The 144,179-nt window shown below is 41.5% G+C and overlaps 2 protein-coding genes and 2 long non-coding RNA genes across 37 annotated transcripts in view; 3 read left to right on the top strand and 1 right to left on the bottom strand.

Annotated features, from left to right (window-relative positions):
* The first annotated feature begins 2,549 nt into the window (after positions 1-2,549).
* On the top strand, positions 2,550-51,878 carry CUL2 (cullin 2). 8 transcript variants are annotated; one of them, XM_040547790.1, is made up of 22 exons: positions 2,554-2,686; positions 5,817-5,955; positions 9,215-9,317; positions 11,106-11,200; positions 20,009-20,114; positions 24,238-24,320; positions 26,976-27,062; positions 30,507-30,603; positions 30,695-30,805; positions 32,046-32,208; positions 33,388-33,512; positions 35,107-35,214; positions 38,032-38,091; positions 38,473-38,601; positions 38,693-38,779; positions 39,300-39,452; positions 39,829-39,906; positions 42,612-42,678; positions 43,321-43,523; positions 46,279-46,380; positions 47,107-47,223; positions 51,274-51,878. In XM_040547790.1, exons 2-22 carry the CDS (start codon positions 5,837-5,839, stop codon positions 51,403-51,405), a joined length of 2,325 nt encoding a protein of 774 aa, XP_040403724.1. In that variant the 5' UTR covers positions 2,554-2,686; positions 5,817-5,836; the 3' UTR covers positions 51,406-51,878. The 8 variants fall into 8 exon arrangements, with proteins under 8 accessions (XP_040403727.1, XP_040403724.1, XP_040403731.1 ...); XM_040547789.1 differs by lacking the exon at positions 2,554-2,686 and adding an exon at positions 2,762-2,796; XM_040547791.1 differs by lacking the exon at positions 2,554-2,686 and adding an exon at positions 2,764-2,900.
* Positions 51,879-54,137: 2,259 nt separating this feature from the next.
* On the bottom strand, positions 54,138-76,099 carry LOC121065189. The gene is made up of 3 exons (XR_005816930.1): positions 74,343-76,099; positions 55,358-55,366; positions 54,138-54,148 (listed from the first exon to the last, which is right to left on the bottom strand). It is a non-coding gene; the product is annotated as an uncharacterized LOC121065189 (long non-coding RNA).
* Positions 55,251-58,962, top strand: LOC121065188. Its single transcript, XR_005816929.1, has 3 exons — positions 55,251-55,310; positions 57,325-57,410; positions 58,380-58,962. It is a non-coding gene; the product is annotated as an uncharacterized LOC121065188 (long non-coding RNA).
* A 21,683-nt stretch (positions 76,100-97,782) lies between the features above and the next one.
* The window catches only part of PARD3 (par-3 family cell polarity regulator), a 453,149-nt gene continuing 406,752 nt past the window's right edge, over positions 97,783-144,179 (top strand). For 11 of the 27 annotated variants that reach the window (XM_040546988.1, XM_040546993.1, XM_040546989.1 and 8 more), the window contains exon 1: positions 97,785-98,174. In XM_040546988.1, coding sequence (XP_040402922.1) covers positions 98,055-98,174 — 120 coding nt within the window. In that variant the 5' untranslated portion in view covers positions 97,785-98,054. Of the gene's footprint in view, positions 98,175-144,179 lie in introns of all 27 variants that reach the window. The other 16 variants (XM_040546987.1, XM_040546992.1, XM_040546991.1 and 13 more) reach the window with 4 other exon arrangements.

Consider the following 144,179-nt stretch of genomic DNA (forward strand, 5'->3'; position numbering starts at 1 on the left):
TGCTTTGATTGCTAAGGCAGCAATGTATACCTGAATTTCCATAGATCCTGGAACAAATGCAGGAAGGAATAAACTACCTCATTTACTACAACGCGAGGTGGTAATACTATTAATAATACTTTAGATATCCCCAGTGATAAATAACTATGCAACTCAGACATGTCAGAAAGGAGAAGAAATATCAAGATCTAAGGAAGTCAGGCATCATGGCAGGGGGGTTAAGGTCCCTTCCAACCCAAGCCATTCTACGATTCTATGATTTCTCACAGTGTAATTTGGCCTGGGGCAGGCACAAAGAACTAGCTGAGTGACAAGTAAATGTGCAAATTAGGACGATCCATACCTTTACGAAAAAAGGAGGCCTTGAGTGATTTCTTTCTGCTGAGGGGTACCAGGCTTTGCCAACAGTTTATGAGGAAACCACAGTTTAAGGGTGAGGTTATTTTAAAATAAAGCAGTAGGCCATATATTGGCATATTTCATACAGTGCTTGTATTATCATAGGCTTAAGGATTCCTAATTTTGGACCAGAATAATACTGCGTTAGCTGTAGTATAAACATAAAAAAAAGAGGCAGCTCCAGCCAAAAGAATTAATTATGGAAGAGAAAACAAACTAATACAAACAGACAGAGAAACATAAGTATCAGATAAGAGAGAACAAATACATATAAACACCAGGGGAATTTCAGGAAATACGGCAGTGCTGGTTATAAAGATGTGGAGATAGTTGATGTAATCACAGAGTACTTACTATTTGTATAGGTGTTGTGGCATAGTTTTAAGGTCACATATGCATCTACTACAAATTAACCTGTGTAGCTCACTGAAAGCAAATTAATAACTTATGCAATGAATAGATGGAAAAAAGATTTCCAGAAAAAACATTCTGTTACACATTATAAACATTTTTTGTATTTTGATGTTCTTTCTTCGGCTCTGTTTACACTCACTATTGTGACACAAGAGGAGCACATCCATGGAAAACTGCTGGTGCTGAGAACTTTGTATCCACACACTGTGATTTTCAGAGGTTTTAGTTTGGACTTTTGAGCTTGTGAACATTAAGAGTTGGAGTTTATCAGCTGGATTACCTCCTGATTTAAATGCCTGATTATTACATTTTTACTTGGTGCAATTTCTTTTACAGCTGTCTGTGTGAAGACCACTGGCAAACTGAGAGTCTAAAATATTCTTATTTTTTTAAATTTAAGGTCAGTTAGATTTGATACTTTTTGCATACACATAAAATTAAGATATTTTGGAGTACCAGAATTATAATTATGTAAACCTGACACCTACATACAGTTTTACAAAGATACAGAAATGTGCACTGATGACAATCTTTTCAATGTAGACTACAGAGTTAGCACTCATATATCTTTAGAACTTGATTTTCCATTTTGTGATAAAACACCTCTTTATTTTAAGATACCACTTTATTATAAGATACATATTTAGGCTTGCTTTTGCATAACTGAAGAACTGGACTTGACTTTTAAGAAAAAAGTAACCCTTGTTTTTCCACAGCCAAGGAAAAATGTTTAAGAATTTGATGTCACTGGATTTTTACACGTACATGTAGAAATCTACCTTTGGCTACATGCCAGGCCTTAACAAGTTTGTTCTGTAAGTTACAAGAAGTGTAGAAGAGTTTTGAGTCACTATTCAGAAAACGACCTCACTGTACCAGCTGTGTATTTCTGCAATTGCTATTTACAGTTGGGCAGATGGAAAAAAAAAAAAAAAAGTATTTGAATAGCATGTGAAGGAGGATACAGGTATGAAAACCACCTTGAACAATAAGAGCAGCTGTGTGGCATTTCCATAATTAAACAAACAAACATGCGGGCTGAAATCAAACACAGATTCCCCTCTGGCAGGAAACACTATAACAGAAAGGAGAAATTGGAGTTATAAACGTATTATATTTTGAGTAAGAATTGTATTAGCAATTGCAACACTGAATTTGGAATTTTTCCTTCTTCCATAGGGGTTTGATGTGTTTTGTTGTTGTTGTTGTTGTTGTTTTATTGTCCTCCTATCCTTCACATTCCTGAACTTCATTAGGAAAATACAAAACAAAACAAAAAAATCAAACCCACAAAATTTATAGTGAGCTATTTCTAAGCATTTCTGGACAGGGATGCATTTTACAAAGGAAATAAAAATCAGGAAGTGTTTTTTGTGATGTAATGGCAACTCATGCAACTAAGGGAAAAATATTAAGGAGAATATATACAATCTTAAGGAGTTACTAGTTATTTCTTTGTAGCCTGGTAATTATTGAGGGATCTCTTACGGACACAGAAGGACCCACAGAAGGAATACCGATTCACTACAGAGAAGAGGGTTTAAGTTTAATAACGTAAGGACTGTGGGCTCAGGAGCACTGGAAGCCCAACACCACATCTCCACACTCACGCCCCCATGGCGGCCCCCGCGCATGCGCAGCGCGGGCACCGTCGCCCATGGAGGCTCCCCCCACGGCCCATGCGCGGCGCGGGGCCTTGCGGCCCGCCGTGCTTGCCGTAGGGCGGGCCGTACCAACCGCCTCCCCTCCGGCGGGGGGGGGGGGCGCGGCCGGAAAGCCTCGGTGTGCCGGGAGCCGCCACCCGCCGCCCATCCTGCCGCCGGCGGGGCGAGCCTGGGAGGGAACGGCGGCGACAGGCGGCGGGGCGGGGCGGGTGAGGCGGCGGAGGGAGGGAGGCGAGCGGAGGCAGCGGGGCCGCGCCTCACCCCGGCCCCGTCAGTGGCGGCGGCCGGCGGCGGGGCGGGGCGGGGCGCGAGCGGCTGGGTAATGGCAGCGCCGTGAGGACGGGGCGCGGGGCAGGGACCGCGGCCGCGCGGCGGGGAGCGGGGAGGGGGGGCGCGCGCGAGGCGCGTGCTCGGGGCCGCCAGGTAAAGGCCGGGCCGGGCGCGCCCCCGCCGCGCTGAGGGGACGGGGCCACGGCTCGGGGCGGGGGGCGGCGGGGCCGGGCCGCGGGAGGGAGCCGGGCCCCCCCCCCCTCCCCGACCGCTGCCCCCTGAGGGGGTCCCGGGGCAGCGCCCCCGGCTCGGGGGGCTCGGGGGGGCCCCGCTGGGCGTTCCCCGGGCCGGGCCCTGTGGGGAGGGAGCGGCGGGGCCCGGCCCCGCCTGGTTTCGGTTTTGGTCGGGTGCCCGGGGCGGGGAGAGCAGGGCCGGGGGGGTTTGGGGTCGGGGTCGGGGCTGCCGTGCTGGGGGCTCCCTGCCCGGGCTGAGAGGGGGGCGAGCGGGGCATCCGCTCCTTGTCCCCGCGTGTAAAGGCGTGCCAGCGCTGGCTGCCCACCGCAGGGCTTGTAATGGTCGCGTAGGGCTCCCACCCCCTCGGTAGGGTGAACCCCGGGGTAGGCGTTCGGCTCTGGTGTAACTTTTACCACCGAGGTCAATATATCAGGGCCGCCAAGTAAATATATCAGGACTGCGTGCAGCACTGCAGGGCACTTAGCGTTCTGAGGTGGTGAGCTTGGACTGCTAGCACCCAAAACCCTGGTTTTGTACACAAAAACTTACACCAGATTTGTCAACGTGTTCGTAAAAGTTAGGTTCATATTGGCATAGAAGTTATAAGAGGTTACCAAGCTCTAGTCAGCTCTATCTTAAGCTGTTTAACCCCGAAAACTTCTATGCTTGCAGGGATGCGCAGTGCTTTACGTGTTATATGTTTGGCTGACCCTAAGTACAATGTTACTGGTCCTGTGCGATGTATTGTAGGGAAGAATTTTTCTTCAGCCTTCCTTCCTCCCCTCGGTTTTGCTTATCTTTGAAGGAGTGCCTGTTTAGTTAGAGATACCAAGTGCATGTTTTAGAGAGAAAAGCCGGTAACATATAACGTTCAGTTAAATGTAACTTTGTTAACACAAGCGCTTCTTGGGATTCTTAAAGGTTTTATGGACCATGACAACTTCTTGGCATCATCTGAAAATATTCTTGCGTTTACTAGAAGACTAACACTAAAGCTTTTAGAAAAAGACTTTTTTTTTCTGCTAGAAGAGAGCTTTGAAGTTGTTTACTTCTGCTGAAGTTCATGTTTCTTTGAAACATGCATCAGTTTGTGTTTTTCAGTTTACCTTTGGTGGATATCTGTTTATTTTGTCAATTCTCATTGATTTTTTTGCGTAACACTTTCCAACCCGTGTATGGCAGTAGGAGAAGACTTTTTTTTATTTCCCAAAGCGATAATAGCCATGTTGCAAATACACCAACTTACATGTTGCTGTTGAACTGAGAAGTATTTATGCATCATAGAATCATTAAGGTTGGAAGAGACCTTCAAGATTGTCTGGTCCAACCATTGCTTACTGATTTTTATTTCTTCTGCTGGGAAAAAAAAAAGTCCTGCTCATAATGCCTAGGATAATACCACTTCCTTTATGTTATTTGCTGCTCTTTTTTTTTTTTTTTTTTTTTTTTTTTTTTTTTTTTTTTTTTTTTTTTTTTTTTTTAGGAAATCAAAGCAAATGTAGGTAATAAATTGATTACACTTCAAATGGAACTTGTTGTGTTGCAGGGAGAGGAAAACAGCCTTCTGAGGTTCCTGAGTTTACAGCAGTTAAGGAGCTTGGTTAACTAGTCAGGGTAACATTTTGCAGATACAAGGTGTAGAAGTTGCCTTTGACATGATTATTATTCTCTTTAATCTGAGAAGCTGCATATCCTGCAGTTTGAAAGAAGGTGTGTGCCTGAGAAAAAATACAAAGCCAGTAGGGTTAAGGTAGTAAGTTGGTTGGATAACCACCTTTTCAATGTATTTTTTTGATTCTTTACCTTGTAGACATGTCTCCATGCTAAATGTCTGTCACTAGCTTTTTTTTTTTTTTTTCCTCTGACCATGAAAATGTGGGAATCAAGTGAGAAGTCACCTGCCCATCTAAATAAAATGGGAATAGGAATCTTATTCCTGTTCTTTATCTTATGATGCCACCCTTCTGAGCAGGATCTAGGCTTGCTCCGTGCATGGAATGTCACACGTCAGCTCCTTGCTGGGTTGGGTGCATGGGACAGAGGCAAATGGGAACACAGAAAGAAGAGGCCTTCACAGTTTTTTTGTCTTTCTCAGGACCTCTTTTCTGAATTCTATTACTCTTCTCCTAGCTTTATTTCAGTAATTTATTTTTTTGTTTGTTTCAATAAATCTCCAAGTATTTTTACATGAATTTATTAACATGACTTCTATATTTTCAAGCCATGTTTTATTTGAAGGAGTTCACTGTTTGCCCTGCTGCACAGAGCAATAAGCTGCGCAAGCTGTGCATACTGCTCTGTGTTAAGTGTTTTCTTTTTGTCATCTTGATCAAAGCTTTTGGGTTTTGTGGCTTTTCAAATATAACACCAACAAATGTTTCGTGAAAGCTTGAGGTGAACGTTGGCTACGAGCTGACAACAGTAATTTCAGATAAACTGCTAATCTGTTGAGTGTGTTTCTGCTCAAAGTTCTCTCAGCTGCTGAGAAGCTGAAGCAGTCTTTGTGTAAAAGTGACCAAAAGCATGCAGAAAAGTCAATTTCTTCATATGGTGCTGTTGAATGGACATCTCTGTAAGGTGATGAACTTTGAGGCGTGGTGGTGTTAGATAAATTGGTGTTATGTTGTAGGCTACTCATGCAGCATTAGCGTTCCTTCCTTAATGTTAAAAATCAGGACTTAAGAGCTTGATTTTGGGGGGAGGAGGGGGGCATCTTTCATGTTGCTGTGCTGATGTGTTGCAGCAGTATATACACTTCAAATTGAAAAAATCAAATGAGATGTATTCTTTTTAATTATAGTGCAACGTTGCCTGATATGTTTAATTTTTCTGCAGATTAACACTAAAGCCCCACAATGTCCCTGAAACCACGAGTAGTTGACTTTGATGAAACATGGAACAAACTTCTAACAACAATTAAAGCTGTTGTTATGTTGGATTATGTTGAAAGAGCGACGTGGAACGACCGCTTCTCGTATCCTTTAAGTGACAATCCTGATATGGTTGTGTGATGTGCTTAGCATGGAGCAAGCCTGCGCTGTGTAACGGTTTCAGTGGTCTTGATCAGGAGTGCGTTTTCAGGTAGTATCTGATGTTAAGCTCGTGAGTCAGTGGAGACTGAGTTTTTGCTCGTTTTTACCATCAATATTTAGCTTGTGCTATAGTTGTTCACAAAAGCTCATGCATCAATTTCCCCTATTGTAATAATGATTCTTTCTTATATGTTTGAGTGTGTGTGTTGTGAAGGGAGCATCTAAGACAGAGAATTAATCTTTAAACTTTGCTGGCGGTAGAGGTGAGATTGTCTTTGTTTTGCTTAAACACTTCTCCATCTTCTTTGTACTTCTAAGTATGCTGTTAAACATTTCTGTAGCCAGGGTTTATAGAAAAGCCTTCTTTTCTGCCACTGTTATTAGCTCCCTGGTCCTGAACGGTTAAGAGTGATTATTTTCAACATAGATTTCTAGCTGTGATCATACAGGCTTACAGTTCAAGTTATAACTGCACAAGTGATATTGTTGTAGTGAAAGGTTTGCATTTTACACATAAAGTGGGCTTGTAATAAGATCTGTGTGTCAGTGAACTTCTTTTTTTGCAGAAATAAAGCTGTGCCGTGTCTGCGCATTCATTACCCTTGTCAGTAGGGTGAATAATGAGAGAATTTTTGGAGGCTCATAGCTGCTCCCAGGCAATCTGACTGAGTTGGATTTGATTATAAGGTGGAAGAATGGTTTAGACTTGTTTATCAGTTTTTTTAAATTTCTGCTGGGTGAAAAAGGAAGCTTCCAAGACGACTCTTAGGTATAAGTTATTACAGTGTGACCTTGTTCTTTGTGCAGGAGCTGGGCTCTAAAGCCTCTTCTCTTTCTGAACGTGTTACTGTTTCTTAGACTCGCTTTTCAGTTTGCCTGTGACTTTGAGTTTGTGTATGTAAATATATAAAATTGTAGTTGCTCACAGACCACGTAGAATATGGTTATGCAGTTGTGTGGTGCAATAATCTTTAAGTGGCTCTTTCATTTTAAAATTTTTAATTAATTTCTGGGGGCATGACTCTTCGCCTTGTCTTTGAGTCAAGTTCAAACAACACCAAAACATTGGTGACTTTTTTCATTAATTAGGTGTGCGCTCCCATGCTTACAGATAGTGCTGTAGTAATTCTTTCTAAGCAGATTTTAAGAACCACTCGTTTCAGTCTTTAACAAGTTGTTAACTTGTGTAGTGTAAAACTCTAACCATTTTAACAAGGGCACCCAAAGTGGATTTTAAATCCAGAATAGTTGAATGAGATGTTGGATTGATTCCTCTTGTCATACTTCTCCACTTAGAACTTCTTACGTTGGGACCTTGCACGCAGGTGTGCTCTTTGATCCTCTTTTGGGATTTGCTTCAGTTGCTTGAGCATCAGGAGGCGAACACTTAGGAACAGCAGACTCAGGAAGCAAGTCTGGGAAGAATCATTTGGCATGTACTTTGAAGATGACAGTAAGGCAGGCATTGTTAAATTCCTGGGAAGGTGGCACTGTTAGTGCCTAATTTGGCACAGTCAGGAGCCTTTTGGAGTATTCTCCATGGGTGACTGGCCTGAGGGGCCTGCGTGATCTGTAACTTCCAACCTTAAATGCAGGTTGGTACTTCTGCTATGTTAACCAAGCTGTATGTTTTAACATAAACTGTTAACCGAGTCTTGAACAACTCAGTGAAACTGGTAGCTCTTCTGTAAAGCTAGTTTGGAAGATTTTTCTTGGGTTTTAATTTTTTTTTTAAATCTGAGATATTATTAAGAAGTTTGAAATGCCAAGTCTTCCTACAGTGTATCTTCTTGTTCTGCGATAGCTCTTTACTCTCTGCCAAATTTAATTTAGTTGGAGTAACGTGTTTCTAAACATCTAGAGGGATTGTAAAAATCAGTGTATGTATCTGACCTCTTCATAGACCTGACTTAAAAATGGGTGAGGAAATGCTGGTGGTTTACTCTATTCTTCTTGCTGCTTAATAAGCATAATGAAGAGATGACTAATAGCTTTGCACAATGTGTTAATCCAGGCTGTTTTATTGATTATAGTACCAGATGATCAGCGTACTCCCTCTGTAGTCGCAACAATGACATAAAGAATGAGCTACAGCAGAGGAATGTGATTTCAGTCTGCAGCACTGTTCTCAGAAGTGATTGCTTTCTCTTATGCGCTGCTTGAGACAGCTGAGGTCAGGCGCAGTACACAGGCTAGCAGTCTTTTAGGGCTGAGAAGCTTTGTAATGTGCAGATTCATCTTCTAGAACTAATACTTGCGTCATTGCTTTCCCAAAACTCAAATATAGTGTTTTCTTTGTAACTTTGATAATAATTTTATTGTTAAACCTAGCTCATCTTTAAACTTAGCTAATACCTCGAAATGCTAGAATGGCAGTGGGCTGAGAGCCCTAACTGTGTAAGGGTTAAAGAATCTTCTGGAAAAGATCACCTGAAAGACCATATGTCACTGTATTTAAACTGTGAGTCATCTCCAGCCACCTTTGACCTTCAGATCTCCTCACCGGTTCTCTGTGGAAACAAGTGATTCTGGAGATGTTTCATTGTCCGCTAAATAAGTGACAGTTACGAATCTCTACTTGAGATATTATTTATAAGAATTTGGTTATTACGAATGCCCAATACAAATTTTGAGACTTTGCTTCTAACTGTTCAGTTGGCTAGGGTGTGTTCTTTAAGTTAAGACGCTGATCGAGTTGAATAGGGAGTGGTAGTTTATAACTTTGATAACTGCTGTCTAACGGTTGGACTTTTTTGGACAGGTAGAACGTCAGGATCTTCCTGTAATTGTCTTGGTGTTTTTTCAGCTGTAGAACTGATTGTTCCACCAACCACACTGGCTGCACATACAGAAGTATTTCAGATGAATGCTGATTTTCACTTTCAGATAATCATATTTATCTGTAGATGGTAAATAAGTGGTAGCCATGTCAGTGTGGGGCTGTCAGAAGTTCCAGGATCTGAGCCCTAATGTTCCCTCAGCTTCCGCTACTTAAAACAGAGATATTGATTATTGAAGCTGAAAACTTGCTCTTTGCAAATCAGGGATTACAGAAGCTTCAGAAAAAGATCGATTTAATCACACACACACAAAAAAAAAATTAAAACCTCTAAAATGTGGGTGGGTAGTTTATGTAAACTTTAAATTTTGTTGATGAGTTTTCATACTTTAAGCAGATACAAGCCTTGACTCCTAACCCAGAGACATTTATGCTTTGTGTGTGGCCTATCCTGAACCTCTTGGAGAGAGACTTTATACTGAGACTAAAATTTTTTTGGAAAATCATGTACGCCATTTGCACAAGGTAACCTATACAGTTAATGATGTGTGTGTGTGGTTATTGCTTGTCCTTTTTTGACCTCAGGGTGGGTTTTTGTTTTGTTCACGTGAAGTTGTGCATATTTTCTGAGGTAAAATCAGAGGTGTCGGTGTTCTGGAGCCAGAATATACATCTATGAGACAGATGTCTGTATGCATCACGGACTTACCTTTCAAGCCAACAACGAATGCATACAGTTTGTAATATGTTCATTCTTCTCTGTTCACTGCTTATAATCAAAGGAGTTACAGAAATGTCTTCATTTTCAGAATGTGTTAATAGTTTGTCATTAGCCTTCCGTTTAGCGTAAAACTACCCTAATGTCTTGAAAACCGACTGTGTATACTCTAAGAAAGAAAAATGCTTGAGAGGGGAGGAAGTAATGACAAATTATTTATTATGACATATAACAGTACTTCTATACCAATATAGCTGTAAATTAATTTAGGTGTCTTACCTGATGACACAGAAATTCAACAGAATCATGATTTATCACGCTGCATATGTAGGATGGATGAACAGTATCTCCTTGTGCATCAGTAAAAAGAGTTAAACTAGATGCCTGCCTCTCTTTGGTGTCTGTGTAGGGAGCGAAGAACTGCAAGTTCTGGCCAGTACTGCTCAGTGGCGTATTGCTGGTTTTTCAACTTAAGTACCTGTATGTTTGACAGCGTAGGCTAGACACCTTAATAGGTAGTTCCACTGGTTGCAGGGAGGCTACCTCTGATGCTTTGGCAGACTAAATCAGTTCACAAAACTGGCAGACAACTCAGTCACAAAGTTGTTTCTCAGTTATTTAGTGAGCTGAATGAGCTCACTTAGGACACTTAGGCACACTAGAAGCTGTGGGAAGGAGTGGAAAGCATACATCCAGTTCCTGAAGTGGCTACCCATCATTTGTCTTTGAAATAATTTTGAAAAATCTTTGTGAAATTCATACTACAGAGGAAAGCACTCTTGATTCTATCTGGTCTGCTGGCTTTCCTTTTATATTGTTGTGGAACAAGCTTTGTTGCTGCTTGAGAGTTTAAAATTGCATTCTGGAGCTAAATTCCTAGGACCTTGTCTGCCTCCACAAATCATACAATTTAGATTTAAACAAATTAGTTAAACTATATTCTTTTGAAATACTATTATATTTTGAGAACTTTAGTATACCAACAACTTCTTAGGTGATAAATGGCTGATGTTCCAAAAAGTTTGGGCCTAGCTTTACAGAATTTAAGATGTGTATAAGTTTGCATATACCTGTGCTTTGTTAAAGTTGTTTTATTCCAGGATTATTGGTGAGTATGAGGGTTTTTCAAATGAGTAATGCATACTGATTTTAAATAGTTACAGTGAGTGAGGCAACTCCCCCAGTGTGCATGTGGTTGCATGGGTTTAAAATTAGTTCATGTCAGTGGAGAAGTAGTTATGTGAGTTATCCACCAGCATATGCTGAGAATATGAACAGTGCTTGTTCAAGCCAGTGCTTCTGTAAGGACAAATAGAAAATTAACGTATTATAGAGATTGTCCTTGTAAAACACAAAATAAAACAACAACTGCTGTTGTAGTTAACTTGTCAAAACTTCTAAGTAATATTTGGTAGTTTTCAGGTCATTGCAAAAATGTTATTTTCACTGTTGTTGAAGCTTAGGTGTGGTCTTAGTTTTGCATCTGTGGTTGTTCTAAAACAGTAATCCTGTTACAACTTTCAATTTATACTATTTTCTTACTAATTTTACCTGTGTGTGTGTGTGCACCTGTGCGTACCTGTCTTCCTTCACAGAGAGTTCTGGAATCTGAAGAACAAGTACTGGTTATGTATCACAGATACTGGGAAGAGTATAGCAAAGGAGCAGACTATATGGACTGCTTATACAGGTAAGTTTTGCAAATGAGTTGTTAAACTTTTGAGATTATTACTGGGATGTACATATTAAACTGAAGAATGTTTAAAGAGAGCAAGAGGTGTATATGCCCCAGGTGAGTTTTGGAGAAAATGTAGTTATAGCAGCAGAACATAAGAAAACAGGAATAATGCTCCAACAGGTTTTTTTGTGCACTGCTCCTTACCACTAAAGTAATTATCCAAGATTATTCCTACAATTGTTATTACTAGTATAGCCTACTTTAGTTGTTTCTGATGTTCCAGTGCCAAATATGTCAGCGCTAACGAGCTCTGTAGTGAAGCAGCTTGTAATACTTGGTATTTTTCTACATGATGGCATTGTACTGAAGTGTCCTGTTGAACCAGCATGGTTTATTTCAAACCTTGGCCGTGTACCTTGGCAAAAACATACCTCTCCCTTCTAGAAGAGCCTTTCTCACAAGGCTAAGTACTGTTGGGGTCTTTTCTTTTCAGGTGGGTGTTAAGGCTACAGGTCTTAGAGGCAATGCACATCTTTCTTTACTCCTTACAGAGAGTTTCAGAAGCTGATAGACTCTATACAGGCAATAAATTGTACTTTTTTTTAAAAAAATAAATTATAGCCAAGTCTGCAAATAAAAATACAACTGATCCCTTTTATTTTTGTACTTTTAATGTTGTCTGAATTGTGAGTGTGTTTCTTTGCTACTAGTGATAGCTTAAGCATATAAAACTGGCTCCTGCATGAACTGACAGAATTGTAACTATATTGAGACGTTTTTAGATATACTAGGGTTTGAATTTCAGTTCCAGTCTGGCTGCAGTTTGAACATACTAGTGTCCATTATGCTTGTGATACCCTGCAAGTAAATATGACTTACGAGGTACTGCTAATATGTGTTTTGTAACATGAGACAATATGATTTAAGGATTTACAAACAGCTTCAAGACCTTTACCACTACTGTAGCAGAATTGTTTGTTACCTTGAAGAATATGTTAAATGACCTCTAGGAGACTGGGAATGGATGTGCTGGAGTCTGTCCTAGGCTTGCAGACTTCAGTTCTGTAACACGTTACTCACATAATTGGAGGGTTGATACGGGGCGGGGGGGTGGAAGTCCCATTTAATGTGTAGGAATCTCATTGATTCTGCTTTGTGTAACAGTTTTTTCTGAGCTCTTGAGTGCTTCTGGTCCTAAACCAACAAATTAAAATACTTTTCCAGCAGTGTGCACCTGCTTTCTTGTTTTACTTCTAAACAACCTAAGGTTTGTTTTTCTGTAACAGTTACTGTGCACACAAACACACCTGTAAGTAAATATAAGGTCAGTAACTGTGAAGTGATATTCAGTGAAGACAAATTTTTAAACTCTGAAGTTAATTTCATGTCAGCTCTGTCCATTCTAACTCTTCTGTCTGTTCTAACTCTTCAGACTTTGCATATAGTATTTTGGTCCAGAAAAATTACTTAACATTAGATAATTTGTTGGAAATAATTTTACCTTAAAGTTTAGTGGAGTGCTTTGTATCTTCTTTCCTTCTTTTGAGATTGAGTTTTGTCATGTAGTATCTTTGAAAAGTCTATAAAGGGTATGACTTTGTGGAAGTATGACTTTATGTTCTGTGATAAAACACACCTTGTAATGGGAACTGAAAGACACTCTTAAGTGAAGGCAAGAAATAATTCAGGGCTTGATTAGTAGAGTCGTAGTAGCTTTCATGCATTGGAAGCACTTCATTAAGTGTTATGTCACTCTTTCATTTTCCAAGAAAATGTTTTTTGCTGAAAATACCTTTGAAGACTATAAATTGATATTCTGTTTTTATAAACTAGTTGGAGTTGTTTTCTTGTGTTCCTGCTCTCAAGAAGGTCGCATAAGTTAGTCAACTCCAGTTTTATCCCAGGATCTAATTTGTATAATTCTTTCAGCAATGAAAATTAATAGATCCAAAGTTAATAGATCCAAAGATAATAAAGATAATAGATCCAAAGTTAATAATGTTTTTTAAATAGGTACCTTTAAAATTTAAGTAGGCTTGCATGTCGTCTTAATCCTTCTACGTTGATAGATAATGTTTGAAATACTACTAAAATGTGATTGATATATTTATTTCTTCTCCCACCCCTCCTGGCTGTGTTTTCCTAAGGAAACAAATTTGAATTCCATTTGAAAAATTCAAATCCCACACACACTTGACTTAACCCAAGATGATAAAACTGATGGAATAAGGAGCGCTTGATGTTGACTAAACTGTAGGGTTTATTTTATTATCAGCAGATTAACAGTAGACAAAAGCGGTGCTAGACATTGGCACTTACCTGTGTCATGGTGCTACAACTGTTTCCACAGGTAATTGTACAAATTCTGTTTCGTGTATCGTTATTTCAAACAACTGAGGGGGTTTCATACCCAGCAAATTGAATTTCATTTAAATGGTTGTTGGCTTTCTTCTAAATACCAGTTTTTGCTTTGTTTCATGTTGTCTTTTTTGTAACACTTGTAATGAAACCAGCATATTCATCTGTAGTAATTTTTAGGTCTTCAGCCTTATCTGGATCTTTTCCTCACTTTACATGAGATACTTAGGGGTTGCAAGATAACCCATCACACAATTCAAACTGACATTAGTTCCAGTCCCCTTCTCTTGTTTTTTAAGTGTTAAGAGGCTGCTGTTCTTAGTCTTGCTTACTAAATATGTAACTTAATAAATATGGGAAAGATTTAAACAAACAATAAGTCCTTTCAAACCTAACTTGAACAATATTTTTCTATTGAGATTTCAACTGAAAGGACTGCCTTCGTTTTAAGCTATAGCATTTTGTAGCCTTTCGAAGTTTACTTCCACGTCAGGTATGTATTAATGATCTCATCGTCTTGTTACAACTGTGGAAGTCAGAACATTTTTATTATCTGCAGTGCTTTGTCATGTTGAAATGGCTTTCATTTATTAGCTAATGCTCCAATTGTGATTAGATGACTTAACCCTGTTTTACAGGTCTGTCAACCAGCGAATAGTTCATCTGTGCTTAAAAGTGAATCAGAACAGATATGATTATGAAAATTTCCAGTGCTAAGAACTTGTATATCTGTATTGCTAGATGCATTAAAGCATCCTGCTTGTATAAAGCGGAGTGGTTCTCCTGCTTTTAGTGTAACTCTTGTGAAGAATGTTTTCACTGAAACATGTAATGGTGACTTTTCCTTTAAAAAAAGAAACTAGGTCTAAAGGAACTTCTGAAGGTCATCCAGTTCAACCTTATGTTTGCAGTAGGACTAACTTCAAAGGTATACTAGGTTGCTTAAGGCTTTGTTGAGTTGAATTCTGAGCTCCTACAGGGACAGATTTTGCAACTTTCTGTGCAGCATACTTAAATACTCTCATTCTAAGAAATTTTCCCATATGTTTGGTGTGCATTGTTTCTCGTCTTTCCTCTATGCTCCTCAGAGAAGAGTTTATCTTCATCTTTGGTATGTCTCGTGCTCAGGAAGTGGTGGAGTCACCGTCCCTGGGGGTGTTTAAGGAAAGGTTGGACATGGTGCTTAGGGATGTGGTTTAGTGGGTGATACTGGTGGTAGGGGGACGGTTGGACCAGATGATCTTGGAGGTCTTTTCCAACCTTAATGATTCTATTTCATTGAGCTTTCTCTGTACTCCCACTTGTCAACCTCTGTTGTATTTGGGTACTTGAAACTTGAGCTGATATTCCAGGTGTGCTCTGGACAGCGCTGATGGCATCCCTCTACTTGCTGGTGACTCTCTTGCTGATGTAGCAAAGGAGGTGGTTAATTGTCAACGCTGCGATGGCAATTTGCTGACTTAGTGTCCACCCACAATGCTGTCTGCAACTGGTCCCCAGGTGGATTTAGCACCACTGACCCCTGCCTTTCCAGTCTGACAGGTCAGCCGCCTTGTAGTCCATGATCCAGCCCCTTCTTGCGTGGTTACAATGATACTATAAAAGACTTTGTGGATAGCTACACCAAAGGTAAATGAAATCCACTGCTCTCCCCTCATCCACAGTCCCATTTCATCATATTTCAAGTTACTCAGGCGTAATTTGCAATTGGTAAATCAGTGCTAGCTGTTCCCAGTTGCTTTCTTATCTTGTAACTAGAAATAACTTTCAAGCGTTCTCTGCTATTTTCCCAGGGACTGAGATGTGACTTTGGTGAGTTCCCCAGATGCTCCTGCCTTTTTTTTTTTAATCATTAGGTGTCCCCTGATTGTCGTAGACTTTCAGACATGATACAGCGTGGCCTTGCAGTGGTGTTCCCTAGCTCCCTCAGGACATTCCTTTACACCCCCTTTGCTATCACAGACTTAGTCATGTCGAACTTCTGTTTAAGTCCCTAGTTTGCTGTATTGCATTTCCAGCTCAAGAGGTAAAACCTCCTTAAGGAATGAGTGCAAGTAACCCTTTCTTTATATATAAAAGTTCGAATATTTTATTTTTAAAATTTGACTGTTTATTCTGTCACCAGTAGTAGGTGTTTCTGGTGTTTTTTTGACAGTTCTGTCAGGTTAACTGAAAAGTTAAAAAAAAAAAAAAAAAACTCTTTTTCCTTAGAAAAGAGTGTGTGAAGACTTTTTCAAGTGTTTTGTGGACTTTAGAATAATTTATGTTTAAAGAACCCTTCCCCACTTTTTGTTTTGTTGTTGACTGGGGTGACAGTCGAGATAAAAAAAAAAAAATCTTCTTGGATCTTGGGGATTTTGCTTTTTTCAAAAGGCAGAAATATCAAGAATGAAATTTTTGGTTTTAAGCATAAGTGCATATGAAAGCGCATGCAAATCATCGAAAGCATTAATAAGATTGCTATGTGCTGTTGTACAGTAATGTACCCCTTTATAATTTTGTCATGTACTTAGTAAATGTGTATGCCTATATGTTCAGTAGCTTGCAAAGCAGTTTATTTGTTAAATAAATAAATCATTCTTCTGAAACTATCTATAATAATTAGGACTAATTAGTTATGGTTTTAATTGCCTCCTATGCCTCAGAACAGTGGATGGTATTGTCATGTAGGCTCTTTATCCATTTATCCATGAGCACTTGCAACAACCTGTGAAAACTGTTCACATTGTTGCACTTCTGATGCAAATTTCTTAAAGCAATTTCCTCAGCACTTGATTGAGTTTATTCTGCTGAGCTCATATGCCATTTTGAGGATCAGTATAGAAAACAATTCTTGAAGTAGCTGCTTGTCTTATTTGCCAGTTATATGTGAAAACTAGGATTGGTACTTTAAACTGAAAACGGAGAGATTGAGCTAGAACTATTTTCTTTGTTTGTAATTTAGAGGAACGATTGACAATTGGTCATAAATAGTATTTCATTGTCAATTAACATGTTTTTCCTTGCACAGATTTTACTTATTTTGCACCCTAGAGGATGCTGCTTAAGGTTAAAATATGTAATATGTAAGTGGGGGCAAGTTTGGAGGAAAAAAAAATCCAATACTCAAAAGTTTCTTCCATATGTTTGGAGAGCTTTTGGGGAGGAAATAACCTGAACAGGAAGGGTTCGCTCTTTTTGCTTAAAGAGGTATGGTACTTCTAGAAATGTGTTGTTCTGTGGTGTCCTGTCATGGATGGACAAAGATTTAATGAAGGTAAACTTTTTCGGATTTATGATGGAGAACATAGAAAATTACCTGTCTCAAGACAACTCCTTGTACAGTCTTGGGTTTATTATATTCGGGCTAAATTTCACAACATCTATTTTGCCAATGCTAATATTTGTTTCTTATCCAGGAGTGTGCAATTCAAATCACTAAACCCACATAACATGTTTAAAGAAAAAATACGTATGTTCAACTAATCCTTCTGACAAGGCTTTGCAAAGTCTGTCTCCGCAAGGACATTGCGTGTTATTGTGATTTGGAAACATTGATTTGGGAATGTGGTCGCTGTATTTAGAACAGGGATCTCTGGATAGATTGTTGCCCTTGGTTGATCTAAAAATACCAAATACGTGAAAGTTCCCTTGTAACCTGGCAGTCTGTCCCAGTAATTAGATACCCTTCTAATTGTTAAATTAATGTTTGCAGTTTAATTTTTTGCTAAAATTCTTGAAGGACTTATCTGTTGAATTATCGGGTGCCTTTAATCTGAAAAATTTTGCCCCAAAATGTGTGTGTATTTACTGGACACTTTCCTGACATTAACTGGTAATTCAGATGGAACACTGGCTTTCAGTATTCCACTGTCAAATAGGTGATGGTTTTAAATGACTCCTGTAACACTTTTGCAACTGTTTTAACCTTTTTCTGGAGTGAAATATTTCAGAGGCTGTGTTTTGAGGTTTGGGTACTGAAAAGTATATTGCTTCACTAACACTGTGAAAGGAAACAAACCTTAAAGCTTTTTTGTTCTTTTGTTTTGTTTTTACATTTTTCCTCATTAGATAATATAGCATAAGCCTGCATAGGTGTACTCTCAAATAATTGAGCCTGAGCTGTGTGGTCAGGTACTCCAAATTTTCACCTGAAAGTTGTATCTCAATAGCAGTAAGAGTCTGTGTGTATTTTCTGCTATTATCAATTCGTACCCAATCCTTGTCTCCGAAGTAAGTTACTGATGAACCTCATGGGTTGTCTTCTACAAGTAAGAAATGCAGATTAAGTATTTCGAGTAGTTATTCAAGGTGAAAAATGGCTTATCACTTCAGTGGAGAGGATGATGTGAGATTATACTGTTTGCACATCTTTTTCAGTTATTTGCTTGTGCTGGGAGCTGATGGTGAGATAAGTGGAAGGGAAATACAGGCATGTTTGTTCTCAGTATTTCTGAGCTCTTCTCGAAAGAGTGGTTCTGCCTGTCTGCTTCTTTCCACCTCTTTTTTTGTTGAATTGGATAGGTCTGCAAAGAAGTACTTCGTCTTGGTTAAACTTGTCTATTTACTTGTGGTTACACTAGTTTTAAGTTTAATCAATTGCCTGGTCTGAGATCGTTGAGAAGGCATGTGCTGTGAATAGGGAGAGCATAGGACTTTTTCCTTTTAAGCTAGCTAAAAAAGCAAGTAGTATGGTACCGGCTGACTTTCCCTCATGTCAACAAAAATGAGGAACGTGCCTGCTTAAAGCCTACTAAGGCCTAACTGTTCTGCATGTCCACACACGTTTTACATGAAGTGGTGGGACTGGAGCCTTCCACAGAGACTAGTACTTGAAAATTTATGATGATGATTGATGGTAGCAGTGTGGGTTTTGGTACTCTGTGGGGTCTGAAAGTAGATTAGCCCACTGTTTTCCAGTTTGTCACCACTGCAGTATCACCAGTCTTCATTCTTTGTATGCTGGCGGCCTAAATTCTTTCAAGTTTGGAGGTTTCTGTAGTGTGTTTCTCCTTGTCTTTCTTGCTCGTCGTTTACCTTCCTACCCAAAGCGTTCAGACACCACTAGCCTGATACAGCCTCTGAAGTCAGCATCCCTTAAAAGTGCTTTGGTAATTGGGCTCTCTTCAGTGTCTGAAACCAGGCAGCTCAGAACTACTAGATGGGTATGACATTTTAAGTTTTCTTAGTTAGCTCATTTAAGCAAGAACATAAATATTTTAAGTGTAGTTATGAGAAATGATATTAGAAAATTCTAATACCATTTCTAATTCTAATTAGAAAATCTGCAGGAGAGGGAGAACGGTTCTATTTGAAAATGCTACTGTATTCCTTTTTGAGGAGTATTGAGAATTAAGATGGATGTTTTATCAGGTCTTATGCAAAAGCCATTTTCTGTTCTTTCTAAAAACTATGCATATGATAATAAATATTGAATCCTAAAATAAAAAATAACTTTAAAAGGCATTTATAACATTTCTTCTATACAACTGTTCATGAGGTTAATTTATGCACATTCTTCTCTTCTCTTTAAAATCTGTGATACAGCTATTTGCTAGTTGCAGTTACCATAATCTGAGTGAGGGATGTTACCTAACAAATTGACCGTGTTAAAATTGACATTATTTTTGGATTGCTTCCCAGAAAAAAAATCAAAATACTGAAAGGAGTATTTCTATAGCACGTATCTATGGCAAGTGAATGTGCATGAGTCTTAATCTCTGAATTGTCCACGTAGTTCCACTATAAGAAGGATTTCATCTCAGAATGACAGGCATTTTTTCTCAGCAGATTTTGTTGCTGAGTACTACTGGAAGGGCCATTTAGATTCCTCTAAAGTGCTTCGAGTTCACCTTTGTCAACAAAACAGTTTGAATTCAGCATACATGTTAAGAACATAATTTTGAACACTAGCGGGAAAACAAATGCAAATTGAATTAATTTAGCCTGTCAGTCTTTTATTCTAGATTATAGTTCATTGTACGTTGTGCTATGTGTTGCCTTGGCTGAGGCAATGGAGTTTTCAATAATTCAATGTAACTTTCAAGTGGTTCTCATAATCATTGATTTTTAGGATGTAGCTTTTGTCGTTATAAGCATTCCCCTTTGGGATGCTGGAGCTAGCCAAGATTGTGTAAACTATGTATTTTTCCGAAGTAGAAAATGCATTCTTAATTTAAATAGATGATGACGTCTGTGGAGTAGTAAAAATAATAATAATTGCATAAATTATTGTACCTGAAGTACAGTGAAACAGACGGTGGTTTAGACTGAGAGCAATGCAAAGTAATAAGCAGAATAGGTAGAAAACACATTTTACTTTAAAAAAGAGGGGGGGGAGGGCAAAAAAACTAAATATGATACTTGGGAACTTTCTTCTACACTTTCTGTGGATTTCAGATATTCCAGAATTCCAAATTTATTTTTAAAAACTAATAGCTCAATTTTTTCCATATTTTGATTAGAATGTGTTTATTTGTACAGGTACCTCAATACACAGTTTATTAAGAAGAACAAATTGACAGAAGCTGATCTTCAGTATGGCTATGGAGGGGTGGATATGAACGAACCATTGATGGAAATAGGAGAGGTAGGTATCTCCGAATATCAACTGCATTCAGCTGCACTACAAGCACAGCTTGGTCCTTTCAAAGTTTGACTTCTGTGTGTCACAGAATCTGAATAATTAATTAAAGTAGAAGATACAAATATTGAATCCTATGGAAAATGAGAATACAGTTTTGATGTTTTATATATAAACACACAAGTGTGTAATGACTTATATGGTGGAGGGTAGAAAGCAAATGTGAAGATTGTTGCAGAACTTCAGTTCAAAGTATTATGATACTTCTTATTGGGGAAAATTGTTTTTTTCATGTGGCACTACTATCTAGAAAAAATTTTAAAGAGGCGATACTTTTGTTTGGGGAAATCTTTGAAATATTACTTTTAGGCTTATATTTCACGTTGTCGCAAAGTGCTACAGCTTTTTTGATAGTAGAGTCTTCAGCAATACTGTACGTCTTATTTTCCAGTGCAGGCTCTCTTGTGCTTCAGTTGTAACAATTCAGATTTTGGAAGAAAACATAGGCCTTCTGTGCGCTTAAATATCATGTAGGGAGGGCTTATCGTTAAAAAGAAATTGGAATAAACACAAGTGTGTTGACAACTACAGTTGGCTTATGTAAGTTGGAGAGTCTGAGGCTCATTTTTAGTTATCTGTAAAATGAAAAAAAAGTCAATAGTATGTTCTGAGATACCACCACACAGTGCAATTCAGCTTTGGGGAAGTGAAGTGTACATTGTTTCTGTCACTTCATGGCTACTGTTGCAGCCAAGGAGCCCTGAAATAAAAGAAAGTAAAATGAAAATTTCCCAGTAGAAAATTTCTTTCAGATTTTTCACAACAGAATATTTTTGTATGTCTTTAGGAAGACTTTGAAAACACCACTTGAGTATGAATTGGAACAAAACCACAGTCGAATAGAAACTTTAATTTTGAATACTTTTTTGTGTATCTGCTTGCTTTGCTTCTGTGACAAATACACAATGCTAGCTGGAGAATTAATTTTATTCTATTAACACTCAAAGTGGTGTGGTGGTTTTTCCTTTCCTCTCTACATTTATGGTTTTTCTCTAAAAAGGAAGCAAATATTTCTTCCTCTCTTGATTTGGAAAGCTAGAAACCTTTTTTTTTCTAATGTCAGAACTGGACCTGTAAGTTTTACTGTCCTTCTAGCTCTTAGATTTCATTGTTTTAAGTAGATCTCTGCTGTCTTAGTTAAGAGCAGAGAGAATGTGATGCATGAGGAAGCATCTTCTATCTTGATGACGATGACATTGCCAGTTGAAGTTGCTAATTCTTTGACAGATTATGGGTGGGCTGGAAAAAATACCAGCAACACGATACACTTCAAATCAAGGCAGTTTAGAAAAGGAAATACTTCTCTGGTCTACCTGTGCTGTCACCTGAGTTTTCTAATCAGTGTCATCTGTAAGAGCTTATCAGTGCTTGGAAGCGCGTAATTCTGTGGTATTTGTGCGGTCTTCAAAATGCACTACATATTTTTCATTATCTCCATAGGCTGAGATTTAATTGACTCCTCCACAATTGTTGGAGGTAGTCCTTAGCTCTGTGCAAATGACTATGTTAGTTCAGCTGCTTTTGGGACTGGGAATAGTTCTGGGCTATTCTGAGCTCCCTGGGGCTAGGAATTTGTGCTCTGCTCCATTCTGAAGTATCAACTGAAGAATGGTAGTAGCAATTCTGCATTTTGTCCATAGCTCTCTGCCCTAGGATATACTTACCAAAAAAGAATAAACAGCAGATAATTCATCTTTTGAGTATCTAGTTTTCCTCATATTTATGGAATCATGGGGGAGAGGAATGATGACACTTTTCTTCAAGCTTCCCAGCTTGGACAGTACAGTATATCTGTAGCTCATCGGTTCAGTAAGTTATGAGGAGAATCAAGGTTTTTAAGCTTCGCCAGACAGCCTATGGGTGTTGACAAAGGTGTTCTGGATGATGTCTAAAATTCTACTAACCAATTTTTTATCATCTCACTCCCCACTATTCTTTCCATTTCTCTTTACAAATGCTGTCTTTGTAAGTTGTAATAGTAGGAGGTAAATTTTGGGTCCTGTGGCAGTGAAGTTAGTCTTTGTTCGTTACTGATGTAGGAGTAGATTTATAGCAGTTACTCCTTTGCTCTGAAAAGCAGTGGAGTCCTACACACATAATTTAATGCACTTAAACTACTTAGGGCTGTTTTTGGTGAATTCAGTGCTCCAGAAATAAAACTGGTTCACATTTCTTGACCTGCAAGGCATTGGCCAAATGTATCAAGTCTTTGTTTTGAAAGCATTTTCTTTCATTGTGGTTCCTGTTTAGGATTCTGCCTTGTATTCATTGGATTACACTAGGGGCTTTGACAAAAGTCTATCTCCATTGTTTATCACTTTAGAGTGGACGGAAGTATCTCTTGAACATTTTTGGATGACTGAGATGATCTGTCCTTTATCTATCCAGGAACAAATGGGCGTATTTTATGTATAGATCTTTTCAGTCTCATGATGAAGTTACAAAAATAATATCCAGTATTTAGAATTTGTAGAAACAGAATTCTCTATGTGCATTGAAGTTTCTGTCTCAACATCACTGATATGGATTCATGAAACTTTGGGAGCTTTTCAATAGTCTTAAACAAGAGTACATGCCTGCTTAGTTCTTCTGGGGTATGTAACACTAGGAACATACGAGAGACTGTGGGAGTATGTATGAGATACGTATCGGCATGGCCTCAAACGTTTTATCATTCCAGAAGGTGTTCCAGACGTTCAGTAATTCTTGTACTAGGAAAACGGGATGAAATCAGTTTATGAAAGTAGTCTGGTAGTGCTTGCAAAATGAGATACTTTTTGTTAATATTTTATGAATACTTTATGAAGAGTATTGCTTTTTCTGAGTTGAGCTCATGTCAGTGACTTCAGAGTTCTGAGTTTTTAATGAGGGAGAGGGCTCAGGGGAGTCCTGAGCTAGAAGGTAGGTAGGCTGTCTTCTATTTTTTTCCTTCATCACGGGGAAACAAATTCTGGAAATTGGAGGAAACTGCCATGTTCTGTATTGTCAGTCTTAGGTGGAGAAGTAAGATCAATTCCTCTTTTCAAGGAGAAGAAGGTCTCCTGAACTGATAGACCAGGTTGCTGGCTTGATATGTCTGTAGTTTGCTTGACAAGAAAATTCTAGCAGACAGCTTGAGGCTCTTACAAATTGGTCTTTGAAAGGAAGGTTTATTTTGCAGAGTGAATCAGATTGGATGCTTAGTGGCTAGATGCCTACTTTCAGTTAAGACATACCTCCCCAATATTTCAAGTTTAACAGCTAGGGAGCCGTTAGTTGTGTCAAAGGTTGTTTTAGCAGCAAACTGCCTCTGGCCTCACTGGTTTGGGGGAGTTCAGTCTTTCCCAGTTTACCACCTACTGGCAGGTGTTTTTAGAAGTCTCAAATATGTGGGGGTCTTTCCCCCACATACCAGGGATCACGTTATCCCCTTTGGACTTCACATCTGATTTTTGACTGCCCTGTTGCAAAAACTCATATGAACAATTGCAGCCATGTTTATAAAAATGGCGTGTTTTGGGAGTGATTACTATATCCACAAGAGCTTGAAATATTCAAGACAGTTTGATCCTTGTAGTGATATGTTAAGGACAGGGTCACAGATTTATCTGGAATTCTTGTGAAAATAATTTGAATTCCATTTAATCAAATACTGGCTTGTAAGTGGTTTTGCTTAAGTTGTATGCATCTTAATTTGGAGGTGCTGTGTTGGATACAAGGGATCTGTATCTTTTATGCTACCTTCTTACAGATTGGCCAAGAGACATTCTGTTTTGTCAGCTGAGGATATTTGATACCATTTCTAGAAATACGGGTTATTGTTACAAAATGGGGTCTATTCTTGAGATTTGCAGGGCAAACATGGTGTTCTTCATTCATGTTTTCTCTATGCTTTATGCTAGTAATTGTGTGTCTGCACACATTTCAGATGTGGAAGGGGTGTCCAAACAAAGTCATTGGATATTCTCCTCTTCTTTTTAAGTTACTTATTTTTAAAATCCTGAATGGGGTATTGGGAGTTGTTATCTTTATTTTTCTTTGTATTTTTCTTTTTTTACTGATATAAACTTGTGGTGTTGTGTCCTGACAGCTAGCTCTTGATATGTGGAGAAAATTAATGATTGAGCCACTACAGGCCATCCTTATTCGGATGCTCCTCCGAGAAATCAAAAAGTGAGTCCTTATTTTTTTGTTTTTACACAGTGGTGTGGTATTATCAGTACTACTGATACAGTAGGGGTATTATCGTACTACTTTCTTTTGAAAAGTCTAAGCACTTTGGCCAAACTGGTTTATGATTTAATTGAAGATATGTTCTTGCCTGATAATGCTGTTATATCAGTTTTTGTAAATGTAGCTATATGATTGCTGTTTGTGTATGTGGAAGAGGACTGAGAAGAAAGAAAACTTCATTTACTGTAACCCAAGTGTAACGACTTTTCTGTTTCAGCAACCTGTCTTAATAATAATGTGATTGGGGAATAGCTGGGATAAATCTCCAGGGCCCAAAGGATGTCTTTTGCCTTTTTCTCCATCTGATGCTGACTGCTTATGGTTTCTGTGCTGTCAGTAAACATAAGGTCTTATGCAAGGATTTGCCAAAGACAGAAAAGCTACGTTGCTTTGCCTGGGATTCAAAACAAATTCTTGCTTATCCGCAGCATCTGGGTTTCTGTTGCTCAGATGAGTGACTTTATTTAATGTTCTTGGTGATTTACATTAATTGTGAAATGGAAATAATTATTTTTGGACTTCAAGGGAATTTGTTTTATTTCGGAATCTTTGTTCCTTGACGTCCCTGGTAATTCCACGGTAGATATGGTTGTAGTATCCCCATTAAGTTCTTAGGGCTTTTTAAGTTTTTTGATTTAAAACCTTTGTACCATTTAACTCCTGTAAGATCTTTTTATTTATAAATAACCAGAAATTTTGAAATCAGCTACAGATGCTGTGTGTAGTTGTAAGTTCTATCAGTTTCTACACTTTTACTGCTAGTTAGGTAGTTGCCTAATGACTGGGATATTTTTAAGGAATTGCATGCCTCAGTGACTCAGGTGACTAGGCTAATTATATAAACTGAAAGAATGAGCTAATTTGGCGGATTGAGATACCTTAGGATGCAGACTTGGTCAGCCAAAAAGCTGTATCCATAAAGCGTTGGAAGACTGATTTCAGTATTAATGTTTTTATTTTTTTCCTTTCTGAATTACGTTTCTGAAGACTCAGTAACTGGCAGGATGTTTCTCTCAGATGGTATTTCTGAAGCCAGGACCTATTTGCTTTTGGTTGTTGAACCGTGCTTTCTTTGTAACCAGTGCTTATATGGCTTCTTTCATATGTTTACCATAACAATTGTACTATGGGTTTATATTTACTAAATGAAGATTCCCTAATTGATGGTGAATAAAATTCTGCCTTTTTATGTCAAGCACAGTGACACTGAATGCTTGTTTTGGTCAATCTGTATATTTCACTTAGCGGTGGAAGCAGAAATCTATGTTAAAATCTTTTTAAACAAACATCTGATGCTGCTTAAAAGTAATGGTATATATTTACCTTGAGGCTAACTGTGGACCTTGCAAGGATGTTTAGGTCATTAGCTTCACAGGATGTTAGATCTTGAGACTGTAACATACTAATGTTATTTGTTAAACATTTTAAATGAAGCTTGAGTAATTGTCTACAGTAGTTGGGTCTGTAATTCCCCCCACACACACCTCTTTTTCTAAAAATATCCATCTAACTATCCGTATTAGTTTTGTTCTAGTTATTTTTTGATCTGTATATTATGTAATGAACTGTATAAGACAACTTAGTATTACAGCTGTTCTTCCTGATACCATGAAACAGGGGGATTGCTATTTGTATTCTGAAGATTGTCTTTGCATGTAACTGTAGTGCTGTTACTGTTCTTTGCTATTAGTCCACTGGTCGATGCAGGTTGCAAGAGACAATTTTGAAGTCTTTGTTGCAGATGGCTGTTAAATGTCTTTTAGTGTTGAGTTCAGCAAATCAGGGATTAATGTTTTTAAAGAAATGGATATCGATAAAGTGCATCTATCAGAGGCACAAGAATATACATGATTGTTATCTAAAATAAATAATAAAGTTAATAAAATTACTAATATATATACTTAAACTTATCCATCAGATGTCTTTAGTGTAGTACTAAAACATGCATGATTTAATTTATTAAAATTTATTTTACAGAGAAAATAGAATTTAAATAGATGGACAGTTGAACTTCTCATAACCAGAAGATTTTGCATAGAGTACAACAATACACAGAGTTAATAACCAACGAAGTAGTCAAATGGCTGTATATAAAAGTTTGTTTTAACTATATCTTTATTGTACCAGAAAAGATATGGAGAGCAAAGCCACAAGTTTTGCTTTCTGTTTTTATGAATGTATTGAACTGGAATTTAAAGGAAAAAGAAGAAATAAACACAAACTGACTAAATTCTTACACACACCTGCTTTTTAGAAGCTATAAACTTTACAATACCCATTAAAATACATTAAAATTAAACGCTCAGGGCATGTGAAAATGAAGAAGCACAAGTAGTGATTTGTGGTGCAACGGAACAAGGTCTAGTTTTAATATTTCTATGGATTGGCATGATGAATCAGTTCAGCAAAGACTTAGATGAGTGCAAGAGGGACCCAGAAGCCTGTGACGAAGCAAAAGGGAGTAGCGTTAGCCCCCTTGAACAGCAGAGAATTGTAAAAGCACTCAAGCTAGTCTTGTCTGACTGCACTTCTCTTAATACAGTTCTCTTAATACAGAGTTCTGAATATAACACACTTTCTTCCCCCTCCCTCTAGCCCAAGCACTCCTTCTACAAGGCAAGCTGAATATCAACTTACGCATTTTTGTTTCAACACAACAGGAAGCCGACAAGATCTCGAATTGTGAGAAAATTCATCTCTGAAATTCTTAAATAATTTGGAAATTATGCAGGTGCTAGCTCAAATGTTGGCGTGATTAGCACAGACTAACCAGGAGATGCTTCTCTACTAAACACAACTAACGCTTTTTCACTAACTGAACCTATTTCTCTCTAAGCTGATACAAATAATGTATCATTTGAAAGAAAATCTATTAGAAGTTAATAATTTCTTTTAAAGTGTTCCAAACAGGCTGTTCTGGTTCATGGCACATTCTGTAGTTTTAGATAGGCCATCGGTCTGACACAGCAGAACACTTGAATAATGGAATCTTCTTTTAATGAATATAGGATTTATTATTGTATGTTGACCTTTAAATATGTTCAGTATGGATATAATAGTACACTGTACAGTATGTGTTAAACTTCTACTGTTAGTTTTAGTCTTAAGGCTAAAGATGGGAGTTAATAAACAGCACAATTTCCTTGAGCTTTTGCTTTGTAGCAAAATTTTATTTTTTTTGCTTTGTAGCAAAAAAAAAATGTAGCTCCATTGATTCTGAAAAAGGGGACCATAGCAGCAGCAGAATTGGAGGAGCTTTTATTTCTGGTGCTTTATATTTAGCTTGATTTTCCCCACCAAACATTATTCTTTCATTTTTTTCCATCCTCCCACAATGTCTTCTGACATCCCTACTTCAAACTGTGTGGCAGCTGCTTCTGTAAAAATTCGCATCCGTACTGCCTGCTGACTACCACTACACAGAAACTATGCAGAATAAACATCCACCTCCTGGGTCACCAGTTTGTCTCATTCGAGTTCAGTACACACTCATTACTGCAACTTTTATAACAATAAAACTTGAAACTTCTGTAACAACTGAGACTTCTATCAAGTTTTGTTGAAACTACCCATTTGTTCTGTAAGTTTTCTTGAGAGCAGTTCAATAAATGTGAATAAAAACCTGAAGATGCTACCCAACTGACAAGAATGATACTTCGGAGACACATGCTGCTTGTCTGGGAAACTGTATGGCTGAAAATAGGTTCATCTGAAAGACAGGTTCATAATCAAGTTTATAACACAGTTCTGTCAATAAATTTTGCGACAACTTTGCTGTAGATGTATAGTGCTCACACACAGAGGAAACCTAGGTTAAACTGCTTAAAATTCTTTGAGTGTGGGGGAAAAGAATGGGGAGTGTTGGCATCTGTTAAGTACTTCTTGGCAATCGTTCTATTTTTTTTTTACTGCATTAAAACGTGATCTTAGTTAAACTATTAAAACTACAGCATTCTGAAGGAAAACTGCACAATTCTGAAGGCCTTGAAATCAGGTGAATCTAGCAGTGTGTAATTTTCCTGATACTAAGAATTTTGTTCCAAGTTTATCATTTGATTGGCAACCCCATCCTCACTACCACCCTATTCAACAGCAGATTATCAATTCTTTCTTTTTTTATTGTGTACACCCAGCTACCCCCATGGAAGGCCAGCTCTGCGTTGCAATCCTTTTCCTCTATTGCCTTTATGCTGTATGGCCTCTGTGTCTAAAGCTTGTCTTCTCCCTTGCAGCCCAGGCAAGAAGCTGCATCTGCTACCATTTTTTATTAAAAAACACAAAACTTTTTCTGATGGTACATTGCCCTTTGAATTCCCTAGTCCTGAGCTTTTACTGCCTCCTCTTCTCCAGCCTCTGCGTGAGCTAAGGTCTGTGAAGTGGCCTGTGAATCAAGCGGCGGGGAGCTGGTTCTTGCTCAGTTACAGTGCTGTATCACCCCTGGCTTTCCAGGTCCAGAAACCTGCATGCTGGAGGCAGGTTGCACCATCTCTTGGCAGAGGCCAGCTGTCCAACATGTTTAACTTCTGGTCCCATAGCTTCCTGCACTCGGTGACATTGTTCTGCATTCAGAGCTCATGTGTTGTGCAGCCTTACTGTGCTGCTGGCCACCTCCTGGATGGAACTGCTTCCAGGTCGTGGTCTAGTGTTACACTTCTCTTCTGTGAGGTGCTGCCACCTATGCATCACATAACCAGACTTAGTAGAGGAGTATTGGAAAGAACGTGGGATGTGATTACATGTACCCTAAAGCAGACCTCTTGTGCTGGTTCAGCTGCCAGAACCAAAGGAAACCTTCCTATCCCCCCAGGGAAAGAAAATTCTTTCTAGCCATCATGAGCTTAAATCTAAGGATCTTAGGATACGGCAGTATTTAGAAGTAATACGTGTAATCGATAATGTGAACATAGGAATATGGTGTGGTGTGTGTAACGCAATAACTGCTGCTGTGACTGCCCTGTTAAACCTCTCTAGGATGTCTCACGGGCATCCTCTGTATTTTTTTCATCAATTCTAAAATAAAGGCAAGGAAAGATGATTTCTCCATCGTTCCACCCGCTGCCTAGATGTGTGTATGTTAATGTTTGGATCTGAAGTGTTTATGCTGGCTTTGCTTTTTTCCCCCCTTTTAATTTTTAAGTCATTCCTGTAACTGACTCTCCTGAGCCAACAAGTTTCCAATAGAGAACTGATTTTCTCTTTTCAGTGCAGTCTCAGTAAAGTTCTTATATCTACAATTATATATCTGTATATATGTATTTAAAAATGGAAAGCATTTGAAATTACAGCTTTGGATGTTTGCCTGTAAATATACTTTTTTAAAAGTGGTATTTTAGTCCTATCTACAAGTAGGAGTTAAGGAATACTTTTTTTTGGCAAAGTATATGTGAAAGGTAGTCTTTTTTAGAACAGTTCATGTTTCAGGAGTACCTCTGCTGCTCTGAGTGGGTCTGTTATTTCCAGTCTTTGCAAAGGAATGAACACTGCTAGTTGCAGTGCAAAACACTTTTTTTTATTACTTTTGTTTTCAACTGAATGGAACTAAAGGGTATGTTTACTTTATTTGAGCCCACTCGCTTGAAGCTAAGAAATTGACTGGAAAATGCAAGGTTTTCTTTTCCAACATATGAGTAAAGATTTTGCCAAGTACATTATTTGTTCTACTTGACATCTGCATGTTGATGGAATAGCAAATATTCTGAAAAGCACATACTAGGATTCTTGGTGTGATGTTGGCAAAAATGATTCTATTGGCAGAGACGGGAGTGTGGAAGTGATCTGTTCAATGAAGGCTACAGATACAAGGTGGAGCTTGATGTAACTTTTAAAGTTCTTGCTTAGACTATGTAGTTTGGAATACTTAAATCCTTAGCAAATATTTGAAGTTTCACGTTCTGCAAATGCTTGTGAATAGTTTATGAATTGCCACTTCAACAATTTAAACATACAGGAGAGAAGAAACAGCGTATTTATTTATTTTGAGATTAATCCTATTCTTTTTTGGCCAATTTAAGCAGAGGAATTTACTAGAAAATGTTTTCATCTAATACAAAGTTATTTCATTAGGCTATCGGATTCGTTACACCTAGATATCTCCATTCTCATGAATGTTTGTTTTGACTGTTTCAGTGATCGCTGTGGAGAAGACCCAAACCAGAAAGTAATCCATGGGGTTATTAACTCCTTTGTTCATGTTGAACAGTATAAGAAAAAATTCCCCCTAAAGGTAGATGCACATTTCTGATTTATATTCTGAATTGTGAACATTAGTCTATTATATGCATTATTTGCACTTAAAAAAAAAATCTCCCTTTTAGTTTTATCAGGAAATTTTTGAGTGTCCTTTTCTGAATGAAACAGGGGAGTATTATAAACAAGAAGCTTCAAATTTATTGCAAGAGTCAAATTGCTCACAATACATGGAGAAGGTAAGAGATTATTTTGTACATGTGCAGTAACCAAAATATAAGATTACCAATTTAAAAATGATTCATGTGTTCCTGTTCTGTTCCATATTTGTTCTTTCGTGTGCTTTATTACAGTTTGAGATTATTCTGATGGTATGCTGTATCTGAATATAGATTAAAAACTTTGCCTAGATAAATTATTTTGAAGCTAGCAATCTATAATAAATGATAAACCAATTGCATGAAAAGTAAAAATAAATACAGATATTTAAAAAACAGCAGGTTGATCCTTATTGCTTCCTCACTTTTTTGTTTTCCTTCTGTTTTTCATAAAAGCACTTCATCTGTAAGATGAGAGTTTTAGCAGTGTAATGTTTAGGGAAGACTATATGGTGGAGTAGTTACAGAACATTTTTTTAAGATTATATATTCTGAAGTAGGTCTCATTTTGTTTTGCGGTTTATGAAGTCAAGTTTTGGTACCTGTACCTTGGTTGAGAAGGCAGAGATTAATATAAGACTAGGAATCAGTCCTTGGTGCCGTGCTGTTCACAGTAACAAGATGGAAAAGTTGAAGACAGGGCTGGGAGATTGGTTATAACTGTAAGAAGCATAAAGTAATGGTTGAACACCTGAGGTGAAATTCAGGGACAGGCTAAGGCTTCAACTGAACTGCAAGAAATGCAGATTTATCTTGCTTATCATTAGTGTTCTGCAGCTGTGCTAGTCTCCCTAGCATCCCCTCATTCACCGGTTATAAATACTTTTATGTCAGTATTCATGACTTCTTTTATGGTAATACCTATTTCATTCATTGAGATTGTAAAGAGAGTTCTTCTGAATAGCTCAGGTGTAGATCTATACATGTCGTATGTATACATATTTACATACAAACAAATGGGTTTAGAACAGAAAATTGATTTTTATGTTTATATGTGTATATTATATTCATACTTTCTCAGAAGGAATAAGAAGTGTAGTAGGAGAAATTGGTCACAAAGTCGAAGGAAGAAGAAATTTTGAGGACTATTGAATGCTATTAGATTTCTAGTAGTGACTGAGAAATAGAAGATTATGTTAATTCAATAACTGCCTTATTCAAATCAACAAATTCAATTATTCAGCATCTTGGGCGAGTTCGTTTTTACCTTTTGGTTACTCATTTCTGTCTCTTATTCTATGTATTTATACTATTGTATATTCATGGATCTAGGCTGTTTGTTAGTATTTCATTTGCTCTCAGTTTGAAAACTTGTCTGTAGGTTTTAGGTAGATTAAAAGATGAAGAAATGCGGTGTCGGAAATATTTGCATCCCAGCTCATATGGCAAAGTGATTCATGAATGCCAACAGAGAATGGTAGCAGATCACTTGCAGTTTCTACATGCAGAATGTCACAATATTATCAGACAAGAGAAAAGAAGTGGTAAGACTCACTGATCTCAAAAAGCATGAAGTGTTTTTTTATTTTACTCATTTAGCATTGCAATTTATTATTTTTATTTAGTGACCTTTGATGCACGTAAGCATTTTCAGCTAATATATATTACTCATCTAGAAAGCTCAATTAAATTCCAAATGAGGTTTTTCTTTTACCTTTCAAGTTGTCATTGTTCTTCCAAATATACAGTCTAAACCTTCTTTTGCATTTTACTGTTAACAGTCCTTCTTTTGGCCAAAACTCTTTCCCTTTCCTTGTCTTAGTCAGCTTAAAAACGCACTGAAGTCTTGTGTCCTATAGAATTAATCATATTTTATGCTTGTGTTTTCATTTGTAAACCAATGGCTCTGTCTTTACAGATTTCTTCATCTTCATTTGACGGGTCAGGATTATAAAACATTCTGGCTTCTTTCCATAGCCACTTTTTATTGTCCTGAATTTTGTGATCTCCCCTCCCAAATCCTTTTTTACAGAAGCAGATATTCTTACATTTATATTCCCTGCCTGCCTTTTTTTTTTAAAAAAAAAAAAAAAAAAGCTTCCTGATGACTACATGCCTTTTACCCTTGAAAGAATAGTTATTCTTGCATGGAGGATGGTATCTATTATGTGAAACAAATTATTTTTCACAGATGGAATGTATTTAATGCTAGTGATCAATTTCTAAAGAGTTTTTGCACAATTGATCATGGCTTGGATTTTTTTTTTTTTACATAAATTTAATAAAGCCAGCCATTGCTTATTTACAGATTTGCTTACCTGAGAAAAATCTCAAGCCACCGTTGGAGGAAAACAATGTCAAGAAGACATCAAAACTGATCTTAGTCAGTTGCTGCTAAGGGAGACTTAGGGAGGCAGAGGATTAAAAATAAACTAGCACAATACTTTTCTTTACCAGGCTACCTGTCCTTTTGGAGTCTATCCTAGATACGCACTATTAGAAGAGTACTGTAATCCCAATGGCAGTACTCAGTAAATGCTGATACTAGCCCTGCTCTTTCCTTTTCTTATTTTGTCGGCGATTCAGTGTATGTTAAATATTTTTTTCAAAACGGTTGGTCCTGTTTCAGTGTTTGAAAGTTGTGTGTGAAATTATGATACTATATTAAGTGTTGATTTTTAGTGTTTCTAAGCATATTCTATAAAAATGTATCTCTGTTACAGACATGGCAAATATGTATACTCTCCTTCGTGCTGTGTCAAGTGGTTTACCTCATATGATTCAGGAACTACAAAACCATATCCATGATGAGGGCCTTAGAGCAACCAGCAATCTTTCTCAGGAAAATGTGAGTTTCCTTAGGCAGCTGAAATTACCTATTTGATTGACATTCCTAATGAAATGTTTACCCTTTTCTTTTTAGTATATTATGTTTCTTTAATTTTGTTTATATGAAATTGGGTTGGAACTTTATGGATAAATTGTAGTTTCCAATCAGCAATCTTAGCTGTACAACACATACCTATCCTGAGAGTTGATTGTTGTGATCTAACCAGAGCAACTACAGATAGATATTTTTCATTGTTGCTTGTTTAACGCTGTCGTGGCAAGTAGGTCATTTTGTTGTATGTGTTTTTTTGTTGTCTTTTGTTTTATTTTTTTCCCTGACATTTGCTGTTCTCATATATTAGTAACCAGTGATACCATTCAGTTTAATGATGTGTTATTTGTAAAGACTCGACATCCTGTCCTGATTTTGGTGTGGTGTTTTTCACTAATAATTTTGTAGTTTCATGTTTGTATGTGACGTTGGAAAATACTGTAGCTTAATTGCTCTACCGAAGTGTTTTTGTTTAAATTTTTTTTCAACTTATGTGTATTTAAATTACTCAAATCAATTTTTGTTCCTTGAACATTACTGTTCAGAGGAGAAAAAAAATGCCACATGGAAGCTCTTTTGTACATTTATACATCTTGCTGTCTAGATCTGTGCTCAGTGTAGGACAGTGACTTTAGCCATCTTCTGTCTATAAAAATACAGAGACATGAGCTGTTGTAAACTAACTTCTGTTGACCGCACAGGAGTCTGCTTACTCCTCATAGCTCCTCTGTACCTTCAGAAAATGGACTGAAGGATTTAGTAGGACATTTTGCTTTCAAAACATTAAGTTTACCAAGTCTATTATTTCAAGCTAATAGTGTCTCCATAGTGAAATCAATGCAGACCCATGAGGGTGATGAAAATTCACAGCCTTATGTAGGTAAACTCAAAATGTGAAATACTTGGCTCCACTATGTGGAGTACTTTGGCATCAAAACGTTTCTGCTGTGTGACCTGGTAATGCACTTGGGGAGTCAAGTGACATAGTGAGTGCATTGCACACTCTTACATTGCAGCCTGCTATATTATGTGTGCGGGGGCTCCTTGAATTCACATTAGTTGGTTCCACACAAAATATTTTGCTGAAATGTGGCACACTAAATTCAATTGGTAACTGTTCTTCTATGTAGGAAATTTCAAACGTCTCATCCAGCTTTCTGTCTTCAGAGTCAGTAGAAGAAACAGTTTCCTTATTTCAGTGGATTTTCCACTTGATTTCTGTATTTGCATATTAGCATTAACAATTTCTGAAAGTGCTCATAAATTATGTTAGGTTGTTATGGAAAAGATTAGACAGCATCGGAGCAGTATAGACTCAAATGTGTGATTGACTCTAAATGTAGCCATAGACTTTTTAATTTGAAAACATGCTCAAGCACACTAGTACAAGAGTATGACTGCAGAAGCAATCCTCTCAAAGACTTAATTATTAGTAATTTTAACTTTTTATCAGAAAGAATAATAAGAAAAAAATGTACAACTAATGTAGATATAATTATGTTTGTGTGTAGATAATAACCCTTTTCTTAATAACTTGCTTTCTGTTTTATCTCCTTTTTAGATGCCAACTCAGTTTGTGGAGTCAGTTTTGGAAGTGCATAGTAAATTTGTTCAACTTATCAACACAGTTTTGAATGGTGATCAACACTTTATGAGTGCCCTTGACAAGGTAATTTTAACCTATTAAGTTTAAAAAAAAAAAAAAAGCATTGGAAATCAATGAGGAACCCTGTTTCAGGTTCACCAGAATTCTTCAGGGCACCAGCACATTTAATGATAGAATTCTCATGTAGTTTTTCTAGTTTAGAAATGCAATGATATAAAAGAAATTCTAGTACTGGGGAAAAAAATAGGTATGTACAAAGAAAAACATGGTAATACTTAAAATTTTACTGAAAGGAAGACCTTTTAATCAAAAATCAAAACACAAAAATGGAGCTGACCCGTTTAATATAAGTTTAAGGTAATAAATAGACAAATTGTGTGTTGCAAGGGGTTTGGCAACTCAGCAAAAGGTTTTCTACTCAGCACTGGTGAGGCCTTATCTGGAGTACAGTGCCCAGTTCTGGGCCCCCCAGTACAAGAGAGACATGGAAAGAGTCCAACAGAGGGCCAATGAGATGCTGAAGGGACTGGAGCACCTCTCCTGTGAGGAGAGGCTGAGGGAGCTGGGACCGCTCAGCCTGCAGAGGAGAGGGCTCTGGGGGATCTTGTCAACATCTATAAATACCTGAAAGGAGGGTGCAAACAGGATGGAGCCAGGCTTGTTTCTGTGGTGCCCAGTGCCAGGACAAGAGGCAATGGGCACAAAGTGGCCCACAGGAGGCTCCATCTGAACACCAGAAGCCCTTCTGTGCTCTGTGCAGGTGATGGAGCACTGGCATGGGACCCCAGAGAGGCTGTGGAGTCTTCCTTCTTGGAGACCTTCAAAAGCTGTGTAGACGTGGTCCTGGGCACCATGCTCTAGGTGGCTCTGTTCATGCAGGGGGTTTCAACTAGATGACCTCCAAAGGTCCATTCCAACCCTAACCATTCTTTGATAACTCTTAGATGCATTTGAACTTGAATTTGCTTCCACTTAAACTCTGAGTGCTGATAGTGTTACTTACAGAGTGACTTTGTTTAGATTTTTTGCAAGCTGACTACAAAGAATATCTGGAAAATAATATCACTTCAATCACTGGTCATAATAACATTTTCCAGGAGACAACTGCACTTGAATTTAAATAAGCATGTTTAGGTAAAGCGGCTTGACATCCTTTTTTGTGGAATGCATAGCTATGAAGATATTTAAGATAACACTCCAAAGTGTTATACATTTAGTTTCTAATAATAATAATAGTTTAATTCTGCAAAACATGCCTTGGCTCTTGTGAGACTGGGTGGTTCCTTCTCAGAGAAGAACATTTGATCTTATCCATTTGTTAATATCCCACTCTTAGAGATACATCATTGTATCTTTTTTCCTGGAGAGTGAATGTAATGCTTTCCTATCTATAATTTTAAGTCATAAGATGCATGCATACATTTCATTACTCTTTTTCCTGGTGTTTATAGTATTCGGAGTTTGTAGTTAGTCTTATTCAAAGCTTTAGATAAGCCAAGGTTAGTCTGGAAAAACATAGGGACAAAGATATCAATAATACAATTGATAGGTAACCATCTGTCTTTGTGATACTTAGAAATTAATTATTTAGTATTTTAAAACAAATGCTTATTTCAGTACCATGCTGCATCTCAAGTGCAACTAAAGTCATCTACCAGAAGGTGGAGTAAAAGGAGACTGACAGCTACTTTTACTGGTACATAGGCAGTGTACTTTTTCCTGAAAAACTTCGGTTCATCACTTCAGTGATCTTTTTTACAACAAGTATTTAAAATCTTAATCTGTTGCCAATTTTCATGGTCAATATCAAAATTGCTATTGTTTCCTCCAGTATTATTACAAAAGAGTGCTCTAAGCTTCATATTTCCATATTTCTTGTCAAATAGTGCATTCCTTTGTCATAGGGATTCTAGGGACCTATTGTCAAATACTGGAATGTTGAGGCATTGTACAAAAAGTCGTTTGTCAGTTCTTCTTAATAATTATTATTATCATTATAATATTTTCTGCATAGGTTCATTTGAGCATTAATTTTTTGTAATGTGATATAGCAACTCAAGGAAGTAATTTCCTGGACTCTCACTAGTTTAAGTCTTACTGAATTTTGAAGCTAAAGTCACAAACAGATTAAATTCCTAGAAACTAAGGTCATGCAATATTTTTAGGCCAGTATTAAAATATTAATTTAAATTCAATAGCTTATAAACTAATCTCGATGATTCTGGTATCTTTATCGTGCAATTTCCAATTCCAAACTGCCATTATCTCCTTCCTTTTCTATTTCCTCATATTCAGGCTTTCTTCAGCTACCATGTTTTTTGTATTGCACTGCTTCAAATTTCCACATAATCTCTCTCAACAATATTTTTTTAATTTTCTTTAGTCTAACAAAAATCTGAAAACCAAAATAGTTTTCTTGCTTACTGCATACCAAGTATGTTCTTCAAATCAAGCTGTGTTGTCTTGTAAGCTACTGTTGATGTGCTGCTGCTCAAATCTGCTTTATCAGCTTTCCTTAGTTTCTTTCCAATACTTATTGCTGTATACTAAAACCTTCATACTTCAGTGCTTAAGTTTCTAATTAACTTAAACAAGAGAAACTTAATTCTCTCTCCTGCTTTTTGAAGTTAACTCCTATTCCTCTACTTTTTGCACTTCAACTCAAATTAAAAATTAAATTTGCAATTCAACTCAACTTTAAAATATTCAACTAATTCTCACAGAGCAGTAATCCAAATCCTTTTATTCATTGTTTATTTTGAGTTTGATAGGCTCTTGGATGGTCTGTACCTGAACATTTTTTTAATTACTTTAAAATTCATAACAGAAAAAGTTTCAAGTCATTTCCATTTTATGTATTTGCTCTGTGTTCCTATGTAGGCTTTGACATCAGTAGTTAACTATAGGGAGCCCAAGTCGATCTGCAAAGCACCTGAGTTGGTAAGTGATAAGTATTATTGTCGAATGTAATAATACTTCTTTATAACTATCAAACGAATTAGCATAGGGACCATCACGTGAATATCCATTTCTCTAAGTCAGCCTCGGGTGTGTATGTCAGTAGTGGTTACTTAACCCACACACACATTTTGGGGGTATGCAAAAAATGGTGCAGTTATAATTTTTGATACAGAATTTGTGGTTTTGGTGTGTGTAGTTGGTATCTTTTACCTGTGAATACAGCACTTATAATAGAACATGAGACTATGGACTGTGAATTACTTCATGTTTTAACCTTCATGTAGAATTTAAGAGTACTTTGGTATACGTTTATTCTCAAGCTTGACAAGTAGGTTTGGGTTTCTCTTTTTTTAACTTGAGCTGGCCAAATACTGTGACAACTTGTTGAAGAAGTCAGCGAAAGGAATGACAGAGAATGAAGTAGAAGACAAACTTACAAGTTTCATTACCGTGTTCAAATACATAGATGACAAAGATGTATTCCAAAAGGTAACTTTTGATATTCAAATTTAAACTATACACGAACAATGTGGTTATACTTTCAAGAATCCTTATATCTTTTTTTTTTTCTGCCATGCAGTTCTACGCCAGAATGTTGGCAAAAAGGTTAATTCATGGTTTGTCTATGTCTATGGACTCTGAAGAAGCCATGATTAATAAACTAAAGGTAAGGTAATCCTCCTCTAATGCAAAGTAAACAAGCATAAGAGAATGTGATGTTGAGAGGGAGCAGCAGAGGGTGCCAGAGATAACTTAGCAATCGGTAGATTCTGTTTACAATAGTTGAAAAGAAAAATTAAGTTTTTCATAGTGTATGAAAGATATATTGTGAAGTATCACTTAAATATGAAAGTTTTTTTTATGATTTTGGGTAGTTTTATAAAGTGTGTTCAATAGCCTGTTTTTTATATTGTAAAAGTACCAAGCAGCCTGTCATAAACTAGCTTTATCCTTCAATTTTATAAGAAATTGTATTGTTCATCTAAACTAATGTGTACAAAGCAGGATTAAGATAAATTTGATAATTTTCTTTCATAGTGTTTGTTTTCTATTATACCTGGTGTTCTCTGTAAACAGTATATAACACTTCTACTAATTAGATACTCATATTATAAATGTGTGAATGTGCATTATTTATTTAATAATTTTGTTTTCACAATAAAACTTGTTACAATATTTTTTCACAGCAAGCCTGTGGTTATGAATTTACCAGCAAGCTACATCGAATGTATACAGACATGAGTGTTAGTGCTGATCTCAACAATAAGTTCAACAACTTTATCAAAAACCAAGACACGATTATAGATTTGGGAATTAGTTTTCAGATATATGTTCTACAGGTACTAATGTATGTTTATTATTACTGAGTTATTGTACTTCATTTTTTATGTTTTGATATCAAGTGAAATATTTTTCTAACTAGGAACACTTCTCATATGACACCTTGTGATCAGTGTGGAATAGTTTGTTTTCCTAGTTTTAATTTTTAAAATTAACCTGCTAGTACACTAAATAGTAGGGATGCAAAATGCCTTGTGTTTTTTACCTGAGTTTATGTCTCACTGGGGCACGTGTAATGAGCAGTAAAACTTCTGGTCTCAGTTGAGTGTTTTATGAAAATATACATTGTAAAACTGTTTAGTGGTGTTATTTTTTTTTCTTGATGTATATATCATATGACAATGTTAATGCTTTCATTTTTCCTGATACCCTTAGGCTGGTGCATGGCCTCTAACTCAGGCTCCTTCTTCTACATTTGCAATTCCTCAGGAACTGGAAAAAAGTGTACAGATGGTAGGTTAGTAGGAGGCTTCTTGTAAACATGTGGAAAATGTAAAAACTCCAAAAAAAAAAACTATGATGACCACTCTAACAGAGGAAAACCAGAGCTATTTCATTTTGATTGTAAATCAAGGTTACCCTTTCTCTAGTTATATGAAATTTGGAAAGGTCACCCAAATGACATTGATTTCCATGTATGCATTTGCATAACTTTTATTTCTTCTGTTTTCTACACTCAGTGATCGAAGAGGAAAATGCTACTAAATACAATCAAGTGAACTGACTTGATTCTTAACTTTAAAACCAATTCCAATTGATTTTAACAAATTATCTAGATATAATCTAAAAAGTAATATTAAAATTGCATAGACTTCATAGATTAAAAAGCAGATACAACTTTCTTGTCATGTATTTCATATGAGCCACATTTCATTCAAAATCAAACTCATGCAAACTTCTTTAAAGATAATTTTGAGAATTCTCAAAACATTAGAGGTTTTGCTTTGGCCACATATTCTCTTGCTATTTAAAATTATTTCTGTTTTGTACGGGTGGAATGTTTCATTAATTTTGATTATATTGTTACGTTCTAAATGGTAGCGCTGGCTACCTGGGATGTGAGGATTTTCCATCCAATTTTAAGGAAAGACTGAATTTGCCAGTTTTTCTCATTGCCAAAAAATAGCTAGACCTAACATTAGGATTAGTCTGCAAGCCTTACTTTCTTGTTCCTTTCAGATAGGCAGTATGAGGGCAAAATGTCTGGATTTTTTTCCTAAACAAATAAAAATAAGCAAACAACAAAAAATACTAACGCTTACCAGGCACTTGGCAATGACTATGCAGTCTGACTTGTCCTTCATGTCTGTATGGATTATGGTCCATTTTATATTTTAATTTTTCTGTTAGCTTTTTAGCCAAATTTCAGTTCTTTTCAGATGACATCCAAGAGAATGCCTTATCTACTAAAATTCCCAGTGTTATTTCTTCTTATAAGCAAAATGGTCAGACTTATTACATGTGTTAAAATAAAATCTGGTCTTTATAAGCCTTACCATAAATTTCTTTAGCCTTTGGAGAAATTCTTTTCTGTCAGAGTAACTTTTCTCCATCAGTCTGATTAGCCCACAGAATAAGTAACCTGGAAGCCGTCTCCTTGAAAGTTTTTTGTTTGTTTGTTTTTAACATTCTGGAATATCTTTACTTGTTCTTCAAAATCCAGTGTTTTCTTTATTTTCCAAGTTTGTTTGTTTGATTGTTTTGTTTTATGTTTTCTGTCTCTGCACTGCATACTAGTTTCCAGGAATAGCAGGATTGATAAATTGCATATAATACAAAAGTAGGATAATTTTGCATCTTCTCTGTAAACTTGATTTTTCTTATCACAATCCTTCTCTTATTCTATGAAAATTATATTTAAATGTAGGTAAATGTAGTTTTGAAAGAATCTTCTGGTAATGGCATTTCTAGAGTCTTCTGTAGAGCTATCTCATTTATAGATGCCAGACTTGTGTACTTTATTGCCAAATTTCAAACTGCATAGCTAATTTTCAGTTGCACGAAAGCAAGGAACAAAGTTGTCCCATGTTTCTCAAGGAAGAGAGGAATTTTTAATTTAAGTCCTTTTCTTGTTCAGAGGTAGATTTTTTCATGTTCTTGGTTTTCTATGTGTTTATGTGTCTTCGTATATCTTAAATATCAGGAAAAGTTGCTGTCCAGAGTGACTGATGTAACACTTTCCATAATGACTATAAATTCTTATAAAAGGAAAAAAAATCAGGAAGAAGTTAATATTACTACTAATGCAATTTAGGAAATAAGAATTTTAAAATACTGATTTTAAGGAGATGCTTCAATTTTTGATGTCAACATAAGTTTGAAATGTTACCTTCTAAATCATAAATGTGTGTTTCTTTCTGAAAATAGGTTTTGGAAGTTTTTGAAGGTTTACAAGTTTGGCAGCAGAAATTTAAGGATTCCTAGTTGTTTCTTGGTTCTGAGATGTTTTCCATTTGTGTAGTTGTGTCTAGTCGGAAACCGAAACTGGAAGAGTGACAAAAACTATACCTGCCTTTAAGCTAGCTTTTTTTGAAATTTTCCCCTAAAAATGTGTTGAGGAACATAAGATGAGATTCATCTTGAGATTTGCAGGATGAGATTCATCATTGTGTAGCTGGCTGTGGGAAATACCTGTTAACTAAAAGCTTACATTTTTTTAAGGATGCTTAAAAAAAATCAGTAAAATGGGTTTTCTGATTTGATTTTAAATCAAGACAAATCAAATGAAGTCAAAGCCATGGAATACAGGTTTGATTTCACCAAGGTGAAAAAACAAAAATACATTTGTTTTCATATGGAATTGGAAGGAACAGAATAATAAAACATAACAAGATTGATAAACATTGAGGAACTCTGTTGGATTCAGTCAAGTTACACTACTTTTAGCTACAATATTTTATGCTTTGAGAGTATGAATGTCTCAACAATCTTTTTGATTGAGTCATCAAGTGGTATGTTAATGTGTTCAAGTAGTTCACTAACTGACTGATGCTCAATCGCCCATCTTCTAAAAGAAGGTGCTGTCATGAACTTATCAGCAAGGTCTATATCTAATATAGTGAGCATAAAACTAGTATTTCTTTGCTGGAGTGTTAGTGTGATATTAAACTATTGTAAGTTTATATGTGTGATTAACTGAAGTTCATCTTGTTTTGCAGTTTGAATTATTCTACAGTCAACATTTTAGTGGAAGGAAGCTTACTTGGTTACATTATCTTTGTACAGGTAAAAACAAAAGCTTTGCTAACTTACGCTCTAAACAACTGGCAATTGTTTGTTAAAGGTCAAATGACAGCAAACGTTGGAGGTGGAACATTACACTGCATATTAAGTCAGTTTATTATTTTTGCATCATTAAGTAATATAATATTTGCTATTTAATATTTCCAAAATTTGTTTGTAAACCTGCATGTTACCTGTGATTTATTAAATCCAGGGAAAACTAGAGCTGTACATTCTTAATGCACATTCTTCAGTGCCTTTTTTAATCACTATTCTGTGATACTGTGTAAGCTATTACTAATTGAAGCTTGCGTGTTGCAGTGTTGCATTCAGGGTATTTGGAATTTTTTTACTACTTTAAGTTGTATTGCATTATTCAAATTCAACGCTTTCAGTTTTCTCCTGAAAACACTACTGTTGTGGTATTCACAATTAATCAGAGTTCTTTTTTTTTTTTTGCAAACCGTATCCTACGTGTCTAAATTTACAACATCTGTTTTCATGTTCCCATGCCATATTGAGGTCTGAATTGCATGTCTGGAATTGCATGTGTGTAGGAACTGTACGAGTAGCTCTAGTAGTTAGGCTTCAGATGTCTTTTCAGCACATTAATCGGTTTATAAAATACTACTTGTATCATTACAGGTGAAGTAAAAATGAATTATTTGTGCAAACCGTATGTCGCCATGGTGACAACATACCAAATGGCAGTGTTGCTTGCCTTCAACAACAGTGAAACTGTCAGTTACAAGGAGCTTCAGGACAGTACTCAAATGAATGAGAAGGAACTGACAAAAACTATCAAATCCTTACTCGATGTCAAAATGATCAACCATGACTCAGACAAGGTGTGCAGTAATGATATAAAAGTGTTTCATGTTCTCAGTCTTTTCATTCTACTGTTTGTCGAGGGCTTTTTTTGATACAAAACAATCAGCTCTTTTTTTTCTTTTTTTAACATATTATGGGCCTTGTTAGCAATTATAAATATTTATAAGGAAAGAGGGGAAGAAGTAGACTATCTTTGTTCTATATGCCTATAAAAGCAGGGTCTGCTAAAAAGGTAATAATGCTAGGACTGTTTATTGTTCCTGTTGAATCCATGTGGCTTTAAACTCACTACTGTTGGATGGAAATTCTCTTTAAATACATCACTTTCAAAGTAGTGGGATCATGGGAAGGAGCCTGAGTAGTAAATCAAAATGTCTTAAAGAGATCCTTAAAATAAATTTGTGGGGTTAAGAGACTGAAAGTAACAGCAGCCATATACTTCCTGGCTGACATATTAAAGGAGAAGGAGGGAGGAGGACAGAGAGCAAGGAGGGCTTGTGTGAGAGGATTTTTGCTGCATTATCCCAAACTCTGTCTTTCCATGAGTTTCATGGAGTTCTAGTAATATCTGAGCTTTGTTTGTGGTTAAGGCGAAGGTTCATACAGGTACTATTACTGACTGCCTCACACTTCCGTATGACCTACATCAAATCACTTACCTTTTTTCCCCATGCAATGAAGGGCACAGAAGTCTGTTACGTAAGTAATGCTACAGAAGTGCCTTTGCATACCGTACAAACTTTAGTATGTGCTTCCAGCTAGCCCAGAAAGCCCAAGTTATTCAGACAGTATCAAGCAGAACAAACTGATAAGCTGTTCACTTGGCTTATGAGTAGAAATCCAAAGCTGCTCTGATAGCTGCTTTTTTTTTTAACCAGGAAAATGTTAGAAAATGGAAAGTGAGATCGCAAGGAAGATCTGATGCTTGGCTGAAGCATAGGACATGCTTCCAATATCTAGAAATGAGCTCAGGTTGGAACAGTGGCTGGGAAGATGTCTGTTAAACCATGGGTGAAATATAACACTGGGAGCTATTACAGAAAACAGTGAGATTTTTCATAATCTTAGAAAGTTGCCCATTATTTAAAGGATTTACATTTATTTATGTCTGCCATATAAGGTTCATCTAGTTTCTTTAAGCATATGTCATTGAAGGTTGAATGGTATAGCTTTCCAATCCTTTTACCTTTTAATGTTTACCACTGCATTTTCTGGTTCTTTAACTTACAGGCTGTTGTATTCAAACGTATTTGCTAATTCTGTTTTCTTTGCATTCCATCCAGCAATTTGAAAGCTGATCTGTATGCAGTCTATCAGCTTACTCATTGGATAAGCCAGTGAACTTCAGTGGCTTAAACAGTGAAATTAAACATACTGACTTCTCTCTACCTGTGTCTGAGCTACACAGCAAAGTACAATGTATTATATACTGCAGTTTGCTTTTGCTTGTTCTTTTTTTTTTTTAACAAACTTTTGACAAAATCTTTATTGGTTTTGTTTTGTTTTATACTCAACCATATAAACACAACAGCACTAAAGTTTAATGACATTTTTAAAGCTGTTGATCTTTGCCCTTTCGTATTAAATTTTCTATACTATGACTAGATGTTATATTCTAATAGAGAATGTCTGCAGAGTATAAAATTAATAGTATTTGGTATATTTTTTAAATAAATATTGACAGTGTTTGCTTAAGAGTTTGCTCAAGTATTTGCACTTGAGGCAAGCATAGTTTGGCAAGATTCCAAAGTCTAAGAAGCCCGGTAACTATGTTCTGCTGGAAATTGGTAATACTTGTACAGACTCTTGCCTGGAAATGGGAAAGATTGTTCAGGTCATCCTGTTAGTTGAATGTAAAGGTGTTGGGACTGCTGGGAATAGTTACAATTTATTGAAAGAAATGGACTTTGACATGTGTAGGGGAAAAAATTGAGATCCAGATGAGAAAAAAAGAGAAATTGCATACAGTTGTGGAGCTGTAGAAGTTGCAGTTCATCAACTGTTTCTGATACAACATAAAATGTTTAGTTTTTTTCCTTAAGTTCTTTAAGGCAACTTTAGTAATGTTTGTGAAAGTAATAGCTTGCTCTCTTGAGGTTCTGCCATAAATAAATGCAAATCCTACTTTCTTTGCAGGGACAAAAATGTGTTTAAAAGGAGAGTGTTTGCAACTAAGATAAACTATTGAAGTATTAAACCAGAAGTTAAAACAGCTGTTCAGTTATTAAAACTGAAATTGCTTTAATTGCTTCTCAGTAAAGAAGTTTTTGTTAATGTTCAGACTAGACATTAGGAAAAACTTCTTTACCCAAATGGTAGGTATATGTTGGAACAGGCTTCCTACACAGGTGGTTGATGCACCGTGCCTGTCCATGTTTAAGAAGAATTTGGATAACACTCTTAATGACAGTTTAACTTTGGGTCAGTTCTGAAGTAGTGTGACGGTTGGACTTAATGATCTTTGTAGGTCCCTTCGGACTGGAACTATTGTATTCATAATATTGACTTATTAACAGTACTCATGTATGTCAGAGTTCTTTGTAGTGTCTTGTAAAATAGACTGTATTTCTAGGTTAGTTAAACTGTAACTTAAAAAACTGACCTGGTTCAAGTGGCTCTTTAGAATTTTCAACTACAAATCTACTGTAATTATTTGTATGTATGCAAGCCCCTACCTGTGATTTTTCTAAGTAAACTGTTATCCTGGCAAATCCTTGCTGCTTATTCTTTTTTGGTTCCATTTCTGTTTTTTAAAAAGATTCTCTATTGCAGGAAGATGTAGAGGCAGAGTCTACGTTTTCATTAAATATGAACTTCAGCAGTAAACGAACAAAATTTAAAATTACTACGTCAATGCAGAAAGACACACCACAGGCAAGTATTTTTTGGTGTTTGTAGACTGAAGAGCTTATGAAGCTTATTTTTCTAAAATTGAATTGATTTTATTAGGTCGGTAAAAGCAGATATAAGATTCTCTGTGTAAGATTTATATCATTGTGAAAACATTGTTTAAGTTTATAGTTTAAGCACTGCAATTTTTTTTGTACTTAAAATACAGGTAGAAAAAAAAATGGGTTAGGGAATAAGAAGAAAAAATGAACAAGAGCTATTCCTCTTGTACCAAATTGAATTGACATTCACCTTGTCTTATCTAATGAGACTGTTTTGTTGGTAGTGTTTATAAAAGCAATTTAATCCAGAAACAGCAGATCCACTGAACTCTGTTTTCATATGGTTTTGTGTCCTTCATCAACTATAATCAACTCAAATTTTGATAATCCAGGTTCCTTCTATGTCTCCTAAGACATAGACATGTATACAAGAGACATATGTGCTGACAAACTCAATATCTTACAGTAAATTTTGCCCACTTTTCTCCATAGCAAAATCTGATTTGGCTGTCTTCCTCCTACCTACCTGCTGACTTTCATGAAACCTGGTGTTCTTGATTTACAAAAGCGCTTTACATTGATCTTTATCTAGATTTTTACATTAGTTGACCACTTTTAATAAAGTAAAAAGTTTAGATTCAAGATACTTTTATGACGTGTTTATTGATCTTACTATATTTGAAGCTTTACTATTCTTCCTGTATCGCAGGAGATGGAACAGACCAGAAGCGCTGTAGATGAAGACAGAAAAATGTATCTTCAAGCTGCTATAGTCCGTATCATGAAAGCACGTAAAGTGTTGCGACATAATGCTCTTATTCAGGAGGTAAGATAAAAATCCTCTTCTTAAGCATGAGTTTGAGGAAAATCTTCAGGATAGCTGGGTAGAACATCTGACCACAAAACTCCCATGTCAAAACTAAGACTTGAGTGAAATTGATGAGAATTCCAATGGAGTCTACTTTGAACCGTAGTACTGGGGCAGTTGCCTGTGATCAGTCAGCCCTGTAAATATGTCTTAGAGATGCTTAATGCTTTAGTGCTGTGCTTGCTCTTTCCAGTTGGCTGGTTCTATACCTGCAGATGTTGTATCCTATAGGAATCGTTGCCAGAGCTGTAGGTTCAATTGAAGACACTTGAGTATGGATATTCTAGACATTACATTTCCACAGAAGCACCTCGCCAATTTTGAGCTCTAATTGTAAAGTTGGATTTTGTTCTAATTCATGGCTTATATTTTAAAAGTTGTCTGAGTATGTAGACGTGCACCTCTTAATCTTTATTTTACCAGCAGTACAGTTGTCTAGATTTTTTATATTCTAAATTAATGATCTGTGAACTGTCATGGACTGGCTTGGAAAAAGGTGTTATTTCTTTCGTTTTTCTTCTACTTTTCCATCTGTGATAGTTGCCTGCCTAATTGCATTTCCTATTCCAACCTAACCTTCACTCATACCAACCAGTCCCTAGTTTTTCTCAACCTTCAAGTCGTTCTTGTGTCTCCCAAGCTTTGCTGGATAGCCTCAGAGCAGATTGGTGGGAGAGGGAATAAAGAGTCCTGCTTTTCTGGACCATTTTGAACGTGGTGGAGAGGCATTCTGTCATTTTGAGGTCTTCTGTATTCTTTCTGTCCTGTGGTGATGGAGAAAACAGTTTACCATAATTGCCAATTATTTTTTATTTCCTAAGCAAAATAAGCAGCTACAGAGAGCTTGTAAGTCCAGAGCTTTCATATTGACTGGTAACATGAGACATCTGAAAGGTTTTGGATCTTTAAATAAATAGTGTTTGTACACAAACTCTCTGAAAGCAAGCTTAACTTAAGAAATCTGATTTTGAACATCTAAAAGATGAGGCAGCATAGGCCTTGATTGCTTCTCAAAACCTTCGTTTATTTGCTCTTCTGTTTCATGCAATCATGATGAAATCCTCTAAGATTTTTATGTTAAAACTAGAAAATGGTAGTCAAGCCCAGATTCATCTTTGAAAATATTTTCCCCCATATTCGCAACTTAAAAAAGTTTTCAAAGTGTGCTTTACTTGAGACCCGTTTAAATGGTGGAAGAGAGAACAAACTTGGACAGCTTAGAAACAGAAAAACTACTTTATGGTCATTTCCTTCTTTGTCCAGCTCAGGAGGCAGTATCTGACATGCTTATGCTGCATTTGGCTCGTGCAGTACTCTTGCAGAACAGTACAGTCTATTAACATCAGGAGATTTTTCCAATTTTGCCAGAAAAGTGAATAACTTGATAGCAAGTCAGCTTAGAAAAACAGTACAGAATAAAGTTGTTGCCCCTTTTATCTATCACCAGCCACATCAACATGTATTGTTTTTTTAACCTTAGCTTTTAACTAAATTTATGACCTATAAATTTATGAAAATCGTGTCCTTATTCATTTAGTCTGTAGTTCTCAGTTTTTAATATTAAATGTTCTAATCCACCCAGAATATAAGTAAAAACTGAAGGCTAGACTTCTAAATAATTCTTATCTATGTTGCAATGTACTGTGGAGACCTGATGTCATCTTAAATGAGCAATTGTAGAACTTCAAGCAGTAATGTGAAGCAGTACAAAAATCCATTAGAGTTAATTTTTTGTGCTTTTTAGCTGTCTGGATTTGTGCCAATCTTCATGCTTCCTCAGCTAAACTTTAACTAGGACATATGAGCTAGGTTCTTCAAAATCTGTTAGATATCTACTCTGCAGTCTAGGATACAGATGGACTCTTGGGTACTTCAGATACTCTTGCCAGATTGTAGGGCAAATTGTGGGGAGACAGGTTTTGTATATTTAACATTAAAAATGAAAATTTCATGGTAGGTGGAAATTTTACCTAGTTACATCTGCATTGAGCTCAGTAACTTGTTTTGCTTTATATTAAATGAGTAAGCCCAGATTGCTAGGTGGTTTTGGGTTGAACATGCTCAGCTTTCTCAGTAGACTGACCTGTATTAAAAACAAAACAAAACAAAACAAAAAAACAAACTACTAATACAAAATTCGGTCTTCAGATCTATCTGTCCTGAGTAAATACAGGAAGTATTGGTTATGACAATGAGTCTGAGTGTAGGGCTGAAGTTAGGTGAAATTTAAGCTGATCTAAGCTTGTTAGCACCAAGTTTCTTCTCATTTGACTGCTGTGGAACTTACCAGACCATTGGCTGCTAGCCCAACAAAACTATCTCTTCTGAGCTTTCTGTTTGTTCTGCTGGGTGAGTTCTACCTGGTGAGTTCTGTTGGCTCGCAGAGAGCTCCAGCTCCTCACTAGAGCTGGGACAAAGCCAGCCACGAAAAGTTGTAAAGAAAACAGGAAGTCCAGCTGAAATAAAAATCACTTTCTTTACAGAACAAATGTGAAACTACAGGCTAAATATATTCTGACACTTGAGTAGTTAGGTCTTTTGTTTCCCTCACTTCCCACTGCTAGGAAGTAGAAAGGAGAAAGTAATAGTAACTTTCTTTGCTACAAATTGGCCACAAAAGTTTAAATGTGAAAAACTCTCCAAGGTAGATGTTCTGTTACTACACACCATTTCCTCACTTACCTAGAAGAGAACCTATAGAATTTAAAACTATTAAGAGAGATCTGAAGTTTAGCCAGCAGCTACAGTTTCTTCTGCAATGCACATATAGATTTGATTTTACCATAAATAATTTTTTTACTGTACTTGTTAAAAAGGTCCAGCATAGCTGGATTGAACTTGCCAAATTGTAGGATGGTCTTTAGTGACATAAATAAAGGTTCAGCCTGATAGTCTCAAATTGTATGGGAAAAAGATGTCAGTGATGGGAGTGTGGGGACTCCATTTACGCTGCTTCAGGGGTTCAGGTGGCTTTCAGGACCAGGTATACAGTATGGCATGGCTGGAATCAGCACAACAGATCTAGCTTACATCATACAGCGTGGCAACTGAAACAACAATGTTGTAGTGTAACTTTACAAAACAAATTTTTTGAAAAGTAAATCTTATTTTATCTTACAAATTTGATTGTCTAGTGCAGTAGTGTCTCTGAGGATGGCTTGCATTTTTAATACATTTAAACTGTTAACCAAGAATGAGTAACCTCTTATTAAGATCCTAGTCAGACTTTGGGAGAATTTGCTATTTATCTGCATGCATGTCAGTTACTATTTGTAATGCCATAAAGAAAACACAGGATTCATGAAACTTTATTAAATGAAAATGTCTTCTCTATCTGTTCATAATAACAAAGGTGGTGATGCATGAGAGGAACGTTGTGTTCAGGTTTAGAAATAGTTTTGAGAAAACTGGTCAAGTGAAACTTAACCATTTATAATTGTATAAACTGTTCTGAAAACTAAGATTAACATATTTGTTAGGCATTTATTTTCCAAGTAAGACTTGAAGACAAGTCCATAAATTTGTAAGACTTTTGGGAGTCCATAAATGAAATATTACAGAACAACAAAAGTATATAAACGGAAGTAAAAGGTACCTAACTTAGGAAGAGCCAGCGTAGATACTGGAAAGGACACAGGTGGTTTTATAATGCTTTCACTTTGCTTAAACTGTACTAATAGTAATAAAAGTGAAGAAATGTTAGATCAATTTTAAGTTGGATATTTATCCTCACTTGTACCAGAACAAATTAAGCAAGCAAGAGGACTGAAAAAATCTGGTTAATGTGCAAACTGAACCAATGAGTTAAGCAGTCAGTTTAAGTCTCTTGACACTACTGTACGGAGATGCATTGTTTATTGTTATAAATTAACTGTCCTGTATTTATTTAATCTTGACTTTAAAAGAAAAGTAAACTGATTTTTCCCTTAAAGTGCTTACTGAGTTTCCTGTTGCATTTATAACTGTTGTAACTGAAAATAACACATAAAACTTGTTTTTCTTTTGCAGGTGATTAGCCAATCAAGAGCTAGGTTTAACCCAAGTATCAGCATGATTAAGAAGTGTATTGAAGTTCTGATAGACAAACAGTACATAGAGCGAAGCCAGGCCTCTGCAGACGAATACAGTTATGTAGCATGATGTTGCTATCCTGCAGGTATGATTGTAAGGAGATCATTGCTGTCACTGTTTGGTGTGTTCCTGTGGGAAGAGGCAGGCCTGTGCCTCCATAATTGGTCACTTGGCAGCCCCTGTTTTTCTGCTGTTTACAACATCACCAGTGCCATGTCATGAGCGTCAATGAAAATGCCTATAGATATTTCAAGCTCATGTCATTATGACATTTCTTAAAACTTTACTAAAAGAATGAGTGAAGTATTGCTGAAATGTGGAAATTTGGTTGGGTACCATGCTTTTTTTTTTCCCCCTTCCCTTTCACGTTTGCAGTTGATGTTTTTTAATGTATCTTAAGACAAAGTAAAAAAAAAAAAAAGAAAAAAAAAAACTAAATATTGTAATATGACAGATAACCTAATAATTGTATCTACATTAAAATGTAAAAAAAATAAAAAAACCGAACATGATACTGCTGCTTGTCAAATAAAAAAAATAAAGTTATATGATGTGTCTCTAATTATTGTAGAAATGGATATAGCATTTATCTCTGTAAATAATGTTGAGGCTGGTAAGATTGAAAATAATGTTGTGTTCAGGTTTTGAATAACCTTTGAAGTAGATCTGTTGTAAAAACTGTCATAAGACTTGTATATAAAACTGAGTACCAGGTATGATGTTATGTTTGATATGATTGCAAAAAAACACAAGACAAAAAAACCACCTATGTTTAAGTGCATATCTTGATTTCACAGAATCACAGAATTATCTAGGTTGGAAGAGACCTCCAAGATCACCGAGTCCAACCTCTGATCTAACACTAACAAGTCCTCCACTAAACCATATCACTAAGCTCTACATCTAAACGTCTCTTAAAGACCTCCAGGGATGGCGACTCAACCACTTGCCTGGGCAGCCTATTCCAATGCCTAACAACCCTTTCAGTACAGAAGTTCTTCCTAATATCCAACCTAAACCTCCCCTGGCGCAACTTTAGCCCATCCCCCCTCGTCCTGTCACCAGGCACGTGGGAGAATAGACCAACCCCCACCTCGCTACAGCGTGCTTTAAGGTACCTGTAGAGAGCGATAAGGTCGCCCCTGAGCCTCCTCTTCTCCAGGCTGAACAATCCCAGTAAGACTTGTTCTCCAGACCCCTCACCAGCTTCGTTGCCCTTTTCTGGACTCGCTCGAGCACCTCCATGTCCTTGTAGCGAGGGGCCCAAAACTGAACACAGTACTCGAGGTGCGGCTTCACCAGAGCCGAGTACAGGGGGACAATCACTTCCCTAGCCCTGCTGGCCCCACTGTTTCTTATACAAGCCAGGATGCTGTTGGCCTTCTTGGCCACCTGAGCACACTGCTGGCTCATATTCAGCTGACTATCAACCAATACTCCCAGGTCCTTCTCTGCCAGGCAGCTTTCTAACCACTCATCTCCCAGCCTGTAGCGCTGCTTGGGGTTGTTGTGCCCCAGATGCAGGACCCGGCACTTGGCCTTGTTGAACCTCATACAGTTGGCCTCAGCCCATCGGTCCAGCCTATCCAGATCCTCCTGCAGAGCCTTCCTACCCCCGAGCAGATCAACACATGCACCTAACTTGGTGTCATCTGCAAACTTACTGAAGGTGCACTCAATCCCCTCATCCAGATCATCGATAAAGATATTAAAGAGAACTGGCCCCAGTACTGAGCCCTGGGGGACTCCACTAGTGACCAGCCTCCAACTGGATTTAACTCCATTCACCACAACTCCTTGGGCACGGCTACCCAGCCAGTTTCTAACCCAACAAAGCGTACACCAGTCCAAGCCAAGAGCAGCCAGTTTCTTGAGGAGAATGCTGTGGGAAACGGTGTCAAAAGCCTTACTGAAGTCAAGGCAGACCACATCCACAGCCTTTCCCTTTTCTTGAGATTCGACTAACTTCTTCTATTCTTAGTAAGGCCTACTCTGTCTTGTTAATCTCACTCTGCAGGAATATGTTACAAGAGAAAATCAACAGATGTCTGAGGGAATTTAAGTTCCGTAGTTCACAAAGAGTTAGGAATGGTTGTTGTAAACATTGAAGGTATAGTTCAGTGGCTTGTGAAACCACACTGTTACTGGGAAAGAATATACCAGACTGGTAACTGAAAAGTGTGTTCTTTCTGTAACGTATTGGGTAGAAACACTTCATGGGTAGATGCCTATACTTGTTTCCACATAAGCCCGTAATGCGTTTTTCTTGTTTTCCCTCCTAACTCTTATGGTTTTACTTATCTCATGTTTTCCCCTGACTCCATCAGGTTTCTAGTTTGGGTGGGACAAGGAGTCCATGGGCTATTTCATGTCCTTTGTTGTTCATCAGGGATGGCATGGTGACTGCTCACTATCAGACAAGCAAACTGTAATTTTTAAAAGTGTTAACTCTACCAATGCAAATAATTAAAGTTTAAGATCATTAAGAGCATGAACGTACTGAATACTTGCTGCAGAAAAGAGCTTCCTCATGGCTATGCCTGCTGTTAGTCATTGATGAGATCTATATTAACTTCAAATGTTCTATTTTTGCTGATTTTTATTTGGGTGCATATGAATATATGTATTATTTGCGATTTTATTTATTTTTTTAGTCCTTTTGATATTTCATCACCTACTAAAAGTCCACAGAGCAAGAATTAATTTCAAAGGGAAAAAGCCTTAGGAGGGAGCTTTTTTTTGGTGTTTTCTTTCTTTTTCTAGTTCTTTGCTGTATGAATGGCTTGGCTTCTCTCTGCCTCTCAGATTGTTCCTGTCTCCTTTTTCTTAAGTAGCCTCACATTCATATGTCCTCTGGAGAGTATATAGTAAATATCCCGTGGCTAACTAGGGAATGCATCATGACATGGTAAGTTTTTCTTATGTGGATTTTGCTGAAGGCAAATAAAGGGCAGTAAACAATGAATGGCACTAAACACTTCTTCCATATTCATGGCACTTAGATACAGATTTTTGAAATTGGATTTGCCTTAAAGAACTGGTTTTTGATCTTAATGTAGTGCAGTAGGTCACTATCCAAAGTGGTAGTTCAGAGTTGTATATGGGTGTTGAAAGACAGCAGGCATGCTTATCATGTCTTTAAGTGTAGCAAACAGGAGACACATTAGCATAGATTTTCACGACAGCGACTTTTAATTTATTTCAGTTTGAAAAAATCTGTCCTTTATAAAAAGTAATTCATTATTACTTATGGAAAAAAAAAAGAAAGAATAGAGGAAATATTCTATGACACAATAGAAAAAATTAAAAAATATTGCTTGAACACTGAATCATCAGATCCCTTCTCCGAAAAACAAACAATGGCACCAAAGCTTCTGAAAGCAAATGTATTTTACCTTGTAATTTGTGATCTGAGTCGACAGATTTTAAACTTGTTTCTTCATTAAAGGTTTAATAAAAACTGTATTTAAATTGAATTGTAGTACCAAAATTGTAAGATTTGAGTTTGAAAAAGCTCTGCCGAACTTATTTTCAAAATCACTTCATAAACAAAACAGCCACTTCACTGCTCCAGCCCAAACGTGTAAGGTTTTAGCATTACCTTATCTCTGATTTTTTGCATACCTAAAACATCAAAAGTAGTATTTTGTTTTTTAGATAAGCATGCTGCTGAGTTGAGACTTGTTTAGTGAGTTAAAAACATTCATATATTTCAGCACAATTGGCATCCCCAGACAATGTCTTTCATAATTATACACAAACTCAGTCTTTTCAGTGCCTCTTGGGAAACACCGCCATAGCTGGGAAAGGTGTTGAATTCTACTTTATAACTCACACCTTCCCCCTAAGGAAAGAAGTAGTGAAAAGCCTCAGCCCTCTGTGGTTGGGTTAGGTCACTGAAGTCATTGTTGGCACGCAGTGATGCAGCATATCGTGTAGGGCTGCAACCTGGCAACTAAATACGTCTGGAAAGGGTAATTTCATGGGTAATGGTATTAACATAAGGGCGAGTTATAAGAACAGAAGATGCCTAAAAATGCCATGAATTTTAACTGACATAGGTGTGGATTTTTTTATTTGTTATAGGCCTGTTAACATGTATGACCCACTAGTTCATTGGGATCCACACAGCTGAGTCTGGAAGCATGATACGTTGATACATCTCATGCATTTCTAAGATCAAAATGCGTTTTGCCTGTAGTACTGGGCATTATTGATAATTCTTATGCTAACTGAAAATATACTTCTATGAGGTTTTAATTTGTCTCTAGATTGATTGGCTTATTCTAGGAAAGAAAAATGTGTGCCTATATTTCATTGTGTTCATATATACATGCTGTTGGAGCATGAAAGGTACTTACATGGGCATAACAGGAGAAACAGTTTTCAAACCTGATAGTATTCTTTACTGAACATATGCTTTGTAAGAAGTCTTTTACTGAGTTAATTGCATTTCCAAATAAGGAGCAGAGTAGAGAAATCAGTCAAAGGGGAAATACAATTTATAAGCTGATATTTTTCAGCTATGCTTCAAAATCCATTTCTTATCCTTAAAGTTAAGAGCAATCCTTACAGCACAGTATTGGTTCATGAGTATCCTGGGGCAAATATGTTAGGACTGTCCATGCTTTGCAAATGTGATAATTACCTAGAGTCAATTAATCTATTGTATAACAGTCTATGAAAACGCATTCTCCTGAAGCAATTGTTTTTGAACTGAGTATTTGGTCTTATAATTTGGTCTTATAATTAACAAATTGGAAGTTATCCTGCACTTTCAAGCTGATAACAAAACAGAGGTTTTGTGTGTTGCTAGGCAAAAGAAGAGGAAGCATCAAAACATTGTTTGGGTATAATTTTAAAACAGTGCAAGACTTTGCTAAACACAAGTGTGTGTTTATGGTTTTAAAGTGGTGAAGAAATGACAATAAAAGTCAGCAGGCTCATGTAACTTAGAGGTGCATTTCTTACTGTCTACTCCACGGAACTCACACTTGCATCAATAGGAAGAAAACAGCAGCCAGCTAAAGGAAAGAGGTAGATGAGGAGGCTGTCCAGTTGGACTTGCTTTTAGAAGTACTCGAGTTATATTTTTGTTATATATCTTTGAAGAGTTTAAACATACATATGTGATTAACAAGATTACTATTTAGTCCAGTAGTGATGATGACTTGTTGCACATTTGATGAAGTCTGTTAGGATATTCAAAGAAGCAGTGCATTTGACATAACTGTGCTGCTCTTAGCAACTGTCACAGGAGTGCGCAGCACAAGACTTGAAAGCTCCCTTAAGACTCCCAAGTCCAGTCTTTGCACCAGAGAAGTAGAGGACTCTTCTAAGCCTGAGCAGTACTAAGAAGCAAGTCAAGAGGTACTGATAGTCACTTCGAAAACAGTTCTAGACCTTCAGGAAATTACTTTCACCATTCATTCCTACACCTTCTGTATGACCCTTTTGACTGAAAGCTCAAAAGCTGTCAAAGCTCTGAAAGCTATCAAAGGTGAGTTAATCAAAACTGAAATGCTCCCTTGGTTGTTTTGAACAACCAAGTCATGAACAGTTTGCATTAACATGGTAATATGTTGGACAATAAAGTTGTGTGTGCATTACTATTACAATTATCAAGTAAAAACTTTACACTTGAACCACCAGTGAAGTAGAATCTACTGAATTTGCCGTATATAAACCCTTTCATGGCCTAGCCAGAAATACCTTCTGGTATTTTAAATTCAGGAGGGCTACACTTGTCTGTGTGCCCTTCCTTCCACTCTTCCATTGAGATAAATGAAATAATACACTGGTGTTTCCGTAAATATTTCTCCCCCTTATCTTCTCTAATGTAGTGTTACATAGCAGGAGCAGAAAATTGTGTATTTTGAGACTACAGAAAGTAAAGGAAGATGGATGAAAGGCTTCCTAATGTCTGCATAGCTAAGGGATCAATTCTGTCAGTCTGACTCTTATCCAACCACACTTTTGATGTATTAGTGTTTACAGGAGCGATGGATACATAAGGAGACTTGGGCATGTTTTCATCTGAAAGAGGCCTTGTTCTTAGCCCAATCATTGAACAGGTAAACACTGTAATTATAACCTTTAGGTGGAAGCTGGTTGTTCTGATGTGTGTTAAATTAATTTTTTTCAGCAGCTGTGAACAGTGGCACTGTATTTGCCAACAGTTATTAAAGAGGAGTGATCTGAGGCCTGTTTTGAAACGTGGCAGATTGCTGTTGCCTGTCTTCCAGTGTTGGTTATATCGTTTATAACTTCCTAAGTATATAGGATAAGAACTCTCAGGTAGTTTTCACATTATGTTTCAGTTTCAGTTGAGTTCATCTGTTTTCCTTTCTTCTTTCCATCCATGAACCTCACCTGTAGCCTTATGTCAAAGCTTCCAGGTGAGGTTCTCTCTCTCCTTCCCCAGGTGGGTGTCTGCTGCCACATGTTTTAGTGTACTGGTAATGATGTACGTAAGCCTTACTGTAGCCACAAATTGAAGGGAATAGATGTACACCCACAAAGCATGTGCTGCTTAAAATCTGAGTCATAGCTGTGAATCAGAAACGTGCCCATTGCAGCTGCTGAAAGAGATTTAGGAAGGTGTATTATTCCCGTTGAGAACAACGGTAGCCTTAACCTTCCATCTGCATAAAAGTAGACTGTAGCCTTAAAAAATCTCTACCATTAAGGAGACCCCACAAATTCATTCACTTTTGAATAAAGTAATTGACAAATTACATAAGCTGCTCATCAGCCCGCTTTCCTCAAGGCCTTGCCTGTTTTGGATGTCCTCCCTCCTTCAGAGCACTAGGTACTTAATTTAAGAGGTGCGTATTTTAAAATACACGTACGTAGTTTGACAGATAGGATGGAGGAGGAGCAGGGCACGTGTCCCTGAGCGAGACTGGTGTTTACTGAAGTGGGCAGGGGCAAGTGGGGACATGAATTCCGGTCCCAAATGACAGAGTCTGGCAGTTAGGGCAAAAGAGTGTGGGCTTTTGCATGTGGACTGACAGACCCTCTTTATTCTTTCCCACACCCAGGCACAACCTTTGAAATGCAGACTTGACAGGCAGAGCTGGAATATCTACTTCCCTTCCCGGGGCAGCTCCTGCGAGCGCGAGGCCTGCCTGCCCCAACAGGCCCGGCTCTGCCGGCTGGCTCCGAGGGGCACGGCGCACCTCAGAGCTGGGCGCTGCTCGGGCGACCTGCCCGGCTGCTACGGGCTCGCAGGTGGCAAAGGAGGCGTCACCCGTGTGGGCTTAATTCTAAGATAGGGACAGAGGCCATAAACTGCCTGTAAAAACGCCGAGAAGCGTAGAAACGCTCTATGACTACATATCCCCTAGCGGCATCTACCACATGTTTCTGCACGGGTTCACGATGCGGCTCCGTTGCACAAGTTTGAGCAGATCAAACTTATTTTATTCGTCTCACGCTTCATTAGAAGGTTTCATTGGATAAAGTTCTTCGTAGCTTATCTTTGAGGTGGCACAGGAAGCAACAGGTTGTGTGGGTCACCTGCACTGACAAAGATGAAAATAGGGCTGGTAGAACAGCAGCTTCATGCACGGGTTTGCTTTTGCCCTTTTTGATCCATTCATAAATCCTGTTGTAAAATAAAATGCAGAGTTTGGAAAAGTTTATCTTCGCAAAGTTTACTTTGGAGGGTTTTTTATGCGACGTGTAATTCAGATTTCCTGCTGACAGAACCTCTGGGTTTTTCATCTTCCAGAATTTCCTACCGCGTTGTCTAAACCAGCTGTTGTGCTGGTCCACGTCTGTAACACTGGGCTTGGCGGAGCTCCAGATGTGGCAAAACTGTTCCTCTGCAGGGCCTGCTCCTGCTGTGGACACCTATGTGGAGCTCTTCTCTCTTGCTGTACCCTCTTAGATTTTGCTGCCTCACTAAGGTGTTTTGTACATGGCATTTATGCATAGTGCCTTAAATTTATTATTTTTCAAATCTATATGTCAGTTTTCTACTCCTGTGCCTGTTTTTGTAGCAATCAGTTTGGCCTAGCATTCCTCACAGAGTGATTTTGTTACTGTCATACTCATGCGAGCTGTGCAATACTAAAACAGGATTTATTCATGTGTTCGTCATTGGTAATTTCTGATAGACCGCTGTTTTGTACATCAATTATGAAACTAAAAAATCACTTTAGATCCTGCCCATGCAGGCCAGTGTTGGTTCTGCTTCTACAGAGCATTGCAAGTCATCAATTAGTCCTCCACATGCTAGAGTAATATAGTGAAGTAACTCCTTGTTGTCCTTAGAAATCCTTTCAGGGTTGTTTTGTTCATTTTTGTGCCTGTAAAATGTTCTTCGATAAAGTGCTTGTGAAAACCTGCACTAAGCTACATACTGGGTGCAGTGCAGGCAAGACAAAGGCAAACTCCTTTCTGAGCTGCTGTCTGTACTGATGGAGGAAGCAACACCTGTTATGTTCAATAACAACTGCACTGAAATCACCGTTTGTGGTAGAAGCTACAGCGTCGAAGGGAGGCATCTTTCTGCTGCTTTGTTTTCACATAGTGGGATTGTTAACTTCTTCATTCAACAGTGTCGTTGGCTGATTGGGAAAATTTGGGGAAGAAGGCAGAAAGTTGTCAAGCCTGCTTGGGGCAGTTTCCATCAGCAGGCTGTTCTCATCTTTCCTGAAGCCACAGGTAAAATGTAATTTGCCTGCTAGCTCTGCAGCAGCATTACTCTGGATTAGAGTGTGGAAAGTTGGGTGCTTTCCTCAAACTGTATTCTTACAGGAGAAGCTCTGGTTTCATGAGAACATTTCCAGCCCCGGAGACTGGGGAGAGAGCAGTGTGAAAATACATTCCGTTGAAAAGGTCAAATATTGGGAGGCAAGTACAAAGAAATTAAAATGCGGTGCTTCCCTCTGTTAGCAGGGAGGTGGTTTGGGTGCACGCTGGCTGTGCTGCAGCAGGAGCTCTGCTGCAGCCCTGTGCCAGCAGAGGTTGCTGTGTCGGAGAGGCTGGGTGCTGGGAGGTGGCAGCATCGCTGCCGGGGCTGTTCCCCCTGCCCGCAGCACAGCCTCTGCTTGCTCCTGGCTGCTCCCGAGCCCCCTTCCACAGCAGCAGGCACTGGGAGTATGCTGGAGGAGAGGGCATGCGCTCCACTGCGGAGTCAGTATTTGGGGGATATTTGGCAACTCTGTGGGGTCCAGCAAAGAGAACGGGAGAGCTTGGAGGGCACAAGACATAAGGATACAGGGAGAATTAAATTTGTGCAGAGACGCTTGGGAGCTGGGAAGAGAGTGCCACTGCCATCTCATGATTTTGTGGGTAGAGATGTGGACTGAAAATTAAGACCCTGCTGGGATGCATTTCTGCTGAGATAGGAAGCTGCAACCATTTAGCAAATTTTGGGAAGATGCTTTGCATCCCAGTCAAATGCCTTCTCCAAGCAAGGATACCACAGGCTGCAGAAAAATACCTTACTTTTCTGCTGGAATGCTGGGTGGGGACGAGCATCATTCTCGCATGATGAGGAGGCTAGGGGAGCACTGCGGCTTGTGAAAGGAATTGGTCCTTCCCTTGCCAAGGCAAAAAGGTACAAAAACTAAGAAGCAAGATAGATGTGTGTCTTGGCCTTATGTGGCAAGGGTTCGGTAGTGGAGGCCTGCAGGGGTAGCCTCTGTGAACAGAGCCCAGCAGCTTCCCCATGTCAGATCAGAGCCAGCTCCAGAAGGTTCCAAATTGGACCTGCCACTGGCCAGAGCTGAGCCATGAGTGATGTTGGTTGGGCCCCTGGGAGAGCAGATTTAAGAAAGCAAGAAAAAAGAAAGAGAGCAAGGAGTGAGAAGCAGCCCTGCAGCCCCCAAGGTGAGTGCAGCAGGAGGGCAGGAGGTGCTCCAGGCACGCAGCACAAGTTCCCCTGCGGCCTGTGGAGAGGCCCCTGGTGGAGCAGGCTGTCCCCCTGCAGCCCATGGGTCCCACACGGAGCAGATCTCCACGCTGCAGCCCGTGGAGGAGCCCCCGGTGGAGCAGGTGGATGTGGCCTGGAGGAGGCTGCGGCCCATGGAGAGCCCCCGCAGGAGCAGGCCCCGGGCCAGAGCTGCAGCCTGTGGAGAGGAGCCCACGCAGGAGCAGGGGGCCTGGGGGGAGCTGCCGCCCGTGGGAGACCCGCGCTGGAGCAGTTTGCTTCTGGGGGATGGACCCCGTGGTACGGAGCCGCGTGGGAGCAGTTCTTGAAGAGCTGCTGCCTGTGGGCAGCCCCTGCAGGCTCCGTTCGGGAAGGACGGCATCCCGTGGGAGGGACCCCACATGGAGCAGGGGCAGAGAGGGACCGTGGGGGAGTGGTAGACGCAAAGTGTCAGCCCCCATAGCCCGTTCCCCTGCACCACTTGGAGGGAGGAGAGAGAAGAAGGTAGAAGATAAAACCACGACAGTGTGAAGCTATTCACGGCCAAATCACTGTTAAAGAATCACAGACTGGCTGAGGCTGGCAGGGAGCTCTGGCCCCACCAGGCCCAACCCCACCCAGAGCAGGGAGTCCAGGGCCATGACCAGGTGGCTTCTGAAGATCCCCAAGGAGACTCCACCGCCTCTCTGGGCAGCCTGTGCCAGGGCTCCGTCACCCCCACAGCACAGAAGGGCTTCTGGTGTTCAGATGGAGCCTCCTGTGGGCCACTTTGTGCCCATTGCCTCTTGTCCTGGCACTGGGCACCACAGAAACGAGCCTGGCTGCATCCTGTTTGCAGCCTCCCTTCAGGTATTTATAGACATTGACAAGATCCCCCAGAGCCCTCTCTTCTCCAGGCTGAGCGGTCCCAGCTCCCCCAGCCTCTCCTCACAGGAGAGGTGCTCCAGTCCCTTCAGCATCTCAGTGGCCCCCGTATTGGACTCTTTACAGTATGCACATGTCTCTCTTGTACTGGGGGGCCCAGAACTGGACACAGCACTCCAGATGCGGCCTCACCAATGTTGAATAAAGGGGAAGGATCACCTCTTCATGGTAGAAGGGCTCTAGAAGTGCGAACAAAAATAGTTTTGGGATGTAGCAGTGTATGAAATAAAGAATAGACAGATACTGAGCTGACAGTACAGAAATACTGGCAGTGTTTCTGTGTGTGGTGCATCAGTTTTGTCTAGAGCAGGAAAAAAACAACCTACAACCTGGGCAGTTAGTAAGCTTGTACAGGTAACAAATGAGACACTTGGTGTCTGATTCCACACAGCTTGCTGATATCCTCTCTCCCTAAGTTCCTCAGCCCCAAACCTCCTTCCTTTGATTTTGTGCGGAGTACGTGATGCTGTGAGTTTTTAGAGCCTTGTTGAAAATAAAGGGCTCCTCAGCTAAGGGTGATGCATGTGAGTGGAATTTGAAATGTAAACTTGATTTTGGGAACAAGCCGGTAATAGTGAAACCAGCGAGAGTTCCAGGTGCAGGTATCAAGTTTTCTTTCCAGTTTTCTTGAAATGGGTCAGCAGTGCTGTGTGCGAATCCCATGTGTGTATTGAGAGGAGTGGGCTGGAGAAAATGGGAGAAGCCCTGAAGCAGAGGAGCAGACCGGGAATGGAGCCAGGGACCTGCACCTGTGGTCCCATTTGAAACGAGCTGCAGTGAATCATTGTGGGGGGAGGAAGATGTGACAGCAGAAAATGGATGTAATAAATCCTGTCATTAGGAGGCTAGTACTGCACTGCTTAATGCTTCCTGATTGTTTTGAAGTTCCTGTCTGAATGTTGTTTGCTATTTTGTAATGTCTTTATGGTTTGGTTGTTGCTTGTTTGTTTTCCAATTTTGTAGCAGAAGAAACTCTTAAAGAAAACAAACTATAGATGTTGCCTTCCCCTAATCAGTTTGAAATATTTACGTTTTCTGATTATAAGTTGTCCTAAAGATTTTAACCAGTTGTGTTACAGAATACTGTTTTTTATAGAACCACATGCATTTTCAGCACACCGGAGATGAAAAAGCTTTCAGCATTTTGAATGTCAGCACGGTATAAAGATACCAAAATCAGCTTGGCAGTGAGGTTTCTGCTTGTGCGCAGGAGTGAGGGAACTGAGTGGGGTTAGGCAATGTGCCCCTCTGGTGGCAGCGAGCCTTTTGTGTGTAAAGTTGTGGCCTCGTTATTCAACCTTCACGTAGAGCATTGACTGTGTTTTGGGAATTTCTTTAATTTTGTTTTGTGCTTACCAAGGAGAAGAAATACTACTTTAATGCTGTCTGATAATATCTGAGTTGAAAAATACATTAATCCTCGAGATCTGAATTAGAAAATAAGAGTTACAACTTTTGAAATTAATTAAATATAAAATACATTTAGTTGAGATGCTTGTTTTTCAAATTCAATAAAACAACCCCCTCCCCATCTACTGCTGTTTCCTCAGAACATTCAAGAGCATCATCCAACTACAGTAAAGTTCAGATATTTCTGAGAAGTTCTGGAGATGCCTGTGGTCAGGTAACGATCCATTTTTTTAGGGAACAGTGATTGCGTCAGAATAACTACTAGTTGCAGTTTTTGATTGCGAATGGACCTTACTTAAAAAAAAAAATCTTTAGTTGGATTTTTGACTTCATCACTATTATTGTGTATAAATGAGATGCAAAACCTGGAGTCCATTTTGTCCATTGAGTGAGGTTAAGAACACACACATACACTCACCTTCCCTGAAAAACAGTTTTGAAAAATATATTACATATGGATGCTAAGTACAGCAAAATGCTCACAGGAAATATTTTATACCCAACCTGTGGAAGCAAGTCTGCTGTGCTGACAGAAGTTTAAGACACACGAGTTCAGAAGGAGAACCAGGGGGATCCTCGTTTGGTGAGCTGGCTGGTCGCACAGGGGTGGAGAGGCCTGGATGCACACTTTGGCTCCCAGATGACTGGTTTTGTCCCACTTTCAACAACCATTGAAGAAATGCACGAATACGTTTTGGGACAAAGCTGTCACAGCAGGGTGGATCTGAAGCAGGGTGGATTGCAGTGCTGTGGAGATGGAGAAACGTGGAGACACATCAGGGAGCAGAAGCCAAGGCTTGCCCCAGGTAGCTGAGCAATGACAGCAAGCTCTCGGCCTGGCCAGGTGGAGTCCTGGCTTCCTCCATGCACCACAGCATGGCCTCACTAACAGGAGCAGGGAGGAGCAAATTAACCTGTGCTTAGTGACTGGTGTGCCCCTAGGGCGCTGATTTGAATTACCTGGGGCTCAGTGTTGGAAACTGAGGCTGGGTCTTCTGTTTCCTAGACATGTGCTAGCCATGAGGCTATCAAATACAAGGGGTAGGTGAGAAGGGAAAAGAAGAATCTGCCATTCATACCTCTCAGTACGAAACTTCAGGATGGCATGTTTTTGTCACTCTTGTATTTAGCCTGATAATATGGCACCGTATTTTAATTTTGAATACATCCTGACCTAATAAAACCAATCCCCGCCTCTGTGAGAAGCAGAGATTTATTATTTATTTTCCTGATAACATACAGCAAAGGTCTTGAAGAATTTTTTGCGGGCAACCCCACTGGTGGATTAGTGCCCTAATTCAATCAGAGCATGCAAAATACTAACCCTAGGCAGAGATAAACTACAAAGTGGAGGAGATTTTGACAATGCTAAATATAGTGAAAGTACCAGGGGAAAAAAATATCTGCAATCCTCTTATATGATTATTAAAACAAAAGCGCACACACACATGAAACCAGGGATGTCTTAGAACGGGTGGCAGAGGGAGCTGGCAAGAGAACAGCCTGTTCTAGCTGGATGCTTTGGTATTAGTTGCAATGCTGTAACGAAGTAAATATTTCAGTACTGCCTGTAGGTCTCTAGACAAGCTGGTAATGAGCACATTGGCCATTTTCTCTTTCCCACAGCTACCTGGCACGTCCTTTCACTGTCCCTCTCTATTTACATGTTCTGTCCTTTTGCCCTTCAGATTTTTGAGAAGCTTCTTGCTCATCCCTGCCTCCACAACCTTCATTCACTGCCTTTCTCAAATATGCTTTTTCATCTACAACTGCATCCATGTCTGTGCCACAGGTTTTCTTGAAGTCACATAGCCTCTTGCGTGCCCTGCTTGTTCACACTGGTCCTTGTGCACAGCATCCATGTGCAGAGCACATAGATCATGGTACCTGCATCTTCACCGCAGCATCCCTGTGCTAGTGCCAATGCAAACATTTAGAAACAGATTTAAAAGCCCTAAGGAGTGCAACCTCACCTTCTGGCTTCCTTCTTTAGCACTTAATCAATAGCACCTGCATCCCTTCTCAGTGGAAAGAAAAAAAAAAAAGAAAAAAAGAAACATTAATAACAGTAGGTCCCAGCAGGAGACTAGATTGCTGCAGTGATATGAAGCTGTTTGAGAAGCCGTGGTGGGACAGCACAGTTTGCACTTCAGGCTGTTCCAATTAAAGTTAATGTCCTTTCCACTGCCATGTGTGAAACCTTACAGGTGAGGAATGATTTTAATTACGGGTAAATTGCATCTTGTTCATGGGGCTGAGGTCAGTGATTATACTCAGAAGACATAATGAAATAAACATGCGTAAAATTGCATGAGAAAATTAAAACCTCTGGGAGAGGAGCTAGAGGGAAAACAGAATGAAGCTGAATGGTGGAACAAATAACATCAGGTTGGCAAAAGCACAGGGAAAAAGGTATGTTAGTTCTTGCTGAGGCTGCAGACAACGTGGTGGTACCTGAACTCATCATGTAAGTACCGGTAGCTTTATGCTAGCACAAGCTATAGCACTCCCTCTGGGGCTGGCTGTCCCTGGTGTTTCCTCCCTTGTTGCAGCCCAGCCTGCAGCACTCCTGCCCCGCATCGCCCAGTGCACAGCGTGGTTCTGCTCTGATGATGCCAACCCTCATTAAGTATGAGACTGGCACCTCAGCCCTGCGGCGTGGCAGGAGGGCTGCAGGATCACAGGTGAGCTCTTAGAGCATGCAATGGTTTCAAGGGATGTGCTTGGATTTAAAAATAGCTAATATGCTGGGGGAGAACATGCACAGGGCTCCAAGGAGCTTTGCTATTAGTCCTTTACAGAAATTAAATACAAGATTAAGAAAAAAATGTTTTAAATACAATTGCAGTTGCTTGCATCTCGCTAAATGATCTGCAGTATAGTTGCAGTTGTTTTCAACCACTAAATTATTTTCTAAGTCCCTACTGAAAGCAAGGGCCTTCTGATTTAACGTCTTAGGTTTTGTTCCAGTGAGTAGGCAGTTTGTAATCACAAGCAGTTTTGCATTTAATAACAAACTTTAAAACGTATGTGTATGGAAATTGTTGCAGTTTTTATTTGTTGAATTAATATACCCTTTTATCCCGATAGCATACACAGCCTTTTTTGATGTTATGAGTCGTCTAACTTCAGAAGTCCGTAGCGCAGATGTTTATACCTGAGCTACTCGTCTGCTCTTGTATAGTCAATAGCAAAAAGTGGGTGCTTTGTGGTGTCCTCAGAGCTATTCTGGCTTCTTGCAGAGAACAAGGCTCCACAAATGCTATTGACTGTATCGACTAGATGCCTGCCAACTGTGAGGGGAGTATTGAGTGGTTAGGTTATGGGTAGGCACCTACGCTTACGTAGGTGAGCCCTGTGCTAGGAGCTGGGCCATAAGGAATACCATGAGGGGGAACCAAGGCTAGGCCCAAAATTTTTCCAGAAAAATTCTGGAAATCTCTCCATCCTGAATTCAGGAATGTTCAGGGTATGAGCAAGGAGCAGCTGTGGGAAATCAGTCCTTCAGGAAGCAGTAACAAGGGTGTGCTTATTGAGACTGACTTTGGCAATAGAGGTCATAGTGGAGAGTGCTGTGGAAATGGTGGGTAAGGATTATTGCTTGCTGCCTCTCCTGATACAAGGACCATAGAGTAGTGGGAGCCAGGCTAAAAATGACGATAATAAAACAAAGTGGATTTTCATAGAATGGGTAATTGAGTTGTTAAACTCCTCACATAAAGGATGTTGTGACTGTTAAAATTGTGTGTGGCTCAGGAGGAGACCGAACAAGTTCATGGAAATCTGTCAAGGGCTACTAATAGCGAGGAGCCCAAGAAGTCCCTGAGAATGGAGAATAGCGGCAGAAGTACAACGTGTTCTTGCACTGTTTGTATACTGTGATCTGGGCTAAAGCTGAAGGAGACAAGATACAGGGTTAGATGCACCTCAGCACTGACATTTTACAACCATTGTGAGTGATCTTTCACGTGTAGAAAACTACTTAATCTTCCTTAATTTGGTTGCATTTATTCCAGAGCAACTTTGCATGTTTGCAATAGTATAGAAATATCTTTTCTTTTCCTGTCATGTTGTAATTGTTTGTTTTGTTGGTCTTACTCATGTTTATTTTTAAAATGAGATATTCATCTCAGGGGAACAAAATAAATGAGGGAAAAAAAAAAAAGATTTATGCCAAAGTACTCCTAAAGTACAAAAACAGATCTCCCAGAAGATGTAAATTTAACTTGCTGAGATCAGACTTTCATCTTGCCTTCCAGAATAAGCTACAAAGAGTTGTTTCTGCTTCTTTTTAAATTATTTAAAATGATCTCCGAAGACTTTTGACATTTAATAATTATGAGCTTGTCCTAAAAGCTGATGAGCAGCAACTCCAGGGGTGCGCTGGCATTGTTTACCCTGCCATGAATTAATGGCACAAACCATGCCAGGCCTCTCTTGTGGGAAGCGCAAAGAATTATGACGGGCATAATAAATACTGGAGACTTCTAATTTTTACTAACTGTTCTTCCTTTAGGACAATAGAAAAAGTCTGGGAAGATGGTTTAATGTTCCTCAATTTTCTGAGGGTACTTTTTTTAACCCTCGGGTGATGTGAGAGGTGACATTAATCACGAAGAAGTGCAGATAGCTACACAACGGAAAGTACACAAATCTTCTTTGCTTTCATGATCAGCAGCTCTAGATAGAGGGGCTGATGCAAATCTACCACGGGTATAGGATCTAATTAGGAAAGTCGTTACCTTGAGGCACTTCTACTTTTTCTAATCCCCATCCAAAGGGAAGTTCACTTGCACATTGCACTTCACTTTTATGTGCTCTGACGAGAGGAATCGTACTTATCTCTCCCTTTTGTGTTTGCCTGGGTTGATGCTCATGAGGCAGGTGAAAGCGCGCCTGGTGCCCAGCTGACCGGTTGTGCATCTGGAGAAAGTGAGGTGTGCTTTGACAGCCTGCAGCTTGTGGGGTTGCTGCTACCTCTGATGAAGAATGCAGCATGGTGGAGCCCATGGTGGGCTGTGGGTTTGTGGCAGGTGAGGGCTGACAGCACACTGAAGGAAGAGTGCATAAAGTCGGTGTCGTTCATTGGTTTTTGCTATGGGAAGAGTTGAGTGGAAGATCTGGTTTTAATATTTCTGACTGTGCTGTGTAATTGTCATTATGCAACTACAATTGTATAATCCTGGACAATTACCTCAAAAAGAAACTGTTTCTGAGTGTCTAAAATGGACATGCAAATGCTCTGCAGACTGCAAAATTCACTGACAAGTGAGATGCTCAGAATTTCCTCTCAAGCATCTAAAAACAAGTGTGCTCGCAGCAGTTCTGGTTTTGCCTTCATCTGCTTCAGATACTCTTATCCCATTTCCCAGGAAGTATCAGCTCGGCTCAGAATTAATGAAAGGAAAAGCACGTGGATGCTGTAGTAAATTTGTTTTTAAAACCTGTATGAAACGGCTGCCATTCTGCCTGGTGCAAAGACTGTCGTGCAATGTAAGGAAGGTTTGGGGCTCGGCTGTGAGGACCTATGGAGTGAGTCAACAAGCACTGGGTGCGGCAGGAGGCCTGGGGCAGGAGAGCCCTGTGGCTGTGTGGTCTCACTTCTACCTCTTCCGTCTCTTCCTGGTGCTACAGTCACATCTACAGAATGTAAATCAGGCAGGCATTTGGACAAGGCATGGCTTCCCTGTGGGTAGGCATGTGTGAAGGGCTTTGCCCAGGGAAGCTTTTAGGAATTTTAAATACTTCTGTAATATAAATGATGACACTTGTATCGCAGCAATGGTAACGCGTTGCTCTTAGCAGCAAGGGGAGCTGCACAAATGCTTAGGCAAAGTAAGCGTGGCCCAAACCTGAAATAAAAACAACACACAAAGCCAACCCAAACAAACCTTTTATGAGTGAAGCTGTGCTCAGAGTGGAACGAGCCCATATACTTGGTGATAACAGGTAATAACATATCCATCATAACAGATACCTCGAGAAATTACCCACAATGTGAGGGCTCAGAAGAGTGTGCACTAAGCTCCTTTACATTTTCACCTGCTAGCGCTATTCCGTGCTTATTCCCACAGGTAACATTGTACTGCTCAGCTTGGAAGTCAGGGGAGGAGAAGCAATGTGTATCTGCAAAACAGGTGTTTATTTCTCTTTCCCATTCCCAGGGATTTGCTCCAACAGAACAATTTCTGTCTGGTCAGAAGCAGGTACAAAAATTAGTGGCGAATGTGCAGGGTGAGCTGACTCATCTTCAAAGCAAACCACCTTAGAAATGACAGCAGAAAGCGAAGGTGGAAGCTGTGTCCAGGCTCTGTGATGCTACACTGGCATGTGGCAGGAGCAGCGACCTGCTCTGCAGGCACACAGCAGAGTCCTGAGGCTGTGACAAGCGAGAGGGCTGTGCCAGTGGTGGCTCCGGGTCTGCACATGGAAAGCACCCGCTCCTGTTACCTGCCCTTCTGTAGGGCTCAGCCTGCAAGTACGGAGCCAGCTACATAGAGGTTCCTGAAATTGCTGCCTAGAGGTTCCTGAAATTAACTCTCAAGAAGGTCTGACTTCTAATTTTCTGTTGTAAACAGCCACAAGGCATAGCTCGCACATCAGCTGGGCATATATTACTGAAATAATTGATTTTTAAATTAAAGCTCTGAAGAAGAGTGAGGAAAATACCTATTTTTCCAAACCGAAGCTCTACTGGCAGCAGTTTGAATCAATACACTAGGAAGTTTCTATTTCTCTTCATCATTTTCAGACTGCTGTTTTGACTGATTCTGAAGCAGTAGATGATGCGCCCTCTTGTAGATGGCATGTATATTATGAACCACACTGTACTTTCCTCCCCTCTTTGAGGTACATGGGGAGGAGCACAGACTTGATACACAGAGATGTAACTGATGCCACGATCACCTTGTGAGACCTGCCTATGTCCTGCTGAGCTCTGACTTTCTCACAGACTTTGTTATTCTTCATATGGTTATATCAAATGAGTTGACATAACAAAAAGGGATTTAAGGCCAAGAAATGAAATTGCTCAGTCTGCCGAACCCTTGCTTTAATTCCTCCTCACCCACCCACTGCTTTTGTGCCTTATTTTCTCATTTTGACAAACGGGCTGAGGTTCTAGCTCAGTCTGGGAGCTTGGGTGGTGGAGCTGAGCACTCCTTTAAAAAACTAAAATAAAACTCAGAAAAATCTTAGTGAGATTATCACTGAGATATCAGGTATTTCTCTAGGCTGAAGTAATGCAACCTAGTCCAGGGACTTTTGGTTTTTCTGATCTGCACCTTGCGTTTAAAAATGTTTCTGTCTGAAATGCCTTCAGACCATCGACCTGTCAAGCACACATTCCTCACTAGCATGAGTTTGGCACTGGGCAATATCTGGGACCAGCTCTTCAGAGACAGTTGTGATTAGCAGAGTCTGATAGTTCGTGCTTTGGGAAAGGTGTGAGTGCTGCCTGACTTTGTACAAAGGAAAGTGAGCTGAATTCAAAGGCGGAGCAAGATGTTCTGTGTTTTAAAAAAAAAGGAAAAGAAAAAACACCAACATCTGAAAGCAGTACAGTAAACAAATTAGAAAAACTTACAGCAGGGTAACCCTCGTGTGGGAGGTAAGACCTCTTTGATAGAGCCAAACAAACAAACCGTAAAAACTGTCTGCAGTCGGTGAGAGCAGGTCTGCCGGTTACTCAAAAATATTTAGCGTTTGAATTCTCTCTGCTAGTGTCATTCTGATTATGCATCATTGTGAAGCCTCAGAAGTCATAAAATAATCTTATATAAACACAAATAAAAAGGAGAGTGTGCTGTAAATTGCTGCTGTAGCCGGGCTCCATGGGATAAGCTGGAATTCCTCAGCAGGGACCGCAAAGCTTGCAGTTCAACCAACACAGATCTCAACACCCTCCAAAGGGTTTCTTAAAATATTTAAACAGTTGTGATTAATTTGAAGATAAGCATGGTTAAAGCTGAATCAGTTGTACGCATGTGTTTTGTATAGTATGGTCTCTCTGTTGTCAGGGTTGTGTTTTTTGTGCGTTTTTTGTTTGTGTTGTTGTTGTTTTAAATCTGGTGTAATTCTGCATATAGGTAACCAATAGCTGAGGTGCACTGGCGTGCTTGCTGTGCTGCAGTGTGTAGCTTGAGGGTGACTTGTTTTTGCAACCCAGACAGCTGCGGGGGACAGTCAGCAGCTCTATGCCACGCTTGGTAGCTGGCTGCTTCTGCCTAAATCACAGGCCCACGCAGCATTGCACGCTTGGTGCTATCCAACAATAACAGACAAAATGCCAGACAGATGATGTTGCAGGCTGCAGCTGGCTTATGGGCCTCAGGATCTTCCCGACCTGTTCTAAATGATCAATTGTGAAATTGTTGGGGAAGCTGATATACACTGCTGGTTTTTGGGCTTCGGGATAAGTAGTAAACATGGTCCAGGTGCATGCTTCCTTTGCTCCTGTTTATCTATAGAGATAGGAGTAGCTCTGATCAATATACACGTTGTTCATATTTTATGCAACATTCACAGCTGAGTTTTTATGCTATAGCTCACGGACATATTGTTGGACTCTTGTCCTTTACGGTGGTTTCATGACCCAGTCCTCTTCTGGTTTCTAACTGAGGTGCTGAAGTAACAATTAGTGCAAAAGCTGTCAGATGGACTGATTCCCGGGTCCCTCATGCTCGTCTTTCTTTTCCACGTACTAATCATGGCTTTTGCTACTCAAATATTCTTTTTATCAGTTACCACAAGCTCTCCCTCTGAGTTCCCTTCTTCATGTCCTACTACTGAAATTGGGCAGTCATAGCTGAGGCTCCCTGGAGCCCTTGCACAGTCCTCAGGGTGCAGAGCTTCTGCAGAGAGTTTTCTTGCATGTCATTTTGGGCACATTCCATCCTGATGACTTGTTCTTATTTCAGCATGTGAAGTTTAAGCTGCTTGTCTTCACCTTGAATGCCCTTCAGACTTCTGCTTCTCTCTCTTATCTTCTCCTGTCTTAACCCATAACCTTCACTTTACCAGTGATACTTTCATTTTCCACCCACTTGTCTTTTTTCATTCATGTATAGAGATTTGTATATGTACATATACACATATGTACACACTTTTGTTTCATATTTGCTCCTATATACAAAGATTCCTCCCCCAGTTCATCAGCAAGATTAGAACCCTCTCCCCAAAATATGCCTTTCTAAGGAAACAATGAGTAACAACAGCGTAGGACAAATGAAAGAAGCTACTATTTATGATTTAAAGGGAGGAAGGAGTGTGATGTTTGTTTGATCTAAATACCTAGTCCCTTTCTTTGTAGGTCTTTTTTCTTAAAGAATCAGCTTGGTTCAACAGCGACTGTGTTTTGTGTGTTTGCATGGCACATCACACAACAGGAACCTGAGTCTAATGATCGTACCCTAACAGAAATATTTCATACCTACTGTAAGTAAAGCAAGTCAAGTGAAATAACATCTGTCTTCAATGCTTGGAAGAAGAAAATCATCAAAATAAATGTGGCTTTTTTTGTGTGTTTTTTCTTTTCTTTTTTGAAGTTGTGCCTTTCTGAAAGAGTATTTCTTATTTTCTTGGTTTTCATGTCCAACCTGGTCAGCAGCAGCACTGCCAGCAGCAGGGGCTTTCCCACTGGACACATTTCCAGACCAGAACTGCTGCAGGAATTCCAGCTGTCACCCTGCTCGCTGCAGGGTCTTGCTGGCAGAGCTCTGGAGAGTATCTTGAGCTTTCCATTTTGAGAGAGGTGGTGATTGTCAAAGAAACCCTAACTGATGTCTTTGCCATTATATGGCAAATGTATTAAATACTTTTTTTCAGTTTGTGTCATGGGTAGGAACATAAATGGTTGTCTGAAAGCTTAAGATAGTTTGTGAAAGGGAGTGCTAAGGGTACAGAAGAGAAGATAGGCAGCATTCACAAATTCAGACTCAATCTGGCCTTGGTGACATGGCACAGCAGCAGAAATAGGGGCAGAAGATGCAGCATGAGAGCTTCCATTAGCAGAAATCACCTCCAAGTTCATCAGTACTTCTGGAAAGGGGCTGTACCGTATTAATAGATTGGCTAATGTTCAAGGATACCTTCTGTATATCTAAGTGTAATATATGTATACTAACACTCGGAGTCTTTCGTATGACTTTCACCAGATAATAGTGTGAGAGGTCAAATATTTCAAAACATACATCAGCTTGTTTCTGTGAACAGTGCAGGAGCAGGATCTCAGTAGGCAGCTGCTCAGCTTGAGGTTCCTGTTCCCTTCTTGCCACCCTTCCCTGATGGTGCCCGTGCAATGCACTTCTTTGCCCCTTCACTTTTTATAGAAGTTGTGTTGTAGCTCTGATACTCTAAGCAGAAAGAAGCTTTGTAAGGACAGGTAAAATATGTCAGCATTTGTGCAACAGGGAGAAATCAGCAGGAGATGAGATGTTGAGAGAACTGTAATGAACATAAAACCAATGTCTAGTCTGTATTATTTAATACTAAGTAGTGTAATAATCTTTAAGACCAAATGTTTTGTAAATCTTCCTTGAGGACTGAGATTAATATGTGAAAGGGAATTATTGTTTTGCTATGTTAAATAAGTGTGCTTTCTTATTTCCAACTCTTGTGAGTTCATCCTAGTACATAGTGGTAGGCAGGTTACACCCACATGTACACTACAAGGGCCTTTGGTTCACTGTATGATGTGTATCACATACTGCATGTCTGGATGTAAACTTTGGTTCAGGAACTAAGAACATTTCTTATAGTTCTTCTGGGGACAGGTTGGGAGCATTTGCACTTATGATTCTGGTGAGATCTGCCAGTGCTCCACTCTATTTTTATCTATTTTTTTTTTTGGATGGAGAGTTTGAAAGACTGAGGGGTTGTTTGTGAACTAGAAGATTGAGCTCAGAAGAGTTTTTTTTCTTTTCTTTTTTTTCCCAATGATGACTTTCTTCCCTGTGAGTCTGTACATGTTTTCCACAGATGCCAGTTTTAGGCAATATGTGACACAAAGTGGCTTGTCAACGCGAGTTTTCTTCTTGTACATGATGCTTGCTAGAGGATGAGCCTAGTTTGTACTTCTCTCATGCACCAAGATGAGGGTAGCATTTATGCCTATCAGCTTTAGTGATATTTAAGTCACAGTGCCAGTGTAAGGATATATCCAATGTAGAAACCTAAGTTTATCTTTATATGTTTTATTCAAGATTCATTGCTTTATCCATTTCTACTCACTCTGACTCAGTAGCTGTCTAAAATGTATCTAAAATGGAGACCTTCACAGCTGTGCAAACTGTGCAGCAACCAACTGCCTAAGGTGGCCAGAAAGGGAAGCTACTTGAAGAATGGAGGCTTTTTCCAGATTCAAAAACGTCATATTTAAAATTCTTCTGTCACCGCATCATGGCGTGAACAGCTGCCACCACATCTAGCTAGGAGCCCTGGAGGATTAGAAGTAAAAGCTTTGCTCGCTGCAGAAAGGAAAGTTGTTGTAGTGGTTTTAAGCCATGGTGTCTGATGGTGGGAGCTCTGTCTGATTCCTCCTTATCTCCCCTTGAGCTCTACGGCATCCCCATCTGCAAAGTTTTCTGCCTTCATGACTTTCTCATGTGCATGGAAATACTTATGTGTTCCTGAAATGCTGTGCCTGATATGGTCTCTCAGCACTTACTGGCGAAACTCTAACCCCCCTCTGCCTTCATAACTCTGTTAAAAACTATGGTCCACCTCTGGCTGACCCGTCCTACTGCATGCTGCGGCTTCTGTGCGCCCCTGGGCGAGGACCCCCCTGCACAGAGCAGGAGCTGTGAATCTCAACCTGAGCAAGACCAGGACAAAAGGAAACAAATTTTTACAGCAATCACAATGCACAGAAACTCACCACATTTAATACTAAGCTTGTATATTCTTTCAAATGAGTTTTTAAAGTAAAATGCATTATTCAAGGACACATGCTGCTAATAGCATGTCTTGCCTTACAAAAGATGTAGCAGCTCAAGTAAATGGTTAAACCATTGTATAGCAGTAAGAAATGTGTGTATTGTTACAGAAAATACATTAAAACAGATGAACTACCCTTCTAGATTCAATCCTTATGTCTTTTTTAAAGCGTGTAGGAAGAGTAGCAATGAAACTCTATAGCTTTCAGCTTTCAGAAAATAGTAAGTCAAAAGGAGGGAATATTTAAATACAGACAAGATAAAGAATAGCAGGTTGGAGAGGGAGAAAAATCTGATTTGCATAATTTGGCGTGATGCTGCTTTCTTGGATGGGTTCTAGTAAGTTATAAGGATAAGCTATATTTCCTTCCATAAACTTTGCTAATAATGCTGAAGGGTTTATTCTGGGGATAATTTTCACTGACTACACAGGAAGAATATCTCCTTGACATTATCTAGCGAAGTTTTACTAAAAATATTTTTAAGTTTAAACTTCCAGCTTAGATATTGCTGCTACTTCTGGTGCTGAGGTCAGATAATGGAACTGGACCAGAATCAGAAGCGATCTATTTTAATTGTTAAACCAAATATAGTGCATAAAACTAAGGATTTTGGATAGTAACACAAGATGTTTATGGATTAAGTTTTCCCATACTTGACTAGTGATTTGGGAGCTGTACTTTTACATAAATATGTATATTTCCTGTATTTAATAACTTACATATATGTATATTTAAAATCAGTAGTTTGATATCATACCACATTATTGATGTTTTCTTTTCTCTGAGCTGTTGATTACCAAAGATGTTATCATGTAGCATTCACACAGTCAAGTCTTGCAGAGATTGGAGCTGGACTGTTTTCTAGTGCAAAGGCACGTATTAGGCCAAGCAGAGTCTTCCAAGGAAGAAACACTAAAGAATTAATCTGCTCATCCATCTCAGCGAACATTTCACCTGTCTGTGGGTGACTGAACTCACTGTGAAATGGTTGCTGAAGCCAGGGAATGGAGATCTGGGTGTCCAAGGGAGGCAGCAGCTGCATCAGAATGGACACACAATTTAACTGTCCCTTGCGCCATTAAGTCTTTATGACAGAGCTCCTAGGATCACAGTCACCATAGGAAAGAAAGCTCTTTTGACAGATCAACGTATTTCTGCTTTTTTCAAAATGATTATTTTAACGGCAAGCCAGAACAACTACATTTAACCATCAAGCAAAGGTTAACTCCAGTAACCACATCCTGGGAGCAGATCCTGTGATTTTTAACCATGGATATTCCATACCAGCTCAGGGGAATGCTTTCAGCCTAATCTACAACTGTTGGTGAAGGAACTGAGAAAAACAAACAAAACCTAAAGGAGCATACATAAATCATATCATTTCTAATTATATTTTTTATTTCTTTTGGGAATTTTCAAGTTGCTTCATTCACAAATAATTATGAAAGACAAAATGCATTCCCTACTTGTGGAGTTATTGGACTGGCTTTTTACAAATTTATCACTGTATAGCTACTAGTTACATCTCATATAGCATATACTCTAAATGGGCTGCTACACAGTATAGACAACATAATGATTCTGCACTGTAACAAATATCAGAGAAAAATGTTAGAGGAGAAAATGTAGATCCTTCAGATTGGTGTTGAAATAAGTTCGAGTTAATGGAAAGAAATAAAAGCTTAAAACATAAGACTACAAATTACGGCTCAATTGAGCTAAGTGATATAATCAAATCTTAGAAGTGGAAATGTTCATCTGTGTCACTGTTTTTTACATAACATTTAAAAATGCTCTCTGGAGGTGATGTTTAAGAGCAATAAGAATGGAGAGGGGATTTCACAGCAGACAAGGATGATCAGGAGCCAGGCGGCTGCAGGAGCTGGCCATGGAAGGCCAGGGCAGCACTTTGAGAATAACTTCAAGTTTTTGGAGGGTGGCTTTGACCCAAGAGCTATTCATCTGGAAAAAGGCTTATGGGATACCCTTCTCCGTGCTGCTGCTTCATTGGGGGTGGTAGTGGGGTACCAAACAGCCATCAACCACTGGATTATATATGTGAAACTACGAGAAATCTGCCAGCTCTCTCAGAGCTCCCCAGATCTACCCTGGTGCTGTGGTCACAGTCTAGCTGCATACTGGTCTAAACCTATGTGAATTAATCAAGAATTTTGCTCTAGATTGTGTTTACTGGTGATGTTTTTACTGCTATATGGATTATTTTTTTAATTTCCCAGCTGGAGAGGGGAGTTCTGCCTAACTTAACAGCCATCGATCACACAGTCAATATTCAGGATCCTAGTTCTTTCTTTTATTGGAAATGAAAACAATACAAGCCATATGTATTTGAGATACTATTTTTTATTTATGAGAATCATATGTGAAATGATCTCAGGAAGGGAGCAGGCATAGAAGAGCAGGAGGTGGTTCCCTTATACAGCCCCAGCTCCCATCCTGGCAGCACTGGGGGCAGTGGGCTCTGGTTGCCTGCCCCCCTGGCTGGCTAAGCTCAGGCTCAGAGCATTTATCTGCTGTCATCCTGCATTTCCTACTGCCTTCTTTGCTCTTCCCAGGAACATCTCCATGAAGCCATAATGCCCATCTCCCTCTCACTGCCACCTACATCGTTTACTTTTCACCAGTGCAACATCTAACAGACGCAGCTGTTTTTTTCTCATTTGGGCTAGTTTATTCCTAAAAGGAACTTAGCAGCTTATTTTTTATCCTGAATGAAGGCTGCAATATTGTCCGTGCTCTGCTTCAGTGAGGTTTCATTAAACTTCTACCCTAGTCTTAATGATTTTTTTAAACTATCAGGAGCTCCAGAGAAATTGCTGTCAATGATCACTACATGCTCTGTGTTTAGCAGAGAAAGATGCAGCTAAGAATATTTGCTAACCCATAAATTCCTTAGCAGAATTCCTTTAGGCAATGCCTTCACCTGCCATGAAGTCTCCTGTGCTTACGGCACTGGAGAACTGGATCTCAGCAGAAGAGGGCAGCTGGGTGGGTGACAGCAGCTTTGCCAAACCCTCTGTCAGCAGCAGGGTGCTCGGTCCCAGCCTCAGCCCCCAGCTGACACAGCAGCCCCACACCACCAGAGCTATTTCTGTTGCTTTAAAACAAATTGTGCTGGGCTGTGGGAGCCCACTCCGGATTCCTCCCAGTGTCAGCTGTTACTACTGGTCATAAGTACCCACGAATACCGTACTGACCTAACCCTGCTCAATTCAAAGCAGTCTTCTGGTGGGAAAACAACAAAAGATGGTCTCTTTCCATGCCTGGGCCACGCGTTGGAGCACAGACTAGCACCAGCTTTCTGTTGTGTGGCTCTGAAAAGGTGCACAGTGTTGTGATCCATTTCGGAAGTGTGCAGCTGCCTAGCAAAACATGCTGCTTTACTGGAAAAGCAAGAAAAATAATACATAAAAAGATGAAGGAATATTTTTGTATTTCTTCTTCTGCCTTCAAAATTCATCGTAGTATGATTTACAACAATGCAGTAAGGCTGATAAATAATAGTGACATAGGGAGAAATTAATTCTATCCGTGCAAGACAGAGCAGGAAAAAACATTGTCTAGAAGGACTCAAGGTGTGATGAAAAATTAAAGGTATGATGAAAATCTTTTTTCTGATATTAAAAACTGCAGAGTAGAAACCCCTTTATGAAAGCCCTTCCATGGAGAAAAGGCAGTAGAAAAGCCAATGGCACCTGAGAAATTAAGAAAGAAAATCCACCTGGCTAGAGAAAACACAGAGCCTATAAAAAGAAAGCTGTAGGCAGAGCATCCCCCTCTGGACATATATATCCCAGAGAGAGGTAGAACTTGCCATTGCCTACAAAAGAGCTTTTGCTTTAGTCTGACTTTAGAACTTGTATGCACAGCAAGCTATTTGTGTTCAGTAGGAGTCTGTGCGGGTCTTTATAACATGCTGTGGAGGAGGCCACTGAGATGCTGAAGGGACTGGAGCACCTCTCCTGTGAGGAGAGGCAGAGGGAGCTGGGACCGCTCAGCCTGGAGAAGAGAGGGCTCTGGGGGATCTTGTCAATGTCTATAAATACCTGAAGGGAGGCTGCAAACAGGATGGAGCCGGGCTCATTTCTGTGGTGCCCAGTGCCAGGACAAGAGGCAATGGGCACAAAGTGGCCCACAGGAGGCTCCATCTGAACACCAGAAGCCCTTCTGTGCTGTGGGGGTGATGGAGCCCTGGCACAGGCTGCCCAGAGAGGCGGTGGAGTCTCCTTGGAGACCTTCAGGAGCTGCCTGGACATGGCCCTGGGCTCCCTGCTCTGGGTGGCCCTGCGTGAGCAGGGGTTGGGCCTGGTGGGCCCAGAGCTCCCTGCCAGCCTCGGCCAGTCTGTGAGGTGCTGGGCCCGAGGAGGAGGCAGCGGTGCCCGGCGGTGTTGGTGGTGGAGGAAGAGGAGCTGGGCAGCGGGGTGGCAGCTGGAGCCTCATGAGCAGAAGAGCGGGTGTGGGTGTCCCCGGCCCTGGGGCTGAGCCCTGCTCCTAGGCAGCTGCTCCGGTCACTTCGATCATTTGTCACCACCCCTGGTGGCAGCCATTCTGCCACTGCCCTCAGTGCTTGTACCTTGCGTTTGGGGGTTATCTGACGACATTATTCCTACAAAGAAAACAGGCCTCTTGGGAAGTTTGACTAGTGATCCTGCATTACTGTAGGTCTTCTAATCACAGTGATCTGCTTTGAACCAATGTATTCTTAGAAATGTGCCACTGCAAGCATATGCATGGCCATAAACTGGGCAGTTCTTCTATTTGTTTTCCTAGAAGAGATTGACAGTATTGTCTTGAATGAGAGACAGACTTATCTCCAAAGGCTAAACTTCAGCACTCTGAGACATAAACACAAACCTTGTCAGAGGACTGAATTCAAAAACAGACCCAGATTTCACCCCCTGGGCCCTGGAGCAGAAGGTCACGGGGCTGAGACAGGCCCTGTATGAGAAGTCTGTGCAGCGTTAGCTGCAGGATTTGCATGTATGAATAATGCAGTGACAGTGACTGTGCCTCAGAGATTTTTTCTCCAGTATTCCCAGTGTTTTATGAACACTAATCCAGACTCTTAATCAGCTTGCTTCATTGGACAAAAAAAAAAAGCCCAGTGATGCAGAATTTGGTGATGAGAATGACGTTGGATGGGCTGATTCAGAACAGCCTGGAGGTTCACTGTTCTCTAGTGGGTACTTTTTATACTTTAGCACTAGGAGAAATGGAAACATGGAAATATGTAATATCACATCAGGCAGATAAAAATTTAATGTGGTGCTGTGAGCTGTGAAGAAATACGTGTGGAGATTCACGCTAAAAATGCTCTCTCTTCTGTAGACTTTCCCCAAAACATCTCCTGCTAGTTCTGGAGTTGCCATACTGAGCTAGATGAGTATTGATTCTTGACACAGTATGGCCATTTTTATGTTCTTATACATATATGTTAATTTAGTCTTGCTTGTTACAGTAATGCATTCCTAAATTGCATCTTAGGGAAAAAAAAAAAAAAAAAAGAGGGAGAGAAATGACCTTAATTTGTGGATTGGAGGAAAACCAGCATCCAGTAAAAGAAAAGTTATTAACAGAAAGAATGTGTGGAAGACAAGAATGAAAGAAACTGTAGTCAGAGGTGCTTTTTGACCATCAAATATTATTTTATTGCTTATTGCAGTTGAATCCAGTTGCTGTTATGCATTATGTTGTAAGTATTTTGGTCAGACTGGGTAATGTCCTCAAGAGCTGTGGCAAAGAACTGGGAAGAATCAGTGCAAACAATGAAAATGAGCAGAGTTATCAGCTTGATTGTCAGAATGACTGTCTACAATCCCAGCACACAGCTGGGGCTCTGCTTCCAGGTTCCTGATATTAATCTGATCAGCAAGTATTCTGACTGCAATACAAATTTTGAGATGGTGCTGCTGAGGATAGAACTGCACCCCAAGCTAGTTTTGAATTATCTAGCTCAGAAGCAATAATGTTTGCAGGGGGGGTTGGTGAAGAAAATATACCAGATGATAGCCATTGATGAAATTCAGCAGAGGAGAAAGATGCCCAGTTTGGATATGAATTTTAAATAAGGAAACATGAATAAATGCCAGCATGTACATTTATCTGTAAGATTTGTTTAGGGTAGTCCTGCAAATCTATAACACTTTACTGAAGTCAGAATGTGAACTAATTTCATGGCTTGCTAATAATCATGACGACCAGTGTTTCAGACGTTTCTCTGAACTGTTTATTTCCCCAGGTAGAAAAGGGTAAAGAGGGTAAAACTTATCTGCAGAGTATCACTCAACATGTCCACCAGACCATTTCCTCCTGTACAACATAGCAGGGTTATTTTTTCCACAAAGCTAATTTACTTGGTCCTGGGAAGCTCGTCTCTGGGAAGGATGTCCTGTAGCAATGTGGATCTTGGGTACTGTTGATCCTTTGCTACCTGCTGTTCCCAACCCCGTGTGGGGGTGTGGGCAGAGCTGCTCAGGACCGCCCAGGGCAGATGCCCTCATAGGATGCTCTTCCCGAGCTGCTTTTGAGTTCGTAGCCCTGCGTAACAAAGGTGGCGAGACACTCCCAGAGCACAAAGGGAAAAGGCGATTCAGAGAACAACCTCAAGATTAGGGTGATATAAAAGTGATACTTATGCCACTTTTCCAATCTCTGACTTGCACTCTCCAGTTTTGCTACGCCCAGCAAACTGGCCCACTGTTATGCTTTGGAAAAAGCGTTATTACAGGTTGAGGCAGGTTAGTTTAGGCAACATGCGCTTTAAGAAGTCATTGCCTTCAAACGCCCATGCACACACCTACTTCTTTGTCCATAGATAATTATATGTACATTAGATTATTCTGGATCCTAATTATGACATAAATTTGATAAATTTAAATGAAATTATGTATGCATCATATTTAGAAATGGGATTATTTAAGACAAAAAGTTTAAAAGCAGACCTAAGAGAGGCTGATTTCACTGATAGCTTATTTCTACAGTTCTCTTTCATCCACCTGCTGTGTCTTGTTGTAACGCTTACCGGGGTAGGAGCCGTTTACACAGTCTGTGAGGCTCTGGGTGCAGTGGGGCTCTTTGTGCTGGTCAGGGCCAAAGGCGCTAACATCTGCAGGGCAGGAGACAGCCAAGGTAAGGACTGGTAAGCAGGGGACTTCGTGAGCCCTCCCTGTCCTGTGTGCCAGCCCGCCAGACCTAGGACCTCTCTGTCACGTCATCTCTCCTACCTCAGTAGCCCCCCAGATGAGAGATCCTGCAGTCTGCACGTTAGTCACAGTACTTGGATGGTTGGAATCGCCTTGTGGAAAAGGTTATCCCATTCTTACTGAAAATAGAACATTATATTTCCTTTAATTCACACTAAGAAGGAGATATTTTTCAATCTAATAAATGAAAAGTCAGTGACCCTGGAGCTTGCAACTCTGGCTCTGGCAGTGACTCACTCTCTGACCCTAAACGCTGCTCAGAACTCATGTTCCTGGTCTGTTAAAGGGGGAGATGAATACTTACTTGCATTTAACTGCAGTGATGCAAGAATTAATTAGCTCTGCTTGCTGAGAGCTCTGAAAATGGGGAAAAGTTACTGTTCTTGATCATCTCAAATAGCTGAAGGCTCATCTTTTCAATTCAGTACTTACTGTTGGCCCCCTCCTCAGAAGTGAATGGGACACACGAAATCTCCTGGGTTTGTTTTTGTGCCTCGGCCATGGTCAGGACACAGCTGAAGCCAGGTCGGGGCTTTGGATGTCTAAGTAGGTGGACAGAAACCGGGTAGTTTCGGAGGGGAGGCTCACATCCCACCTGCTGCTGGGCACATCAGTGCCGGGTTTCCTCTGGGCCGCGTTGGAGAAGGTGCTACAAGCAGCTGCCTCCTTAGCCCCAGGTTACATCTGCCTGCTCTACAACTACATTTTCTCAGCTCCTGTTTTGTTAACATGGCAACTCATCGGTGGAGGCTATTAAGAAATTATGGTTCCTCTGGCAGAACTCAGGCAGCAGCTGTACCAGCGAGAGCTGCTTCAACTTATTAAAAATAAATCAGAGAGGAATGTCATCAGAGAAGAGAATCTTCTATGCCAGTGAACAGGATATTTTGAAATACGAGTTTTTCAAACCTTTTTTTTTTTTTAATGAGGCTGCTCACCCAATATTTGTGGGTGCGGCTCGTTCTGAGCTCCTCTTCCTTGGGCATGAGCAACCCCGGGGAAAACCCTTGCTCAGGGCCGGAGGGTTAGGCAGGCTGCGGAAGGAGGAGGACTCACCTCCATGAGCTTGTCCTACCATGCTGCAGTCAGGTTTCGTACGCCCAGGCTGTAAAATAGTTCTCGTTGAACTGGCCCAAACACGGCCAGTTCTTCCTATAGATTTACAGGAAGGAAGGAACTAGAAATCTGAGTTTTAGATACAGCAACTTGGCATTTCTTCATACCTCCATTATCCAAGACCCGTATGCCATTTTTATTAGCTCATGTTTTACACAGCCTGTGTATTTGCTATGTGTCCCATGCAGTACATATATGTTCATACACTGCCCACAGCTTTAGTGTTGTTCATTAACACAACAAAAGTTGAAGTCAGACTCGTTTGCAGAACAGGTGGAGTAGGTCTGTGCAACTTATGGAGGCTTTCAGCAGCTTTAACTTTGTGGGCCATGGACCCCTGAGGTGCTACCACAAAGAAGTAGCAAATAAAAAAAAAAGCCGCTTGTTGTCAATAGGCCTCAGTTTTTTATTGAAGGATCAAAGTCCATTGATGCTTTTTAGGGGAAGGATTGAAAAGGGTTGAAACCACTAAACATAAGTTACCCTTAAAAAAAGGTAAACGAAATGTGGGTATCACACTATCAGACACAGATGGCCCACAAAGAGAAACGCCCAAGCAAGATGAAACAGTTTTACAACTTAAAATTAATCTTTCTGTAGTTAAGCTCATGTAATTTTGTGGTCATTGAATTACAGAATATAAAGAAATGAGGAAAATGCCTGGGGACAAAGTACAATTTTGGTGATAAGGGATTTGGGAATAATAAAAAAAAAAAGTTAGTGCGCCCCCCTAAATATAGGTTGAGAAAATTAAATTTATTGCCTATTACATACATTTTGACAAAGTTAAACGTACCTGCATATAATTAACTGTCTTGTAGGTTTTATTTAAGTGACAATAATGAGACTTGATATTTTGTACCTTTCCTTTCAAGTTGTATCAGCATGTCTGTACTTGAAAAATGTTAACAGTTTAGCTGAAAAATCTTGCTACGATTGGCCAACCTCTTATAAGCTGCAATCTGATATCTGGCTTGAACACTTAGGTAAATATTAACCGCACTCGGGCAGTCAATTGATATTATATTTTGGGTTATTTGTCATTCTGTCTCTAGCCTGAGTAAATCACTCAACCTGTCTTACCCATCTCTACAATATACCTTCTCTCAACAGTTCGCAGAACAGACTGTACGGTGACTTGAGGGTTCCTCCGAAGCCCAGCACTGCAGAGCACATGAACATCAATCTTCCAGCCCGTTGTGAAAGAGCAGAATGGTTTTCTTTCATAGCACAAATCATCATTACTCAATTTTATTTTTATGAGGCTGCAATACCGTTGCCTCAGCCTCTCTTCCCTCTGCCCTGGCAGGCTACCATTTATCTCCACTGTACCAAAAATGAACTTTCCATGTCCACCCCAAACCCTCCCCGTATCTTCTCGGTTCCCCCCGACAGCCCCTGACCACCTCCCCCGGGCTCGCCCGCATGCCGTGCCGGTGGTGGGCGGTCGCATGATTTCAGGCTCCTCGAGCTGGAAAACGCTGCCAGAGTGAATCACTTTGCTTTCTTATTACTGTAGTTAGAAGCAAGCTGAAACTTGCCATTTGCAAGGTAACTTTCATTTTGCTCCCTACGTTGTTTCTTTGCCCTTGGCTTACAGAGCTGAGTTTTTTATTTCTTTATTCATTTTTAATTCTCTCCTATGCCAGCTCTGCCTGGATCCAAAAATGGGCTGAGTGAAGGAGTTGCTCCTCTTTCAGACTAACCTGAAAGCTGCCTGAATTCAGGTTGCTGCTTAGAATATTTACTATTTGCACAGTTATCTATATTTATGCTTTTTTTTTTTTTTTTTTAAGTGCTGGACTCCTCTGGTTGACATGAACAGTCAAGTTCAGTGCTGTGGGTTATTCCATGGTCTGATGAGAAACTGGTGATGAAATCAGGTGTGTCTGTGGCACAGTCCTGTTTATTTATAATCAAAGCCTAGTTTCCATTAGTATAGGGTAGATCTTAGGGAGCAGCAGTTTCTCAGATCTAAATCCTTTTTCAGGCTCACTCAGGCCTATTTGTGAGGCTTTTTCCCAGGGCCATGTGTCCGGGCCCTGTCTACACTTTGCTGTTCTTCTACCGCTTGTTCCCTCAGCTTCATGGATTTTCCATCCCTCTGTTAGACACATCAGACATCGGAAAATAATACTGAGGAAACTAATCCTTTTATATAGGTCTCTGTTTGGAGTGGTGAGGTACGTAATGGAAGCCGCTGGTCACAAAGTGGAGTTGCAGCTCCGCTTTGTATTCGACCTGCTCAGCTACAGACGTTAATGCAGTCGGATGGGAAATCATCGCAGCACCACAGGGAGGTGGGGACGGGAGGTAGGAGAGGCATGGGGAGACCCAAGTCTGTCTGTGTAGCTTTTGACAGAGGAGTTTTGGCCAGAGAGACAGTCATCAAGAAGAAGAAGAAAACTGGCCCTATCAGCCCCGGGGATCGCTGTTCTCACGATTGCAGGAGAAAAAGGAGATACTTGAGATAATATATTGAGATTTGGGGCAGGGAGGTGTTGTGTGGTATTTTCTCAAGGAGATCTGTGCTTTACCAGCTCTCTTTCCCCATCAGGTGAGAGTAAAACAGAGACAAGCTTCTGCAAAGTGCCTGTTGAGAAAGGCTGAGCTAGTGGCAGCTGGAAGCACAGCCAGGATTAGGCAGCTCCAGGAGGAAAGCGCTGGACTCCCGAGGAACCTCTGCCCCCAGGGAGGGCAGGACTGCCTGGATGTGTTACTGACTCCTTGGTAGGCAGTGTAATCCTCGGAGCAGATATTCAAATAAGAACATGAGCCTGAGCCTGGTGACAGTGAGCCAAATCTTACTGCACTTTGGAGGTAGATCAGGCTCCCATTGGATTCACTTCTTTCCATTGTAGACACTGACACTCAGATGGAAATGCTCTGTTACTATTCAAACTCTCTTCTAAGTCAAGGGTGTCGCACTGAAGGCTTTGTCCTGGGCATACCTGTGCTTAAAATGGCAACCAGTGCTGTCTGCTGTGACTGACAAAGCCAAGATCTCTGAAATGTATCCCAAATAGAGCCAATGGCTGGTTGTTATTGTCTGACTGCGGGAATCTGTATAGCACAGTAACAATATGTTCTCCTTCTGCCCTTCAATAAAGTCCACAGAATTCAATGAACTAAAAATATATTTTATGATTTCACTACAATTGTTACAATACTGTGGGGCAAGCCAAGAAATAGTTTTAAATAACTCTCAAGTCTCTGGTTGAGCAAGATAACACAAAATATATTTTCCTCTGTATTTCCAGAGTCCATAAATCCCCCAAAATATGTATTTTTCTCTGAGGAAGTACATCACAGGACAGTTGCAGTGCCGAGTGTCTGTGCAGTGTTCCAGAATAACAAATGAATGGTTTCCCTGTTTTGATGCCTAGGAAAGCTTGTTAATTTGCCTAGTTGCAGTACCAAAGATATGTTGAATAATTTTGCATACATGGAAGTACTGAGTCCACAGCAGAATAGGCAGACACCAGCAAAGCAAAATGATGCTGCTAATCCCTCTGCTTCTATAGTAGCTGTTCTGACTTTGCCTAGTCATTTAGTGCTCCAAAACAAGTGCTCAGGATTATTAAAGCACAACTCCCCAGTGAAACCAGCAATGATGTTTTGCACTAAGTTAGCGCAGGTATAAAGCACCACACGAGCGAAATCTAGAGAAACATCTTCCATGTCTGATAAGTCTGGCACCTTTCACCACCACTAAAATTACTTCCAGCCTCCCACGCACTCCGGCTGTGCTTTACAATTAGTCCCACTAGCATCGATGAGAAAAAGCCTCCCGATGATGCTGGCAGCTGCAGCAGAGTTATCCTTCAGTAGTGGGTCGCATCCTGCCTGGGCCCACCATGGCATGTTAAAGAAGAGAAACAGAAAGAGAAATGATGGTAGGGATGGGAAGACTGAGAGGCGATATTAGCAAAAGGAAGCTCCCTCAAGTGCTTTGAGTGGGTGTCTCTCACATCCCTCGGTTGGGCATGGGTTGGGTTTACATTAGGGATGAAAAGATTTATTTTAGTAAGCAGCTGTGATATCATGTACAGTCTGTGCAAAGAGGAAACAAAAATAGAGAAAGGAAGGAATATCAATATTACATAAACAATTCAGAAAAAGGGAATAGATTAAATTAAAATGTGATGAAAAAGAACAACATGAAAAGTTAGAAAAAGTCATTGTATCCTAAAAGCTCGAGACATTTAAAAAGGTAAGAATGTATATTCACTGTATCAGAATTAAAAATGCAAGAAGATGCTACGGAAACAACCTGACCTGTAAAGATGGGCAGAATATATAAAACATTTGTATGATGAACTGCAAGAATCCAAAGTTGTGGTCACTGTAAGAGCAGAACAAGTTCAGAAAGTTGCTCTGTGCAAAAGAGGGTGCCTGGGAGTACAGAAGAAGTGAGAGACTTACACGTAGGAGCTGTTTCCTGTCTGGAAGGAAAAAAAAAAAAAAAAAGGCGATTAGGTGCATCAACAGAAAAGCCTCAGGTAAGATGGAGAGGATCCATCGAACTGAGATTTCTCACAGACAATCACTCCCTGCAGAGCTTTCTGGTGAGGATGTTTATTTACTCGGCTGCCAATATGACGCTGGCTGAGCAGCGAGCCTTGTGGCAGGCGTATAACTCAGAGCAAATATTAGGAGGTTAAGTGCTGACATAAATCACATCATGTGTGAACATTCACGCCGACATCTTTTTCTTACAATTTTGCCCATGCACATACATGGCTATTCAAATTAACCAGATTGCCGTGGATTATAAAGGTTAGATGACTAAAGTGTATTCAGTTCTTTTGTTGTTGTTTAAAAAAATATAAAATTATATAGTAAATCTATATCATAAGGTTTTTTCAGTTTTCATGAAAACCCCTAGGTTTTCTGAGCACAGGTAAGAACCTCAGTGTGTAAGAATATGAGAGATAGTCCTCTCCTTAAGTAAGTGAACAAATTCAACACCCTTACCATTGCTTATAGAAAGACGGATAAATTGTCCAAATTCTCTGATTACAATTATTCACTCTGTAAAAAAATGAAGCAATTCAGAGAGCTGGCAGAGGTTGGGAATACACTACGAAACTATACTAAAGTTTTCTGCTCTGTCTAAAGCAGGTTGAGAACTGCAGGTGGTAGGTAGGTGGTGTGTCTGTAGTGTTTCAGAAAATGTGGCCGACAGGTGAACTTCGAGCACTTCTTGCCCGAACCATGCAGTCCAAAGCTGTGTTAAAAGCCCCAGCCCGAGCTGTTCCCACCTGTGTAAAGCCCCCCAGTAGTGCCGAAAGGAGAAGGGCTAGTGTCACAGCTAACAATCTGGGAGGACAAAGCCAGGCAGCCCTTCCAGGCGGGGCAGGGACTCACCCACCCGGCAGCCCGAAGCCGTGGCCGCCGCCTGTCCTGCCTCCCCGCAGAGGCTGCTGCGGCTGGGGACGAGGACATCTCGTCAGCGCCAGGGCTTTGAAGCACGCCGGCCATTTCAGGCTGTGATCTGACCTACAGTGGTGCTGAGCGTGCAGTCTGGCCGTTTGGGACCAGGTCAGCAACCTGCAGGAGAGAGCTGGAGAACACCCCTGGTGACCTCTGGACACCTCTCTGGCTCTGGTGTAGCCGTGTCTGCAGCACTGCAACTTTGCAACTGTAGGAGCTGGAAAACATGGGCTCAGCCCACATCTCTGCCCAGCAGTTTTAGGCTTTACAATTTATTCCAGGTGCCAAAAGAAAGTATAGGGAAAACAGAGATCATGTGCTCTCGCTTCAAGCTGTGAGCTGGAGTAAGCATTGGGTTCGGTAAGGAATCAAGCCTGAAATCTTCAGCAGCTTATTGATAAATCTTGCAAGGAAGAAAATACTTTGCAAAACCAAATGTTGAGTGAATCATCTCTATCTACTATGTAATCAGCTTAACAGGGTAATAAGAAATAGTTTTCCATTATAGAAAACAGTTGTTTGACCCTGGCAGATTTTAATTATCTAACTCTTGCAACAGCCTATCTGTAATTAAACTTCTTGTCGGCTTCCCCGGGTTTCAGGTGAGGTTGTGCATTTGTAATTTCAGTGGTGTAAGGAAGACAGCCAATATTTCACTCCTTGAAAATGGTTATCGTTTCTTAAGTTATAACACACATCCATAGCGATATCCCATGCTTTAATTCCACCGTCTTTCTGGATTGAACATTGAACTATACTAATGATTCACTGTGCTTGAATTCATCAATTTGAGGCATGATTTAAGTTCTGAATAATTTACTAGTAAGAAGTTTGTTTTTTTTTGTTTTTTTTTTTGTTTTTTTGTTTTTTTTTTTTTTTAGTCAGAAGAGGAAACGAACTGCAAGAAATACTACTGGGGCATGTCTAATGCACGTTTACCTCTGCATAGGAGTAGTTATTAGAGGCAGGGTGAATTGAAGTCCTGGAGCAGATGTCAGGAGGGGTGTAAGGGCAGTGCCACGGGATCAGCGCGGAGCAGCAGTGTGTGAGCCGCTGGCACACGGGAGGGCTGCGGAGCCGGTGCCTGCCCAGCAGCAGGAGGATCGATAGGGCTAATCCTGTCTGTCTGATGCATCTGGTTTGGTGTGGATGTGCAAATTAATCTGCTCCAAATTCTGCTCTCAGATCTGACCACGCAGGGCCTGCAGCAGGACCTGTGCTCGTGCGTGGTGCTCTATGAGTCTGTAATCTTAGGTGCAGGAACTTCTCCTTTTTCAATGGACTGCTGAGCATCTGCTCGAGTCCCCATGTGCCATCTGCTGAGGGGCCTGTGCAGAGGACAGTTTGCTGCTTGGTGGAACGAGATGAACCTGACTGAAGACCCTCGTGGCCTTGTGCAGTGGCTCTTGAGCTGCTTGGGTGTTGTTCTCCTTGGGGTCATTTCTGCAGTGCGCTGTAGCCCGTTTGTTGCAGAAGTCAGCAGCAGATGAAAACCCAAAATCTTGCGAAGGGATTTCATTGCTGCTGATTTCAGCGCTTCTTGCCAGTTGCACCTCGATGCTCTCACTGTGTAGCTGTGCCAGGCTGGTCATTGGCATTGTACTGGAGAAAGCTTTTGATTACAGATTTTGAATCTTTGCAGACCAGGTGCAGTTGCTGGGCTTTTTCTGTAAAGTATTAAAACATTCTTTTGCTGTAAAACACTGCACTGAATGTTAGAAAACGTGCTCATTTACCGTCATCTTTTCAGTCTTGAATAAAATGGATTTTTGGCAGGCTGTGACAACCCATCATGTATTTTAACTCGTGGGAATTCTCCTATTTCAGGTGTTTCTTCTTTTTACTGATTTCAGCAGCTGAATATACATTTAAGGAAGACAAAAGGAAGGGAAGGCAATAAAAGGATGTGAGATGAAAGAAGAAATGGGAGAAGATATGGAAAAGAATAAAACAGAGCGGGAGGAGAAGAAAGGAGGCTTTGAGGATCGTTAAAGGAACATGGGGGAAAGCAGAGCATGAAACAGACCATGTGGCACCTCTGGTTCTTTGTTTCTTATTTCATCTTCCCTAAATAAGCCATGAATGATTTTAAAAGCAGTGTCCAGCGTCTGCTTTTGCTCACTCCTCTTTCCCAGGAGCTGCAGGTGCCCAGAAGCACTCAGGTCTGGCCCAAGCACCTGTTGGGGAGGTTGGGGAGGCTGCCAGGGAGCCGCTTTGCCGCAGCCCTGGAGGTGACCACACGTGTCCTGGTCCCGCTGCCTACACGGAGCTGTGCAGCTCACTGCCTGCCCGTGCCCTGCGCTCCGACACTTGGCTGCTGTGCTACAAAAAGCGCTCTGCAGGTGCTACGGGACTTTGCTCGGGAGCAAACATTTACACAGGAGTGATAGTGTGTGTTTTCAGTGTGAGCAGCGCATTTAGCTCAGTGCGTAACAAGCAGGGCATGTGTTCCAAGCGCATGCCTGCATCCGTGTTCCCCCAAATTCCTGCACAAATCGGAAAGCCTCTGCTGCCATATCAGCGCCCCATGCAGTCCTCCCTCTTACCACTGACAGGGAAGAAGCTGACAAAAGGATGTGCTTCCCTCCATACCTACCAATATTTTCCTGTAATCATCAAGATAACTTATTATTGAAAGCCATGACACTATCCCATCCCCTTTCATTACAACAAGAATGAGAATAAAGAAAGGTATTAAACAGGGATCCCTAAACAGGAACACCAGCTGAGAAATGTATTCCTAACATGTTCATAAACCACTTGAATAGCTGGTACAGTGGAATATACATACCATCGTGTTTTGATAGGTATTTTGTCTGACATACCCCCTGGGTGTTCCTCTTCATGTCACAGGAAGGTATTTTTTCAGGAATGCTCATCAATAGATACAACCTGATTGTGGCAAATAATTTGGCATCGCTTCTGTTCAGAAAATGGGTTCCTCTGATGGTATCTGAATTGGTTCCAGCTCTGGCAAGTGCTCGACAAACAGAGCCCAGTGCTGTAGTTCTGTTTTAATGTTGTTTATTCATTATTTGGGTAGAGCAGATAAGGCCCTAGGGCCTGATCCAGTGCCTGCAGAAGTCAGCGAGAGACTCCACAAGCCTTTTTAGTCGCTGGAATCCTGAGCTCTGGGTCTCAGAGTCTGCAAATCTGTGCCAGGAACTTCATCAATAACTGAAAAGCTGGAAGAAGAGCAATGAGTAAACTTCTGGACAGCCAGAAAGGAGGAAAGGGGAATGAAAGCTGGCAACAAATTCTCAGCAGAGACAAAATGTCTCCAAGTAGCTTTTGTAGATGCCGATTGAGAAGATAAGTAACCTCTGAAACTTTCAGGGAAGCACCGAGACTCTAAAGGCTTTAAGACAAAATTAAAGTTAACATCTCGGGTCTTAAATTCCATTTACTCGGCAAGTAGCGTGTAATTCAGTCTTCTGTAAATCAACTACATTCACCCTGACTTCTTGTGGTGCTCGTAAATCCCCCAGGTTCTACTGTTCTTAGCGGTTTTATTTTTTGCTGATTTTAATGATAATTGATGGTTTACAGAAAAGTTGCTAAGAACTTACTTTACTAATCAAATGTTTATATATTTGTTCTCAGTATTATGAAGAGAGCCGGCAACCTACTTAGATTATCCGGTGTTTTCCATGCTGAAAAAATATTGTGATTATCTTTTAAAATGTTGGATTTCTTGTTGAGAAAATCTGATAGCCAAATCTCTGGAGCTGCCCATTGAAATATGTCAGGGATGAAATTCCAGATCTGTTAGAAAGAGTATTTGGTCCATCAGTGCCAGGTTTATGTTTGTCTGCTTTGCTGATCCTTGTTACAGCACTGCCCTCTCCTCCGTTGCAGGATCGCTGTCATTCCCTGAGCAGTGCTGGATGCACAGGACAGTGTTCTGTGTATTCTGGCCTCTCGTAATGTGAATTTAATCCTTTTTGACCCATGGAGTACATACAGTGCACGGGATGACAGCTGAGAGTGGGCAAAGCAGGGTGCATGCACGATTTCCTTATGACAATTTGTAGTTGTGGGTATGGGTCTCTAAACCCCTCAGCATTCATGCAGACTGCGTAGGCAATGCCCTTTTGCCTCTTTCTCTACTCTGGACACCCCTGCTATAGATCACATTTTTTGCTTTTTACATCTCTAGCCATTCTGTTTCCTTTCCTGTGGATTATTTCCAAGAGTCCACACCAAGAAGTGACCCCAAATTCAAGCTCAGCCCTTCACAGTGCTCAGCGCAGTGAAGCCAGTACATGGTACATCCTACAGTAAACACCCCAATCGAAACAGTTTGAAGAGGGCTGAAAACCACCAGAGACTTAGTAAGGAAATTGTTAAAACCCGTTGAACATAATTCTTTTTAAACTACAATAAAGCCGGTACAGATCCAGCTGACAAAGCGGTAAGTTCACCTCTACTTGTCTTCCACCCCTAACCACCTTTCTGCTGCCTGAAGTTGCTGGAGGCACGGGTTGGAGCCCCGGAAAGGTGCAGTCTTGTGGCTTTTCCTTTAAATCAGGGATTCTTCTTTGCTACAATTTCTTCCTTCTGTTATACCACAAAGAAAGTTCTTCTTGTCTTCCTAAACTTTGTGTGCCTGAGTCTCCTGAGCATGACATTAACACCCGTGTCTCTGTAATTACTTCTTAATGATTTAAGGACTTTCCATTCTCCAAATCCCAGCCTCTTTTGAGAAGTTGTAGGCAATAATTTTTAATTCAACTTTATTTTTTTCCAGGCCAGAGCTAGCCACAATTGCTTAATAAGCCTTAATGATCGTCTCATTCATAAAAGTAGATGCTAGGAACTACTGCCTTGCTCCTCTGTGGAAGTCCTGGAAGTACATAGGAAAAAAACATTAAATATAACAGCGGAGAAGTCAACCCCTTCCTGTAGTTATAAAGATATGCATTGGAAGATCTCAAACAGCCCTATGCATGCTTGATTTGGTAAGAGCAGAGATACAGAGTAAAATGTCAATTATTTAGAACATCAAAAGTCAGATATTTAAAGAAAAGAAACATATCTAAGTTAAAGTTTGTCTAATAATTGAGCAAGAGGAGAGTTAGGGCAGGTCAGGATCTTAATTCATTAAAACCTAGTAGTGTTTTGTTGCAGTCCCTAAGTAATTTTTGAAAATGGCACTTTGAACTCACATCAGGTGCTGCAGGTGTTTTGTCGTTGTTGTTGTTGCTGTTGTCTTTTGTTTTTTGACTGCTTTATGTAACCTAGGCCCCCACTTTTTTATTATTATTTTTTTTTAATTTGACTTCTGTATGATTTAGATAACTTCTTTTATTTTTTTAACTTTAATTCTTTGAGGAACACTATTGATCTTCAGTTTGACACTGGTCTTTCCAGGGCTCTAAATTAACTTCTGCTTGGATTAAGGGAATGTCTATATTTGAAACTGCGTCAGCTTCAAGCATACTGTAAATTAAATCGGCATTTTGTTGTCAGACCATGCCACGAAGAGATTACTAAATCCGAACACATGCGAAATAGTTCCATATCAGTTCCTCAACATTGAGTAGAACTGGAGGATAAACTGTGAAGTAGTTCTGGAAATTAGCAACATTTCAGTGCCTGGAGATTTTTAACATTCAGATAAAACTTACTTGTAGTAATGTGCACTGGGTTGCAAGATTCTCACTCCTTGTATGTTTGTGGTATCTACACCAGAGATTTCAACCCAGTGGCACTTTAAAACAGAATATGTATATTTTTCATTAGGAATTATAAACTCTGTTTCTCTCCATCCCCTTGTTGTCGATCTCCATCTTCCTTCTGCCAGACGGGTGATTGCCTCTTGATGGAAGCCTTCCAACACCGTTACTGGTTAATAAATGGATTGTCAGGTTCTAGGGTATCTTAGCCCAGAAAAGCTCAACATCCAGACCTATATATACCTGCCACCCATACTGCAACATGGTGCCCTCTCATTAAGTACACAGAACGTACTTGTAATTTTTGTAAACCAGCAGCTCTTGCCAATTTTTCTCCTGATTAGTATAATCCTTTTCTCATAATCTCTTATAATAATGTTTTATACTTCATTTATCTTACATAATTAGACCTTGGGCACTCTCACAGACTTGTTACTTTTGTTTGTTAAAGCTTTCTTCCTTCTAAGACATCAACAAACACTAAACTTGGTAAATTGTATCCGAAGCGTTTTCAGAGTCATGTATACGTAATGTGTATGTGTGCGTGTATCCAGCGAGAAAGAAATTCAAATCTCAAAGGTCCTTGCTCTTGTTAGCACTGTCACTATTCAAGCGATAGTCCTAGAGTTTTGGCCTCAAATCAGATTCCAGGATAAACTTGTTTTTCTTTGTACTTCACTACTTAATTTTCCCATTATAAACACTGAATAGAAAAACTGTCAATATTTCTTTCTAAACTGTTTTACGTTTTTTTTTTTTTTTTTTTTTTTTTTTCCAGGAGACTGTTAGAACAGCTGGGAAAACTGCCAAAAACCTTGCTAAAGACAGTAAGAGCCGGGATTAGATCACAGGAAAACATGAAAAACCTGTAGCAGTGTCGGAACAGTGAAATAATTACTGTTGACCAGCAACTGTATCTATTAATAATAAGCTTTACAGCAGTGTGGTAAAGTTCCTCCTGATACGCAACATTATGTTTCAGTGGATAAATGCAAATGACTGCTGAAACATAACGTTGATGATTACAAAGTCTATGCCACTGTAAAATTGCTTCTAAAAGGCAGTATGTCTTAGAAGAGTCTCTATTGACTTCACATTTTTACAGCTGTTTCTGCAAGTTTCTCAGATGATGCCTATTAAATCAAGGATTTATAACTCTTTTATCCTCTCAGTATGTTCTCAGCAGCTCTTATGATCACCTAGAAAGTACAAAAACAGCAGGTTGATGGAAATTTTCAACGTTTTCCAATAATAAATTTGATAGGCTATGGCCATAAAATTGTGGAGTGTGCTCAGTTGTCTCAGTTGCAAGCTGGAAGCTGTGTACTCCAGTTTTATTTCATTTCTGCCTTTCTGAACTCCTGCATGCTGCCTTTCTATTCCGCAGAATTGAAATGCTGGGGATAAGATAAAATATTATAATAGGGCAGGTGTGCTTTTTTCCTGCTTTCACAGGCAGCCGTATCATTTCTCATATAGAATTCAGATCCTCATCTGTGTCATTAGTTCAGATAAGTCAGGTGGGTAATGGAAATAAAATTAACATCTAAACAAAGCAGAATCATCTGTAGACTACTGCGTGGACTGTTTCATCTTTGTGTGTGCAGCTTTCCAAATCTGCCATTAGTGGAAATAAATCTATGGATTTCAAGGAAATTGGACCAGATATTTGAGGGACCAATATAAACCAACTCCTCTGCTTGCTTCACTTGGAAGTGCTAATTAGAATGCAAAGGGCTAGGGATGCCATTCTCATGATACCGTTGACTTAATTAGGCAATAATTTCACCCTTGAAGTTTTAAGAAAATCATTAATTTTGCCCTTTAACTGTGTAGCCACATAACTGCCGATAGCTTTGCCATTTGTATCATGTCTGAAGTTCTGAAAGTTACTAATACTATTGCCTATGGGCACGAGAGTGGATTGCCAACCGCTTCGTGTCTGTGGTACCACTAATAAATTCAGGGGAAAAAAAGCATTTTTCCTGCCTTGCTGTCCTCCAAACTCCACCTTCACTGTGCAGTTAATTTGAATTTCACCGTTTATACCCAAAAGCAATTCGTTGTCAGCCCATACCGAGTGTTCGGTGAACTGTGCAACTCCATTGTCCCGGGTGAAATCCATGAAAAAATGCGAGCGATATTTGCAAAACCTTTTGACTTCTGAGTGCTTTGAGGAGAAAATTGCTCAGCGATTTCATTGATGCTGAGGTTACTGATGATGCACCAGTTTTCTCCCCTCACTCTGTGTTGGTTCTGTCGCATTAACAGAAACGCAAAGGACCACGAAGAGCACCTGGTTGTGTGTGGTGGCTCTCCTCAGACATCAGGTGGGAAAGCAGAAAGCTTCCGTTTCCAAATTCTCTGTGGTTTAGTGTCTTGGTTTCTTCGTACTCACACACGTGAGGGAGAATACTCAGACGTACGGTCTGATTTTTGGGTGGTCCTGTGCGGACCCAGGAGCCGGGGGCTCGATGATCCTTGCGGGCCCCTTCCAACTGGGGCTATTTTGCGGTTCTCCGGTTCAGCTAGCAGGCAGCTCCCTGGATCAAGGCGCAGCGAGCTGTGCCAAGCGTTCCCTGAGAGAACCAAATCGGGCCGAGGGGAGCAAGGGTTTTTACAGGGTCCCTAGCGCCAGCCCGGCCTCGGGACCCCGACCCAGCCCGGCGGCCCGCCGGCGCGGCCCCTCAGCGCCACCTCAGCCCCCCGCCGGCCCCCGGCAGCTCGGAGGGGGGCTCCCCGCCGGTCCTCCCGGGCTGCCCCCGCCCCGCTGCAATGCCCTGAGCCTCCGGAGCGGGGAGGCAGCGCCGCCAGCGCCCCGCCCGCCGCCACCGCCGCTGTGCCGGGGCAGGCGCCGAGCAGGTGGCCGCGGGCAGCGGCATGTGAGCGGCCCCCGGCTGCTCCCCGCTCCCCCTCCGCAGCCAGGCGGCCGCCGGGCCCCCTCGCCTTGCCGTGTCCCCGTCCCCTCGTCGCCGGGCCGGCCGGGGGCTGAGCGCCGCGCCCCGCCGGGGGGCGGCCGTGGCGGAGGGCGGAGAGGAGGAGGAGGAGGAGGAGGAGGAGGAAGGCTGCGAGGGGCCGGAGGGACGCGGGAGCACCCCCCCGCACACCCCCGCAGGATGAAAGTCACGGTGTGCTTCGGGAGGACGCGGGTGGTCGTGCCCTGCGGGGACGGGAACATGAAAGTTTTCAGCCTCATCCAGCAAGCCGTCACCCGCTACAAGAAGGCGATCGCCAAGGTGAGGGAGACGGAGGGGGGCGCGGGGAGCGGCGCCCGCGATCAATATGGCGCTTCCCGGAGCGGGGAGGGAAAAGTCCGGGCTGCCCCGCTCCGCCCTTTGTTCGCCGGTGCCCGGCGGACAGGCGGTGGCGGCGGCCCCCGGCGGGGTGCGGTTGAGCCGCTGGGGCCGCCTCGGCCCCGGCCGGGCACGGAGGGACGCGGGGCCCCGGCGCGGTGCCGGCTCTGCCCCCGGGGCCGAGGCGCCGAGCGCGGCCGGCCGGCTGCGGGCCGGGCGCGGGGGCCGCTGGAAATCCAGCCCCAGGCTTCCCGGCCCTCCAGGCCCCGCGGGGACGGCGGCCGGGGGCAGCCCCCCTGAGGGGGCCGGAGCGGCTCCGCGGGTGCGTGAGGCCCCGGCCTGCCGAGGGGCCGGTCCCGGCTCCCGCTTGTGCCGGCCTCCCTCAGCCCCATGTTGAAATCTCCGGCGGTGCGAGCACGCTCGGCTTGCCTTCCGCAGGAGATCTGCTGGGGCTTCTATCCCCCGCTTAAAAAATCCTTCTTCTTTTTCTTGCGCGTTGTTGTTGCAAACTTCTCAGTCAGCCGGTTTGTTGGGACGGGAAACTTAAGCAAGCTCGCTTCTCCTTTTTTCCGCCTGGTTCATTCAAGTGGAGGATTAAGCTTCGCTTCCTTAGCCATTCCGGTGGTCTTCACTCAATCTGGATGTTTTGTTTTGGCAAATGCTGACTTGGAGGCTCTCTAAAACCGCACCTCGATGCTGGAGGAGCTTTGTGAATAGTACTGAGTGGTCTGAGGGGGTTCCCAGCAAAGTTTTTGAGATTAGTTTCCTTAGAGCCCTGGCTGCTGCGGGGAGAAAAGTAACCGACGTTCCCCTCACCTCCCTGCTTTATTCCTGAGGATCATGGCTTTGGAGGGAAAAACCAGGAAATGTTCTCGATACACTTTTATTACACCTCTTGCAGCAGTTGTGTTTCTGGCTGGAAGAGGAATAAAATGACTCGCTAGGGAATGGCTGCACACCAGCTGTTACCTGCGCGCTGCAGCGGTGTGCACAGTGACCTGCGTGCGCAGGTGAGGCGGTGGGCGAAAGTGCCTCTCTGCTTCAGGTAACAGTGAGCAGCACGTCCCCCGGGGGAGTGTTGCGTGCTTCATCGGGGTGTTCAGATGAGGAGAGTTTGCAGAATTCGTTTTTAAGTGTTACAACATTGATAAAGATTCATTATTTTGATGTCTCGTGTTCCAAACCTGTGTCCCGCGGGGAGGTAGCTCGGGTGCCACTGACCTTCGTTCCTGCTTCCAGCCGTTGAATTGAGTTAGGGGATGGCGATAAGGCTCTGCGGTGTGATGTGGAGGCTGGGAGCAACTGCAGCAGAGGGAAGGCGTGCTGGTCATCGGGAAAGGGCTCTGGTTGCAGGTGGCGTGGCTTGTCCAGGAGGGAGATGGCCCACCTGTGGAAAAACAAAAACGTTGTGATGTAACTCTTCTTCAAACGTGCTGGTGTATTTACTAACAAGACCATTTGCAGATGTGCGGACAGACTTGGCCTGCCCCTTGGTCCCCAGTCCCCAGAGCTCTCAATCTGGGGTTTCAAATGATATGTTTTTTTTTTATTTATTAGTATTTATATGGCGGTTATGCTGTATGCCAGCGGTATGGACTTGAGGTAGTCATAATTACTGAGATTGCTTCTATTATATGGAAATACTGTGGTTGAAAGCACAGTAAGCAGAGTCCACGGGCTTTTCTCTGGGTGCTGTATATAGGCACTGTCACACCTTGCTTTTAACTTAATTTCTGAAGCTTTTCCATGACGATGTGTGGCAGTGAGGAGACGGCTCCTCAGTGCGTCGTGAGCAAACCCATCCTGGTGTTTCCTGTGCTCGCTGTAGCGTAACATGGCTTCAGTGGCAGAATTTCATAGATTGCTGTCTGTTTGTAGCACTTAGATGGTTGGTGTCTGTGCTAGTGTAGCAAATGAGCAAGTCTTTGCTTCAGAAAGAGACAGAGAGGAAACAAAGTAATTCGTGAACTGCCAGGGTAAAGGTATGTGGGCACATCTGAAGGCAGGATCTGGCAGCTGGCATCAAGCTGACACCGAGCTCTGCTTAACCACGACTGTGCTGGTAGGGAAGAAAGCATATCTGGTGGAACATTATTCAGAATACTTTAATTATGTTTATGGTTTTCATACTGACAGGAAAAACAGCGTTTCTCATCCTGCGAAAAAGAGCGTGCCTGCTTTATGCAGCAGTTCCTGCAGGAGAACCACTTGAAGCACACGAGAGCTGAAGTGCCAGCTGCTCTGAGCCTGCCTCGCGCTTTGCTGTGGTTTTCAGGTTACGGTTAGCAGTAAGCTGCCCTGCCTGGGTAGCGGTGGCGAGACAGCAAGGCTTCGTGCTTGCAGGCTGCCACGAGCAAGTAACTTCAAGCTTTGACCTCGGTTTGAGTTTTCTCGACTCGGTGTTATTTAGGTTAAGTAGACGTGCTGAGAACAGAAGGAATGCGGACAAAAATAATGAAGGTGATAGTAAGGTTCTCCTCTCTGTGAAATGTTAAGACTGTTGAAAAGCATACAGATAGCGCACAATTTACTGCAGTTTGTTGTGGGTGCTGCTGGCTTTGCTTAGGATGCATAAATCTCAAAGCAGAAAAAATCAGTATGGATTAACACAGCTCTCAATGCTAAATCTTTAAGTACGGAATAACTTAATATGGCGGGCTGTGCTTGGGGCTTGATCCGTGCAGTGTGTACAGGAAATCTTTCTGATCCTTTGCTTCTAGTGCGGGAGAAGCTTTGTGTCTGAAGTGTGCTCCATTTTTCTTCAAGCTGTGTTTGTGGGGAAAGAAGAAGTGAAAAGAGATGTTTAAGAAGTCCAGCTGTCCAGAGTAACTGGATGTGGCCAAAATTGATCACACTCCATGAAATCTTGTTTGCATGGTGGCATACTAATGATGTTTTGTGGGGCTGGACTGGTGCAGCCTCTGGCACAGCTTCTGCAGTAAGCATTAAACGGGTACGGTTTGTTCAGGTGGCGGCTGGCCTGTGAAGTTCTCGGTGCATTTCCCAAACTCCACTTGTCGGGGAGGTCAGAGGCTTTGCAGGTTTTGTGTGTTTACTTAGTTCTGCTCATGGTTTTCTGTCAGTTTTTTTGAGGACAGAAAACTGCTGGAGTAAGGTAGGAAGGAGTTTTGAGGAGAGGGATGTCAGCCACACTTGATTTTCGTATCATTAATGGAAAGAAATTGTCAACTACCCCAAAAGGGAACAGACAGGTAGGCGTTTGTGAAACATAGCAAATGATCGACTATAACCTAATTAATGTAAAAAGCTGGAAACTTTTCCTAAAAATAATGTAAGGTTGGAATGCATCAAGTAACCTTTTGTCAAAAAGAATTGTACATCCTGTAGCTTTGGTTTAACCTGATTGCAGTCAGCGATATTTCTGATTTTTATTTTTATTTTTTGATTATTTATTTATTGGTAACTTTCTGCTGTCACCATAATCTTTGTAGGTTTTGAGCTTTTTGAGATTTAAGCATTTTCCTACTTTTTCTTGCAAATGTAAGTAGGCACGCATACACAATGGTAGGTACAAAGTTTTCAGTTTTTTACTTTAGTGTGATGTGTTTGTGTGATGTATATGAGCACAGTAAACAAGAATATGAACTGGGAATTCATAGTTTTTTGGATTTATAAATTGTTCAGTCTCCCGTTCGGTTCCTGCAGGGATTGTTCAGGCTCTTTGTGATTGTTCAGTCTGATGTGCTGTGGGTCATGAGCCTGTGGTAGCGTCCATAGACCGTGAGCCTGCAGTAGTGTTCGTAGGCTCTGCGTATAACACCAGTGTTCTAGGAGAACTAAGAAAATTAACCAAAACTCCAAAGGAACCAAAAATATTTTAGGAGACCTCTTTTGAGAGTCCTTTCCCCTCAGCCTCACCAAAAGGTTGTGGGAGATTAAATGTTGGAGGGATTGCGATACCGTGGGGAACAATGCTTGAATTGTTAATTTAGAAACCGCAGTGCGTTAATGTTTGTTAGAAGTAATTGTAATCTGTTCCTTGATAGCATTTGAAGGCAGCTGCTGATACGAGACCGGAACTCAAAAAAAAGTTGGTCGTGTAAGCAAAGGTAACAAGTGTCAAAAGCCGCCCAAAGTTTAGAGCTCCACCTCGTTGGTAGATCTGAAATTCATTGGCAGGGAAGCGCGAGGGGAAGGTTGTAGTCTTAGGGAAAGTGCGATGCACTTCTCTTCTCTTCTTGAATTTTTCTTTTTGTTCCAGTGCCAGCTGAACGGGACTTCTCAGAACAATTATTTGCTTAAAAACCAGCTGCCAAGCAGCAGGCTGCCTTGCAGATGCAGTGACAACTTTCATGCCTCTCATGTTCAGTGGAGCAAACAGTTTTACATTCGCTCGTGAGCATGTCGTGAGGGATAGTTTTTATGTCCTATTACATGGTGGAGAGCACACAGGAGTGGGTCACTGTGAAAATTTACTGATTTTATGTGTACTTTATATTGATCTCATCGTTTTCCCTGCTTAAGACCGTCTGCTAGGTTTTGGGCACAGGCGCATCTGGCTCCTCCAGGGACACTCCGTTGCAGTCACAGTGGAAACGCTTATGGGCACTAATGGCGTAAATGACTTGTAGCCTAGCAGGGATTTTTGTGTTTAAATTTGACTTCTTTTTGATACCTTTCTAAATCTTGAGACTGTTTTAAGGAGAAAGAAGCATTACAGGCTATTTCCAGAATGTGCAGGAACCTTCTCCACCCCAAAAAGGTCCATGACACAAACCAGAAAAAACCCTCTCACCCCTGCTGTTCAGCTGACCGTTTACTTCCAGCTGACAACGTGGGGACGCAGTCTCTTTGCTCCTGCTGTGGTATGTGCCGGCTAGCACTGAAATGCTGTACGTGAGCTCAGCCAGGAGAGCGCTGGTTCCCCGCAGGGCATTTTCTGGAGCCAGCTCTCGGCCTCGTTGCTGGTGTTGTGCTCCAGGCAGTGGTGGTGAAACCCGGATGACTGGTACCTCGCTCAGCTGCGGCCTGGTGAGAGCTACAGACAGCGGTGGAGAGCTGCTGGTTTAAGAGGGAAAAGTGCTGCGTTGCACGAGAAGCTGCAGGGTAGAGGTAGGGCTCAGCCCGCAGGCGTGGTGGTGGCCCCGTGGGTCCCCTGCACCCGGACCTCGCTGTGCAGAAACGCCGAGCCCACAGGACAGGAGGCTGCTCTGCAAGCCGGGCACGGAAGCCGGACAGCTTGCAAGTCCTTCAGCTTGGGAAGTGTTTTCAGTGGAGGGTATGTGTGGTATTACTTTGTTTTGCTTATGTGAGCAATAGGTATCTGTAGCTGGATGGGGTGCGTCATCGCTTTAGGTTCAGCGTTACGTGGTTTGTCAATATTTAAGCATCGCTCGCTGATGACAGAAGTGGAGCGTACGTTTGTGGAAGAGCTTTGCGAGCGATTTCACTACGAGCAGAAGCGCTGTTGGGCTGCCGAGCCCGGTGCCTGCGGCTCCGTGGAAGAAGTTGTGGAAGTCTGTGAAAGCGCTCAGCACGTTACGTGAGTGGTTCCTGTCTGTAATTTGGGGTTTAGGGAGCTGCCAGCCTTTCTTGTCTCGGGCGATAGCCTCGACCAGTGGAAAACCATCTGACTCTCATAGTTTCTTGCACTTCGGCTTCAGTTCTAATGGTTGCAGATGTTTTAGCTGGGTTATAAAAACACCATTGGAAGTAACACTTTCTCAGTTGTACCAGACTATGACATCTTTTGGTCGTGGAGCGTTTAATCTGGTAAAATAAGGTGGAGTAAATGGGGGAGAAACGTTGACGATATTAGTTATACAGAATATGGCTCATGTAGCTTTAAAACAATTTCCTGGTTCTTCAAAGGAAAACAAACCTTTTCATCCCAGCAGAAATTGAATGGATAAAACATGCAACAATGCTGAACCGATGCTTATGTATATTGAAAATAAAGTGGAATTCTTCTAACATAAATCCAGAGTATAGCACAGATGTTCTCACTCAGAAATGTTTTGTGAGCAGTAAGAAAATAAAAAGTGGAGCAAAAAAAGTATTAAAAAAAGTCAGCAAGATACGTTAGAGCATCTGTGTTTTTTGTTTCCTTTTTAATATACAGTATATATTTTCCTTGTTTCTTTGAGGTCATTTTACTGTAATGCTCAGCAAATCTGGTGCTGGAAGACAGATGAAAAAAATCCAGCAAACCAAACCGCCTTTGAGGGAAGTTACATAATCCAGTGGAACTGCTCAAAAATGAGAAAGAAAAAAAGAATACTCGAGAGCTAGCAAGCACAGATGTACACAGCACTTGTCGGAAAGACTGGTACTGCTAGTGAAAGGGAAATGAGTCAAATTCTGAAATCAGGAAAAAGTCATTTTAAATAAACAGAGGCCAATATGGTGCTTTTGTTCTTAAAATAATCACATTCATTTTGCTTGTTGTAGCAGTGTCACGTTGTTTTCAACCGGTAGCTTTAGCTATTTTCTCAAATTGGCTCCAGGTATTTGTTAAATCAGAAACAATTTTTATAATTATTTTGTTGCACTTAGTCTATTTTTTTCTTAAGCAGGTAGCAGGTACGTGAGGGTGACGTATGTTCCACTTCAGTTTCTCGTCGTGGAGCGATACGGACGTAGTAACACAATTAGACCTAAACAAAAGGCGAAATGCCTCCCGACTGAAAACTCTTGGACGAGTTCCCGTTTGCTCTGTTTGCATGTAGGCCTGCTGGAAACGTGCACGGGAGTTTTCCCTGTCTGGCCGGGGGTGCGGTGCCTGGCCTCTGTGGTTCGCCGTCTGCAGTGCCCAGTAAGCGCCCGTGCCTTGAGGAAGCGTTGATGCAGAGGGTCTTCGAACCTGAATTCAGTTCCCTGAGTGCCGTGTGAGGCGAGGGGCTTCACCAGGCGCACACCCCAGCAAAAGCACCCGCGTTGATGAGGTGCGGGGCTGTTGATTTCACTGAATTACGGCCAAATGGATGGCGTGCCGTGTCTCAGGGCTCAGGTTGCCGACGGAAGGGAAAATTAACGAAGGCCAAATATGTTTGAGCGCGGGGGGTGCGCTGTGGCATCCCGCAGAGCTGGCCCTGGGCTGCTGCCGTGTCCCTGCTGCGTGCTGAGAGCCCCAGGCCCGCCTGCAGGCTCCTGTGCTGCAGCACGTGGCTCGTCCGGCCTCCCCGTCGTCCTGCCTGCCTCGTCCGGGACTTTTGTGGTAAGGAGACTGGGCTGGCAGAAGGAGAAGGACTGAGGAGAGGAACGGTCTTCTGTAGGGGAGGAATAAAAGTATGGGGTGGCCCTAGAGACTGGCAAAGGGAAAAAGCTTTCGGGGCAATGATAAGTGGATGCAACTCCTGGTACTGTTTCATTCACACAAGGGAAATGGGAGCTTGTGTGGTAGCAAGGCCATGAGTCACATACTGACAAATAAAAAGAGCTGAAGATAGGAAGGAACTGGTTAACTCAGAGGTAAGCAGTCGATTTAGGAAGTGGATTAAAAATATGTCTTCAGTGACACCACAGCTGTCATTCAAAGGGCTTTTTTGAAAAAAAAGAAACCTGGGGAATTTATTCTAGCAACTTTTCCCTTTTGTGCTAATAGGTGTACTGAAAGTAGTGAATCTCTGACTTGGTAGGGAAAATAGACACCATTTTGGAGAAGTGATGTCACATTTTTGGACATACTTTCCACATTCTCTCACACTCAGCCTGCTGCTGATGCAGCGAGATTCAGAGCCCTTTGCAGGAGGAGCGAGCTGGTACATTGTTAGCAGTTTTCTTTTTAAGTGGCCACGTTTATAGGATTTCTGTTCCGGGTATGCATGTCTTTACTGAACCAGAGACTCAGATGGGAATTTAAAATGTTTCTGGTATTCTTGCTGAATTACTAATAGGAGAAAGAAAGTTACGTGGGTATGAAATGTTTTAAATGGAGATAGGACTTGGGAGTGTCTGTATATTTGTGTGCGCACCCACTTAGGTGTTTTCATTTGTTTGAAGAAATTAAGCCGCACTTACTAAATGAAAAAGTAGTTTCACCTTACCCCATCTTTTTTGCATGTGCTTTCAAAGTTCTGGAGTTACTCTGTATTCCCCTAGGCAAGGGCCACAAAGTTTTTTCTTCCCTATTAAATGTCAGAAGCAATATCCTACTTGTGAGAAACTTGCAGAGATGCACCTCTTTGTGCATGTAACGAGAAGCGCTACTTTGTTCCAGTTCTCAGGATCTTCCTGAGCAGAAGTTCGTGAAATACAGAAGAAGTGCAGGCATGCTGGAGTGTCTCCGAGGTGACTCTGATGTTGCCCTAGCTTATTAAGTGGCGGCTTAAAAAATAAATTGGAACTGCAGAACTTTTAGCTTCTTTAATAAACCGCTAAATGGAGCAACAGGGCTTGATTTAATTTGTTTTCCCCAACCTGTTGCACCGAATGTTATTTGCCTTTTTTAAAGCGTGCGTTTGTTTGTGCTGTCCCTTTCTGAGGCTGCTTGCCCGCAACCGAGCGCGGGGGGAAGGCGGGCAGCCTCCCCTGGCCAGGGAGCCTTCGGCCTCCGTGCTGCGTGCTGCCACCGAGGATGAGGAGCAAAAGCATTTAACCCGTCTCAAAGCTGGTCCCATCTTTTGGCAGCGCCGTGCTGCTGGAAAAACTGTTAGCCCGAAGTAAGCCCTTTCTTTGCTGAAAGTCAAAAACACCGCGCAGCGGTAACAATGTGGCTGGTTGGAGAACCGTCATCTCCATACCTCGCATTTGTTGGGTTAAACGTCTGTCTTATTACAGAGCCGCGAAGGCTGAGGTAAGGCGAGGAATTGTGCCGCGCTATGAGGAGGCGATGGGAGCCCTGTCCGACGGGCCCTGCCCGCTGCGCCGCGGAGCTCTGGAAGTGGCTCGCCTGCGCCCAGCTTCCCGCTTGGCTCTCCGTGAACGCTCCCCCGAGGCATGTGCAGGAGGCTGGGCGCTCCGACGGCACGTTGGGTGTGGATCGAGGTGAGGGTGTGTCCCCGGGGATTTGTTTGTCGCGCTGGCGAAGATGTTGCTGCGCTGGAGGGCCAAGGGGACGGGGGGCAGAGGGGAGGAAGAGCCCCAGCACGGGTGGCTCCCCGTTGTCCTCAGGTGGAGGGTCCCCCCTGCCGGTGGGGCAGGATGTCATTTCCCGATCCTGTACTGAATATCGGTTGTTTTTTTTTTTTGGCATTAAGAATACTAATTTAAGAAGATCAGTATTTCCTGCTCTCGCTGAATTTTCTTAACAGCACCTTTTGTTGCTGCTTCTAGTTTTCCCTTCATAAAACCCAGCACAAATAGACAGTGCCTATTATAGTTCTGGAAAGTCCAGACTAAGAAATCACAAGAAAAGGTGGACTAGACTAAATAAATAGAGCTTTTAAATGTGTTGCCTGTCAGTGTGGGCTTTGTGTTATAAAGCAGCCAATGAACATGATTTTAAAAATCTGTAACTTTGTGCATGCAAAATGCTTGTATGTTTAATTGTTGCTTTAAAAAATAAAATAGGTAAAAGCCTTCTAAGTGTTTTAGACTTATCCAGCCTGGTCGAAAAAGAAAATATTATGCCCTGTATGTAAAACAGGGTATTTAGCTTGTTATATTAGGCAATGGAGCGGTCTCACCGCGTGTCCAGCAATCACTCCAGAGCATAATGCTTCGGTAAACTAGAACCAGATGTTGATGTGTGAAATGTTATTGTATTCAGGGTCTTGCAAACCTCCCCTTTATTAGCAGAGATGTCTGAAGTAAATTCCCGATGCCCATTTCGTTGTGTCGGCCTTGCCCCAGAGCGGTTGGTGCTAGCTGGAAGCCCCCATGCCGAGCTGGGGGCCGCAGGTAACCCGTGTCCGGCATCGCATCCGCTGGGGCTGAGGAAATACCGACCTGGCAAGGCCTGGCCCTGCTCCCCCCGGAGCAGAGGCATGGTTGCTGGGTGGAATTCCCTAGCTGGAGAACAACAGCAGCAGTGAAGGAGAGCTTTTTTATAAGAAAAGCTAATTTGTGCTGAGTTAAGTATTCTTTTGATATTTGAATACGGAGTAATTAGCTTGGATGTACTGCTGTTTACCCTTTAGGATTTGGAGAAGTCTAAACAAGCTGCTGAAGGGAACTGTATCGTAAATCTACTTCTGAAATGGATTTGGCAATCGCGTGCTTCAGACTGAGACCAAATCTGCTTTTTGTGGTGTTTCTCTGGTGGGCAGCGACTGCTGGGAGGAGTGGGGGGCCGTGTGGTTGGGGAAGGTCTGGTACGGGGAGGTCTGATGGACCCACCTGGGAGTCCCCCTTCTAAAAATGCTCTCAAGGTGGGCGTGTAATTGCTTATGCGTGGATGCTACTCCTCTGGCTTAAAAAAAATAAAATAAAAATCTGTAGTTCAGTATTTACCATAGGCAGTTACTGTACTGGAGAGCACTTTGTAGGAAATGGTTTATTTTGTTCTAAATTACTTCCACTTCGTAATTCAGTACTTGCTCGGTCTCATAGTGGGACAAAGTAAAAAAAAAAAAAAAAAAAAAAGGATGTTTTTCCTTGTTCTGTCTGAGAGTTATGATTTCAGATCCAAAATATTTTAATATTAGCTAATTCTGTAAAAGGTATGTTGTGTTTTATAGGTGGCCTGTGTTTTGCTTTCTTCGACCACGTATTATGTCTGCGATTAGACAGTTATAAAGACTGCCCTAACTCTAGATGCTTTCACAATTTGCTTCTGCTTTGGTGTGTCAGTGCTTTGTTGCCTTCTGAAAGGTGTTGTTTCCAAAGGTTAGTGAATGCCAAAGGTGTTGTAAGTAGGGACACAGTAAAAACACAATTTCTCTTGATTGCTTTTGGAGATTAAAGTTGTATGTAATATTGAAATTAAAAAAATAGCTTTTCTGTAATGAATTATGTTTCAGATGCATGCCATATATATTTAATCCAGATTTTTTCTGTCATTTGTTTTCCAAGAAGTGTGTCGTTCCTTTCCGAAGTCGAGTGCAGAGCGTAATAATTCACTTTGTTGTTTTGCATTATTCTGCAATATAAACTAAAAGCTGACATAGGAGGCGGAGCTCTGAAATGGAACAGTTTATTATAAATAAATCTCTTTCACCTGATGATCTGGCTCAACAGTGGGCTTTCAGTGCAGACCGTGCAGCTTCAGATTTGTCGGCTGTGCCTAGAGCTGGTGAGCAGGAGGAGCTGAGCTTTGCAGAGCCATCTCGTGCCGCTCTGGCCATCTCGTGCCCTCCTGAACATGTCTGGCAAACAGGAGCCAGCCCCTTGCTGTTCACCTCCTCGCTTTGCTGCCAGGAGCAGTGTCCTGGGTGGTCCGGAGCATCTGGATCAAAGACCTGCCGATGGCTGAGTCCAGATTTCTCAGAAATTGCCTGCTGATGATGGCAACAGAAGGATGTACTTTTTTTTTCCTCGTAATGTTTTTCAACGTGCAGCTCTTCTGTGTATAAATTATAGTGTGTGTGGGAAGGAGAGCATGTTGGAAATTGGTACCTAGAGCAGGCAAACAACATGGGCTTACGTCTGTCCTGCAGAAGCTGAGGAAATTCAGAATCAAACCCTGATGTCAGATGACAACATTTCTTCCACCTGTTTGAACTACAAAGCTCCCCCCTCCCTCCCTCGGAAGAAGCAGGCCTAAAATCCAATGAGAGATGTAAAAGCAAAGCAGTGGAGTCCTCCCCCCGGATCTTGCATCTTCATAAATAATTCGTTCTGCAGACCGAATCGTTACTCCTGCTGCCAGGCTCCTTCAGAAAGCCGCAGCCTTGCAGCCGAGCTCTCCTCGTGCCTGGCGGTGACACGGCAGCACAGGGCACGTCCTGGGGCTCCTCGGCCCTGCTGCTCGCCCAGGGCCATTAAATGGAGAAGGAAGAAGCAAAACACTGGAGTCATTTTGAAAGAAATATAATGTAAATACACAGAAGGAAAAAAGTGGAACTGATAAAAGTTACTCCTTTATTTATTTATTTTAAAGCCTGGATTTTAATGCATGCTATGCTCAGTATAGGAGAACTCCACTTATTAAAACTCCAGGTCTGTGTTTTATTATTTCTTAGGTCACGTCAATGATCATAATTGCATTTAGCTGGCTTTTTGTATCACTTTTAAAGTAGTCTTTATAGCTGTGTACTGTCATAGGACTTGCCCCTGTGGGAAGCCTTTGGAACTCAGTTAGCAAAATCCACTTGAAATTAAAATGTTTAAAAGCATGGAGGCTTTTTGTCTTCGCGTCTTTACACCTTCATCCTGGTTATTGCTGTGGGCTTCAATTTCCAGATCTGCATCTACACTTACTGCTGAGGAGCCGTGCTTGCTTTGTGCAGGACAGGCACCAGCACCATTACTGCGAGGTAACTGACCCGCAGCGAGGTGGTGCTGCCGTGGCGTACTGCTCTCTAGGAGCTTCCTGGCTTTTATAGCTTGCTTTCCTTATAGGATGAACTGCTTCAAGTTACCTTGATTTTTAACGTGGAGGTAAGGGTATGTATGCACGCAGGCTGTACAAGCTGTTGGTAAACACCAAACACTTTGCATCCCTACACAGAGTTAAAAGGCTCCCTACCTTGTGTGCAACTCTGAAAGCAGCATCTTCGGAGAAGTTTAATGGGACTTTGCATTATTGAAATTAGTGATAGGTGCTTTTTTGGGGGGTGAAAATTATTCCATTTTGACAAATGTCCAAGTGCAAACAAACTTCAGGGGTAGAAAGATGCAGGAAACGGGGGAGCCTATAAATGGTGTGCTTAGGATTTAAGAAAACACCTGTGGTGTCTTTCGGCTCATTTCAGAGGCATCGGTTGAATCCTGCGGGGAAGATGTAGGAGATACCTACTTAGCCTTGCTCCACCAGTGCTGCGGTTTGAAAGGGGAGAGGTATCTGTCGGCGCCGCGTTGTGTCAGGTGTGAAAGGGGAGCGCAGAGCAGGGCCGGGCTCTCCCAGAGGAGCTGTGTGCTCGCACAGATGGAGGTGCTTCCCCGGGGAGTGCCGGTTCTCTGCGGGGACCTCGGCAGCCGCCTCTCACAGCGGCACCGTGCTAATTGCAGCAATCGGCGCTTGTACAGCGTCCGGCTGTGGTTTTTCTCCACAGCTTTGTGTTACCTTAGGAAAGAGGGAAGTACTTCGCTGTACCCGTTGTCCGTGCTGCAGCAAATCCGTGATGTACCCATCGGTTACAACCGCGCGTTGTACCCCAGCTAGCTTCAATCTGAGTAGTTTGGGGTGAAACACAGAAACAGGTGAGCTTCGGCAGCGTGTGCAGTCGCCTTGTGCCTGTGGTGCTGGGCTTTCAGTGCAGTTTTATTGAAATGAGGTACGCTGTGCTGTATGGGCCGCAGCCAACCCTCTGTATCGCAGGTGCAGCAGCGCGTCCGCTGCCGTCTGCAGCTCTCACAGCGCTGGGCCATCTGGCAGCCCGGCCTCTGAGACCCTGCCTCCACCTGCAGCACAGCAGCAAGGGGGAAAACGTGGTGTAGGGGAAAACGTGGTGTAGGGGGTACGTGGGAGCCTGGCTGAGGGTAACCGCGGATATTCCTCGTGTACCAGCGGGCGGCCGTGCAGCCGCGTCCTGCGCGGCGGGCAGGGACGTCGGCCGCGGTAGTGTGAGCCTGCGGAAATCTGGAAGCACTTCTCAGAGACAATGGGAGTCCTCGTTTCTGCCTTGGTGAAAAGGTATCAAGGAACTGCACCCATGGGCATGCAGCCGATCAGCGGAGAGAGGGAGAGAGCGTAAATATTTACAGCTGTGCCTCCCTCTTGTGTGGAGTGTGCGGGCTCGGAAAACATGATTGCTCTTCAGCACCTTCTCCTCTTAATTTGGTAATTTCCTTCTGTGCCTTGCTGCCTTCTCCCTTCAGAAAGCAAATCCACGAACAAATGTCACAGTGTTTGTCAAGTACATAATTAACCCACTGAGCAAACGGGGGAAGCGAGGCACAGAAGGTCGCTGACTTGTCCAGGACCACACAGGCGGCTCGGCACCGAGCTGGAAATAAAGCACTGACCCGCTGACTCCTTAACCGCAAGTCTATCTTTCCCCTCTAGTAAGGATGTGGTAAAATACGGCTGCATTTAATCCTTCTGCTCCTCAGTAGTTTAGCCTCTCTATGAAAAGACACGCCATGCTTCGCCAGGCTGAGAAGGGAATATCTGGTGGTAATTGCCTGTTGAAAAGAAAGTATCTTCCTCTCAGGAAACCGTGGGCTCTGCCGTGTTAAACTGCTTAATTACTGTTTCTTATGTGATTTATTTCACAGATCTCAATTTACTCATACTGCGGTTGAAACTTTTAGACGGTAATCCGTACTTGGCACCGAGGATGTTGATTCCAATATTGCACGCCTGGTGAAATGGTTGTAACTTTGAAATAAAGCAAAGGCTTATGTTTCACTTAAATGCATTCAGATAGCTATATTAATGGAAATTGATTTTTTTTTTTTTTTTTTTTAAAGCTAGGTGCCATAAGGAGATGCATCAGTGATGTGTTTGGCTGAAATATGAGAAATTTAGAGGAGGGAGAATATTGGTCCATGCTGGTGAAACTTAAGTCTGTTTTTTCTCTCATTAAAGTGCTGTAACTTTCTTTTAATGCTGAAGTGTCGCAAGTAAGGTGGTCTGAAGTAGGCAGTAAGTGCTCTAATGTTCAGCTGATGCTGGTAAGAAAAGCTGCCGGGTCAAAAGGCAAGTACCCGAGTGAAAGACTTGTCTGCATGCCTACGTGTTCCTTTTAGATTGATGGGGTTAATTGCCATGCTCTCAGCTTTGCTTGTGCACTACTGTGCTACTGATGCTGACTGAAAAGGAGCTCAGCCTACCACAACTTTTTAATCCCCTCTGCATGCAGTGCAGAAGAAAGCATGTTTTCCCCTTATAAATGTAAGTTTTTGTGATCATAATGTCATATCGGGCCACATTATAGTGCCACGTACTTCTCTATGTTAGGGATAAGGAAACACGTAGAGCTGGAGTAGGACTGTGTTTGCTATTGTATGTATTAAATAATGATAATACTAAGCCCTGAAAATTGAGATATTACAGATTATAATTTCATCCTAAAACAGCTTATAAAACGACTGCTTTGAGTTTAGTAAGCAGTCATTTATTCTTTTGTGTTTTAAAAAGCATGCTACGGCACAACTGCAGTTCATTATTCTGCTTTTGTTGAGGACTTCAGGTTCTGTCAGCAGCTGACATAGCCGTCGCGTTATCGCCAGCGTTTTGGAAAAACGCAGCTGGTGGGCTATGCAAATGGACACATTTACTAAACAATTTTAGATGGCATTATAACCATTGTTCATCTCGTGCCTCTAGATGATTTATTTTCAAGTGACTGTGTATGCCTGTGACAAGCACGCTGCTATTAGGCATAAGGACACACAATGCGAAGTAATTTCCTGAAACTGGATAGCCGGAGAGACTTCCACAAAACCTATTAACAAATATCTGTAATGATTCGCATGTATTATTTTGTGTCTCTTCCTTGTTGTGGCGTATTCCTCTCATTCTAGACATATTTCTTCATTAGAAAGCCCCTGAGAAAGTGCAGGCTGCTTGCATTTAGATTTAACCATTTGTGAAGTTCACTGTGCTGCTGCTTGGCTTTCTTCTCTCCTCAGCCTTCTCTGCCTTTAGAAACAGAGCTATTTCTCACCTGCGCAATGCATTGCCATTACCAGCTTTTTCATCAAAATTAATTCCATCTACTAGTTTATACCCTCTATTTTTTTTCTCTGTATCTTGCAATTGTTAGTTATATGACAACGTCCACTTCCCTCATATGTGCTATACGTGTGTCAAAGGCTCTGGTTTAGAGAGTTTCCTGGTTCTCACGCCTTACTGACTACATAACATGGAGGGAAATCAGAAAGCAGCATCTCATTTGTGGTCATTGCTTTGTCTGCTTTGTCCTCCAGTAGAAGAAAAGAGGAGATAGTCTGCAGATGGTTACAAATGATGTATAAACTTCTCTTCCTTTACTCTGCCACACACATATACATTTTTAGTCTGTCTTGGGGCTTCTTTTTTGCTGTCCTAGAATAAGGCTATTCACTATACCAGGACAGTAATCAAGGAATTCTGCGCAGCCCTCTTAATCTTGCATGCTGATTACACAAGCTGTTCCCGAAGGCATGCAGTACCAAACCAAAAGGGGTGCTTGGTGTGCAGCAATGATGATGGCAGCGTGCTCTCTCTCTGGATGCTGTCGTGCTCTTAGAACCATGCTGTTCTCGTACTTGTGGTCTGGCCGTATGAGGAGGATACAGGTGGACAGGTGTTCACCTACCTGCAGGACTGTCATGGGATTCCTGCAAATGCTACAGAGGCAGGATTCCCAACAAGAAGTTGAGTTGTATTGCACACAATGGAAGTGCTGGGCATGGTGATCAGTGCACGTGTGGTGGTAGCAGTCTGCCAGTGTTGCTTCATTTCTGTTTGCCCACCGCCTGTAGTTTGTGAGTGGGATATGTTTGCAAGTGGAGACTGTTCTGGTAGTGGTTTAAAAGGATATTTCTCTGTCTGCTTTAATGTTGTAGCCCAGGATATATTTATCTCGAGTTTGTACACCATTAAATAAACCCAGTTTAAACCTTTAACAGCTAGTGAAACTTTCTTTCACTTACCTGCTTTAACAATGTCGAGAAGATGTGCATTCAGCATTTGGGCGATAGCAGAAACAAAACGTGCTGTGGGAACTTACAGCCAAGCAAGCTGGGTGTAGAGACCAGTATCAGGAAAAAACAGAACATAATTTTGAAGAAGGGGAAATAATTTAGTTTAAAATCTAAGTAGATAATCATACACAATATACTTTTCATTGAAGTACAAATCCTATAAAATCAGGTATGTTCACTGATTTACAGGCTGCCAAACATGACTGCAATCTAAGACAACCGAAGTTCTTTCCTAAGAGAAAGCAGCATCACCTGAGGATCACGAGCACTGAATGACACTCCTTTTTTGTTAATCTTCTGTTTCCAGCTGGAATAGGAAATGTTCTCATTTTTTTTCCCCTCTTTTTTTAATAGATTGCAGCTGTACAGCTAACAAGGATGGACTGTCAGCTTTCACAAGCCAAGCACGCTTCCATACAATTGTGCTGTTTGCTTCTTTCTTTATCAGTCCAGCACAAACTGTTCAATCTATTCTTTTTACATAGCACCTTTCCTTTCTATTGCCCTTGCACAGGGCACAGGCTTGGTTGTCAGCATTCAGGTGGACTGTGTACAAAAAATAAATAGGAGTCATCCCGACTGCATTGGCCATTGAAATACCTTATCTGCCTTTCTTGTTTTTAAAGAGCCAGTTTGCATTTTTCCTCGTATCTCATCTGGAAGTGCAAAGCGTAAAAACTTTGCAAACATCCTACAGTTCATGCTGTGTGAATGAATTGAGAAAGTAGTCTGGTGCGTGCCCAGAATTTGGTATTTACGTATAACGTCTGAATGGTAGAGCACCTGAAAAGGAAATTGTTTCAGCCCAGCTTCTGCTGTACACAATGTGAGTGCCACAGTTATCAAATATAAAAATACTTTCAAGTATTATGGTGAGCATATGTGGGACCAGTCCCCTTTGGGGGAAAAATTGCTGTTGTGACGTGTTATGTGACCAGGGTCATGTAGGACCTGGGTGGAACCACCCTGAAGTCAGCAAACTTCTGTCCAGGCGGAGGGACCTGGCAGTAATGCTACTTGTCAGATTCTGTAGGTAAACTCGTGAGGATATGCATTTAGGATCTGCAGTTTCTTCAGGGGGTAGCCCTGTTGTTGGATTCGTGTCCTGTCATGAAATCCGTGATGGGGCCCCCTCCCCTGCAAGCAGCGGTGGCCTCGAGCCCAGAGGTGGGTGCTCAGTCCCTGGCTCCCAGCAGGGCCGGTGCTGTGGTAGGGCTGGGCCACTGGGGATTACTGGTGCGCAGAGGCAGCTGAAGATGGGGATGGGACAGAGGGACGGAAGGAAGAATTTGTCCTAAGCCATTACAATGACTGTCCACGTCTGTAAGCCTGCTCTTTGGAGGTGGTGACCATCACTGGTAGCGCTTTCTTGAGTGACTCTGCACTGACACCTGTGGAAGGAGGGGCTCAGTGGGCCGTTGGGACTTCCAGGGCCAGAGGGGACCTTCTGCTTCGTGAGCCTGTGTGTTGTTACCCTTCCAGGAGCCCCCGCGTTGTCCCTGTGAAGTGAGGTGCCCGAGGGGGCGGCAGCCCCTTCTGATGGTGACAGAGTTCCTGAGAGAGGGCTCTGCTGTGGTGTGACAGGCTTCTGGTGAAGGTGCCACGTTTCTCGGTAAATGCCACGATGAGTGGTTTTATTGAGAATGTGCACTGTATTTCCAGTCTTAATTCAGTGCTGCGTTTTCCAGCCTTGTGTTAGGTCCTGTGTTGAAGCCAACATGGTGGGTCTCTGGTCTTCAGGAGCAGGTTCTGCTTGAGCTATTTTGGTGGCACTGCAGGGCCCCATGGATCAAATTGTTTGCTGCCTACAGATACTTGCAGGCTCTGTGGTGGTTTGTCCTTCCTGCTCTGGATAAATAGTTTGAACTAAATATCATTTATATAGAGAAATGCAGAGCAGAAGGGTAACGGGGTAAGAGACTGTGTTTGACCTTGCAGTGGCTTCCTCCAGGTGAAGTCTCCCTCAGTATTTGGGCTCTGGATAATCTCAGGATTGAATTTCATTCGATTTCAATTACGGGAGCAGTCCGTAATTAAGGAGTTCAGTGAATGGTCCTCAGCGTCAGGTTACCTTCATTTGGAGGAGTCACTTGAATGAAAATTAAGCAGTCACTTAAGGGTTGAAAGTTTATGGGTTTTTATTAATTAATTAATATACCTTTTAAATTGTCACTCTCACACTCGCACAAGTATACAAAGACCCTACTGAAGTAGATTTTAGTTGCTGTATTTTCCAGAAAGAATATGAGTTTTGTTCTGAAAAAACAAATGAAGTTTCTGGAGTGGGTTTCAGTGGCCCCCTGACGCCAGCTGTGTGACCGAGGGCCTCCACACAGGCTCTGCTTCTCGTCCGGGCGAGGAGTGGAGGTGCGTGGAAATGCTCAGTTACTCAGAAGGCCAGCTGCTCCCCTGTCATGGGCTGAGTTGAGCATGCAGTTTGGTTTTTGGGTGATGATGCTACTGGCGTCAGCAGGTGTAGGTGGCCTGCTTGCCTTCATGGCCAAGGGTTGAGGTTTCAGCCCTCCTGCTGGTCCAGGTGACACGGTCCCGGTGAGAGAGATGCTCCTGACTTGTGTACGAATTGCATGAGTGTAAGGACTCACAGGATGGCATCCTCCTTTTTAGAGAAAGAAATCCACAGTCATGTAAAAAGTAATTTTTCTTCTAAATTTCATCTTCCGCAGTTCTGCTAAATTGCTATTCATGCATAGCACTATACCTCTGAGTGGGGCATCTGGTATCTGCAGTATGTCCTTTTGCAGCTTTGTGTCTACAAGTGTTAAAGCTCTTCAAGAGAAGCCTGTTCAGTGCTGAATGGATTCAGTGATTCAGCTGTTTGCAAGGCTAAAAGAAAAAAACGGAATCTGAGCACTGTTTCGTGGTGTTTGGCGATCTGCTTTCACACAAGAAATGAAGCTTTTCCAGCATTCACAAGCACTGGTGTCTCTGGGCTCTTACAAATGTGCAGCACGGGCTGCTTTAGCAATATGCACCTCTTAAGCAAGTGGGAGAGGGACTGGAGCCAGCTGGCCCCGAGCTCAGGGTGAGAGATCTAAGAAATCACAGATTTCGTAATTCCATATGTTCAAGAGTGTACGCAATAGCTACTTCAGCACGCTTACCTAGTTTACATCTTAGATTTAGGATCATGAGCAGTGAGTTCTCAAGCATTACTGTCAAGTAGCCTTGCATGTTGACGGGTGTCCTTCAGTGCTGGCGGTCTCATTGGAATCACGTGTTGTCATCACATTGCCTGGAAGCCTCCCGACATGCACGAGAGGTTGTCCTTACTCATTTGCTGCATGGAAGTGCTCTGGTAATATTATAATAGAGGGAGCTTCGGGAGATTTGATTGTAATCAAGTGCTGGCATAGCTCATGCTCTTAACAGTTACCATTTTTTTTTTTTTCCCGGTAAATGATCTCTGTTAAAATTTGTCCATTTGTGGCAATAAACTGGTTTTGAAGCCTTTAAGCAAAATGTTCATTTTGACATGGAACATGTTATGTTTCCTGTGCTGAGTCTTGTTGGAGACCATCCAGACTCCTCCTCGTGTTGCTATTTCACAAAATTAATATCCCCAAAAAGCCAATATATGTTAATAATCTTAGTAATTATAAACAAACAAACAAACCCTTTGCTGTCTTGTGATGTGTTGTATCTCTTTTTATTTAATGAAATTACACCAGACATAAAGCGCTTGCTCTGAACGTACGTGATCCCGAATGTAAATCGTTGCGAAAGAAGCCGAGCACAGTCTCATTGCTCCCGGTAAATGCGCTGCTGGTTAAAGGTGTATCTTCGCACTAGGAAACCAACAATAAATCAAATAACAAATCAGCTCACACCATGCCCTGCACATGAGTCAGGCAGCGCTGGCTGGGTGGGTGCGTGCGCTCACGGACTGAGCACGACGGGGTTGTGCTGGAGGCGCAGCTGTGTGGTGTGAGAATTTGTTGAATTAAAACACTCAGAGCGACGTGGGAGTGGGTACCGAGGCCTCTGAAAAAGAGGAAAGGTCGCGTTGACCCAACCAGGGAGAAGACAGATGTTGAATATTACAGTGCAAAAGCTCCTCGTACATGTCAGGATTTAACCACACAGTTTGCCACTACTACGTATAATGTCAGAGCATGTGTGAGGTGTCATCACCAAAATCTTTGTTCTTGTTTTTTTTTTTTTTTCATATTTCAGGTTCTGAGATTAAAACCCTGTTTGGAAGAGAAGAGTTCATGCAACCATCAGTTTCTTTTGGATAGCCTCGGGTGCTTTTGCAGCACACTTCCTTGTATTGAACACTGTGCTATCCCATGCACAAAGCTGTGATCTCCCATTGACCTTAAGAACTGATACCCTTAGGCTGAGATATATTATCTTCACCTCTCCCATCCCAGCTAAATTCGGTGGGTAGAGCAGAGTTAATTTACCATAAGTACGAATCTACACATTTGGTGTCTACGAGTGATCTGGGTACCACAGGCGCTGTACAGAGTCAGTGCAGAGAAATACACGGTTTTAAGGTGTGATTCACCTTATTCTTAAGCAGTCTGGGAACTGGCTGCATCACGCCTGCAACTGCACCACCGCCAAAAGCAGCAGCATGCCTTCCTTCGGCATGCACGCTTCTGCTGCTGACCTCCAGCGGATCCCATCTATTATGCATGGCCTCTTGTCACAGATCCCCCTCACACAGGAGGGTGATCTACTGAGCAGCTGCTTGCTCCATGAAAAAGTAAGCATATGTGTTGAAAAAAGCACAAGATACCAAAAATAAAACACAAGCCACCAAAGGCTTCTGCTGCAAGCTCATTGTGTGGCTGCAGGAATGTTGCACTTTTACGTTACTTTGGACAAAATGCTCACGTCTTGCAGGTTGCTGTGAGAGCTGGGCAGTGTATGAGATGATAATTCAGCAGTGAGTTATGAACTACAGATTTCTCTGGGGAGCACTCAGCTCCATGTTGAGAAATGCTGCTTTGTCTTTTCTTGGGAGGAGAGCTGGGGACTCCTCCGCTCCTCCCAGCAGTGGCATCCACTCCGATTTTCAGGATGACAGCCAGATAATTTAGTGATTTTTTTTAAGGCCAGCTATTTATGAATCAAAATGTTTAGAAAAAAATCGCACGCATATATATACATGTACTCTAAATAAGCTCAGATAAAATCTCCAAACCTAACAGGTCTTAGTTCAAACTTAAAAAAGGAGCATAAGAACCTGTTCATATCTGTCATCTGTTTTCTTTTGTTCCTTTGCTGCTTCCAAGCTGGATAACATTTGACACTGACCTCTGTTACAAATGGAAGCAGAAGTGATTTTGAATGACTTACTTCAACAAAATAATGCACTATACTGAAGTGTTTCGAGATCTGCGTGCCTGCTCTTTCCATCCACAGCTCTGAAACCAGATAGCTGAGTGGTGATGGGATGGAGGCAAATGGGTTTTACACGTGCCTACTGTTACATGTGAAATGCGGCCTGTAAATATTGAGAGCCCTGGAAAAAAAGCACGGGAGAAGCACCAGGGTTGTATAACCACTCCTGGGGAGTGCGAAGCGGTGTCAGGCAGATACACAGGCGTGTTGAAGCAGATCTGGGAGCTGTTCGAAAAGAAATCGTGGCCATTGTTCCTTCGAATGTAAACATTTTGTAACTCTAATTAAAAGGTATAAGAAGACAACAGTTGTTTTTGCAAGTAGGGAGTTGTTGAATGGTGTGTTGGGAGAAACAAATGGTATTGTTTTGCAATTTATGTAATGTCATTTGAAAAATAAAGCTGCTTTTGGGGGCATGCCCTTACGGATGTAGTCAGCGGCAGGTAGCCCTCATCTGCAGGCAACCTGTCGCAAACAGAAGCAGGTCTGTAAAGTTGCAGGCTGTTACTTGCACTGTTTTGAAGCTAACAACCATTGAAGCTAACGGCTTGGCAGTGTTGGTAAACTTGGTAGTAAAACTTCTTTCAGTTCTTTATAAGAGCGTAAGAAGGAAATCTTTCATTACATCTATAGTATCTTGGCATAAATGCTATCACACAGAGTCGAGTTGTCACAGTATGCTGAAATCAAAAGGACTGGGAGAGCAAATACTTGTTTGTGGTTTTGAAATAAAATGTTTTCAGCTGAGGATTGACAAGCACGGGGAATTTTGTACCACTGCCGGGGTTATTCTTGAACTTACATTTTTGTGACTTGTTTCTACAATATTGTTGCTTGCCATTGCTCAGCAAAATACTGAGAATTGTTTCAGGGCTGTGAACCTGTCCATTTCTAAGGATGTAGTTTACTACTGAAACAAAGCTTTAACTGCCAGAGCTGCTCTGTGTTGAAGTTACGGAGCCAGGAAGATAAACACATCTCTGTGTGTTGCTTCGCTTGCTCTGCAAGTCGTGTCTTCATTTATGTCAACATGCTTCCAGGCACAGGGAGAGCACTGAGGGAAAAGAGCGAATATTTTAAAGTAATTCTGCTTTTTAGTGATTTTTACCTGTTTTTTTTTTTTCTTCTTCTTAATTTCCATTCAATTTTGTAGTCCTGCTGTGTCCTGGTGAATGCTGATGCTTATACCTGCATGCACTGACATTCATGTCCAGCATTGTTAACATCTACTCTGGAGCGAGAAGAGCTGCTTACACGATGCTGACAGCTTGGGGTTTTGAACCCGCAGCTGCTCATGTCCTTAAAAACGATGTTTCACAGCTGCGAGGTCTTGTTTCCCTGCATCCTTCAAATGAAAGTGCCGAGGTAGAGGTGACAACTCTGAATTTACAGCATTATTCCCCTTGGTAGCGTGAACAAACGCACCGTAGCATTAATGGCAATTGCTGTGAGACAGTAAATCTGGATGGGGGGAGTTGGCGGTCAAGTGCAAGAGCACGTGGGAACGGATAACCAATGTTCAGGGGTACTGTGGTGGTTTATGGTCGGCAGTGACCTGTGAAGCAGTCTGGGCGGCGTGTTGGATTTCCAGCGCAAAAACCCAGCTCCTTGGCAGCGCACAAACCTCTCCGGTCAGGCATCACCGGCGTAAAAGTTCAGACAAGGTAAATCCTGAGATTCTGGGTTTAATACTTGCTTGAAGTTTTTAATTTCTTAGTTTATTCAGTTCAGATGTTTGCACAAATGTGAGGTTCCTGGAAGTCTCACTGTGCCGCTATTGCTAGATGGATACAGGCAGGCTTTTATTGTCCTGAAGTTGTTTGAGAGGAAGCACTCCAATTAACAGCTCCCAGCCTTAAAATGGGCTGCTCTAAAATCTGGTGTTATGCATGGTGGAAGTTCAACGCAGAATTTGTTATGATTATTTAAGATGTGTCTGCTGATTAGGTTCCGGTTTCTGAGCAAAAGTAATACTGCTACCCAGCATTGCAAAAATGTACACCAAAGGGCCGGGAGAAGGAATTCTTCCTTTCAGTGAACAGACTGAATTTATTAGGCCTAAGTTTTTCTTCTCTGGTTCAATTACGTTGCATTCAAATGTAGCTTTTTTTACTGTAAGTTGAAAGATTGTGGGGGAAAAAAGAGATGTGGGGAAACTCAAGAATCGTGCTTTGTAAGGGAGCTGAGAGTACCGTGGCCTTCAGGAAATCAGCTTTCTGATTTTCACCATTTCCTCCTAATTCAGAGTGGTTCTCTGCCTCCAGGCCCTCTAGCCTGGGTTTTGATCGGTAGTTTAAGGAGATCAGAACGGCCATTACCTGGGAGTTTACAACCAAAATTGGGTATGCTTTCAGAAGCGGTAGGTGGTTGTGGTGGGAGATCCTCAAAGTTTCAGTGCTTTTTTAAAAATATATACATATATAATCACTGGCAATTAAATCAGTAGCAGATCGAAACACTGTACACGTACCGTCGTAAGGGTGCTTTTTGATCTTAAAACACAAAATGTGCTGATTTTCCTGTGCAGAGGGAGCCTGCTGCAGGTCGGGTGGATGCCCCCTGCAGCAGCAGTGGGTTCCCCTGGGTGGGGTGAGTAGGGGCAGGGAGCCCGTGCAGGGGATTTGCTTGAGGAAGGGGACAGAGCTTTCTGTTGAGACCCTGTCAGGCCAAAAACTCGAAAAGGTTTGTTTGGGGTGCGGTGAGCAAGTGGTCTTCTAGGAAAAGCTTTGGAAAGTGTAAGCAGTGGCAGGAATGGGGAAGAACCTGACAAGCGAGTAGGGTAGGTCCCATGGAGAAGGGTAGGATGTTGTAGCCAGGGGCAAGGAATAATAAGGCCAGGAAGGATAATCATCCCTCCGGGAATGCCATGCTGAGCAGAGAGGAAGGTTCAGTTATGGCCCTGCCAGCAACGCTTTGAAGTGGACCAGAAACTCCTGTAGCCTTTGGACAACGCTGGTGAGAAAAAAGTTGTGAAAGAAATTGTTTTGCTTGAAACTTCATTGGACAGGGTATGGACTTCTGCTGGGGGACGGGAGGGGAGAGCAATCTGCCTGCAACCAGCAGGAGCAAGGAAGGATTGCTGCTGTTCATGAAAAAGGCAGGAACCAGGAAGGGAGATGCTTGAAAACTGCAAGCCTGTGTGTCATCCTGGGAGCGCTGGGGGAAAGCGAAAGCTGCACGGCTGCACACCAGGGCCAACTGGAGCTGAAGTCAAACTGCAGTCAGGAATTTAACATCCTCATGTCTATCAGTACAGTCACCCCCATAAAACAAGTAAGCAAACAAAAAATATTAGAAAAAACACCCACAATCAAACAAACAAACAAGAACAAACCCAACCCAGAAAGCACAGTCCTACCAAGAAACTGTCCTTCCCCACAAGCCACCTTTCTGTGTCATTTGGTTCAATTTCTAATTTTTAGGGTGCTAATAAAAACAAATACGTGCAGGCATCATCTTTCTATCTTTAAATACTTGCACAGATTTGTTTTTCGTATTTAATAGGAATGCTCAATATTCACATTGCTCTTCCTGCACAGAAAAGGAAAACGGGCAGCAGGATGTTGGCTCTCTTTCAAATGCTGTGCACCTACAGATCCCAGTGAAATCGATAGGAGGGATGTGGAGAGGTTTTTCTAAGTCTGGGCTGCAAGTTATCCATCAATAATTATTTTAAGAAACATTGGGTCTCAGTTAAAAATTCCTGCTTTCTGGTCCCTTATTTGGTCAACATTGTCTTCTGCCTCTCTGCAGCACAGAAGCTAATAGATCTTCCCCTCCTCCCACCACTTATACTGGTGTCTACTCCTTTATAAATTATTGGCATGTTCCCTAGTTAATGCTTTGATGACAACAAAAAAGGCGCTTGTATCTCATTTCAGTAGACAGCAGTTTCCCTGGGGTGAATATTTCATTGCTTTTGCATTGCTGCATTGTGTTGGCTTCTGTGATCTCCGCTTCTTGCTTCGTAAATTGATTAGATTAATAATAATAATAATAATAATAATAATAAAACAGAATGAAGGGCAGAGCTGAAGTGCTTTGTTCTGTTACAGGCATATGTTATCTGAACAATACAGCTGAGAACAGAAGGGGAAGAACTGGAGGTATCTGCTTCTAAGGAAGGAGCAGAGGGTTAAAAATAGGACAGCTTTAAAGGATAAAGGGTGGGTATAATTCACATGATGTACAAGATGGGCACGTCTGCTTTGGGGAAGGGATGTCCTTACAATGACAACAGCAAGCTGGTTACAAGTCTGGATTTTTTGTGTGGAAGTTGTGACTTTGGTGAAGTTCAGTGGGTCAGGATGCACCCGTGCTTTAGCTGTGTAGCTACTGCAGTGGGGAGAGATGGGCCGGAGTCTCAGCACTGAGCAAGGCAGGGAGAGTGAGGTAAGTGACGAACAGAAAGACCTGAGCTAAGTAAATCTGCTCGTCTTGAATTTGTGCTGCATCACAGTGTGGAAGTCCTGCTGCGTTTGCTTCTTTTTGAAGAACGTGACCAAACTCTACAGACTCAAGAGTGCTCCTGTGCTGGTAACCTTACATACCTATGTTTTTAGCAGAAATTGCTGATCTCTGTTGTATGGGCTTAACTGTGCCCCTAACAAGATACCTGGAGCTTGTGGATGGGGCAGTGAGGTCCATTTGTATCTGCAAATGGTTCTGCTGCGACGTAAAACTCTGCTGTTTGTCCTGGCGGGTTGGGACCCATCCCTGCAGCTGCTGCCTCGGGGTTGGGCTGTCGCTGGGCACAAATGGGATTCAGTGTGCTAGTGTAAAAAAGTACAAAATCATTAAAGGATTTCCATGGACTAGGAAGGCTTGTGTTAACGCAAGTTTTATTGTGTGTCAGGAGGGTTTGCGGTTAATTCAGAAATCATTAAAATCATGAAGAGGCAGAGGAGGATTGCATTCAGCTGCTCCTTGCATGTGTTTCATTGTGTCATTGCAGATGCTTGGATCGAGTGGGCTCTGCCTGCTCTTCATCTCTGCCCACAGGTTACCAGTCTTCAAAAAAGTGGTCACATTCTTCAAAAAGTAGTGTCTACCTCATCCGGCACCAGGGGTTTCATCAAGCACCCAGCCTTACCCTAATCCCAAACTTTTTAGTGGATCCAGAACCTTTTAGTGACCAACAAAGCGCATAATCACAAAGTAGATCTTTCTAGGGGTTCAAATTATGCACGTGCATAACGAGGGCAGTAGCATTTCCCATGTTAATACTGAACAAATGCAGTACATCATCATTTGCTTCGCTCCGGCATCCTGAGCTGGAAGGCTTCCAAGCGCTGCTGCCGGACTGGTGTTTGCAGGTGTGTGGTGTCCATGGCTTCGGGAGCAGATCTGCACACTGCTGTGCTGCACAACGTTGCATGCAGCATTTGGAGTATTTATATTTGTGATTTAGACGCCCATTTCAAGTTTGCACCGTGTTGTGAGCATTGCTTGTGCATTTTCACCGATACCTCTCTGTTGAGTAAATATATTAATTTAGTTAAAGCGAAGTTAAACAGCATTTATAAGAATGCCTAATATTGGAAGCTATTGTAAATTTATGGAAGGCACAGGAGGTTGGACTAGATGATCTTGGAGGTCTCTTCCAACCTAGATGATTCTGTGATTACTTATTTTAGTTATGTTTTACTTACTGCCACAAAATTTTTTATGCTTGAGGGTATAAAATGGAGGGTATTCCTCCAAATTTTCCAGTAAGCACATTCCCATCAGATGCTGTGACAACAGAAGGGACTAAGACTCTTGCCCACTTCATTAGAACAAAGTTCTCCAGAGTTGTTGAGATGCAATTCTTATTATTTATATAGCATTATGTTAAATGTACTTTGAAGTTTTCAGGTCTATTGCTGAAGTACTGTTCTTGCAGAGCTGATTTTTTTTCCTCCTAAATTTTCTGACATAGGAGGATAACTCTGAATTTAGAATAATAATAATAATTAAAACGGTTAAAAAAAAGAAAAAAAAAACAACAAACAAACCAGAAAATCAAAAAAGCCCAAGCAGGTATTCATCATACTCTCCCCTTTTCCCACTGTATCCTACTGTTTTGTTTTTATTTTTAAAGTAGAGGAGGCATATTCTTTCCAGACAAGGTGGGGGAGAGTTGTCCATAATTTTTCTTTCAGATTTTAAAAATACGAACCTCTTTCAGTCTAAATGAATGGAAACAATATACTAGTGAATTTGTTTGCTTGTACTTAAAATTTTGCTAACTAGTGAATAGTGTGTTTTTAGTGAAGGCGGGCATTTGCAGGAAATGGAAGATACTGCAGAATATGCAGGACTCTTGGAGATCTCTTTTTGTGATGCCAGGTCTGAACATGGTCTTTCTGTTATTTTGGGGTCGTCTTCATTTCTTAAAGCTCTGCGCAGGAGATAGATGCTGCACTGCTGGGGGCACATGTGCACTGAGGTACACCAGGAAGGCAAGCCTGAGCCCACTGCAATGGAGTACTCACAACTGGTTCCTGCAAGAGGATTTGATTCATCATGAACATTAAAAAAAAAAAAAAAAAAAAAAAAAAAAAAAGGAAAAAAAGCAAAGCTGAGCTTGTTTAATATATAGCCCAATAAAATGAAAACTGATTCAGGAGGTGGTACAAGGCCCGTACATGTAACTATACGATATGTCGGTGCAACAGACATTTAGTCAAAGGAATAATTTTATCAGTGGTGGACAGAAGGAAATTGGAAGAACAGAGGCAGCACTTCACTGTGGCCTGTCTTCATATTTCCTTCAGCCTCCTTACTGCAGTGCATCAAGCCGTGCTTGTGAGGTGTTTGTGCTCCCAGCCCAATGGCTGCGGGTGTGCGCATTTACGGGTTTTTTACGTACTTTGCGAGTAAGCCCTGTTTATTTCTGATTTGTTAGTTCTACATACCAGAATGAGATATAACTTGAAATGACCTGGATGCATACAAATAGCCATGCTGGATATATACAAATAGCCTGGATGTCCGCAAACAGCTGCCTGCAGGAGTTCTCCTGACATCGGGAGCCAGAAGGCAGGCTGACGGAGCAGTGCCCTGACCCCACTGAGCTTGGGGCGGTGTTCCCATATGGCCGTGCTTTGCTGGGGCCTTTTTAGTGTCTCACAGGGAGCCCGTGGCTGCCGTGTGAGCCGAGCTGGGCCCTGTGGGTCACTACAGCCCAGAGGAGGCGAGGCTGGGCCCTGGTACCAGGCCTGCCACGGGCAGCGCTGGCTGTGGCCGGCGCCTCCGTGAGGGAGCAGCTCGCTGGGCCTACATGGCGGACACGTGTGGTGTCCTGAGTTACCAGAGCTGGCCCCAGCGTGTGTAGTGTGCCTAGCAAGGGCGGCTTCGCCAGCAGAACGAAAGAGAAAGCCTTATTGTGGGGAAAGGGCGAATTTGGGTTTTAATTTCTAATAAAGTGAATCATCTGGAGAGCTCTTAGGTTTGTTTGTTTTTTTTTTCTCATTCCCTTTTTTTGCTTCTGAATGGCTGGGCTGGGGTGAAGTGTTCGGTGTTAGGAACAGAGCACTGCGAAATACTGTGAATGGTAAAATACGATTTGCTACAAAATGTGATTTTCTTTGTCTTATCCAGTGAACTCAGCTCACCGAGGAAGCTGACTTGTACTTGTTTTGGTTTTTGTCATTTTTGTCATGGTGTCCATATTGCATGATTTGCCAGCTAAATCCTTAGGTATGGATCGGTTTTCCACGCTGCGCAGCGATAACTGCATTTTAATGCACCCATAGCTGTGTTTCTCCAGCTATCCCATGCTATTTTAAAGATGCCAGTAAATCAGATTTCATTTTGTTTGCATTTTCCAAGTGTAATTAGCATTAAAACTTGTGTACGCAGCAAAAGCCACTTTAATAATACTCTAAGATTTGGAGCAAAGCAGGCAAAGTATTTTATTTGCTTTGTCCACAGATTCACTTCCTGCCATTGTGGGGAACTTGCTTAATTCTCTCTGAAATCTTAATTTGGCGGAGCCTGTCTTTTAATTGTTGATTTTGGTGCTGACAGCTTTTGAAAAAAAAATCCCTCCAGTTATGTGTGCTACAAACCCCTCTGTTTTCTGGGGAGATAAATGTGTAGTTTTCCAGAAGTGGTTGTTATTTTTGATTTATTTATTTTTGTAACATTTAAGATACTACAATATCAACAAAGCAAGTGGGTTACAAGAGCAGCTTCGTGTTTTCCTGCAAGATCTTTTGCAAAGTGAGTAGTTATATTATCTTTTTTAAGGGTCATTAGACATATGATCAAGGCTTCGTGAGAACCAGGCAGAGTACTTGAAGAGCCCTGTGTGAAATGACACCAATAGCTGGAGCTCCCTTGGTATCTGTGTGGTGAATGCTAAAAGGCTCCTGCAGGTGTGACCGGCTTGGGCAGGAGGCCTTGGTGGTAGCCCGCTGGTGGCAGGAGAGGGAATGCTGAAGCTCAGGTGATGGGGGGGATGCTTTATCTTGAGCACTATTTAAATACTTGGTGCAAGTGATTGCTCCATGAAGTTCTTTAATATGCAGGGAGACTGCACCTCCTCCCTCCCGCACGTTTCTTACCTTCCAGAAATTAAATTTATGGAGCTGGTCCTAGACAAGGGTTTGTGCTGCAAGCCTCAGCAGTGCCGTTTGCTGGGAATTGCTCCTGTTGTTCTCTGCTAGACAGTGTGAATGCTGTGTGTATACGTGCCTGCTCAGCAGCAGTACAGTATTTGGTCCCTGTATTGCTGTGGCTTTTAAACACATTATGAAGACCAGTCGTGAGCTGATAATCTAAGGTCACCTGGTTTACGGTGGCTGGGGCATATGTTATTCCCCCCCAGAGATGTAGTACTATGCATTCGTGTTTTCTGTCATGATGTCTTGTCCTTGGTCTGTGTGGTTGTACTCCTCTCTTGGCAGAGGGCTTGGAAAACCCTGTATTGCTTAGACTTTTTTTTTTTTTAATAAGAAATGGGGCAAAGTTGGGAAGGATCTTGCTGTCTTTTGCCAGGCTACAGTGAATTTGTCCACTGAGCCTCCTGCCCTCCCTTACTCACATGCCACGTTAGTCAGTGGTGCAACAGAGGAGGCCGTCACACCTCGTGGTTTGGGTTCATCTTCGGTCTCAGGCTGCCGGCTCTGACAGCAGGAACAGCAGCTACCACGTGGCAGTCCGGGGCCATTGCTGCTGTTGGCCAAAGTGCACGCCAGTTGCATGCCACGTTCCTTAGGCACCTCGATTCTCTCCCTTTTTCAGTCTAGAAGCAGCTGGACATAACCCTGCATCCTATTTGGTCCTGAACTACAACATAATTTTAGTCTTTTAACAAAACATTTTCCAGTATTGATTGTACTGCAGCAATCAGAACAGTTTTATCAGCATAAACGGGAACAAAATATGCAACAAAAATGTACATAGAAAAATCGACTGGGAGAGCTCAGACCTTCACAGTGATCTTTTCCCAGGGGCAGGCAGTGCAGTTGTTCTGGAGATCATCATATACGACCTCCACTTGCTTCTGTCCTGCATGTCATAGCTGGCCAAAACTTCTGGTAGTAATTACACTGAAATTCCTTAATCCTGCCATCCCCAAAGTCATTTGCAACAAGTCTGAGAGTTTCCTTTTGCTTGTTGGCAGTTAAGTCCTCTATGTGCATTGAATCTGCTCTCTGGCAAAGAGGGGAGTCCTAAAGTCATGTGCTAGCTATTATATAGACATTTTATGTATAACAACACACTTTCATTATTTATTCATATGTGCCAACTGCCCTGTGTCACAGCACAGTACCTGTTTTATAGCAAAATGACCGTTTTCCTCTTGCCTTGTCCCGCGGGTTATGCGTTAAACATATTTCTGGACTTTGATTATTTGCTTTGCTTCGTAAGTGGTTCGTGTGCATGTGGAGTTGAAAATTTTGCAAATGTTTGCTAACATTGATCCATTGTAAAGACGGAGCATGCAAGAATCTCACAAGAATAGACCATGGCCTCCTCTGCCAGGTTAAAAAGCTTGCTGAGAGTGAGTTGGAGCCAGCAGAAATACAACCCAGGCATGCCATACAAATGGATTGGCAGGAGACAAGGGCTCTTCGTCGTCTATCCACCATCGCTCTCTGAGCCTGGCAAAACATTTCTGTAGTGCATGTGTATGGCTTTTCAGACAAATAGTAAATAGGGTTTAACGCTGCATTCAGGCACAGGCTAAGCCTCTCTGGAGGCAGGGGGCACTTTCTACTGACTCCAAGGCCGTTTGAGCCAGAACCAATTATGTGATTGCACGTTTATCTTGGCCTTTGAGTAGTCCCTTTTGGATTTAGTCTGTAATCAAAAGGGAATGCATGAAACAGAAGTCTCAAATAACCTTTCCCTGATCCTGTTTCGCCTGTAAGATTTGAAACAGGAAAGACTTATATAGACAGCAATATCCTAAAGCTAAATTTGAGTTAATCACACAAAAACCTGTGCTTACCTTGTGCTGACTGCTTTGTTTTGTGAAAATTTGAGTTGTGAGTTGTGGTCTGAAGACAAGCTATGTTTTTCAGAGTTCAGCAGAAATTATGAGTTTTTCTTTTAAGGGATGGAGACCTATTAGTAATGACAAATTCTGTAATTCTTTTTTTTTTCCCTCTCTCTTTTTTTTTTTTCCTCCCTGTGACATTTCTGAGCATCATCTTGGTACAGAGCTGCTGTGTCTGCCCTCCCTCCTGCTTGCCTCGGCTAACCCAGGCCCCATCCCTATAATTTAGGTTCTTAAGGCCTCTCGATGTGAGACAAAAACCCCAAGCCTCTGAAATGATTGCAATAGCAATGGTTTGTGTCATTTCCCCAGACTCTTTTGCTGCTGGTTAGAGCACACTGATGTTTACTTCTGGTTTGAAGTCCTCTCTCATTTTCTTGTTTTGCCTGCAGAGGCGGTCAGGAGGGCAGAGGGGTGAGGGGGCAGAGCCCATGCAAGGACAGAAATGCAGCTGACATGGGGGCCAGGCTTCAGCCCATCACAGAAGTGAAAAGTGTTTCTTGTTTCACCCAGCTGGCACCAAATTCTGCTGCGGATAAGCCTGGTGCAGAGTTAAAAGCTAGATTTGCATTCAGTTTGTGGCTGTGGGGACATCTCTTTAGTGGGACACCCCTATCCCCACGCCAGCTTCTCTGGAAAAAATACAGTGAGTTTTAGGAAATTCAGCTAGGTAAGTCATTATAACTTCAAGTGGATCAGCTATAAACTAAGTTTTCTGGGACTGACGTTCCATCTCTTGGAAACCCTGATTCCTGCTGAAATCTCCAGCTGTTGTGATAAGTGATGAGCTGCGGGGAGGAGGAAGAGGAAGAGGAGGAGGAGGAGATCTTGCTGAGCTCCTCTGTGTCCCCGCACCTCTGTGGGCTGTGCTGTGCACAGCCTGCTGCCCCTGATGCTCGCTTTTCCCTGCGTGGCACCTTGCTCTGTGTGACTTCAACAAGTAATTACATGTGGGCCTTGCTTATTTGTGATGCATTTGTATGAAGCTACCTTCAAACAAAGCTTTCTATCTAAGGATCTTTGGATCCTGAAGTATGGAAGTCCCAAAGCAGAAGTACTCTGGATTTTTTTTGGTTTTGTTTCATTGTTTTTTTTTTTTTTTACCCTTTTTGATCATGGTAGTGTTGTGAATCAAATACAGACAGCTTTTCCATTTTGACCCAGGTCTAACTTTTGCACCCTGAATATCTCTGGAAAGTGTAATACCTGCAAACATAATTACATATGGAACTATTTCTGATGTCTGTCATTAGTACACTGATCTGAATTATTTCACTCTAGTATGTTTCTTTTGGGCAGGAGTATAGCACTGTAAGCACAAATTCTGTTTTATGATGAAAAGGGTTGCTGTTTTGAAGATTTTTTTTTTTTTTGTCCCTGTGAATCTTGAGAGAGGCATATAGTTTATCAAATTCTGTGTGGTGAAATGTTAAAGATTTCAAGGAAGTCTTCTCTTTCTAAATATTTAAAAATGTGTTTGCATCAGTCATCCATGCAAGACTGATTTAAGATTCAACATACAAGAATTTTTATTAGATTCACTTTGTATAAAGTATCATTTTAAGACATCAGTGTGCTAAATTCTAATTGATTTGTTTAATTGTACAAAACATGCCTTGTTCTTAATTAACAGCATAAAGACATCTGCTTTTGCTCTCACTTTACAGAGCAGTGCAGAGAACAGCTCATACAGGCTTAATGTGTTAAATTGTATTGTGCAACAGGATTGTGCTTCTCCTAGCGAGCATGAAAAATTCCAGAGTTCAAGACACTTTTTTTATTCTTTCTGTCTTTATAATTTAGGAGAGTATTTGACTATCGCAGTGTTAAGTTTGATCTCATCTGATGCCAAAACTGTCTGAAAAGGATGTATTGTTTGAGCTTGAGAGGTCTGAAAGATTTGAGTCCAAGACAGCTCAAAAAATGTATTTATGAACCACTACAGCTTAGTAAGTTTTCAAACAACCAAGTTTTAAACAAAACTAGCTAGTGGACAAGCTTTCTGTTGCGTGAAGAAAATAAGGTTTTGATTTTTATTTGGCATTTCAATGGAAGTGGGAGCTTTTGTAAGAAGTAATTCCTGCAGTGCCTGGCAGAGCTGGTTCAGAGGCTGGGCAGTGGGAGGCCGGCAGCGAGGCCTGCGTCTCCTGAAGCCCGGGCGTCAGGTGCTGTCAGCACTGTCGAAATTGGCATTTTTAGTTCAAGTTGTGTTTTTGAGGAGCTTGCATGGAAGGAAGAAACTCTCCTGAGGGTGAGGACTGAAGCATGGAAACGGGCTGCCCAGGGAATAGTGGAGTCCCCAGCCCTGGAGGGATTTAACAGACGAGTGGACGCGGCACTAAGGGACACACTCCAATGATGAGACTTGGCAGGGCAGGCTGGTGGTTGGACATGGTGATCCTGAAAGTCTTCTTCAACCTAGATGATTACATGATCCTAGATTTCTATTCTATTACTCTAAGTCATCTAAAACATTTCTCTTCTATCAAATCACAAAATTTCACTTTATTGTTAATTGTTGTGTTATATTTTGTATTGGTAGACAGGGCGAGAGCATTCCAAGTGTGAAAATGTCCATGCTGTTCAAGAGTAGAAAGAAATGAAATCACCTCCAAAATAGGAAGGATAGAAGAGGTACGAGCCATCCAGCAAAATAAAATGTTACTAGGGCTAAATTTTACTGTTCGGCGCAAACCTCCTGATGAAATCCATGCACGCGAACTTGGAACAGAAGTTTGGCCTGGCCCAGAGTATCGCTGTGAGTCAGCGTCTGATTCATGACAGCCGGGAGAATATAATCCCTCTTCCTCCATTACCTAGTGTGTGTGCAGCATTCATCCCCCCACCTACTTTATGGTCATGCAGTCTCTTACATGTGCTTGTATAAACAGTCTGTTTTTTAAATTGAGGACTAAATGAAGAGGAGGTTTTTTGCCTCACCCTTTTGTTCGGCACCGATGCATAAAAATGCAGCAAAACTCTGATTTCTCCCCCTTCCTACTTAATCTTGAAGTGCCGAGGGGCTCTGATTTAGAAATGCTTTCTGCCTGCAAGATAGCAACAGCCCCCAGCCAACTTTATCTTTAGCTTGCAGCCTGTAGATCTTGCTCTTGTCTCACCAAAGCAAGGAAGTTCATGACCTCTCCATATCTGAAAAAGTTCACTAAATATAGACTGGGGGCTTTTTTGGGAATTCTCTCAGCAGCAAGTCTCATAAAGCCACGGAGAAGCTGAATCCCCTGGTAATGCTGGGGAGGTATCGGGTGTAACTGACCTCTCTGTGGGGTTGGCTTGTCCACGGGGCGCTGGCGCTTTCCTCTGTGCACACTTGCGAGTGAGTTACTTGCCTGTAGCAAAATGCTTGTAAAAGCAGCCCTAAGACTTCCAGCCGAACTGAAGAATTCTCCACTGGAAAGCAAGTCCTCAGTACCTGGGAAATGGAAATGCGTGTTTGGGCTCCTGAATATGCTTTCTTTTTTCTTAGTGTTTTCAATTGGTTAAGTGCACATCATTTTTTGTTTTGTTTTGTTTTGTTTTGCTTTTTCCCTTTTCTGAATCAAAGCCAAGCATAAGGGAAGAGTCTGAGAATCCAAATACAAAACCTTTATGTGGCAGATTTCCTCCTTAGGAACAATATTCTTAGTTTTAAAAATCGGAGAGAGGGTTTTATTTATGCAAGGAGGTTGTGTTGCTGCTTGCAAGCTTCTGTCACTCCAGTTTTTAAAAAGTTTTTGTTTTCTAATATATTTTTATCCCAGTTATTGAAACTTCATTGTATTTTTAGCAGTGCTGCTGCTATTAATGTAGAAGAGAAGAGACACAACAAAGGACCATTGGTTGCTAGGGGATAACTTGCAAAGTTAAATTAATTCATTTGAAGTGTTTTGCAAAAATACATGGACAGAGGCTGTGGTTAGATGAAATGGTTTAAAACTTCAGTTAGCTTGATGTAGCACTGGCTTGGGAGTTGTTTGGGAGCGTATGCTATCTAAAACATATGCTGCAACAGCCAAAAAGATGCTGTATTTTAATCTATTGCTACTCAGCAAGCTCTTTTCTTTTTGCTGTCCTGTATGGTTACAGAACAGCAAGCAGTTTTTGCTCCTCACTGGAACCTAAGACACTATCTTAATGCAAGTAACAGCAGTAGTGGTTAAACACTAATAATTCAAAGTTAGCAAGAGATGTTGGCACCTTCCTATCTCAGCCTTTTGGTGTGGCACCAGTTGGAGAGAGCCCAGATGAATAATATAGACAGGTTTTCAAAAAAAAAAAGACTTGTGTAGTTTCTAAGAACCTGTTTTTTTTTCTAGGGCTCATTAGCCAGGGTTTGCTACTTGTTTTTCTTCCTCTCAAATGTACTGTATTCATTTTAAAGGGATTACTTACAGAAAATAAAACTTCAAAACAAAACTTTTCTGCAAATGTATGAACTGAGTTTTTTTTTGAATTGTTTTTGTTTTTGATTGTTTTTTTTGGCTTTATGAAGAATCCTCAGAAATAAGGATATGGTTTTACTGAAAGCATTTTTATAAAGTCAGTTTCTCAAAGCATGTAAGGAAGTAGAAACTGGAGGTTTCAAACCCAGGTTTGAGCAAGTAACAAATACTTTCTTACTTATCTACCAGAAGAGGAAAGATAATTATTTGTTTTTTACAGGGCTGAAAGATACAATTGAAGGTGGAATATTGTGTTGCATTTTAGTGCATTTCTAACATATTTACCCTGCATACATTTGAGTCATTTATCTGTATCTTTTGCCAGGGTTGACTTTGCTATGAAGATGGGAATTTCTAACTTAGACCACATTATAGGTTAGGACTGAGAGCACCAGAGTGTCTAGAGACACAGATCATGGTGTCCAGGGCTGCAAAAATTAAGCTGCTTTTACAATTTCCTATATGATGTACTCACAGCTCAGTTGAGAAGACTTAAAAGTTTACCTTTTGTTCAAAATAGGGCTTGGCATTGCTTCACTGGTTTTAATGGTTATTTTTTTTTTCTTGCTTTCATTTCAGGTCAAGAAGACTAGCTGGTTTTGCTTCTCTCTTAATCAAGACTTCTGCTTTAATTTTGACGAGTGCAGACATGCTGTTAGAGATTTAAGCAATTTTGGAAGATGCGTAATGGGTTAGAGTTCAGTGCCCTGCTGTTAGCTGCTCCCTATCGCTGTAGGTGACAAGGGAGAAGATAACTAAGGAAGTAAAATGAGGCTGTTAATGCTGGCCCCCAACTTCCTACATTAGTGGATTCATCTTCAGGGCTTAACTTTGCAAGCTTTGCTCATGGTGCTGGGCACTAATGCAGCTAGGTCTGCAAGGGTATCGTGAGGTAAAGTTGGAAGAATACCAGTGTAGTGATTGCGGTGTAGTAAATGGAAGGCTGATGCTTTTAAATCTTTTTTTTTTTTTCCCAATAGTTGTTGTCAGTGTTTGCTTTAATATCTTGGGAGTGCTCTCTGTTGCTGCTGCTGGCCAGCTATGGAAGTGATGGTGAGCCATAAATAATTATGGATGATGAAGGAGAAGAGTAGGTTTTGAGGAGGGAGAGGAAAAAGGGGGAGGTTGTGGTGCACCCGGCAGCCTCAGGAACCAGGTGATTTTTGGTATAAATGGCATTCTGGCACCGTAAATAAGGTTGAGGGAAAAGAGAGAACTTTGAGGAGAGTAAGGGTAGAGTCACTGCAGAGATGAGAGCTCAGGGCAAGAAGGGTTAGGGTTCTCCTGCTAGGGGCTGTTTTCACCACTCAGAGGGTGGGAATTGGGACTCTGGTTTCGTCTGGTTAAACGGGGCTGGCCTTGAGCTTGGGCCAGGCATGAGCTTGGTTATAGATTTTAAAAAGAGGATTACAGCAGATTTGTGAGGAAGAACTGTAACTGATGACCTTTGACCTAAGCATGGACACACACTCTCACCATTCGTTCTGTCTTTATTTTCCCCGTGTAGTCTCCAGCGTGCTATGGTGCTAATTATTCTTTATCATAAAAAAAATGGTAATACCACGCAGCATGGTCAGGCAGCTATAATACAGCCATGCTAAATCTAAGGCTACCTCAGAGTAAAATTTTTTTTTTTAATCTTTATCTTTAGAAGTTATGCAAACATTTGAAAACAAAGCAAATAATCCTTGAGATTATTACTATTAGGAGTTTGGAGGTAAGGTGTTTTCTTTCTTTCACCCATACCTGAAGCAAAACCTTGCAGTTCCTGCTCTGGATTGGCAGTATTCAGAGCCCTGAATTCAAAGATTGGCAAATCTGTTTTATTTAACCTTACAAAAATAATAATGATTGTAATAGTTGTATTTATATAGTGATTGTTCTCAACATTTTAGACAAATGCTAGGAGTGTCTAGAAATGAATGACTGTACCCTTCAATCAGAACCACAAGACAGTATTGAAGTTACACTGCTTCAAAAAGATTGGGCAGTTTGGAAAAGTAATAGCTAAATATTGTTGCTAAAACTTTCCCCCAGAGATGAAAATAAGGCCTGTTTTGGTTAAAATGTCTTGAAAAGTATTTAACGGATAAATTAACATGCTACTATGATTATTTCCACATTGCTTTTGCAGACTAACTGGAAATAAATCTTCCCTGGTGGGTCTGACCCACAGGCACTCATGTGGGTATGCACAGGTGTGTGTGAAACAGCCATCCTGTGCCTCTGGTGCCTGATCCTTGTGGATGCGATGATGGGGTGCTGGTGTGAGGGTCCTCTGTCCTCATGTCAGCCTACTTAGGACACATAGAAGCAGACTATGGTGTGAGCTACAATCTCCACGCAGGTGTGGAGGATGAAGGAAGGGGAAGAATTGCCATTTCCTTGTCCTCCAAATGGTGACAAGGTCATTGTAGTCTTGGGAGCAGTTCTGTAGGGCACAGTGGAAACTCCCGAAGCCTTCAGTCCCCATCTTACTTATTAGCAACAAGCGCAGAGGTTGGGCCACCTGGCAGAGCAAGGGCAGGTGCTTTCCCATATTGGTGTCTAGAGATGATGCATTGGTTCGTGCCTTCCTAGAACACATTTATCCTTGTTATTGAACACACAGTGCTGTACAAGTGCTTTATCTATCTACATAGTTTTCACAGTTGTCTATTGTCTACTTGTGCTTCTGTTTTCAGGAAAAAAAATCCTTTCTGCTTGACTAATTAATAAAACTCTAAATCCTATCAGAAACATAAGATACCATATCGCTGACCTAAAAAGTGATGATCTTTCCTGTGATTCACATAACTTGTGCATTCCTTCTACATGGTTCGGCAAAGCTGTTTGTATTGCAAAGTCCTACCCACCACACTTTGACTTTGAAGCTTCCAGAGGAATAGTAGTCTTCAGGAGAGAGAAGGACATTTCATATTCTTTACTAACTTCATAGCTTACAGGGTGTTGGAAATGTAAGGCTCTGTTTGTAGTAGTTTTTACAACTCTCTCTGCATATTAATCGTAGTTTAGAGCTCATATACTACAAGATTAATTGACTCTGCCCACTGGGGAGCATGTATCAGAATTCGTTGTTTCCATCCTTCATTGTGTTTGATATTAATAGCCCCCAAATGAAAGTCTTATTTCCAGTACATTTCTGAAATAAACGAGGCTCTTCATCTCACGCTGGTTGTCAGTAGACAGCTGTATTTCTGCCCTCCTAAATCTTCCCTTGAAGCATTTTGTCAGACACATTTTTTTTTTAACGTTTAATTGAATAGGTCAATCATACACGTCAGTCTGCAACATCTATTTCTGTATATGAAGACATACACGTGGCTGTTTATTCCAGTAAAATACATTATTCCAGTCTAAATCTAGCTCTGAGTTTGAAGAGCTGTCATTGTGGCTGAAAAACCAATGGAAGCTTAAATCCAAGCAGTGCTGTAATGATGGATGGATGTAAGGGAGAAGCTCTCAGGAGAACTAGAAAACACGTCTCTCTCTAATCAAATTCACTCACGGATCAATTGCCAAGCTACACGCCAAAGATGTTCTGCATTTCTTTCACCATCGTTGCCCAAATTCCGATGTCTGCATAGAAGATTGTGCACCATTATAGTCAGAACATTTTATTACACGTTTGTGAACTCTGGACTTGATTGCTGTGATTCATATCCATAATCTGAAGCTAGTGCTAATAATTATAAATTGTATTTGATGAGCTGTTTTGTTGCATTTTGTTGTTGTTGTTGTTGTTGTGTTTACTATGCAGATTTCTGGCATCATCTCTGCATTACAGCAAAATACTCTGAAAAGGACAAGTTTCTCTTACCTCCCTTGTGGATTTAGCACACTTGGAGGCTGTCGCAGTGCTAGCAGAGAGGTCTAGGATTTTCCTGTGGAGGAATAAATCCCACATAAAAGTTATTTTGCAGTTTAAGCAGGGTGGTGTTACTCAGTGCTCACAACATGGATGTGAAGGAGTTTATAGACCCACTTCATACATTTTCCTCGAATATTTTTCTTCCGCCCCCCCCCCCCCCCCCCCCCCCCCAGGCAAACATGATCACACAGCACAAACGAACAGGAGCGTTGGGAAAGAAAAACAAACAAGAGAAGCGCGTTAATCTGTCACAGACAGACGCGAGGCTTCCTCCCGCGTTAGCTCAGGCCCCGGCGCCCCGAGGGCGGCAGCGGCGGCCGGGAGCCGGCCCCTGCCCTTTGGCAGCGGCACCTCCTAGCGGCGGGCGGGCCGTGCGGCCACCGGCTGGCCCCGGAGCCGCTGCCCGCGGCCACAGCGGTCCCTCCGGGGCCGCCTTCGGCAGTACCCGGGGGAAGGGGCCGGCAGGAGCCGCCCAGAGCTCGGCCAGGGCCCGCCGCGGGGACGGGGAGGCCCCGGGTGGCAGCAGGCTGCGACCTGAGGGGAGGCAGGGGCCGTGCCCCCCGCTCCCCGTCCCTCGCCCGGGTCCCTGCCATCCCCAGCCGTGACATGGGTGTTAGTTGTCTAGGGTACCTCTAGAGTACATCTATTTTACTGGTGTATTTAGGAAATCGTTACGTACAAGGGCTTTTATTTCACAAAAGCAAGAGGTTCCTGTGTAGAAAGGTTGGAATTAGATGACCCTTAAGGTCCCTTCCAGCCCAAGCCATTTTGTGATCCTGCGATTTGAAAGTTTATGCAAACTTCATTGTGGTTAACAGACAAAGTAAGTTCCCTGTTTTTAGCAGCACACTTTTGCTGTTTAGAGCAAGAACCAGTAGTTCCTTGATGCTTTTTTGTACTCTGTAGTAATGCAACACAACTCAGTGTATGGTAGTGTCCCATCGATTCACTGACTATTATTTCAATGAGTAGGCTTTCAGAGACATTTAATTTCTCAAGTGGTCTAATAATTGGCTAATATTTCTTTGGCTATCAGACTTTTGTACTGAGGACTGAAGCTGATGGTGTAACGTGATAAATTTTTAAGTAAATCACTGTTATTGTTGAAAGTAGGCATGTAGGATGTATGCAAAAGCTATCGTTGCTTTTCGCTTCATAAACACCCTTTCCAACATTTCATTGTCTCAGGAAAAGTGATACTGGCCAGATGTTCTTATGTTATCTTGAATGGATTGTTGCTAAGTTAAAGACCTTTTAGCGAGGCTGAAAAAGTATTGGTGAATGTGAAAATGGAACAAGATGCTTCAGTGATCAGACTTGCATGTTTTTCTCTTTTTCATGGCTGGTTCATATCTGCAATCAGTTATGTAACTCTTGGTTGAAGATATTGTATGAATACCTATGTTTCAAAAAAATGAATCCCTGACCCAACCCTCTTCCCAGCTGTAGCTCTCTCTTTCTTGGTTGTACAAAATACTAATAAATTTACTTTAGCGTGGTACCTAGTCCAAAGAGCAATTTTATGGGTTAGGGAAGAAAAAGCCCTGTTTTTCTTTCCTTCGTGGGGCACAGGCCAAGGTAGAGTAGACATGCTCCAAAACTGCTAGGTGGGGAGTGACTGCAGGGGGATTGCCAGCAGAAAAGGAGGAGGTGACTGTCCCTGCAGCTCAGGGCCCGGTAACCTGAGAGTTGTAGGTATCAGTCTCTTTCTGATGCATGCCGGAGTACTTTCATTAATGCTGAGTATTTTGCAGGCTTGTGCCCCTGCAGAGATGGTGAACATCCTTATGTTGAAAATCATGGCTATCTGCCGTGGTGCAATGTCAGCATGCCTAAGAGAAAGCAGTTGTCTTTAAGCTGCTTTCCCCCCTGCTGTGTTGGTGCAGTGCGTTACACAGGTCTGTGTGTCTGAAATTCCAGTGGGTCTGTGATGGGGGCAAGATGCCACGCAAAGCCAGGTGTTTGCCCTCCTTACTGGGCTGTGGGGCTGTGCGACGTGACTGGAGCCCAGCGTCCGTGGCTTTTCCTTGGCACCTGACAGCTTGTTTTGACGGTTCCCTCCTGCAGTACAGAGCTAGACAGGGAAATGAATGAACTCGTTGGCAAATTTTCAGATGCATTAGTTTTTATTAACCATTATTTTCCTTTCAGCCTGTGTTAACACGCCCAAGTGCCATATGCTGCTGAACAGACAAGTCCAGTCCACACCCGAGCCGGGTTATTGTGTTAGTTTTGATCCGTGTGTAGTCTCTTGCCACAAAAGCTTTATCTGTTCTCAGAACACTCAAACAGTGAAGATAGCCACACACGTTGTGATGTACTCTTAAACTCCAGATGATTTTAAGCAGAAGCTAGAAATGCATGCTTACTTTCCCTTTCTCTCTTCATTTACAAATGAGAAGTTGTATTGAAACTTTGGGAGCTGCTCCTGCAGCTCCACACTTCTTTGTGGAGAGTCTCTTTTCCTTTGAGACTTGCACTACAATATTTGGGCACAACTGTCTCATTGAGTGTTTTTTAAAAAATCCTCTGAGGATCTGTGTAATGAAAACCGTCTTAAAAGAAAAAGCTGTAAGTGATATCCAAATCATTTAAATCACTTCACTTTTAGAAAGGTGGTCACAGAGGAGCTCAGGAAGCCGCGATGAGCTCGGCGTGGCAATGACAACCCACTTCCCAAGGTACTTTGCCATGCTAAGAAATATTCTTGCCGTTTCAGCCTTAGCAGATCAGAGAACGTAGGTGTGTGTGGTAAAAATCTGGTTTACCTGACTTCCAGACGTGTAACAAACTGTCGTGGCGAGTGCAACTGGCGTGCACCCGGGTGAAGGCTGAGGTCGGACGGTGGACGCCCAGGCTGTGCGGCCGCAGGTGGGGCGTGAAGGCAGGAGCTGGGAAGCACTCGCTGCCCTGCTCCAGCACTGCTCTCTGCTGGAGGCCTCATGGGCAGGCATCAAACTGAACACAACAGCTTACCCCTGCTGCCCAGCCCCATCGACATGATCGTAGCCACGCAGATCCGTGGTGCTTTGGGACCTGCCTGGTGCAGCAGGTGAGGTGGAATCACAGCAGCAGGCAGCGTTTGGTGGCACGTAGATGTGGAATCTCTGCACATCATAAGGCGGACGGGACATTTTAGGAGGCTGGCTTTCTGTTACATAAATGGCTTCTTCTGATGAAGTTTATGGTGTTCTCTTCTTGTACAATATGGAAAAAAAATTCCAAAGGACAAGCTTCTTTATTGTAACTTTTGATGTTAAACACTTTTATACATTCTTTGAAGGAGTACATTTGCACAAACCAAGACATATTTAGAAATAAAGGGGTAAGAAATCTTTCTGTGCCATTAGTAAGAACACATTGTAGTTTCCATTCCTGTTTCTAGGTATTGTTTTCCACATATGGTCCTTGTTTCCATTATGTGGGAACATGAAATTGTTAGCTGCAGAATATTGATTGATGCTACTTAAATGAATGGTTTTCTCAGTTTTTCCTTTGTGCTTTTTACAAGTCATGTCATATGGAATAAACAGAATATGAGTGACTGCATTCGTACTGGCTTTGCTAAGCTGTTTTTGCTTCCACTCTCAGTGTTAGTGTTCACTTAGCAAATATTTATCTTCCATTATAGAGGACTTTGGAGCAGAAAATGTGGTGCTCATGTGTTTAAATTATAAGTACCTTTATAATAGTCGTCAAGTAGAATAGTTAAATGGGTGTACACAGGAAATAGGAGATCTGACTTGCTTAGACTTGAGCTGAGTGATGCAATATTTAAATGAAGATGTTATAAATCAGGTTTAGCATTACTTCTGTCCTCGTGTTCAATGAAGTGAACTTGCTAGTTCTTCTGCATGCACTAGTGACAAAGACTTATATACAGTTTTTATGAAATAATTGTGCATTGCTAATTTGCACATTGGTAGAGCAGTGTAGCTAATGAGTTTTCTACCAGTGTGTTTTGATACCCCTAAATGCATTGCAGATTTGGACAGTGTAAGTACCCTTTGGAGCAATCACAAGCAAGAGTGAGAGAGATTATAAATACAGCTTTGTTTTGTTGAACAAAATGTGCAAATCTAATTGTAATTTAAAAAATCAAATTTTGAAGCTACAGGAAAATATCTGAGCCTGGGATGTTGCTTTCTTAAACCAGAACAATTCTGAAGCAGGTTTCTTGAAAATATTTGGGCTTTTTAAAATTATCTTTTAACTTTTGTTTAGTATTTTTTCATCTTTGCAGAAATTGACTTCTCCACTTGCTAGACTTGAAGTCCTTTGCACTTTTTATATTTTGCAATGAGCAGCCATTTCCTTCTCAATGCTGTAAGCACCCCTTTCCATCTGCTGTGAGCAGGCAGCATCTCCAGGGGTTGTTGCTGGAGCAAGTCCTTCGTTTGTGAGCCCTCACCTGTGGGCTGTGCACTGCCACCAGGAGACGGTGATCCTGAAGGTCTTTGAGGTGTCCTGAAGGAAGGATTGGACCAATCTACCCCACAGATGAAGTTGTGTAAACTCCAGTAAACTCTTAATTGCCGATTTCCACATTATGAATCACTAACTGTTCTAAGCCAAAACAGTATTTTTTTTTTGAGTGCTTCAGAAAATATTTGAAGACTGTGCCACTGCTATTGCATAGGAAATTACGAATGGCTGTGTGCTGGCTGCAAGGAGAAATGCAGTTGAGAAATGCAACTTGACCGAGCTGTGAATACGGGTACCCTTGTGAAGCCAGTGCACTTGAATTCAAGTCAGAGCTAAGTTTGGTTCACTTTCTTTTGCATTTAGCAAATAGAGCGTATAGGCTTATACAACGTGTGTTTGTTGTAGGCAGAACACAGGGTAGGAATTTAATTTGAGCATTTACGCAGTTTAAATGTTTCCGTCTTGTTTGTTTAGTTATTGCATAGAATTAATTGTTACAGTTTGGGGCCATCTTATTGCTACGTATTTTGTTAGTGCAGTAAAATGACAAGCTTTTTTTGGAGGTTAGTGGGGTTATGATATAACTAATCTCTACCAAATGTGACTCCCCACTAGACCTCTCTTCCTTCCCAAGCCTCCCCCACCAAATCCGTGATTTATGGGAAAATGTTAATAGAGCAAAAGGGCCTCAAGAGCAGGGCTGCTCTGTGAAG

The sequence above is a fragment of the Cygnus olor genome, chromosome 2, assembly GCF_009769625.2.
Source record: "Cygnus olor isolate bCygOlo1 chromosome 2, bCygOlo1.pri.v2, whole genome shotgun sequence".
NCBI lineage: Eukaryota > Metazoa > Chordata > Aves > Anseriformes > Anatidae > Cygnus > Cygnus olor.

Coding starts and splice junctions, on each gene's coding strand:
- CUL2 (XM_040547790.1), top strand. CDS start 5,837: ATGTCCCTGAAACCACGAGTAGTTGACTTTGATGAAACATGGAACAAA. Junction 27,063..30,506: donor AGCCGACAAGATCTCGAATT/GTGAGAAAATTC, acceptor TGACTGTTTCAG/TGATCGCTGTGGAGAAGACC. Junction 39,453..39,828: donor TTCAGATATATGTTCTACAG/GTACTAATGTAT, acceptor TGATACCCTTAG/GCTGGTGCATGGCCTCTAAC.